This window comes from Hemibagrus wyckioides, linkage group LG27 (assembly GCF_019097595.1).
Source record: "Hemibagrus wyckioides isolate EC202008001 linkage group LG27, SWU_Hwy_1.0, whole genome shotgun sequence".
NCBI lineage: Eukaryota > Metazoa > Chordata > Actinopteri > Siluriformes > Bagridae > Hemibagrus > Hemibagrus wyckioides.
The window spans coordinates 13,114,645-13,223,985 of record NC_080736.1 but is presented as its reverse complement, the minus strand read 5'-3'; the positions used below and the strand labels follow the sequence as shown (position 1 = coordinate 13,223,985).

Here is a 109,341-nt window from a genome sequence, read left to right as displayed (position 1 = left end):
GAATGATCACAAGATAGCAACAAAAACTTTTGAAAAAATATTATTTGGGGGCTAAACTCACCACAGAGCTCCAAATCACAGTAATCTATGGTGATGTTTTCCGCCTTCTTCACGTAGCACCATGGTCCCTCCATATCACCATCCGGGTTCCTGCAGTAGTTTTTCAATAGAATGACCTCTGAATTGAAACCTTTACCCACACTCAAAGCTTTCACTTTGGGAAGGTTCCAGTCCAGGCAGGTGTGGCCACCCAAGGTCACTGACAGTGTTCCAGTGTAGCTCTCCCCAGTGCCCTGTATACAGTTGTCTTGATGGTAGCGATCTTTCACCTCCTTTTCTTGGACTGGGTGGACAGTGGGTGGTAACTTCTCACCTGTGTGGGAAGAAAGTATTGGTGTAGACTGGTTAATAGGCATATTTCTATTTATTGATATTTATTTCTCCAAGTAACTATTTGCACATGTCCACAGTTTAAATCCCTATAAGTTGCAAAAATAAATCAATATGTATTGGTATTAACTGTGGATAGTTACTGCAAACAATTGTGAAGTGATTCAATAGAGTTACACATCTATCAATAGCATATCAAATGAATGATTTGTGGCAAAATGGTGTTTTTAGTATTTTTAAAAGACCACACTATTTGGGCCATTAGGTGAGAATGCATTGTTAGACACCACAAAGAGTTTCTTGCTATGATACTAGTTATTAGTAAGTCCATTTAAATTTCCAAGAGCCTTTCTCTTGGAACTAGGAACTGAGTTGGTCCCAGGTTTAAAGGACCAACAGGACTCCTGAAACTCTATCAACTCAGCTGTACCAGTTACACCAGAGCCCCTTACACAGTGAGTGAAGAGGCTAACATCAAAGTGCATGTCCACTTTTCCCAAATGTAATCAGAGCAAATGACTCAATGCACTCATGTGGGTAATGGTTGTTGTCCGAAGGCAGGTGGGAGTCCTACAGACCAACCAGAAAAAAGTTTCCTGGACTGTGAATGACAAACGTTATGCTTCACACCATGTCACAAATTAACCATATATTCACAACCTGTTTTAAGGGCATTGGTTTTTTGGACATAACCCCTTTTGATTGAGATCTGGCACAGCTTCCAACTTCCACTTCTCCTTTCTCATCATTCCTCTTCTGTGCTTTGTTTCTCTCTCCACCTTTGTCAGCTCTACCTCACTCAAAATTGAATGCCATAAACCATATTTAGATATGTATGCGGTAATCTCCATTGACTAGTTAAGAATGTTTGCGGGTGGTAACCAGAATGGTTTTCATGTGATTTATAAAGTGACAAATGAGGTGCAGGTGTGTGTACAGAAGGGTTTAGAAATATGACAAGTGTGAATGCAATTTCCTGTTGTTTTTTTTTTTTTGTACATACTTTTTCTCTGGAATTCACACAAAGTTTTATAAATGATGCCCCTGGTAGTTTGTTAATCCAGGATGATTTAAGGTCCATACCACATTTTGCTACTGCACATTTCTCTGTCCTGACAGTGGGGTCACTGGTGAAGCACCATGGTCCACTGTCTCTCTTATCTGGATTCCTGCAGAAATTCTCTGGCAGGTTCAGCACTGTTGTATTGAACTCGCTGGAAACAAATGCAGTTAGTGGAACAAATATCCAAAAAGAGAGTTTGAAAAACAATATGACGGAGTAATGCTTAAAACATGGCTGCGGATATGGAGTGTCAAATCTCTGTGTAACATAGCTAACTCAATTAAGCAAAAATAAAAATGACATAACATTTTCTATACATAATAATACATTATAACTAAAGCCTAGAGAACCCATACATACGTGATTCTGTGAGGGAAGTTGCTTTTCCAGTACTGGCATGGCTTTCCTGAGACAGTGATATTGACATTACCTCTGTAGTGTTCCCCAGTATTAATGTAGCAGCGACCTGTCAGGCACATACAAGGTTTAGACAGAAAGCACTGCTCTACTACCAGTGAGGTCTACACTGACCTAGGGATCTATCTGCAAATGGGTTTATTACAATTTATAATTGAATTTTTATTGTCAATACTTCAAGAAATTAACTCTTACCCTTCTGATCTACACAAGTTCGAATTCCTCGGACAGTATCCACATTCCGCTGTACCGTGTTGCCAGAACAAGCTGTGGGACCACAGGAACATACATCAGATTAGTGCACAAAAGATCATGATTCCATCTTAATCAGACAAATAAAACAACAGCATTAAGCTAAAGCTTTCAAAAGATTTTTAGCTGAGTACACCTTCAGCTGACTTCATCCTAAATCCTTTCCATATTCTGTACTCCCTAGAAGTACTGGAAATATCTTATATTGATTAATGCTCTGACAAAATGATTTAACTGAATAAAATACTAACTGTTCTTTGTAAGATAAACCAAACTGATGGTACAAATAGGCAAAAAAATTAAGTCCTAGGATGTGACTTGTCAGTGACAAATTTTATGTGAAAATCATATTAAATCAAGAAATTATTTTACATAATTGTACAAAATTAGTGACTGAAATAACAGACACCGAAAACATTTAGGGATAATATTAAAATGAGATGCTGCCTAGTTCAATCTGAATTCCCCCGGCTTCAGTCAGCTAGCATTATAATTTATACAATAATTCAAAACAAATTAGCGTGGCCAGCGTGGCTAATATGATGATCTAGATAAACTACGATCGAGCTTATCAAAACTGGGACTGATTTAGTAATCACTCAGAAAAACTGCGGGTACAGGTTTGAACTTTGGTCCTGGTTCAATATCACATATTTACACAAAATGTGATTTCTGCTGACTCAGTTTTAGAGAATCTTACCTAAGTACGTGGTCCAAAATGCAGCCTAAAAGATAGAGAAAAGAAATATTTAAACTTATTATAACTCCATTTGTAAGAAACTATAATGATAAAATACTTCTATACGTACAATGAGTAAAGGAGAAATGTATATATGTCAACCCCACTACACTGGTAAAGTGTTGATTTTAGATGAAACAGTTTAGACTCAGTGTTGTTGTCAGAGACGGCAGCTTTGCCTACCGTTTTATCATTGGCCTCAAACACCTCTCGAGCTTCCTCATGGTCACAGATCTCCTCCATACATTCCCTTTCCAGATTCCCTTTCTTTAGCTCCTCAAAAGGTGTGTTTGCTCTCTTTGCACGGATAACCTGAGAAGCCCTCTTCTCTTCGAGAAAAACTGCCAAAAAACCCGACAAACAACAAGTGTTCCTGTAACACTACTCAACAGACATCAACACAATCACTAGAAGTATGTGAACATGTGACATAAATATATATAACAATTGTCTTACCTTCATAGCAGAGTGTAAGCTGGAACACTTGGCTGAATAGAAGTGTAAGAAGCAGAGGTGCTGGTACTGCTCCCATTCTTTACAGTGGCAAAGGCTACAATCCTGAAAAGCCCTGGAACATCACACAGAGCTGGAAGACTGCTAACAAATCCCAGAAATCCTCCTCCTGCTGCTCGAGTTAATATTGAACTACTGGAGTTCAAATAGAACAGAGATTATGTGTACGATAGAAGCAAGGCTAGATCCAGCTCATATCACTCTAAACAGTGATTCAGCCGAGGTGTTCAGTACACTCTTAGTACACTTAGTGAGACTTTAATCATATATCGAGTCAGTTATCATTTTAACAGCACAATGTTGTCATATCACGTAAAAACAGTAGCTATATTTTGGAGCTGAGAAACAACAGACACTGGTGTAGTTTATATTTGAGGTTATATATTATCTGTTAGTTTCTTATTCATCATTAAACTTATATATTAGTTACTTTTGCTATTTCTGTCAGAAATTCATTAAAGCTAATTTGGGTTTTTGGAGCTGGACTTTCATCAAATGTGTGTAAGGGGTCAAGCCACTGAAAAGATCAATTTGAATGAAAAAAAAAATTTTTGCATCTTACATGGTTTTTGAATTGACAAAAGCAGAAAAACTTTTTTGAATGCATCTTCCACTTAAGGCAAAACCAATAGATATATTTAGAAATGCCTTCAGACATGATTTGAAAATGACATCTGTCAGAGTAGATATGTCAAGAAATATTGTGAGGAGTGAGGGATGGCTAGGCCACAGTGGGCAGAACGAGAAGACTGAAAAATTTCCAGGAGATGCAACCTTTATATAAAGTCACAACTAAATAAATAAATTTTTCACTTTCTTCCATCCTTTAGGCTCAGTATATAATTCCTAAACGTGTGTGAAGTTTGACAATCAGTGATCTAAATCTGTGACCCAGGAGACAGCCGTGGACAGAGCCACTTTTACACCATCACAGATCTGCCATTACATCTGTCAGCTTGTGACAACAAGGAATTAGTGTCTATAATGAACTCAGAAACTACATTGACCTAATAGCTTCTCGTGCCCTTTTAGGGATAAAATAGGGATGAAATAGTTTAATAATTTAATTTAATATTTTTTTCTCCTTTCTCTTCTTTTGTAAAGCTGCTTTGAGACAATGTCCACTGTAAAAGGTGCTGTACAAATAAATTGAATTGAATTAAATGAAAGAAATTACCCAGAAATAAAGTATCAGTAGATTTAGTTCTTGATATTGGGATTTAGTTCTTAATACTGAATAAATCTGTTGCACTTGCCATTTTTTTTTATTTAGAGATCATTTATTTAATAAATTGACCTTCACAATCTGTACAATACACAATCTGTGATAAATTCTACTAAATCTGAAAAAAAAAAAAAATTGGTAATAGTTGAAACACTAATAAACAAGTCATTTTTCAGAAGAGATTTGTTTAGTCCACAGTGCTCAGATCTGGCACAAACAGTGATGACACAAGGTTCAGTGTACAGATGAGTCAATATTTACTAATGTCTTTGACTGCTTTTAGAATAACCTTCTAATGAAGTGTGGCAAGTCACTGAGCAGCGAGAAAAAACAGCATATTCGATATATTCAGTCATCAATAGCCATCTCTATTTCAATGGTCTCTGCCACCGAGTTTAGTTCATCATGACCTTGTATTACAACTACATTACTGTTCTCGACCTGCTCTTCCACAATATATTTAGTGTTCTCATCCTGGTTCTCTACTGGTATACACTTAGCATTAGCATCCTGCTGATGTAAAACAATACACTCAGCAGAAGTGTCCTGTGCTTGAACCAGAAAGCACTTAGTACTGTCAGAGGACACAACAATCTCTATAACGTCCTGACTGAGTTCCATTTGTTCCAAACCTCCTTCGGTTTCTGTAACAGAGTGAGGTGTCATCCCGGGATGCTGCAGGTTGTGAACAAAAAACAAAGCTTGGTCCTTTTTCTGCTGCCCTCCATCACCCTCCCATTGCTCCCTCTCTTTATGGCTTGATCTTCTAGGACGCCCTTTAGTTGGCGCCGTGTGTCCGGCTTTTGTCCGACCTGCTTGTGTTCTCAGGTGGCGCTGTAGACTTTGCATCAACGTGTATCTGCTTCCACATACCTCACACTTGTATGGCTTTTCTTCCATGTGTGACTTCATGTGCCTGCGAAGCTTGGTTGCCAGGGTATACCCTTTCCCACAATCCTGGCACTTATAGGGTCTGTCATCTGCATGCAAACGCTCATGAGCCCGCAGTGTTTGTGGGTCCCGCAGTGCCTTGCCACACACAGGGCAGAGGTATGCTTCACCTGTGTGGCAAATCAGATGCCGCTTTAGCTCAGGTGCGTGTGAGAAATGGAGCTCACAGTGTGGGCACCCATAGGGTTTTTCGCCTGTGTGGAGGCGCAGGTGCCCTTGCAGGTTGTAACGCTGGCGGAAACGTTTGGCACAGTGCGGGCATGCATACGGCCGCTCACCCGTGTGTAAACGCATGTGGGCCCTAAGAGAGTTCTGGTTGGCCAGTTCTTTGCTGCACTCTGGGCATGTGATCCTGGGGACCTTTTTGTCCTCATGGACAACTTTGTGGGCATGTAGAGAAGGTCGACGTGCAAAACTTTTGCCACACACATCACACACAAACGGTTTCTCACCTGTGTGTAGCACTTGGTGCTCCTTGAGGTCACGTTTCAGACCATAGCTCTTGTCACAGTGCTGGCACTTGTAAGGTCGCTGTCCTCCGTGTGCCAGTAAGTGGGCATGATAACTCTCCTTGGATCTGTAGCGCTTTCCACACTCTGTACAGGCATATGGCTTCAACTCAGAGTGTGTGGTCTTGTGCTTCTTTAAGTGGCAAAGCTGGAAGAAACTTTTTCCACACTCATCACACTTGTATTTGCGCTCTCGTGGATTCTCAATGTCTTCAGAACCTTCCACTCCTCTTTGCACATTCCCAGAACCTTCCTTGGGCTTATCATTTGTGTTAGCATTCTCCGTGTGGACTGAGATCTCTTGGATTTCTTGTCCATTTTCAGGTGTAGTCTGTTTGGTCTTAGAGTTTTTGGTAACATGTGTCGCAATCTCTCTTTTTTGCCTTTGTGATTGCTTGGTTAAATGCCTGCTTAGTGAATGTACTATGTGAGGTTTCTTTGCCAGGCGACAGCTTGCTCTCACTGCCATTTGAAGCTGCTCAGGTGGTTTTGCTAGCTCCAGTGCTGCGTCTCCAGCAATATTCCCCAATGTCTCAGTACCACATGTATCCATCACTTCTTTTTCATATCTGTCTTTGCATTCCAGTACATTCCTATCTGCATTGCATCCCTTCAGTTTTGCTGTAAGACATACAAATGCCATAGGTTAAAAGTAAACTGGTAAATCAAACACAAATCAGCCAAACACATGCTCAAACATAACATTAAAACTGCTCAAAACTGGAGAGAATAACACTGAATAACTTGGTATTGTGGTATCTGTCATGGAGTGGGATATATTAAGCAGCAAGTGAACAGTCTGTTCTCAAAGTTAATGTGTTGGAAGCAGGAAAAAATGGGTTAAGTGTAAAGATGTCGGTGACTATGACAAAGACCATGACAATTGTCTGGATCAATTGTCTCCAAAACAGCAGGTCTTTATGGGGTGTTCCTGGTATGCAGTGATTAGTACCTACCTAAAGTGGTCCAAGGAAGAACAACTGGTAAAGTGCAACAGGGTCATGTGGAGTGAAGGCTAACCTGTATGGTCTGACCGCACCGAGTAGCTACTGTAGCACAAACTACTGAAAAGGCTAATGCTGACTATGAAAGAAAGGTATTAGAACACAGAATGCATTGCAGCTTGCTGGGTATGGGTCAGAGTGCCCATGCTGATGCCTGTCCACCAACAAAATCACTTACAATGGACATAATCATCAGAACTAAACCATAGAGCAATGGAAGAAGGTCGCCTGGTCAGAGGAATCACTTTCACATTTTCTTTTACATAATGTGGATGGCCAGGTGCTTGTGCATCAACTTCCTGGTGAAGAGATGGCACCAGGATGCATTATGTGAAGAAGGCAAGTTTGCAGAGGCAGTGTGATGCTCTGGGTAATGTTCTGCTGGGAAAGCTTGGGTCCTGACATTCATGTAGATGTTACTTTGACACGTACCACCTACCTAAACGTTGATGCAGACCCATTTATGGTAATAGTATTCCCTAATGGCAGTGTCCTCTTTCAGTAGGATAATGCTCTTTGCCACACTGCAAACACTGTTCAGGAATGGTCTGAGGAAGGTGCTGACTTGGCCTGACTTGCTGACTTGACTCCCAAAATCGCAATCCGATCGAGCATCTGAGGGATGTGCTGGACAAACAAGACCAAACCATGAAGGCTCCACCTCACAGCTTACAAGACTTAAAGGATCTACTGCTAGCATCTTTGTGCCAGATAACAAAGAACACCTTCAGAGGTCTTGTGGAGTCCATGCCTCGAAGAGTCAGAGCTGTTTTGGTGTCACAAGGGAGACGAACATCATACTGCAGGTGGTTTTAATGTTATGGTTGATCAGTGTGTGTTTGTGTGCTATAATGTGCTCCTTTTCTTTATATATTTATAACGTTATAAAGCTGAGAACAGAGGCAGTAGTTACATTCCATATCAACTCACACCCTTCTGGTTATTTATTTTAATTACATTTTTACTCAAACATATTAATATAACTTTTAGATGAAAGAGCACATATCTACATACCTTCCCCCTCAGAGCCCTGTGTTATAGAAGCAGGCTTTAGTGACTCGTTCTCTCTTGCCCTCTGTGGTGCTTTCTGATTGCAGAGTTCTCCGGTTATCTTCACTACATTATTCTTCACAGGTTCATTCAGAATTTTCACAACTTCTGGCCAGACCAGGAGCTCTGTTCCCTGACTGATGTCCTTACAGGTCTTGAAACACAGTCTTCCATCCACCTCGTGTACGATGACATTCTTCTGATCTTCACTTGGAGCGCTACAAGCAAACCTGGACATGCCAAGAATTATTATGAGACACCGGTTAAAAAAATGACCAAACCGAAACATAGTCTTTATCATGTCTGTGTTTATTATTACATGTAATTTACTGCATGTCATCAATCACTGCATAAGACATATACAACATAGTTAATTCATTTGCTTTGTATATATGTGGGCTATATATAGTTGTAACCCAAATATTGATGTCGTACCTCATCCAGTATGTTCTGTCTGAAATTTGTCCCTTAGCTCCTTCTAGGCATCGGCTCACTTCAGCTGTCTAAAACAAGAGAAACCAATTTAAGTTTGATTTTCTGATTCCTATAAAGTTTCAAGGCATTACAACTAGAAGACAGAAAATCATACATCTTCTTTTACTGGCACTTTTTCTTGATCTTGCAGCCCCAGAAGTGTTCCAGTCTGTAAAGCCCATCCAACACACCACAACCCCATCTGTCCATCTTTAGCTAGAGAGGGCCCTAAAGTCAGTCCACGGGGTATTAACTTCAGCACACTATGAACAGATTCATTTACACACTCCAGCAGGCCCTCATTCTGAGCAGATGCAGCCACTAAAGGAAGAAGAATATAACATGAATATACTGTTTATAAGAGATACATTAGACACAGAGATACATCAGAAATTATAGCTCAAGAATTCGACCAGTTTCTCTACATGTTTTCTGCATGGGTTTCTTTAAGTTCCTTATCTGTGTTCCATAACTGTGTTCTCCTTTTTATCCATGTCCTCTGAAAGTCTTCAGATCTACAGTGACCCTGACCAGGATAAAGCGGTTACTGTAGAAGAATTACGATGAATGAATGAATGAATGAATGAATGATAGAAGAGTTTGTCCATTTGGGCTGAAAACCACTGCACCTTCAAACGTATGACAAAAAGCCAGGAAGATTACTTTAAACTGCACAGAAGCAAAAAAACAAAAAACAAAAACATAAATCCTATTAAGACCAAACCATTTTGTTATAACCATTATGCCTTAAGAGCCTAGATTTTAAAGTAACCTGTGTTAAACTGGTGCATGTACAAAGACATGAAATGGTTAATGGTCCCTAATGTTAAATGGTCCTTTGTAGTCAATGTGGCATAAATATATATTATAGAAATTAGCCGAATGATTATATTAATATTTTAGGTGTGATTAAGAGGTGTTTTAATGTTGGTTAAACTATAATGAAAATATTCCTGCATAAAAACTATAACTATGCCAAGATTCTAATGGAGATGGTGGTGGTGGTGGTGGGGGGGTGTTGATAGATAGATAGAGGGAGAGAGAGAGAGAGAGAGAAATAGAGAGAGAGAGGATAGATAGATAGATAGATAGATAGATAGAGAGAGAGAGAGAGAGAGAGAGAGAGAGAGAGAGAGAGAGGGAACAGAGAGAGAGAGAGAGAGAGAGAGAGAGAGAGAGAGAGAGAGAACAGACAGAGAGAGAGAGAGAACAGAGAGAGAGAGAGAGAGAGAGAGAGAGAGAGGATAGAGAAGAGAGAGAGGGAGAGAGGGGGGAGAGAGAGAGAACAGAGGGGGGAGAGAGAGAGAGAGAGAGAGAGAGAGAGAGAGAACAGAGAGAGAGAGAGAGAGAGAGAATAGAGAGAACAGAGAGAGGGAGAGAGAGAGGATAGAGAGAACAGAGAGAGAGAGAGAGAGAGAGAGAGAGAGAGGAGAGAGAAATAGAGAGATAGAGAGAGAGAGAACAGAGAGAGAGAGAGGAGAGAGAGAGAGGATAGAGAACAGACAGAGAGAGAGAGAGAACAGAGAGAGAGAGAGAGAGAGAGAGAGAGAGAGGATAGAGAAGAGAGAGAGAGAGAGGTGGAGAGAGAGAGAACAGAGGGGTGGAGAGAGAGAGAGAACAGAGAGAGAGAGGATAGAGAGAACAGAGAGAGAGAGAGAGAGAACAGAGAGAGAGAGAGGGAGAGAGAGAGAGAACAGAGAGAGAGAGAGAGAGAGAGAGAGAGAGAGAGAGAGAAGCGCGCATGCGCACATAATTCTCCAGCAGGTACATTTCATCTGACTGCCAAGAGATGAATAATACACTGTTGTTTTATTGTGATAATTTAACCAGTTAATAATATCGTATAGTATTATACTAGTATACCACAACACTGTATTAATATTATCTGTTTCAAACTGAATTAAAAACAAATGAACAGAATAGCTATAGAGTTAGCTACATTAAATCGTTTAAATATTATAAATATCTGGATAGTGATGCATTGCAGCAGTTAAACTAATATATATTTTTGCGTTTTATTCAATTTGTTAGAAAGGGAATGCCGGTTAATGTTTGCAGGGTTTTATTTCACTAGCCTGCGGCGTGCTAGCGAACAACTCCGATTACTCTGAATATTTTATCCTATTTAAGTTAAAGTGACATTAGTTAAAGAGATTCAGCCTGAGATCAGTTTCCACTGACTGGGGATCGGGCTCCTTTTCGCGTTGGACACTCGAGGGTTTTCCTTTCGGCCGGTGAAACTCCGAGAATTTCATAGAGCTCCAACCAAAAAAAAAACAGACACACACATCCACAACCCGGAAGTCAGCTGCGTCTTTTGTTTGGTGTTACAGTATAACTCGTCCCCCTTAAACACATTCACCGCTTACGTTCACTAAATGGTGGAGACAAAGCAGAAGTACAATATCACTCACATGCTTTATTACTAACTGGCTTTTAGAAAGGAAAAAAATCCTTCTCCTGTTATTATAATATTTCACTTTATTAACAGTTGCATACATTTTACTCTGCTTACATAGGCCCACTGTTCAAGTCCCTGTGCAGTCTTTTACCACAGAAATGATAAGGCACATTTATTTCAATTCAATTCTACTTGTTTTTATTGCGCTTTTTACAATGGACATTTGTCTCAAAAATCTATATAAAGTTTAAATTAAAGTCACTATTTTATCCCTAATCAGCAAGCCTGTGGTGACGGTGGCAAAGGAAAACTCCCTGAGATGATATGAGGAAGAAAGCTTGAGAGGAAACAGGTTCAGAAGGAAACCTCATCCTCATTTGGGAGACACTGGACAGTGGATAATGTAAATGTAACTAAATAATGCCCTTTCTACAACAACAACCAAGGGCCTATGAGAAACTAATAGGTCAGCGTAGTTTCTGAGTTCATTATAGACATTAATTCCTTGCTGTCAGAAGCTAACAGATGTAACGGCAGATCTGTGACGGTGTAATAGTGGCTCTGTCCACTGCTGTCTTCTGGGTCACAGGCTGTCCACATAGATCCATCCACAGCATCAGTGAGCACCACCAAGTGACGAGACTCTGACCAGGGGTAGAGGCAGTGGTCATACTGGAAACTCAGAACACATTCATCTACATCAGATATTTATCTGCAGTTATAAAAATCACCACCGTATGTTCAATCAGGACTTCAGCTGGACTGGTTCAGGTTCACAGATCAGTTTTTTTATTCAGATATTAAATTAGGATTTATTACAGACAAACAGGACTTCTGTTCTTTCTAAAGTGACAACAGTACCATTCAGTGTTATTAGTGTTAATAGTTGTGTTATTAGTGTTTAGATATGTAATATAGTGAACTATAAATGAAACACATTTGACTTTTTGATCACATGTATCACAGCAACAGTCTTGACTGAAGGAAGACATTTAATTAAATCCTTATTATTTGCATTATTATATTATGCTTCCATCTACACTACAGGGTAGGACAATAAAACTAAAATGTAGACCACAATAATTTATTAAAACAGTGTAGAACCTCCTTTTGCAGGCAATACTGCATCAATTCATCTTGGGAAGTCCTGCACAGTGGCTAGAGGGACTTTGGGCCATTCCTCTTGCAGAAGAGTGGAACAAAACAATTTGTCCTCTTTTAAGCTCTATTATGTCCCCTATTACATTGTGCTTTTGCTCAATTCAACCATCACACTCTGCTCTTACTTGTAATGGGAAATCAGTACTATCAGGCCACACATATTTAGATGTGAAACCTCCAACACTATATTGATGGGTGTTCAGTTTTGTTTTCCAACACCTGTACATTAAATTGTAGTCCTGGAGCCCAGCTTAGCATGACTTTCGGGTAAACCTAAGGTGGGGGAGTTCTGCCCCAGTTTAACTTCTAATTCTACTTTAAGACAACTGTATTGATTGAAGATTTATGATGCTTGCTACAAACTATCCTGAGTCTTAACCCTAGCTGACACTAGAGGACAATATCTGGCTTTTTGCTGACTTCTACATGACATTTCAAGCTCCAGTTAGTCCCGAACGCAGCAGCTAGAGTTCTAACTAGAACCAGAAGATATGAACACATCACTCCTGCATTGACTCTCAGTCAAATTTCACATTTGATTATAAAATACTATTACTGACCTATATGGATGGTCTCACACCAAAGTACCTGAGTGAACTTTTTTTATGATCTGCCATGCCTACTCTGATCAAAAGGTGCTGGCTATTTGTTAGTACTTCAAGCAGGGGACAGAGCTTTTTCTTACAAAGATCCACATTTATGGGACAGTCTTCCAATTAGTGTTTAGGATTCAGACACAGTCTCAATGTTTAAGTCCTGGCTGAAGACACATTTGTTTAGTCAAGATTTCAATGTATACTTTCTCTTCGGTAAAGGAGCAGATCTGGAAGGTTCATGGGCATAGAGTGTTTGGTGTACTGGGATGTTTGGATGCTGTCGCCTTACCACCCTCGCAAGTCGCTCAGGTTTGCTGACAGTGAAGTGACTGGACGTTTTATGTCCCGGGAAGCCTTCATGTTTGTGTCACCTTCTGGCTTTAACTTATGTTGTCATAGCTGTTCTTGCCGGAGGCCCTGTCTGCACTTTGCACATAATGTACATTGTCTTCAAACATCACATGATTACAGTCATACCTAATATTCTCTCTGTGGGTTGTGTAAGTGTGTTGTGTCACACAGTGCAGGAATTTAAAGTGTCATAGAAAATTCTGATGCCACAGAAGCTCTCAGAGTCTCAGGGTTGGAAATAAACAAAGCCAAGTTGGTCCATGGAGCACCTCCTTAAATCAGCAAGACAGTTATCTTTTCTTTGCAAAAACATCCACTACCTTACAACTGCCCACATTACTCTTGAGTTGTTATTTAAAAAACTTGATTACATACCCTTCCTAGTCAGTCTTGACCTATTTACATGAATACCTGTAGAGTAACTGGAACATATGCATTGGTTATTTTTAATTATTATTATTAACATACACCTTTTGTTTTCTAAAATATTTTATAAATGTATGCCATACATTTTTCCAAACTTGGGTGATTTAATGAAATTAGGGGGACCAGGTACAGCATTACGATAGTTAAGAGTGTGTTTTTTTCTTTTTCTTTTAAGAAGCAAAAGAGAACAGACTGTTTCCAAATGAGATTGGAACATCTGTGTATTAGGCAGATAGCAGTGAGAGACTTGGTAGATGGCTTTACATGGGCAATTCTTGTGCTTTTCAGTGAGTCGGATCATTTTGCACAGTTTACCAATAAGAGCCGACTCCAAACTGGGTCTTAATGGTCCTTTCTTTCTAAACTGGACAAAGTCTTACAGTGTTTGCTAAGTAAGAAAAATAATTACATTGAATTGTGTTTCATTAAATCTGTTTAAATGATTTTAGAATCAGCATGGCACTACGAATGTCTGTTAACAAATATAGTAAGCATTCCTGCATTAATGCTATTACATCTGCTGTATCTGGGCTTCATTTCCACTTATCCTGATATGTGATCGTCTCTCCTATTACATTGCAGAGGACCCTCCCTGTCAGGTTGCCTCACACCCAGAGGAGAACCAACCACACGTCTTACCTTTCATGCTAACAAACAGCTCAGATGTTGAAAAGAGGTTTTCCATGGAAGCATTTTGATTAAATTACAGCAAGCAAACAGTGTTCTCTCAACAGTCACCAAGGATTCAGCAACTCAGTCTTATTACAGCCTTAAAATTACTATTTTTAAATGAATTTCCTCCATGTTGCCAGATCATGTCTTTTCTGACTGTTTTAGAAGAAAGAGTCTGAAATAAATAGTGTCCTTGCTTTAGATTTTGATTTATTACTTTGGCCATAACAGTGCAGCGGGGAAACATTTATACAGTTGATTGAACCTAACTGCCTTTTATGATTGAAAATATATAATAATATTTATTAATAATATCTAGTAAACCCCCTAGACTTGGCCTTTTGACATTTTTTCATTGAGACTTAATTTTATTATTATTATTATTTTTATTATTATTATTATTATTATTTATTATTCTATTATTTTACATTTATTATTTTTTTATTATTGTTTGGTTCCTTCCTGAGCATTATGTTATTACATTGTTATTTCTTTTAATATTCATGTATGAGATTAAAACACAAGATTTTATAAGCAAAACATTCCTCATAAACATAGCCAGATTTGAGCAGATGTATATTATGCAGTTCCCTATGGCCTGATAGATACAAGCACTTGATTACAATGATATTATAATATTTATTTTTATTATTATTATTATTATTATTATTATTAATAATAATAATACTACTACTACTACTAATAATAATAATAATAATAATGCTCAGAAATATTTAGCTACTATGTTATTGGTTCAGTTTGCAGAGTCAGATGTGTAAATGGTGCTATCTAGACTTTTGTTACTGTGCAAAAGAAAAATCCACATAATTACTGACATATTAATACAGAAGACATGATGTGAAGAAATGTGTATAGTCTTCTCTGTTTTATGGTGTTATCTGACAATGTAATCCAGCCCCATCTATGAATACAGATTATTACTGTGGTTCTTAATTAAACAGATTTCCCATGTAATGTGACCCCCAGCTATATCAGACGGTGGCAAGAGCTTCTGGGATTGTCTTAACACTGATAAATGTCTCAACACTGACCACACAAGACGTGAGTTGACTCAAATCATGGGTGTCAAATTGGACCAAAATGTTCAGCATCCAAAGTAGCTGCAACTAAATGATCCACCAGCAGGTGAGGCCAGATGCTAAGAATTGTTTCTTTTCAATTCCTTTTTTTTGTGTGAGACTGCTGGATTCTCTCCTTCTCTGCCTTCCTAATAATTAGTTTTGAGCATGAGCTGTGAAGTCCTGCATGGCACATCTGTCCAGGAACAATTAGTTGTGGTTTTACCGTCCATAATTTCCACCAGGATATTACGGAAACCCCCTCCCCCTACCCCCCTCACTCCCCCTTTTACAGCATTTATGTCTGGAACATTTTGTTCCTACATATAAGCACAAACACTATGTGCAAAATATTTTACAAATACGATGAAATTATAGTTTCACTGGCTCCTTATTACAAATAAACACTTGCAGCAGTAGTAAATGTGAATACTGTTACAATATAAAAGTATTACATTACCTGCTGCTGTATATAAAGACAGCGTGTTAGATGCTAGATCAATACTTGAAAATGTAAAAAAAATAAAGTATGACATACATATATTTTAAAAGAATCAAATCTTTTCATTTCTATTATGAATTAACAAAAGTGGGTGAACATTTTATGTTTAGCATCATCGAGTAGGCTTTTTAAAATATGGAAAAGAAGTTAGAGTTGATTGACACTAAATTTGTTCTCCTTTACAAACCAAGGAAATTGTGCCTCTTAGAGGACAATATGTGAAGAGAGGATGTTGCTCCACTGCACATGAACACAATGTACCAAAGACTGAGGGACATAATATACAACTCATGCAATATACAATATACAAATACAACATGATTTTTCATAAAAAAAAAGGTATTAATCAATACATTAAATTCTATATGGAAAATAACATGTAGAGGTATACTCAAAATTGCTCATTTAGAAACACACACACACACACTGTGTACAGCATTACTAATTAAGCCTTTAAAAATATTTATTATTTAATTATTGTTAAGTTATTAGAACTACTGTATATAGATATGGATTGTGCAAATAGGGACTACAGTCTCACATCACTATCACTATCATAGACATCATCATTTGTTATGAATCTATGAATCTATCTTTGAACATCATTACATATTGTTTTGGGATAAGATGCACACCTACCCCCGCAGAATGTCCTCACAATGACACAATTACTTGTGATTTTCCACACTGTGGGGACATTTGGCTGTTGCAGAAAGAGCAAATAGGACACACACACACACACACTCCCCTCCATTAGAAGAGAGCTGGAGAACAAAGACCTTCTATTTATTGCTGCCTATTTCTGAAGATCCGAGAGAAAATTGACACTGTTTAGACCATTTGGTTTGATAGAAATTGGCCAGGAAATTGGTCGTGTTCATTTTTGGTTTCACGAGGCTGTTTTCATTTGTTGAGCTGCATGTTTGTAAGGCAGTCCACAAAGGTGTAAGCTTTTCACTTCATGTAATTCGTGCCGTAATATTTAATGAGGTGAAAATATCTTAAACCCAAGTAATGCATTTGAGATTTCTAGATTTACATGTAAATTAAACTCATGGTAATTATATGTATATGTAACCATAGGCACTTCATGACTGGAGAGGGGGACAGTAGCAGGGGAAGTATGGGAACTGGGAGTTTGGGTTTGTTCAACTAAAAACATGGAAATAAATGTCAGAAAGACACCAAGTCAAAAAGGTTGTAAATGCTCAACTAGACAGTGTATGCCCCACCTGTTTGAGAGGTAAATGCTGCATAAAGCCAAAAAAACAGTATATAGCTAATTATTTTGTTGTGGCACAGTTTGTAATTTGTAGCATAGGTTTTGTGTGCAATGATAATGTTAAGTGCAATGTTTTTCCTTGCCACTGTTGCCTCTGGCTTGCTCATTAGGGATGAAAATGAATTGGATTTTAAACGTTTTCATTTCATTTTTATTCCATTGTTAAAAGTGCTATACAAATTCGATTGAATTGGACTGAATGAAAGGTGTACAGATTGTCATGTACCAGGAGATATGATTCTGTGGATGTTCATAATACATTGAGACATATGAGACACATGCAACAAAAATCAGGAAAAACAAAAAACAGTCAGTGGTATACTGTAGTGTCATAAATGTGTGCAGGTTTAAATGCTTGTATGGATTGTCCACACTAAAAAATATATGTGTAAACTGTTCATAAATTGTGTCCTTATTGATGAATCGGATGCTTTGTGGGAAGGAGCTGTGTTTTCTTTCATAGTGTAATATTGTTTACCAGACTGCAGCAAGAAGAACCTACTGTGGTATGGATGACTGGAGCATTAATAATCAATTAATTTGCTTCAAAGCAAGCGGTGTCAAGTCATATGAAAAGGTCTGGCCTGTGTATGAGGTGAAAAGTGACAGATAATCTTATATTGTACTAGAGGAAAAACTATGTCACATGGTCACAATGTGATTTGTAGCAAGCTTTTAGTATTTGTGCACACAGGCATGACATGCCCATGGTTGAATCAAAGTAAGGTTATATCAAAAAAAAGGAATCTTGATTTTATGACCATGATAAAATCTTGGTTAATCTTCCTGTTTTAGATCCAGTTGCTGCTTGTTGCAACATTCAAATTCTTATTTAACAAATGCATAACTAACATGTCTCATAAAATTTGTGATATATCATGCCTGGCTGTGGTGAGTGACTCAGCTTCTAATCATTAATGCTTTATTCATACAGAATAGAGGAAAGAAGACTCACGTCAAACAGCATCACACTTTTTAGCCTGTGTTACAAAATGACTTTCTCAGGTCCATCAGAAAGGTGTTTGAGGATGGGTAGGATGTCGTTTTTAAGGTATCTGTAATAAAATATATGCATGCGTAAAAGGAGTTTTCTCCGTTCAACTTGAATATACTCCAGAAGGCAAAGAATATAGCAAATACAATACAGAAAGGAAGGCTTTTTCATCCTTCCTTCTTTACATAATGTCATGCACTGCAGTTATTTTTCTTTCATTTTCCTTGTTTCTCTTGGTTCTAGCAAATATAAACATTTCATTTTTACAGATTTCTTTACTGTACCATTTGTTTCATGGAAAAATAATTATTAAAGGAGAAGTTCACTTCCAGAACAAAAATCTACAAATAATTTCCTCACCCCCTTTTCATCCAAGATGTTCATATGTCTTTCTTTCTTCAGTCGTAAAAAAATTATGTTTTTTTGAGGAAAATATTTTTCTCTATATAGTGGACTTCAATGGTGCCCACAAGTTTGAACTTCCAAAATACAGTTTAAATGCAGCTTTAAAGAGCTCTAAACGATCCCAGCCCAGGAAGAAGGGTCAAACCATCGGTCATTTTCTTAGAAAAATAAAAATTTTTATACTTTTTAAACCACAAAAGCTCATCTAGCACTAGCTCTGGGATGTGTCATCTAGCACTAGCTCCGTGACGCTACGTACTACGTAATCACGTCGGAAGGTCACGTGTGACGTAAGCGGAACTACAGACCCAGTGTTTACCAGTGTGGAGAAGGAGGACCGCTCCGAAGTTGTTGTGTGTGGAATGACACAAAGTTATAAGTCTTTGTGTCAGTTTTTTGTTTAAAATGGTCCTTTCGTGTGTGTACCCTGGATGTGGAAATCATTTTAAACCTAAAAGATACCTAAAATAACGTGACTGCTCAAAAATTTCCTTTCAAAAATCCTGAGCGATTGAAGCTGTGGTTGCTCGCTCTGCACCAGGATACCAACACACAGTACATTCTCATTGTACCTTTTTGTTAGTAAGTTTGGTGGAGGGGGGATTATGGTGTGGGGTTGTTTTTCAGGAGCTGGGCTTGGCCCCTTAGTTCCAGTGAAAGGAACTCTGAATGCTTCAGCATACCAAGACATTTTGGACAATTCCATACTGTCAGCTGTATTATAAGAACGTGGAAGTGTTTGGGAACGACAGCAACTCAGCCACGAAGTGGTAGGCCACGTAAAAAGACGGAGCGGGGTCAGCGGATGCTGAGGCGCATAGTGCGAAGAGGTCGCCAACTTTCTGCAGAGTCAATCACTACAGACCTCCAAACTTCATGTGGCCTTCAGATTAGCTCAAGAACAGTGTGCAGAGAGCTTCATGGAATGGGTTTCTGGGTTTGGCGGTTGCCAGGAGAACGGTACTTGTCTGACTGCATTGTGCCAAGTGTAAAGTTTGGTGGAGGGGGGATTATGGTGTGGGGTTGTTTTTCAGGAGCTGGGCTTGGCCCCTTAGTTCCAGTGAAAGGAACTCTGAATGCTTCAGCATACCAAGACATTTTGGACAATTCCATGCTCCCAACTTTGTGGGAACAGTTTGGAGCTGGCCCCTTCCTCTTCCAACATGACTGTGCACCAGTGCACAAAGCAAGGTCCATAAAGACATGGATGACAGAGTCTGGTGTGGAGGAACTTGACTGGCCTGCACAGAGTCCTGACCTCAACCCGATAGAACACCTTTGGGATGAATTAGAGCGGAGACTGAGAGCCAGGCCTTCTCGTCCAACATCAGTGTGTGACCTCACAAATGCGCTTCTGGAAGAATGGTCAAAAATTCCCATAAACACACTCCTAAACCTTGTGGACAGCCTTCCCAGAAGAGTTGAAGCTGTTATAGCTGCAAAGGGTGGACTGACGTCATATTGAACCCTATGGATTAGGAATGGGATGTCACTTAAGTTCATATGCGAGTCAAGGCAGGTGAGCGAATACTTTTGGCAATATAGTGTATATACAGGTAATTTCAGGTAACACTGCAGTGACTTCATCAAGCTGTATGTTTGAGATTCTCAGCCTCACTAATAATAATCTGCATATAATTATGCAGAAACCCATACAGACATGTGGAGCCATGTGAAAGTCCACACAGACAGTAACCCAAGCTTTACAAGCTTTACAGACATTACTGCTCACTGTGTTGTAATTGACTATGAGTGTAATTTCTTTACTTACTTATGCATATAAGGAGTAAAAAGGCCAAAACATATACTGCATGAACACAGACAACACTGGATGGTGTTGTCATAACAGTATGTTTTGTACCCATTGCATCAATACTAACCATATGAGAGCATCTTAGCAAAAAAGGAAATTACTTAATTATCCATCTCAAGAATTGTCCATCTCTTGGGCTTAAATCACTAATATAATATAATATGCCTTTTTGTATATAAGGCGCTGAGTTTGTGCTTTGCTTCAATAACTCAGACATTAATGTTGTCTTCTTTGGTGTTTATGTAACAGTAAGTCACAAAGGTTGATTTTTCCCTCTTTGGTTTCCGTTCATGTTTATCTGAAGAGCTGTCTCTGTTCTTTCGTATCTATCCGCTAAATATGTATCAATTTATTTTGTGAATGCATTTAACAGACTAGTTTTTAACCATGAAATGAAACACACAAGTAAGCATCAGACATTCACAAGGATGCTTTTTACAGCACTGTGTTATAGTTCAGTGAGCTTGTATTTTCGTCTTCATCCTGACTATGAAAGGACAAACACACACACACACACACACATTTATATGATCTCTGTTTTAGTATGTATGGCTTGCTCCCTTGTGTAGACAAGCTGAATTTAGACAGCATCCGATAAGCTCCATCACCGTGGCAACCTAGAGACCAGTCTGACCCAGCTGCAACTGAGAGGTGACCCTCATTACAGCACACACAATAAATAGCCATCAAAGCACACACTCAATGCTATTAATACAATCCAAGACACAAAGTCATCCATCAAACAAACACAATAATGTGGGCGGCTAACAGGAATAACACAACTGAGTCAGATTGCATCTTCTTTCATCTGGTTACCTATGACTTTGTATGAATGTGTGTGCTTGTCTGTTTTTTTATGTGTTAGGTCTGCATGTCTATAACGTGTGTGCCATAAAATGTGTCAATGAATATCTCAAACACTGATCCAGTTCTTCAGGCAAATATCGGTCCAATTTAGTGTTAGATCTGTATTTCACGGTATATTTATTTGTACACTGTCTAATAACAGCAGCGCAAGTAAGTCAGTAAAATACTGGCTAACCATGGCTGGATTTCTGAACCAACTGAGAAAGTGTGACTAATGGGAGACAAACATTATTAGAAAAACACCAGGAAGCACAACATTCTGTTCTGTTTTTTGCAGACTCTTGCTGCGCTCATCTAAATATCTGAATCAGTGGCTCTACTTGAATGCTAGTCAGAGACTCTGGATTTCTGCATAAATAAATTAAAAGCCATTAAATACTGCAACCTATGTCTTCATTTGTTGTAACAAAAGTAGGGATATACATTCAGACATATATCTCAGATAAGTAATATATTTCTGTTATTTAAGTGTGTGTCTGTGTTTTGTGTGTGTGTCTGTGTTTTGTGTGTGTGTGTGTGTGTGTGGAGAGAACATATTGTCCTGCACATTTCTTTGCTTCACCACTGTTTCTGTGTCTTTTTTCCCGGTGTCATAATAGAAATGAAATCTCTGCAGTTCTGCTACAACTTAAGGCAGTTATGTAGTATATGCAAGCAAAACAGTAAAAAAAATGCACACAAAGAGACGTGATCTATTTTCTAATCCATTTGTACAGAGAGAAAAGGATTACCATGAATGAGAAGAGTGAAACAGTGGCTTTGTGTTGTGCTAATGTGTCATCAGAATTAAAAACAGTACAGAGATTTGCATGTGCATTGTGGTAAGATGCAATTTGGTGTATTAATGTTGTTCTAATTTACATGGGCATAGAGCGTCACTGTTTCTTTTTACATTGGTAATGAAGGCAATATCTAATTTGAACCAAACAGTAAAGAGTAAAGGTGCGTAAATAAAAACTCAAATCAGGGGCAGATTTTACCTTGGGAATAGATACATGCTGTATGTAGTATAGTTTATCGTTCTGCTTCCTGAAAATGTCATCAAGACCTTAAAACTTTGTTAGGGAGATTCATCAGTTTCAAACTGGAGGATATTTGTTGTTATGCATTTACTCATGTCTCTAGGAATTTAAGATAACACTCAAGCAACACCTGGATACATTCATATGCATCTATTAGACATGGTGATGAAATCTACCAGCTTGTGCACCAGCCTCTATTTAGGTAAGGAAGCCTCTTGCATTGTTTCTATGTGACAGATGGTCTGTTTATCAGAGGAACAAATAGCCATGGTCCAGTCAAAAAAAAAGTAATAGGAATGCTCTGCATGCTTGCCTTCTTGGAACACTGCAAGGACAAGCTATTGATTCACAAAATCAATATTACCTTAGACACAAGACTCCAGAGTCATCTAGCTCCCAGAGATTGCAGGGTGAGTATAATTCCAGAGTATTTAGTTTACGAGAGAACTAAACTAATTTTAGGGGAGATTTCCAACTTGGTTAAAAACAAGGGAAAATCTTTATTCAAACAACATGAGTAATGGCGATGTCAGGAACTGGTTCCAGAGGCAGATAAAAGGGCAGAGGTCTATTTTGTGCAACACAAAAAAAATTATATTATACATGAAACAAAAACAAGTACTAGTTACACAAGGCAAGGACCTTAACACAATGTGTGTTAATTGACATTTAACCATAGCTACAAATGACAAAAAGCTAGACAGTGAAAGACACAGTATCCAGAACTTAAATAATGACAATAATAGACAGGAGACTGGTGCAAGTGATCAGTGAAGCATGTGACTTGGTCATGTGATGTGCAAGGGGTAATGGATAGGGAGTTTTGCACCACATTACCATGAACGAACCTTTACTTAATGCACGGTTCTTGAAGTGTGAAATGAAGTTCAGAGTGGCTCCTGGACAAGAAAGCAAAATGTCCCCTTGCTGTTGGCTGCCCTTAGATAGACAACGTCCAAAGGAATTATACTTTGAGCATATGGAGTCACCTACATACTGTAGAGTCACCATTATACTTTGTGAGGTTTTCCATTTCCTGTGTGCACCTTGGAGTGTTGTTTTCTTTGTTTGGCTCCTGTACTGGTCACATAATCATTCTCTAGTTAGTGTAGCCTGTGGGTAATTTTTTAAGCATATGTCCAGTCTTATATCAAGTATAAATGATTGCACATATGCTTTAAGAGTGCATAATGGTGTACAGGAGTATCTGGAAATGTGACTTTACAGGAACTAGTGATGTGTCTCCAGAAGCCAAGGAGTCCATGTTTGATCTTGATGCTGATTTTTCCCTCAGCCATCTTTTATGCAGGCATGAGATAGTTGGCCTGATACATAACATCACAAAGCTTGTTACACAACCTCAGGCTATGGTGATCATTAATTTAGAACCGAATCAGTCCTGCATGCCTACTAAAAGATGATAAGATGATGTGCACAGATCAGATACATTGGATGTGTTCCTATTAAAGTGGATAGTGGGTACAGTATATAATATGTATGTAAAGTAGAAGTGATACTGCATTTAATGCTGTATTCTTTTGTCAGCAAATTCTAAATCTCAGGCTAGCATGCATTTATAACAAAACCATTACAGAAATCCAGCATCTTAGAGTCCACTTTTATTTCTGCACATCTGCTGTATCATTCATTTATCCTGAATAAATATTTCCATTCATCTATAGCAAAATATTCCAACATAAATGTTTTAATTAGAACCTGTTAACATTTTTCAAAATAATTTATTTTGGAGCTACTGTACTGTAAAACTAGGGTCTACTAAATCTTTATTGCACATTTAAGCATATTAGTGTATACAGTATATTATCATAATAATTACTGTTATCATGGGAGTAACTTGATCAGTTTATGAAATATGTGGACACTGTACCAAGACATAAATTCATCACAGTATATCGTCATGTTTATATACAAGACAGAGGAGTTCTACTCTCATACATCATTATACTCAACATATCAGTATATCCAAAAATGTGGAAAGCGAATACTGTGTATCATAAATGCAACGAGCTGCTTTTACATTTATTATTACATATACAATGTGTGATGGTGATCATGATTATTATTATGCAATTTAATTAACAACAACAGCAACAGCAAATAATAATAATAATAATAATAATTTTAGTAAACCTTTTGAGTGCAGAGGAAAACTGTCTATGTGGTTCTTTACTTAGGACAAAATCCTTTCAGTTGGTTGGTTTGGTTGACTAACCAAATCACAGCACTCCAGATCTAAATGAAGTCTAATCAAATCAAATTCAGGCCTAGCCTTAAATAATGCCCAAATGATTTCATTTGGTTGTGGATGGAGGATGTGATGCAATCACGAAGGCTAAATATGCTACTTTGGATATATATGGTAGAATATTCATCACAATGTAATCATCTATAAATTCACCTGTATATCATTGTCCCTGTAGAATCAGTAACATTAACAGTGTACCCTGTGGTTCAGCTGAGCAGTGGATATTAACAGTTTAGACATTAAAATTACATATTATTGCACAGGAATAAAGCAATACTAATAAATATGAACAAACAACATTTAACTATGCATTGTATACACTAGATTTTTAGCATTTTATTTTAAGCATGCAGAGGATGCCACATGGCGATCTGTTTGCGTGGGTTATCCAGCATCTGTTGCCAGTGTTGGAGGCCAGTGCCTGAGAACTGGAGCCCGAGCTGACAGCGCCCAAGTGGGAGCAGTGTGCCAGGGCTCGCCTGGTTCAGCACCTCCAGGTCTAAGCTGGACTTGGTCAGTAGCTCTCTGGGGAGCTCTAGCATCATCATCTCATTCCACACCGGGTTGATTTTGTGCTTGACGCGCCGCGTCTGCTTCTTCTTTAGCTTGGTGCTCTGATGCTTCAGAGTCAGCTTCACTGACAGGTCTGAGAAACAAAAAGTTCTGTTTTGTAGATTACAAAAAAAATATAAAATAGCTTCTTGTGAAAAGAACATTTTTGTTCTTTAGCTGTATGAACAATCAAACAAATTTCTGGAATAACTTGTTTAATTTTATTGATCGATTTTTAAACATTTCTACTGAATAGATTAGATAAGGAAATTCCTACCTTGGAAAAAAAATAAATAATTAAAAAAATAAAAAATAATTTTACCATAAAATGACGTGTGGTGTTGGGCCACCAGAGTAACTTTAATGTGCCCTGGCATAAATTCTACAAATCTCTGGAACTGTACTGAAGAGATTCTTTCAGAAGATATTCAGTCAGTTGGTGTTTTCAAACTAGTAGTGCAGAATGCTGTTTCCCATAGGAAACATTTCATGCTCAAATCATGCTCATGCTTCATGCTCAAATCATTTCATGAGCTCTCATGGCCTATGACTAGGAGTGGGATCACCCTAGAAGATACCACTCATCATAGGATATCATCTGTAAAAGCCCAGAGTCTTTGGCTAAGCCATCTTGTGACCACCAGATGGACCCACCTGTCCTCTCTGAAAAGATTTGATGAAGATGAGAATGATGTTAGGGTTTCTTGCTGCAGTGCCCTCTTGCTTTTGAACAGCAACTGTCCCAGTTCTAAGGCGACCTATTTAATTTCCTTGCTCTCAGGACCTTCCCTTGCTTGGGTCTGGGAGAGTCAGGCTTACATATACATCCCTGAGACCTGGTTCATGGTGCCTCTGCATGGTACCATTTCCAACCCATTCTGTAGAGGGGAAAACGCTGCATCTTACACATACAGCAGATGAAAGACAGGTTGTTGACTATGGCATTAAGTTTCGAATTCTGCTTGAGTACAGAACTCAAGGAATTGCACCCTCACAGACCCCTCTTCAAGGGCCTAATCAAGCTGTCCCTTTAGCTGTATAACAGATTGTGTGAGTGCTGCTGAAGCCAGAACATTAAGTGTCACCAGTGGCCTTGGGCCTGTCTCCTGTACCCTGATACCTCTCCTCCATCTCATCCAGATCCAACAGGTGCAGGTGTTCTACCTTAGTGCCTATCTTGCCAAAGTGGGAGATCCACTTGCAAGAAGCCTGGTATTTGTGCTATGTTGTGCTATGCTATGTTGCACCCAAACTCTGTTGAGCTTCTAAGCAAAAAATAAAAATAAAAACAAAATCTACCCTCACCTTTTCAAGCTACTGGAGTGTTCCTCAGTGTCACAATTTCTTGGGTTTGACAGCAGCAGGATTGTCTGAGAGGATTCACAGATTCAGGAGCCACAGTGATTTTTTTTTATGCTGCCCTGGCCAAAAGTTTAAACTATCCTTTGTTCTCCTGAAGCATCCCCACAGCAGTAATCAGTTTTTGACAGGTGGTATCTTGAGTTTGGGCTGATCTTCAAACAGACTCCATCTCTCAAATGCTCCACACTGGGCAGCATTTTCAGCAGATCACTCTGTTCCTTAGTAGCACCCATAATCCACAGATGGTTCTGGCTTTCACCTATTACCGCAGTGCCACCCCCATGTGGATGTGTTGACATGATTAGTAGCAGTCATGGGGACCACAGTGTAGGATACTAGTCTGAAGGCTCAAAACCTCTGGGTCAACCACCCCCCACCCCCCTTGTTCTGGCATGTTCTGGGACCTCCAAGATGTCTCTAGTAAACAAAAAGCCTAGCTTCAGCTGGTCCATCAGCATTATAATTGTGTCATTGACCATCTCCCTGGCAGTAGTTCTCCGCAGGACAGACTGTTCTCCTTATTGTGCACTGAGTGGAATGTCATGAAGGACTACATAAAAGAGGCATTGGCCTTCAGTTTCATTCAGCCTTCAAACTCTTTTTTATGGAGAAAAAAAGGCTGTTGTCCATGCAGTGATTATTGGGGCCTAAACAAGATCATAGTCATGAACCATTACCCCCTTACCCATTGTAATGTAGTCTGCCTACATGCCATTGTAGGTGTAGGGGCAATTCTTTCCCAACAGACCAGAAGCTGCACCAGTGATATGAAAAAAATATAAGACTTTCCAATCCATTTGTTTAAGTGTCCTAAAATTTTATGAACACTTAGAAACCTTCAGGTACTTAGTGAGTGAATGACTCTGAATGAATCTACAGTGACTAGTATTACCTATAGTGTCTTTAAGTTTATCAGACTGCAGTCCTCGTGCCTTCATCACCACCACTCCCAGCCTGTTTGCTGCCGGCAGGTAGCTTAGTGACAGCAAAAGCTCCCCTGTTGAATGCACTTCCATCTGGGAGATTAAACACAGAAAATGAAAAAATAAATACCCATGCAATTTCTCAGGATGTTTAATTTAAAACAAATGGACAAATGATACAGAATTATCATATGTTCATATGTCTAGGATGAACAGGTAAAACAAAATAAAATTACATGTATTTATGTATCCTATGTATTTAGGATTCATGCTGGAAGTAACATGCCTAGACACTTTACCAATGATGTAACTACACTGAAAACTGTTTTAATTATAACTCATGTCCCAATGCAGTAGCAGACACTAAACTTTGCAAGGACTTAGCAATTTTGGATTCAGTCCATGATGAATAACCCCATGCAGGGTAGCATGCGGTTACTCTGACTCATCCAAGAGAAAATAGATTATGCATTTCAGTTCAAAAATCTGGCATCTGGTAGTGGATGGAAAAGGTGAGTAATAGGTACAATGCAGCACAGTGTAGCTTAAATAACAATGCATGTTTTTGTCTTAGATTAGCATTTCTCTGAACATTGTGCAGTTGCTATAGATTTCTGAATTTACTCTTCTTTGACCATCATTTCAATTCAATTTTTAATTCACTTTATTTGTATTGCATTTTTGACAATAAGCATTGTCTCAAAGCAGTAAATAATGTAAATGTAAAAAATTTCCTTTCTGCAAACAGAAACCAAGAGCTCTTGAGGAACTAGTAGATCAGCGTAGTTTCCCGAGTTCATTATTGACTTAGCACTAATTCCTTCCTGTCACAAGCTGAAAGATGCACTCATGAGTTCCATCATTTGTTCTAGAAGCAGCCATGCATGCCCAAACCATGACACTACCTACACCCTGACTGATTGCCGAGCTAGTATGTTTTGAGACAAGAGAAGCGGATATAGTGTATTAAAAGTGACAAACATAAAGCCCAAAGCCCATGAAATAAAACAAGGATAGTGATAGGATTGTCCTGCCCTGTGTTTGGTGCAACCACGACAGAACCCTCCCTATAATATACGGCCCACAAGGTGTACTATGTCCTCAAGGCGGGGTTTTGGGCAACCACCTGAATTCTCTCTATTTCTGGAGGCCAGTGGGTCTGTGAGGTGCAGTAACTTTATTGTAGAACATCGGAGAGGTGACATCCTCTACTGAGCACTGAGGCAGACTAGCTAAGGGGTAGAACGACATCCAGCATGAGAACATGAAGCAGAGGGACATCCAATGCAAAGCCAGTAGTTCAAAGACCAAGGCTGAGCCATCCTCTGTGAATCCATGTCTTTCATGATTCAAGAAGGGGGAAGCAATGTCCTCTGTGGAGCAACCGAGAGGAAAGAGCAATGTCCTCAGCAGAGAAGAGTAGCTGAGTGACATCCTCAGTGGGGCCAGGAGATGGAGTGACTTCCAAAATGAGACAGGACGCATGGAGACATCTAAGATGAACAGGGAGACAGAGTGATACCCATGAGCCATAATGGCATCCAATGCAGGGCAGGTCCTTAGTGGGCTGGAAAGGGTGGGAAATGGTTCCAACCTGGTTAAGTGGCCCCTTCTCTAAAAACTTCATAAGGCAGGACATGGTTTTGAACCACTCTAGCATGATGCTGGCCCAATCTTCCTTGCCCTGTTGGTTCTACATCAGGTGATTCCTCTCCAGAAATTGCAGCGGCTGGTGGGATTCACAGTCTTGCACTGTGTTCAGTGTAACCATGACATTCTTTCTCCACACTTTGGCCTTTCCATCGCTTTGGTATTGATTAATCTTTGTTTCAGAGCTTTTGTGGCCCATCTCAGTATTTCTTTGAGTCCAATGATGATTGAGTCCAATGATGTCCAATCTGGCCTTCTGAATCTTACTGCTGATGAGTGGTTTGCATCTTGCATATGGACCTCTATATTTTTGCTCTCAAACTCTTCTTCAAAAACTGGTTGCAATACCTTCACTTCTGCCCTTTTGAGGGTGTTTGTGATGGTTGTTTTGGGGGTTTTCCTCACAGTTCTCATAATGTTTCTGTCATAAGGAAGCATGACAGACTGGTTTGGAAACAGCACCAAGCAGGACAGGCAAGCTCTGATTCTTCTCTGGAGGGTGGTGCGATCAGCTGAGCGTACCATCCGCACTGAGCTTCCTAACCTGGAGACTATATACAGCAAGCGGTGCTGGACCAAGGCCAGGAAGATAATGAAGGACCTCAGCCATCCCAACAATGGACTCTTCTCTCTGTTGCAATCAGGGAAATGTTTCTGCTCCTTGAAGGCAAACACAGAGAGAATGATGAGGAGCTTCTTCCCTCAGGCCATTCAGGCCCTCAACCAGAATACCTAGACCTGGACTTTCTGGACTTTTTCTCTGGACTTCCTCACACGTCATTCTACCTCAGCCGATTGTTGCACACACATAACTGCACTACTCTGCACAGGTCACACTTTGTTTTTGCACCATCACAGCCTGGGCATTCTAGCTGAGATACTCTAGATAGTCAAGATAATCTGATGAGATGTCACCCCATGCTTCCTGGAGCATCTCCCACAAGATGGATTTTCTGATGGAGTCTTCCTCCGTAGCTGAAATCAAGCTGAAATATGCAAGTATATATATATATATATATATATATATATATATATATATATATATATATATATATATATATATATATATATATATTTATAAATTTGAATTTGAATTGAATTTGAATTGAATTTGAACAGGAAACTGTTTTTGTTTACCTAGGCCAACCTGTTTGATATCTGGTTGTTAGTACACCAGTGGTTTCTGTCTTTTACAGGACATTCTACATTGTTGTATTGGCTATGATCAATAGCTATGATTGATTTCCCCTCTTTTCACGATCTAACAGGGCAACAAGAAGCACCTGTAATTCACACATGCCAATATTTTTCAGCTATATTTAGATGCAAATATTAGGAAATAAAAGTTAAATGTTGATCTACACTTTCATAGGAATCTTTTGATATCAATCCAAATGTCTTCAGTGTATAGCCAAAACAAATGAACTGGTCTTGCTGTTCCAATACTTATCATTATTTACTAAATATTACATTTATATATGAATTTAAAGCACTGACATTTTCCTTTTCATTTTATCTCACCCAAGGTAATAAGGATTGGCTCCGGATTCAAGATCACTGCCATGATAAAATCTGACTCAGTTCAACTGGTTATTGAAGATGAATGAATGAATACATTTTTGTTTAAAAGCCAATATTCTAATATAATATAATATAATATAATATAATATAATATAATATAATATAATATAATATAATATAATATAATATAATATAATATAATATAATATAATAGCTGTGACAACACAATTTGAAATTGATTCAGTAAAATTGAGCAAATCTTACTCATAGCAGAGGGATTACATTAGCATAATAATGTCAGCACAATAATAACACTTCTGTAATAAGCCTGCTTTATAGCAGATACAGAGGCAAGTGGTTACATTCATGAAAATAGGCATGACTCAAACCAGCACCCAAATTTATAAAATGCAACCTACGTATCTCTCTGTCTCTCTCTATCTATTCCTCTGTATGCCTTTGATTTTGCCTCTTAAGGACTGTCTCTATACATTCAAAAACAACCTGATGATATTGTTGTCACTAAGGAAAAATGAATCATCTCACACCATGGGTTGAAAAAGGGCCAGCTCAGTATTACTGTGTGTATGCGTGCCTCTGAGTATTACTGTGTAGACAAGAACTGATATTTTGCCTCCACTTTCCCATCTGTTCAAGTGTCTGTAAGTGTGTGTGTGCAACATCTTAGTGTATTAACAAATAAATTATTTAGAGTGCTGCTCTTTGAGCCAAGCGGAAACTGCGTCATGTGTAGCGTCACGCTCACAGACACATACTATCTTCACCTTCAATAGCCCTTGAACAACTGCCCAATCCCTCTCTCTCATTCTAATGCGACGTACATCGTCTCAGTGGTACTGCACGATAGAACACTAAATTCAATGAAACTTTACTTGAATGAGAATTGTGTTTGTGGTACTATTAATATGCCTGGAAACAAATTCTTTTACATAGTATATAAAACCAAATGTATGTATATTTTACATCATAGAAAATAAGTATTGTTTAAATAATAATGTGATTTAGTTGAAAAACATTTTTCTTTCAGTATTTACGCTGTCTGTGTGTGTGCATATGAGTGTGTGTGTCTACGCGTGTACACGCTGGAACAGAATCTCCTTTGGGATGTATGATGACGCAGATAGAGGTCTTATGCCCCGCCCATCACCAGCCTTCCAGACAGCAATGTGAGTGCATGCATGTGTGTGCGTGTGTGTATTAGAGAACTCATATACAGAAACATATTCTAAAGGATATCTTAGGCTATATAGATAACAGGAAAGTGTCACCATGTTATTATACTGCATTATACAGATGCATTATACTCCAAATCCTCTTTTCTTCCAATCTTCTGACATTTGTTATTGCCTATGATGTATCAGAGTTACATATATTCATACATATGTGTTACATATATTCAACATTAAGTGATTTGCACTGACATGGTAGTGACGTTCATGCAAACCCATCAAAATGAACTGTGTTGTATGTGTGGTGTCGTGCAATGTTATTGAGATTCAGACCAAGAATTTCAGCATGACACACAAGCTGACATATTCATCCCTCAGAGACTCATGCTCTTTTGCGAAATTCTCTAAAGGTCACACACACACACACACAGTACCCCTGAGACATAACTCATCCATTTTGAACCTGCAGCCACCCTTCTGTTCCATTCACTTTATTCTTATTATTGGCTTTGAAACAAATCTTAAGTTTCAGTATTATGAAATATGTCTTACCTGAGTATTATAGATTAATATCTGGCAGTATTGTTCACCAGTGTAAAATATGTCATCCATCTATACTTGTATAAGATGTTTTAAATAATATCGTTCATCCGTAATCACTGGTAAGATGCTATTAGAGTAATATCTGTCATCATAGAGTACCAGTTTAAGGTTGTTAGAATTGCCATTAATGATCACTATTAAGATGCTTTTAGAGCGATTAGCTGTCATTTGTGTTCAACAACTGTGTTCACCATTTGTGTTTTTAGAGTAAAATCTATCCCCAATGATCACCACTGGAAGGTTTTTTTTAAGTAAGATGTTATAACGTCACCAGTATACTTTTTTAGACTAAAAGCTGTAAGGTGTCTTAACTAATATTTGTCATTTGGTGATAACATATATGAGACTTAAGCTACAACAGTAGAAGACCACATAAGGTTCTAGTTCTGACAGCCGTTTGTGATAGCCGAGGTGATCATGGGAACAGGCTCACCGAAACTGGAGTGTTGAAGATAAGAAAAAAAAATCACTTCGTTTTTTTTTCCAATCTTCAGCTGTCCAGTCTCTCAGTCTGTGCTCATGATTGCCTCAGATTGTCTGACAGGAGTGGAACCTGAAGTGGTCCTGAACTGTCACCATAAGGGTCAATGTTTTTACAATTCATCACAGTTTTAAAGCATTTGCAACTTATTTGAGTTCCTATAGACTTCCTGTCAGCTCAAAACGATCTGGTCAGTCTCCTCTGATCTCTCTGACCTGTGTAAACTCTTCCATCAGGTCTTCAGACTCCTCAATATGGATATGTCCGCCATGCAGGACTCCATAAAGACACCAACAACCATGCCACAGGCCACAGAAGTCACATATTTTCCCCATTCTGATATTTGATTTAAATATGAACCGAAGCTCGTGACGTGTATCTGCATGGTTTTATACTGTGTGTTGCTGGCACATGATTGGCTCATTGGTTAACTGTATAAATAAGCATGTGAATAGGTGTTAATAAAGATAAATGGTTTTTTTTATCATGATATGTGTTATAGAAATGACAACATAGCTAATTTGAGCTTTACATTTATATATTGTTTCACTCTTAGTAAATGGGTCATTTCAATTCAAACACATGTTCAGTTTAAAGTAATATATCTCACCTGTTTGGGTGGCTGCAGGTTGACCCAACAGTCGGCATCTGACATCATGCCCACATCTGCCAGTTTGAACCTCACAGTGCCCAGAGTGGTGTTCCGAGAGAACCGGTCGCAGATGTGTAAGGTCAGTGCCACCTCTCCCTCCATGCTCTCTGTGCTTTCTGTGCTACAGCTACTGGGAAGGGAGAACACCATAGCCTCACCCCACTGCACTCTTGACGCTAGCTTGCGTACTGCTGTCTGGGCAAGCCTCTGTTCTCCAAACACACTCACACAACCAGACACATAGCCCTCACTGCCACTCTCCATGCTTACTTGCTCAGCTGCAGAGAAGACAAACAAAGAAGGAGAAGAAGAAGAAGAAGAAGAAGAAGAAGAAGAAGATGATGATGATTATGATGATAAAGAAGAACAGAAGACAGAAGAAGGACACAAAAAATTAATATTGTTGGTCTGTGGCTGTGTATCATATCAGTGTTAAAGAGCAAATTTACATCTTAATTTTTTTCCCACAGCATGGATGAATCATTCATTAATCAATCCCCTGACCCTTATATGACCCTATACATCTGCCCATGCGTCGATTTTAATACAGTTCTAGTTGAACTAGCAATAGATATTCATTCTTAATGTTCTCTAAGATGATGTAACGAGCATGCTCCAGTCATTTCATGATTACGTCTTAACCTTTAGTCTGGTGATGATTTAAGTATGTGTGTGTATCTCTCTGACCTTTTCAACAGTGTCTGCATAGAAAAAAACATATTCCATTCATCACTACTCAACAGTGTGAACAGGTTTATGTAGAAATACAATATGGGGGGGGGGCAGGTTTTTACAAGTGTGTAGTTCAGCAACATGATATGCTGCATAGTGATGCAAATCAAATACACATAAAGACACTGTGATGCTTTGGTCCGATGAGCAAATAAGGGAGAGAACCTTCATTACTGTTACTGATTTTTACTATAGGGCTTTATTGTTGCCTAGACCAGTTACTAATTTATACACTAGAGGACCTTTCCAAACATTGTTCCTGTTTCATATATTTTCCTGAGCAATAAACCACAATCTCATATGTGTGATTTGCTCCACAGAAGTGGTGGTGCCCAAGGAATTTAACATTCACAGGCACTATGAAACCAATGATAGTAAAAAAAAAAGACTGTGGGCAGCTATGGACAGACAATATAAACACCTAACTGAATCTCTCAAAATGTCACGACAAGAACAATGCTGCTATGAAGGCTAGTAAATGTCAACATAAATTATAGCAATTTATTTGTCTGGTGTTTATTGTTTAAAGACACAACACTACAGAGTGATAACCTGCATTTTCTGTTAAAATAAAATAAAATAAAATAAAACACATTATTAACGACAATAGATGGATTATTGGTGTGGCTGCTTTATTGTGAGATGTTACTCAATGTTTTAATGAAGAGCTCAGCAATGATTGATGCTTTTTCTCACCTTGCATTCTCAAATATTAAATCTCAATATTCAATTATAAATGACCAGCACCTTAGACAAATATCCGGCATGTTCTATTCCTGAACTTCTACCCACAGAAATCAAACCAATTACACTGGATTACACATTAGATTAAAAATTCTTTTCATATTAACAACACATTTCCGAGTGGTGCCTGTGTTCAATATTAAATGTATTTGTTATTGAGTTGAATTGTTTGCTCAGTAGGGGCTTATCTGTCCCCTTTCCTACTGTCCTGCTCACTGCAGCTAAACACATGAAAGTCTCAATACTCTATACACAGAAACCCAACAGTGTCATGAGTAATTTTATAACATACTTACAACAATAAAATAAGTCATTGGTTTATACTTAATGAAAATGTCCAGTAAGGTTTGCCATGCAGTGTAATGTGTTCTTAATGCATATACTGTACAAATGTGTGTGTGTTTGTTACCCTCTATGATGGTGATGTGCAGCTCTTTGCTCTCTGTGTGCAGGCGAAGAGAGAAATGCAGTTTAGGGTGCAGTAAAGAGCTGCTTGGAATTGCATTGGATTGTTCGACAGCACAAGGTGTCTCATCTGTGGAATCTGGGAGAAAACCAAATACAGCATTTATGAACTGTTTCACAAAATTAGGATTATTGGTAGATTATTGGTCAGGTCTGTTGGTCAAGTGATTGGTTAATAATGAGTTGTTTCATCCTGGAAGTGCAAGCCCAGGAATACATATTGACATTATAGGATTATTCCAACTTATTCAGAAGGATCACTGTGGACAAAGTTAAAGTGAAATAATGTGTAGTGTATCACTGATTGCTTTATCCATAATGGGGATAAAATCCCTATAAAGGCAGTTTTTGTGTCTGCCATACATTGATGGAATTACCCTTATACTTCTATTTTTAATGTGTTTTAAGTAATAAGGTTATTCATTCAGTACTGGAAAAATTCTTGCCTGTGGAAATTGTCCAGATATGGCAAATACAATAAATAGAGATAAGAAAAATTAATCATCTCACACCATGGGATAAAAAAATATATACTGTTTCTTTAATGTCAATAATTAGCTAAATGTTATCATTAAATAACATAGTGCCGGATAAAGGACATTTTCTTCCACCATCATTTGAAACAGTTTTATTGTTAATGCTATAGTATATAATGATGCCCCAAAAAAAGATGATATTCACATATATTTAGAGAAGGCTTTACCTTGCCGTGTGAGAGCAGTGACCTCTTTATCTTCGTCCACTCCGTGATCACAGCTGTCAGGCTTAGCAAGAACTTTCTCAGAGGTCACAGCATTTTCACTGTAGTTCATTACCTCAGGAGATGTGACAGATGGCTTAGGTTTGTAGATCTTGGGGAACTTTAGCAGCGTCTGTGGCTGAATTGGCTCTGTAGATTTCTGCACACTGAACTGAATTATAACCAAATGAAAAGAAAAGCAAGCAAAGACAAAAAAAGATATTTTATGTAGGCATTTTAGGTTAAACTGAACAGAGAACATAGTGTATAGTGAGATCTTTGTGATTTATCCAGGATTAAGATTTTTCAGAGATCTTCATTATTCCAGCACTTCAAAACAAAGCATTTAGATTTATTCCAACATGAAACTCTTTGTTACCTGAAAGCCCACTATTACACTTTACCAACACCTCTTTAATAATTTCAGGACTATCCATTTTATTTTCTTAATTTGCCTCAAAATGTAATAAAAAATGTAATCTCATTTACCAGAACATTTTCAGATATTAGACAATTGAACGTTAATCTTTTTAATTCACTTCATTCTAAAGATGCCAGAAGCTCTTTAGAGTAAATGGCACAAGCTACATTAAATGGTCTGTGATTGACTATTTTTTATTTCTCTCACAATAAATTGAATAAACATTTTCCAAATAATAAACATCTATATTTTATCTCTAGTTGGCACAAAGAAATGATTAAAGATTCGTTCATGATTTTTTTTTCAACAGTGGGTTGTTTGGATGCTTAATAGTTTTGGATTTCCTACAGTTTTTTATTTATTTTTTTAAACGAAGAATCTGTTCTGAATGGAAAGCCATCTGTCATAAAACACTGACAAACCAAAGAGCTGTTTATTGTGCTAGATAGAACCATACTAAGAATGTGAATAATGTTCAGTCCTTGTTCCTGATTCTATGAGATCTCTTCATTTGAAATAGAGAGAGGCCAGTGAATTATTTACACCCTACTTATAAATTCTCTGTTCCTCCTCTCTCTTCATCTCCCTGTGAATACATATTCATATTCAACATCCGTCCCGAAGACCATTTGTGACTGTTGGATGGAAATGAATATTCATGACTACACACCATTATGTCCACTTTACAAAGGGAGTGAAATCCTTAAGTGTGTATGTGAATGTGCATGACCGGAAGCATGCACACACTGGCCTTGTCTGTGCATATGTGGGGAGTCGTGACTATACATTGACAGTGTCAACACTAATACAGACTCAGAAATAGCACCTAGATCAAATTAGTGATGCGTGTGTGAGTGTAGGTGGCAAGGTGTGTGATGATTGCATATGAACGCAGCTTTATTAAGGTATGAGTAAGTACTGAGCAAGAATGTATGTGTGGAGGAGGATTAGGGATGATTTCTTGCAGCAGTGGTGTGGTGTGAGGTAGGGGATGTAACACAAATTGACTAATTGTTGTTGCACCAGTTGACTAATTCAAGGTAAAATCAGGCCAGGTGGTTTAATTACACTCACACACACACACACACACATGCACAGAGCCGGGGTGAAGTGGCTTGCCAATGGTTATAATCTCAAACAGCGAATAATCTTCTGAAAGGCCATTAACTAATAATTGGAAAAAATATGCAATATTTATTCACGAAGCAGCTCCACAGATGCATTAGGGTTTGTGGGTTTAACAAAGTTGATTGAATCATCACAATTGGCCAGGCTTTGTAAATTGTGATATAAAAAGAATACTGTTAACTCCATATCTATTGGAATCTTTATAGAAAATAAGTTACAAAGATTTTTAGAAACTAAATACACAATGATTGAAATATTACACGCAAAAATTTGATGAATGCTTGTTGATTGTCAAAAAAATATTATTTTCATACCATCAGTCATGAAAGTATTTTTCAACTGCTTTTAGTATCCAAGTCTCCAGAAATTGCTTGCGTTTGACCAAATATGAGATTACACACCAAAGACCAAAGAGCCTTCAACGTGAACAAGCTGTTTGACAGTGTTCCAAGAAAAAGCCTGTCCTGAGAGAAAGATATAAAATGCAGCACCTGAAATTTTCCATGGACTTTCCAATGATTTTCCAGGTAAAAAATAACATCAAACACAAAATCAACACAAAAATGGTTGCTGTTACAAATTCTATGCATAAAGTAATGGTGAAGGATCTTTTTACATGTACCTCAACCTTACTAGCCAATAGAGGTATCGTGTTAATGAATGGTTTGGTATTGGGATCATATTTAATATGGATGAATGATAACGTTTTATGTTTACTGACAACACATAAATTAACATGATGATCTTAGCACACCTATAATCAAATATTTAAAGGTTCTATGTAGGACCCCTGAACAAACTGTTCCCCATTTAGGAAATTTTCGAGGTAGAACCCTTTGCAAAAACCTTAAAACAGTTAAGAGCTCTAGTCTTTATTCTTGAAGATATACCATAATTTTGTGTCAACAAACCACTGTGTACACCAGTGAATCCTACAACAGGGTGTTTCCCTATTAAAGTTGTATTCCTTAACTAACCTAAAAAACACAGACATTCAGCAAGAGTGTCTCATTTGTGCACGAACACTAAGAGCCACTTCATGTTGAACAGAGAGAAACCTCTCCACAGCTGCAAACAGAGGGAAATCACTAGAAAAGACAGACAGAAACCAGTATATGCCTCAAGGTAAAGGCAAAGCATCTCCTGTGTTCCTTGGATTTTTTTTTTCAGCACTGTCTGAAACCCTTACAGCTTCCTCTATTTTCAGCCTCCATTACAGCAAACAGCCAACGCTGTCTGAGAAGCCCAACAGTCAGAAATCTATAAATAGCAAGCAGCACACTGTAATAAAGCCGATGCATGCTTTTAATAGATCTAATTACTATTGAGTCACTGGCAATTCAACACTGCAAACATTTCATTAAGAATCAATTAGCTGGTCTGAAAATAATCCTGTCTCAGTGATGTCCTCTTCCAACTATTTGGAGTGTAAGTGATACCTAGATCAGAGCCATCAAGGGTTATTAGAAGTGCAATTGATCGAAAGACACTTTCTCGGACACTTTCTCCGAAAGCATTGATTAGTCTGAGCATCTCTATGAGCATGAGTTAAAAGAAGTTTTGAAACTGACTGATTTGCCTCATAAATGGATTCAGCTCAGTCTGTCCTGCTGCCTCTGGTCAGCTTATCTAGCCAAAAAACCTAATTCTGCATTCAAACATTCATGTGTTGAGAGAATGTTTCAATACCTGTGTTTGTATAAGCATGTACTTATGTACTGTATGTATTTATACTCCTTACCTGTGTGAGTGTGTGTAAGATGCTGGCTTTTGCTCTCTCTGAGTCTGAGCTGTCATCTTTGTCAAATTTGTTCTTCTTGCAGTTCTTGCAGAGCAGTGACAGGCCGCAGAGTGTGAGCGCTCCAGACACAGTTCCCAGGGTCGCTCCAAGAACTGCTGCCACTGAAACGAACATCCTTCAGTCCTGATCTACCAAAAATGAGCCAAAAAATAAAGACAGATGAATGGAGGATGTCTTCTTTTTAATCCTGTGCTTTCATAATGAGAGTAGCAAGAAGAGATGATTAATGTTAGAGGAGAGAAGAGAGACGCAAGGACAGAGGGGACGATGGAGCACCACGTGTGCCTGTATGTGTGTGCAATGCACCGTCTGCTGTATGATGTGAGCTCAGCCAAGCAGATGGTAGCAGAGAGCGAGAACAGAGAGAGAGAACGAGAGAAATGGGGGAGGTGGGAAAGAGGGAGGGCTTTGAGAACTGACGAGCCATACTTAATAAAGATGAGTCTGTCACTGACACTCCCACGCCCTCAAGATATGACTATGCGTGTGTGTGTGTGTATGTGTGTGTGTGTGTGTGCGTAATTGCGCATCCATGTGTGCCTGACAATTGACGTCATAGCTCTGTGAAATCACCTTCACGGAGTCCCATCTCTTCAGATCCTTTTCACTGCAGGGAAACCTTGAAAATATTTCTGTTCAATGACAAATTCATTCATATAAACTATGCAATATTAAACTGATCATTTATAAAATATGTTGTTTTTATAAAATGCAATAATGTACTATTGATCATGTATGGCCATAATTTTTAGTTTTTTAGCTTTCCTTGTCAGATCTATAAAATAATGATAATAAAAAAAACCTCATTACTAAATGCTATTTTTGGTTCTCTCGACCAAAGAATCTAGAGACACACCATGTTGCCTTGGAAACAACCCTTTGCCCCACTCCCTTGAGCTCATATTTACATACATATTTACAGCATTTGGCAGGCGCCCTTATCCAGATCGACATGCAAAAGTCTCTATCAATGAATACATCAATACTGGTTCACTAGGTCACAGACTAAGGATACCAGAGTCCAAAACTATGTTGGGTGGAAATATAGCAAAATTTATTTTACATTATAAACAATCAGTTAAAAAATAAGTGCTAGTTTAAGTATTTCAGGAAGAGGTAGGTCTTTACCCATCATTTGAAGATACTCAGTGACTTAGCTGCTTGGACATCTAGGGAAGGAAGTTCATTCCAGCACCTGCCACATGCCCGAACAGAGAAGGGTCTTGATGTATACCTACCTTGTACCTTGAGAGATGGTGGGACCAGTCAAGCAGTGCTAAAAGATCTGAGGGAGCGTGGTCTAGCGTGAGGTGTGATAAGAGCTTGATACACCATTACTGTTTTATATCTGATGAGTGCAGCAATGGGGTGTTGTGGGAGAACTTAGTAAGGTACAAAACAAGTCACACAGCTGCATTTTAGATCATTTGCAAAGGTCAGATTGCGTTTAGAGGTAGACCTGCCATCAGTGAATTGCAGTAGTCCAGTCTTGAAATGGCTTGGGAGACTGAACAAGCAACTAAGACAGCTGTGTTGGAAAAAATAGCCAAGTCCTTTTGATGCAAAGAAACCAGCATGAACATGTCCAATTAGTAATGTACAAAGAAAAGGACAGTTAATTATCCACAGTTACCCCAAGATGGCAAGCAGTGAATGAAGGAGAGATCAATGAGTTGTACAAGGAGATTCTGAACTCAGGAAGAATCATCTGGGATGAACAGCAGTTTAGTTTGCATGGGATTGAGTTGCAACTGATGAGCTGTCATCCATGCTGATATGACAGCCAAAGGCTGAGAGGCTATGGTATCTGAGGGAATGAAGGAGAAGATACGTTGATTATCATTGGAATAGCAGTGGTAAGAAAACCCATGTGAGGATATAACTTCAACAAGAGAGTGAGTATAGAGAGAGAAAAGAAGAGAACCAAGTACTGAGCCATGTGGGACCCCACTGGAGAGTCTACATGGAGTAGATTTCGATATGAGCAACTTATATGAACTTCAGATCTCAGCTCAGATGGCAGCACTGAATATATCTTGTCAAAATAAGATCAGACAGATGCAATATATAAATATCACACCCAAAAAAGGCAATAATGCATAAAGAGAAGCTTAATGCTTTAATAGAGCTTAAAGCAAAAGAACAGAATATGTCATTCAGATCAGAAAGTAACACTATATATGACACATGTCTGAATTCCTCAGTGGTAATTGTTGACCTGCTTATGTTGCACAGGTTTGATTATTTTCATTCAGTCACTTTGTAATGCAAAATATATACACAAGAACACATTATGAAACACAGGCCAGTTGTGATGTGCACACATAAGGTAGGAATCCTAGAACCAAAATAGCATAATTTCTATCTTTTCTTTGAGTACCCTATCTGACACAGTGCAAACATTAATAGAATAGACTAGACTTCATTTGCTTTATGGCTGGCTGGATTAACTAAATACACTTCCAGCTACAAACATTCAGCTACAGAAGCTTTGTATGAGCCAGTGACGAAAACAGGTACAGCAACATGCCACAAAACTCAGTGACCACAGTGCAAACTCTGTTCTCTGCTGCCCCCCTGAGGACAGAAAACATAGGACAAGCAAAGGTCTCTCTGCACATTTGAATCAAAAGTTGATATTAAGAAAAGAAAACTTTAAAATCTCTATAAACAGGCTAATGCCTGGTAAAATGCCTGGTAAAATGTTATTGATATTATATTGTGAGGTGAGTGTTTACATTAAACACCAGAGTTAAAAATATAATCTCAGTGACTTTGACAGTCGCATGATAAGTGATGCAAGGTGGCCTGTCTTTTTTTTTTCAGAAACTGCTGACCAGGCATGTTCACGCACAATTGTCTATAGAGTTTACACAAAATGGTAAAAGTATAAAGTTCAAAACATCCAGTGAGCAGCAGTTCTATGGGCAGAAATGCCCTGTTTATGAGAAAGTAATAAAAACAGATTTTAGCTGATAGGTAGACTAGAAAAAAATCAAATAACTACTCTTTACCTCTGTGATAAGCAGAAAAGCACCTCAGAATTCACAACACATCAAACAAAATGGATGGGCTATGACATCTGAAAACGACACCACACTATTTCATGGGTTGATGCTATAGGAACAACCCTTATGGAGCCAGGGTCCAAAGCCCCTGTGAACAAATACCAATATTATTGGCTGAATATACATACAGTCTGCTGGTTAAAGGAACTGATCAAGGTAGTCATACATGCTGTATTCAAGCTCAGCTTGGCCTAATGAGCAGGACAGTGTTGTTTGTTCAAAGCTTGGTGACTGCTACCTGACTTTGGGCCATGTGCTACCACCACGCCGCAATCTAACATTTTTCCTGGGCCTTTACACTAAGGTGTCTAGGTCCTAGAGAAATCCATACTCGGCTTGCCCTTTCACCACTGCCTACACCAACTAATCAGCGACAGTGGGGCTTCAGGAGCATGGGTATGGGGTTCTGCACAGGGTGGAAGTGCTTGCGAGCTATCTCTCCCACTTTAGCAGCATTGTAGAGAAAACCCTGATTACCCTTAAGGCAAAGCCTACATGGTGGCAAGCCAGGTTGGAGTGCCCCTGCAGACCATGGAGGTTTTGCAGGCTTACCATGCCAACCTGCTGAGAGAGCTGGATAGAAGTCAGAGCTCTGCCGGGCAACAGACTTGTCATGGAGGCACCTGTGTCTTAAAGCAGCAGGGATCAAGGCCAAAGATAAAGATGATGCAGTCAATTCTGTCATCGACAAGTACCAGAAGGTTAAACAGCAGTCTTGGGCATTCAGATCGCTAATCCCTTGCTGCATCCATGAATCTGGGCCATTCACTAGTCACTCCCAGCCTCATTTAGGGGCAGTTTCATCTGGGGACAGAGAACTTAAGATCAGCCATCTCCACCAGGCAAGCCAAAAAGGAGGAGTGAACCATCAGGTGTCAGGCGTCTGAGAGCAGCTTCCCTGCGAGGTGGGCCCAAGCATGTTTAGCTAACACCTTGCCGACCTTCCCTGATGCTCTCAAGGGCCACCCTTGCCAACTCTGTCATCTCTGATGTTTTGGGGTCAGATGCACCCAATGGCTTTGGGCCTTTAGATCCCTTCCTCTCAGAACCTTTGGATATCCCCTGCCACCAGACAGCAGATTGCAGAGAAACTGGACGATTTCTACCAAATGTATCTCAATGGGTTCTAGACACCATAGTACTCTGTAGAGGATACACAGCCTCCTGCCCCCTTGTTTCAAAGGTGTACTACCCACCATGATGCACACAAAATGAGTTTTGTTCCTTCTGCCTGAACTTCTCTCCCTCCTGGGCAAAGGGGCCAGAAATCATGTTCCTTTCCCTGAGAGCTTACCAATACCCATTTCTTCCTTTCGGTCTAGCTCTGTAGCCATGGACCTGCATGAAATGCATGTATCCTGTTCTGGCTCCTTTCCATCTATCTACTGAAATATAGCAATGCTTATCTTATTTTACCTCAGTTGAGCGAGCTTGCAGCAAGGCATTAAGATATCTTACTTGCCCATATCAGGTGGCTGGGGCTCAGGCTGAATCTCAGAAAGATTGTGCTTTCTCCCTCTCAAAAAAAACCCCACTTTTATAGGGCAATGCATGCACGTTTGTCACCTGCTCATATGGATTCAATGCTTGCCACTACAAGCTACATCAGGCCAATACCCGTATATCTTTCCTTCAGACTTAGAGGTTATTAGGTATCCTGGCAGTAGCAGCCAACATTATCCCTTGTGGTCTCCTGTCCAGGCGACAATCCCAGCTCTGACTCAAGAGCAGGGGATTTCTACCTGCAATCACTCATCTAGGGTTATAAGGGTTATGCACTGCAGGCTTCATACCTTTCATATGTGGAAAAGACCCTGGACTTCGATGGGTACATTTCACATGGGCTGGGGTGTGTTTCTTGGTGTACGCCCCGCTCATGCCATGTGAAGGGGTCCTCATCTCTCATAAACTGCCTGGAAATGAGGGTTGTGTTTCTAGCTTTGAAACACCTTCTACTGCCTCTGAAGGGCAACCATGTATTGTCCATGGATAATACTACACTCAAGTGCAGAGGTTTTCATTGTCTGAATCACCCAGGTGTAGGTTTGCGTGCTGCGGGCCTCATACCCTTCATTTTTGGAAGACCCCAGTTCCAAACTTAAGTCCTATTCTTGGGGCTCGCTGCCATCGCAGAAAATTTACAGGCATCTCTTTCGTGGCCTGGGGTGTGACTCTCCTTGGCTGCTCAGCCCATGGCTTTAGGAAGTCCCTCAACTTTGATGGCACATAAGCTGTTTGGAAGTGAGGGCTTTTTTTCTAGCATAGAAACACTCCCTCCCCCAAACTTTGGGGATATGCAAATCTGGCAGCAGACTTCCTGTCAATGCAGGGGCTGAGGCCTGGGAGATAAATAAATAATATATTAATATATCACCACCCTGCAGCAGATAGATAGGCATTTACACCACATGCTGCATCCGCAAAGCATCACCCTTTTACCATCTGGGAAAATACACAGAAGCATTCGGGTCCTCACAACAACAACAGTCTCTTCACTCAAGCCATCAGACTCCTCAACACTCAGGGACTTGACTAACACACACACACACACACATGCACACAGCCATACTCAACTATACATCTTTGTACTCAGTCTGCAGTTTTGTAACTGTACATTTTGTACATGCTGCAACAAACAAACAAAAAAATTTTTTGGCACATTAAATTTCTACTTTTTCTGCTATAGCCGTTTTGCACCCCAACTGTTTTTTTTGTCTTGCACTGTTTGCACAATGTTGCACTGACTGACAATATGTCAGTTGGTTAATAAGTTTTCTTTATTAGTTTAGTTAATTTTTTGTTGTTTTATGTAACTCTGTATTTTATGTAGCACCAGGATCCTGGAGAAGCATTTCATTTCACTGTGCACTGCATCAGCTATATATGGTCGAAATGACAGTAAAAATTCTCTTGACTCAACTTGACTTGAGATGGCAGAACCATTTGCAGGTGTTAGAGGCCAAATAGCAGAGATACGGCTGAGTGGATTGAAAGTGGATTTGTTTGCTTCTGAGGAGTCAACCCACTGCCCCCTCTAGTTTGCCCTTGAAAACTGCATGCCCTGAAATAGAAGTGAATTGGAGGACCTCCTATCAACTCCTAACAGTGCCCCTGGCCCCATTTCATTGCCCAGTTCCTTCAGAAACACCTCTCAGAGAGGCTAGCCCCTGCTACCTTTTAAGTGTATATTTTGCCTTTTTCTGCTGGCCATGCACCCTTTGTTCTCTCATTTTCTATGCAATGCTGGATGGCTGAGGCCTTTTGAAGTCCCCTACTGTGCTCTCTCTGGTGGTCCTAGAGGGAATAAAGTCCTTGGAGTCAGCCTCAGAGAAATTTCTAACCCGAGAAGCAGCTCTTCTGTTAGCCTTAACCTCCCTCAAGAGAGTAGGAGATTTGCTGGCTATATCAGTAGCCTTCTCCTGCCTGGAGATAGTTAAAGCAATTCTGCACCCATTGCCTGCCCTCCACCTCATCAGTCTTCGGAGCAGGAAAGGCTACACCTACTGTGCCTGGTAAGAGGCCCTTAAGGCTTGTGACCACCACTCTGGCCAGTGGTGTAAGTCTTATCACTTCTTGTCTACTTTGGTGGCCACAGTTGCGGTCGGTTGGTCACCAAGCAGTGCCACTTTTCACCGCATAATAGAAGCTATTACTTATAATTATTGCATTACTTGCCAGATGTCACGCATGCCCAGCATCTTCCTTTAGTCAATTAGAATCTGACGTTATATGATGTAGATGCCCTTTTATGTACTGAAAAAAAAGTTTTTCCAATCTTCAACTGTTCACTTTTGGTGATCCTGTTAACTGAAGCACTTCACTTTTATCTGAATTGTTTTATTATGCATTACAGAGCTTATTGGGTGATAACTGCATGAATGCAAAATTTCTTGTTGCATGAGCTAGTAAATATATCTTTTTCAAAAAAGACATTTTTAAAATGTAGTATTTTATATCTATATATATATTGTTTGTTTTGCCAGTATAATAATAATTCTTCTTCTTTCAGCTTTTCCCTTCAGTGCTCGCCACAGCGAATCATCTCTCTCCACCTATCCCTATCTTCTGCATCCTCAACACTTGCACCCACTAGCTTCATATCCTCATTTATTACATTTATTACATATTACATTTGCCTCCTGCCTGGCAGCTCCATGTCCAACATTCTCCTACCAATATACTCACTCTCCCTCTTCTGAACATGTCCAAACCATCTTAATCTGGTCTTCCTAACTCTGTCCCCCAAACATCCAACATGAGCTGTCCCTCTGATGTATTCGTTCCTAATCCTGTCCAACCGTGTCACTCACAAAGAGAACCTCAACATCTTCAGCTCTGACTCCTACCTCTTCCTCAGTGACACAGACTGTGCTGGACACAGACACACACACACAACTGAGAACTGCTCTCAACAGAGAACTATAATGTCCTGTTTGCACGCATATGTCACTTTACATTACACTTTAAACTTTACATTGATCCTGTTTACATGTTTAACTTTAATATTTGCACTCACTGTCAACACTATTCTTTTGCACAGAGTCAGTCTATATGTTGTTTGTCTGCACTGTCTTGTCTTGCCATCCTGTGCACTTCTGTTGTATGTCTAGATTTTACTAAAGATTGCACCTTAAGTATAGTTTAGTTTTTATCTCTATGTTTAGCTCTATGTTTGTCTGCGTCACTGTACTTTGTCTTTGTTGTGTGTAGCACCTTTGGTCTAGGAGGAACGTTGTTTCACTCCACTGTGTACTGCATCAGCTATATATGGTTGAAGTGACAATAAAGCTTCTTTCACTTTGACTTTGATGGTTGTCTTTAAACCATACAGCATGGCCAGTCTCACCACTGTTTTATATGCTACTGTATAGTATAATAATAATGAATATAACTATTATATTGGTGTTAGACTATGGTGACGTCACATATGTTTACAAACACGAACGGAGGGCAGGTGTAGAGAAAGGCACGCCCACTCGTGTGTCAAACGTGATGGGGGCGGGGCTTCATCATCACGCACCAAGATGGCGGCAGCCACTGTTCTCAGTTTGGACAGTTTACCGTCCGATCCTTTGCTTTTGATTCTGTCATTTCTTGACTTCAGAGATTTGGTCAGGTGAGCAGTTATCGCCTTTCCGAATTTGTGCAATTAGTCATGGTTAAATACCAAGTTTCTCAAAAGTATTTGGAAAGTTTTCGGCCAGCTGTCTTCCTTGCTGCAGAAGTAGCAGGCTAGCTTATTATGATACTCAGTGCAATAAAATAGTGAGGTTATGGTAAGACTCTGTGTAATTTATGTGTTTCGATGCTTATGCATAGATCTGTTAAAGTCAACAGTACATCTGTGTATGAAGCAACATGTTTAGCTAACGCACAGAAGCAAATAGCTAGCTAGCTTGTTAGCTTCTTACAGTTGGTCTCTTTAACCAGCCAACCACCGTACAGATGTAAACAAGCTGACTCGGGGAATGAGGAACTGAAAGTACTTAACGGAATAGTTCATGTTAAGTGTCCGAAAGCGTGTTAATTTAATTTATTCTCTCAATAGCAACACTTTTTCCTGATATGGTCTCTGCATTGTGCCCCACACTTATGAACGTTGTTAGCTAGTTAGCCATTAAAACATTTGCGCTGCATCTATAACACACACTAGCGCACTGACCAGTATGTGGACTATATTTAACCACACTACATAGTACGGTAGTATGCTGGGTATGAGCTGTAAATCTTAAAAAAAGAAAAAAAAAGATCACAAAAAATGTCAGTAATTGTGTCATTTTTTGTCTATCGTAATTTAACACTTAATGATATGATTGGTATTATTTACAATTTTTTTAGTTTTCAAAAACAGTTTGATATCTGTGTTAATTCTTTAGTTTTCGTAATAGATTTAACAATGATTATGAAAAATGGAAAGTTAGTAAAAGATAAAGTTTTTGGCTGCCTATTATTATTTTATCATCACTATAATAATAATAATAATAATAATAATAATAATAATAATTATTATTATTATTATTATTAGTAGTAGTAGTAGTAGTAGTAGTATATATATTAATGCAGAACAAGAGTTATTGTGGTTTGTTTTAGTATATTGTAAGGCATTGCACACTAATGTAAGCCCTTATTTTTCTAAGTAAAGCTGTACCATTGATTTTAATGAAACTGTTGCACCACATTAAGCAGCTGTTGTGAACACAATCTGCCACAAAACACACCCCAGTTGTATCTCCCCAAAGTTTATACAGGCCATAAGGGTGATCTAATACATAGAAAGCTTTAATAGGCTCCAACCATCCAATGCCAAAGAACTTTGTTTGTGGCCAAAGTTCATTATCTAAAATGGTACAAAAGTTACATCAACAAATAAAGCAACAGGATCTGTCTCAGTCAGTCAGATTTAACAGAAGTCAGATTTGATTAAAGGTTGATTTCTAGACCAGTTCCTATCCTTCATCTCCAATAGGTCCAGTATACAGCAGTGCTGGAGGGAATGTGATGAAAGGATATTACAAAACTCAAACAGATCACTAAAAGAAATAGCAGGCTACTAAAATAAATAAAATCAAGTCTGGTATGTTTTAGTTTAACAGTTGGAGTTAAAACCTCCAAAGAAAATACACTTATATTGCCAAAAGTTTTGGGACACCCCTCCAAATTGAATTCAGGTGTTGTTTTTCAGGGGTTGGGCTTGGCCCCTTAGTTCCAGTGAAAGGAACTCTTAATGTTTCAGCATACCAAGACATTTTGGACAGTTTCACGCTCCCAACTTTGTGAGCCAGACTTTCTCGGCCAACATCAGTGCCTGACCTCACAAATGCGCTTTTAGAGGAATGGTCAAAAATTCCCATAAACACACTCCTAAACCTTGTGAAATGCCTTCCCAGAACAGTTGAAGCTGTTATAGCTGCAAAGCGTGGGCCAACTCCTTATTACAGTCATGTGCATGTAAAGACAGATGTCCCAGTTTTGGAATGGCTCAGAGTCTCCGCTCTAATTCATCCCAAAGGTGTTCTATTAGGTTGAGGTCAGGACTCTGTCCAGGACAGTCAAGTTCCTCCACATCACACTCGCTCATTCATGTCTTTATGGACCTTGCTTTGTGCACTGGTGTGCAGTCATGTTGGAACAGGAAGGAGTCATCCCCAAACTTTTCCCACAAGTTAAAGCAAGTTAAACATGAGACCTGGTTTGTTTGTTTTTTCTGCTTTCAGTTGCAGTCTTGTAAGTCGGCGTCTGAATGAACTGACAGGTCACAACCCTTTATGGAAGAGGCTTTGCCTGAAGCACTGGCTTCTCACAGAGTAAGTTCAACAAGCAGCTATACAACAAGTAGCTTCACTCACTCTGTCAAATTCTATTTTATTCTCTCGTTCAGTGTGTATTTTAGCCCATTATGATTTATGATGTCTAAGATACTAGTTTTTCTTTTTTTTTAGAGCCGATAAGGGACAGAGAGGGCAGAGCTGGCGGGAATTGTTCCAAGACTTTTATGCTGACCTTGGTCGCTATATAGATTACTACAGCACACTAAAAAAAGCTTGGGATGACCTGAAGTCCTACCTGGGCCAAAAATGTCCACGAATGATTGCCTCTCTTAAAGGTGCTTCCTGCAACCTCTCATTGTTTTTCTTTACTGTCTATAATCTTATAATAATAATAATAATAATAATAATAATAATAACAATAATAATAACAGTTAATAATTCTTCTTATTATAATAATATAATAACTTCTTACATCAAATATCAGCAAATTCTAGGAAATGATTGCTGCTATGATGAAATTGTACGCCATAAATGATCTCAGTTTAATATAAATAAGCAGGATGAAAAACACGCAAACACAATAAAATTAAATGTGTGTGTCTTATTCTCTGTCAATAGAGGGCGCAAAAGAGGAAGAGCTGGATGCTATTGAAGCCCAAATAGGCTGCAAGCTCCCCAATGACTACCGCTGTTCCTACAGGATACATAATGGACAAAAGTTGGTGGTGCCTGGGTGAGACATGCCTTATACTGAGAAATACAAAAATATGAATTAATGCTTTGCCATTGAAAGCATTTACACAATGTTTATAATAATTTCAAATATACAGTGGTAGAAATTCATCTCTATATGAAGTCATTACTAACACTTAAATGTGCTCAAGCAAGTGTTTATTTAATCAAAGTACTTATTCATGAACCCAGGCAGCCACTCGTGCTTTATCCAAGTTTATCTTGGAGTGCTACAGAGTGTTATAAAGGGTTCTGAAGTTTTGCATGAATATATATAGAAGAATACAGTACATGAATTATTCATCATCAGAGAACAAAAAAAGAATGCACGATTAGTTACCAACAAGCTTGGTTAACATAGATCCTCCTACTTATCATATGAAGTGGTTTATTCTTCATAGTCTTTCTTCCACATCACGTAATAGTTATTTTTCTCTCTTAGTTATCCGTCAAGAAAAGGGAGTTCGAAAACTAAGATTCTATTGCTCGTATCTACGTTATAAGAATATGAAGCAAGTCTCTTGTCAAACTAGCATACACACATCAGTGGAAGTTGGCACTTGTTCTCCTGTGAGACTTAAACAACATTTGAATGATATAGTTCACAACACATCATTTAAGAGATACATAAGTTTATAATAGCCACACTAATTCCTCCTTTTGAACATAGATGTTCAGATTCAACACAGCAAGTATAAATGTTAGTAGAAGATAATAACGCAATATAAACCTGAAAGTACAGTGAGGGAACTGTGTACACCTGCTCCTTTTGGGTGTCAACAAGGAACTTATATTTCCCAGGATAGTGAAAAAGATCAGGGTAGTCCACATAATTATAAGGATCTGGGTGAACATGGGTAAGCTGCAGGTGTTTTTCTTCTGCTCTAACCCTAATTATAAGCCTTTTTATTGGTGTGGGAAGAGTCTCTTTTACCTGTGAATGCACACACTCAACAGTTTTGCAAGCTTGGGTATATGTTATTCCAAGTCACCGCAGCATCGAAATCATCTCTTTTGGATTTATAATTCCTGCAGCCCCAGTAGTACTGGGTTTACCTACAGTGTCTCTTTTTATTCCCTCACTAATGCTGAATTTTAAAATATATTAACTGACAGACATTAAATATGTGTCACAGTTATTCCTGTCAAGAAGAATGATATTTTTGCTACAAAGCAAGGAGTAAAAACGTTTATTCAGCACATAAAAAATGTCTCTGTAGTGTAAGTCTGATAATGCTGTGCTCTCCCCCACCCCAGGTTGATGGGCAGTATGGCCTTGTCCAATCACTATCGCTCAGAGGACCTGTTGGACATTGAGACAGCAGCGGGGGGATTTCAGCAGAGGAAGGGCATGAGGCAGTGCCTCCCTCTCACCTTCTGCTTTCACACTGGACTGAGCCAGTACATGGCCTTAGAAAGCACAGAGGGACGCACACGCAGCGAGATCTTCTACCATTGTCCGGTTAGAATGCTCACGCTTTCTTTAGTAGTTCCCTATAATGTAAGAATAGCATGCTGTATGACCATAGCTTTCTTTCTTTCTTTATAAATTATCTTAGCAAGTTAAACAAAACACATTCAGCATTGCCTGATTGTCTGAGTAACAGATAATAAACCCATAATGATTTCTAGCACCTTTCAGATGATTAGTATGTGATGATTAAAGTGCACTTGGCCTGTTTATTTTTAATTATTGGAACATATGTGCACAGCAGCTGAAACATCATCTCCACTGTTTACCCAGTGAGCTCCTACTTCACCACAATAGACTGGTGCAATGACTATAACACCGCTGACCTGGTTCAATGGTTGATCTCCTGCTCTAATTTTCCATCAGTTGTGAATAAGATCCAGTGGTATTTAGACTCGTACATTAGAGACAAGCAAAACTGTCCAAGGAAACATTAGTTGCAAATAACAGGTGCATCTTTCCCAACTTGGCATTGTCTTGATATTTTGTAAGTGAATGTAGTTATATACACATGCTGCTTAACCACACTGTCTACATCTATGAAGGCTTCTTGATAATATTCATAATAATATTACATAATTAGTAATAAGAGAACCTCAGGTTTGTTCATGTTGTTAACACCACTAAATGTTTTGTGCATGCGACCAATGAAAGACATCTCTCTTTTTTTTTTTTTTTCAGGATCAACTAGCACAAGATCCATCTGCTATTGATATGTTCATCACAGGTAGGCCACTGGCATTGGGTGTGTACAGTAAAATGTTGTATTTTGGTTCCCTTCACATGTCTTTTAAGCCAGAACTGTGTTAGAACATGATGTGTTTGCCAGATTATATTATCCAAGTTAACTGATCATGTGTTGCTTTCTCATGTTCACTATCTTCCAGGGTCCAGCTTTACTGAATGGTTTACCTCATATGTTCAAAACGTAGTGACTGGAGAATACCCCATCATCCGGGACCAAATATTCAGGTCTGTGTGTGTGCATTTGTATGTGTACATTTGTGCATGCGTGTATGTGTGTGCATTTATTAAGAGTAATCATGTTCACAATAATATGTTTACAGCATTAATGGTACAGACGCAATAAAGCACAAACACGCTATGTTTCATAGTTGCAGTTTGATAAATTTACTGCTGCTCTTCATGAACATGAACAAAAATCAGTGTTTGAAGAGAGCTTAAATATTCAGGGACATTGCACAGATTTGTTTAAACATAATTTTAACTAGTGCAATAACTTTTTTAAATACAAAAAACTGGGTTAGAATTATAAACACAGTGTTTTGTGATGGAGACAATAACAGCAGTAAGTGCCTTGTAATGTTTTGAGAACAGTCTTGGTTCCCTTATCTAAGCAGATCATTGTAAGCTCCTTTATGTACTCACATTTTTAAAGCAGATATCAAAATAAGAGAAAGATTCATCAACAGTTGATTTTTTAGGAATATTGTTAATCGTCATTGTTTAAAATTTGAAGGAATGTTAGAAGGTATACCACTCTTCTACTAACAGGTTTTACAAAATAACTAAACAAAAAACCTTTAAAAACAGGAAAACACAGTGATCAGAAGTAGAGAACAGTAAATATTATGATATAATACAAATGAAGATAACAAAAAAGCAAGATTATGAGCGTTATAGCTGTTAAAAATTAGTAAGAGGCCCTTGCATTGAATGACTTCAGCACATCTGCAGCTGTAGGACATCACTAGTTTCTCCCACTGCTCTGGTGAGATCATGGTCCACTCTTCTTCCAGGTTCTTTCACAGTTTGGTCACTGTAGTGGAGTTTCTTTCCTTGTTGCCAAGGATTTTCCAGAGGTTTTTAATAAGGTTTAGATCAGGACTCTGGGCTGGTCATTTCATTATTTCAATGTTCTTAGCTTCTAGGAACTGCTTTACCTGTTTTGTAGTGTGCCTAATGGGCAGTGTTTTGCATGAAAATTACAGGCTAATTGGGAGATGCTAACAAGGAATGGAAAACATCCATGACCATGACACTCCTCCACCTTTCACTGACCTCTTTACACACTTTGGGTTCAGTCTTTCCCCAGTTTGATGCCAAACATAATGTTTTCCATCTGACTGAAATCAATTAGACTTGATTACATAACTAAAGTGAAGGGATTTTTTCTGCCGCTGTTGGACCTCTTATACAGCTATATGAATGCAAATGTTCTTCAGAACCTCCTTCGGCAACAAGTGATACCTTCTTGGGATTATCTTTCAATAAGCCCACAATTTTCATACACACTGCAGAACCGGTATTTTGTAAAACATGCTTTTAGAACAGCGGTACAGTGATAACCACAGCTAATATTCCTTCACATTCTGAGCTATGAAGACTAACAATATTTCAGAAAAAAATCAAGTATATTTAAATTTTTCTCATATTTTGATCTCTACTGTATATGTCTACCAATTCTGTCTTGAACTGGAAGTATGTTTGGCTCATCACCATTTTTGAAAGCATTATCAGTACCACCTGATGGAAGCAATCGACTTTTGGGCTGAAAAATCCTAATCCTGATGAGATGCTTTTCCTGTTCCAAACATCCTGATGTTAGCAATGACATCAAAAAAAAAGGTTTGCTGTTGGTCATGTTAGATTTGGACAGTCTGATTAAACAGCTGTGAAATTTGTTCATTGTTTCTGACGTAAACAAACTCCAGCACTAATGTATACTTAAATAAAAACAAGTTTTTTATTTGTTGGATGTTTCTATAGGTATGTCCATGATAAGAAGTGTGTGGCCACCACTGATAACATAACCGTCTCAGTCTCCACCTCTTTCCTACCTGAGCTCAGCTCTGTCCATCCACCACACTTCTTCTTCACATACAGAATCAGGTAAAAACAACCAAACAGTTCTCAATTTCTGATCACATTTCTGAATATTCTTTTTGTTAGGCTCAAAAATATTGTTTGAATCTGTCTTTTACAGTTTGTACCTGTTGAAGCTGTAACAGGGTTTCAGAGTTTGTGAAGCAGTGAAATTCAATAAATAATAGAATGATAAAAACGAAGTACTGCAAGCCATATATAGTTACACAAAATGCTGCCTATTCAGGACAGGGGCCCTGAGTTAATTAATGAAGCTTCCAGCTGGTGTAAGCATTTATTTAAATCTGTTGAATGCAAATTATTTTAAATAATAATTTGTGAGATTTGACATCACCATGTGACCGCTCTCTCAGTATAACTAAAACACACCTTTGCATGTGAAACCCATAACCGCAGAAATGGATAAATTTGTAATTCTCAAATCTAGAAATGCTGAGGAAATTATGGATTATCTGCCTGAGTCGTCTAAACCATGTGTTTCTACTAAACATAAGAGCAAGACCCCATCTGCTCAAAGTAGGAAAAGTCGGAAATACACTATATTGCCAAAAGTATTCGCTCACCTGCCTTGACTAGCATATGAACTTAAGTGACATCCCATTCCTAATCCATAGGGTTCAATATGACGTCGGTCCACCCTTTGCAGCTATAACAGCTTCAACTCTTCTGGGAAGGCTGTCCACAAGGTTTAGGAGTGTGTTTATGGGAATTTTTGACCATTCTTCCAGAAGCGCATTTGTGAGGTCACACACTGATGTTGGACGAGAAGGCCTGGCTCTCAGTCTCCGCTCTAATTCATCCCAAAGGTGTTCTATCGGGTTGAGGTCAGGACTCTGTGCAGGCCAGTCAAGTTCATCCACCACATCATCTGTCATCCATGTCTTTATGGACCTTGCTTTGTGCACTGGTGCACAGTCATGTTGGAAGAGGAAGGGACCAGCTCCAAACTGTTCCCACAAGGTTGGGAGCATGGAATTGTCCAAAATGTCTTGGTATGCTGAAGCATTCAGAGTTCCTTTCACTGGAACTAAGGGGCCAAGCCCAGCTCCTGAAAAACAACCCCACACCATAATCCCTCCTCCACCAAACTTTACACTTGGCACAATGCAGTCAGACAAATACCGTTCTCCTGGCAACCGCCAAACCCAGACTCGTCCATCAGATTGCCAGATGGAGAAGCGCGATTCGTCACTCCAGAGAACGCGTCTCCACTGCTCTAGAGTCCAGTGGCGGCGTGCTTTACACCACTGCATCCGATGCTTTGCATTGCACTTGGAGATGTATGGCTTGGATGCAGCTGCTCGGCCATGGAAACCCATTCCATGAAGCTCTCTGCACACTGTTCTTGAGCTAATCTGAAGGCCACATGAAGTTTGGAGGTCTGTAGCGATTGACTTTGCAGAAAGTTGGCAACCTCTTCGCACTATGCGCCTCAGCATCCGCTGACCCCGCTCCGTCAGTTTACGTGGCCTACCACTTCGTGGCTGAGTTGCTGTCGTTCCCAAACACTTCCACGTTCTTATAATACAGCTGACAGTTGACTGTGGAATATTTAGGAGCGAGGAAATTTCACGACTGGATTTGTTGCACAGGTGGCATCTTATCACAGTTCCACGCTGGAATTCACTGAGCTCCTGAGAGCGACCCATTCTTTCATAAATGTTTGTAAAAACAGTCTGCATGCCTAGGTGCTTGATTTTATACACCTGTGGCCATGGAAGTGATTGGAACACCTGATTCTGATTATTTGGATGGGTGAGCGAATACTTTTGGCAATATAGTGTATCAAGAAAAATTCATAAAATATGGATTCACATGCTCTGTTGTCGACACTGTACATCATTCTCAATGTGTAATCTGTTCAGACGTGCTTGCCCATGAAAGTGTGAAGCCTGCAAAAATTCAAAGACATCTGGATACAAAGCATCCCACTTGCATTGAAAAACCTATAGGCAGGCATCTTATGAGGTGGCATACTTGATAGCAGGCATAAGTGGGGAAACTTTGATAAAGCCCACTGCTGTCATGGGCCATGCATAGTGAGAAAATAGCAAGTGAGCTTTAGACGGTCCTTTTGTCGAATGGCACAGTAACACGCTGAGTACATGATATGATATGATATGATATGATATGATATGATATGATATGATATGATATGATATGATATGATATGATATGATATGATATTAAGATTATGGGACATTAAGATAGACAGCTGATTGACAGCTCCTAAAAACAGGTACATTCATCCTATTGAAATGTAAGCCTAAATTAATGTGATAGAATATAGTAATTCTAGTTAAAAATGCATTGTAGATGTAAATTATAAATGTATTGTTAAAATGTTGTGAATAGTTTAAAACATTTTTCTTTAATGTTTGTGTAAACTGTGGTTGTTGGGGTTTGTGAGTTCTTGTTGATCTTAATCTAGGGGCCATTGGTTTGAAAACCACTGGAATAGATAACTGCACAAATGAACAGGTGTACAGATGTTCCTATTAAATTAGATGGTGATTGTGTTTTATCTGCTGCTTTATTTGTTATAAACCCAGGACACCATTGCTGAATCTTCTGTCACTGAGGATTTTCTTTTTTGTTAATACTTCCTAGTCTTGAAGCAGTTCACAAAATCACAAACGATGAAAAATTTTGAACCCTGTATTGCATCACATACCTTATAAGTATTCAGATTCTGCTGGAATGGCAGCATTGTGGAAAGATTAATTTGCACAAATGCCTTGTGATTCCTTTGCATCTTTTGCGTGTTCTTAATAAATTATGGGTAATTATCAGTTTAGTTGAGCCATAAACGTAATGGCCAGTATTCAGACTTGAGCTCACGATGAGCATTTAATAAACCAAAATGTTGGGTCCAATATTAAAATACATCAATTAGTTAAGTCAGCCCTTTATGGTCACCTAAAAGGTTGGAAGAGGAAATAGAGTCTTAATCTGAGACTACTTTTTTTGAATTTTATGGATAATAATTTACATTTTTGATTGAGTTGTAACCATGGTAAATGAATACTTGTCTATTTCTTATCCACCAGAGCATGAGCACATCATCTTTCAACAAAAATATTATTTATACTTAATACGTAAAATATGCATTGTACCTTGCTTTCCTGTAGAAAAGCAGTTAGATTGGAACACACAGGATGTCAACTGCAGGCTATATACCCTGTGCAGTCTTAAATATAGCTTCCAGTCAAGGTTCTGGCCTTGCCTCAAGACTCTGAATCAATTTCACTTAACCCTTAATTAAATTAGTGTGTCTTTGTTATAATATAAATTAAGTATTCAGATTTAAGTTTTCAGATCATTTACAGAGCCCTTAATTCTTTTCTTCATGTTTACATTTGTTCGTGAGGATTGAGATGGCGAAGTCAGCACTGCCAGAGAGCGCATGCCAGTTGGATAGCCGCTACTGGAAAATCACCAATGCAAATGGGAATGTGGAGGAGGTCCGAGGTCCTGGTGTCGTGGGTGAGTGAATAGATGTGCAGTATGCAAATATAATGCATATTTATATGTATACGCAAGACACCTGCAACAAACTTTAAAACCCGTTCAGCTCAAATGTGTGTGTCTGTGCATATGTATAGGGGAGTTCCCAGTGATGACCCCTGGTAAAGTGCATGAGTATGCCAGCTGCACAACATTCTCCACAACCTCTGAGTACATGGAAGGCCACTACACCTTTCATAGGCTCAAAAACAAAGCGGAGGTCTTTGATGTCTCCATACCAAGATTCCACATGGTGTGCCCACCCTTCCGTGAGTCCATGGTGCGCTCGGTACGTCTGTTCCAGTTTCTACTACCAATTTTATCTCATCCTAATGATAAGAGTTGTAATTATATCTCATCAAAAATATAAACCTCCCATCAGGCTTTTTAGTTATCTTAATGTTTAATGCAAATCTCTTGCATGTAATTCATTCTAGAAATAAAAATGCCAGCTAAGAGTTTTAGAGATTTAGAGATTCTTTATCACTTTCTCTCTCTCTCTCTCTCTCTCTCTCTCTCTCTATCTATCTCATTACAGAGCTCTGTGAGAGATGCACCCATTGCTGTCTTCAACAATGATAATGACTCAGACACAGATAACTATGAGGAGGGAGATCTGCATGGTATGAACATGGCTGATCCTGGAGGGCGCTGTCCTCGTCACATCTGACATATATATTCTCTCTCTCTGTCTATCACTCACTCATTCACACACACACAGACACACACACACACACACAAACGCACACACAGCAGTCCAGAGGCAAAAGAGAGCAATGCTTAGACCATTGTTTACTATACAAAGGCTTTCTGTCTGTCCTCCCATGAACAGTACTCCCCTCTTGTCACACACACACACACACACAGTAAGTTTGTGTTTTTATTTGCCTTCAGTATTAGTATCATCCAAGATAGTTACACTGAGCCAAAAATGACCTTGATCAGATCAAAATTGTAAAATTACATTGGATGTCTAATAGGATGTTTAATATGTTAACACTCAGTGAATCATGTGATACTAAGGAACAGACACAATCGGTGAGAGAGAATATCTACAAAAAGCACATTGGTCAAAAGTACCTGACAGTCTAACCAGGCACATCTCCCCACCACCACCACTAAAATTTCTGTATTTGCTTTTCCTTGATTAGTTCAGTTATCATGTTAATTCAAGTACATGTAAATGTGTGTGTAAAATCTATTTAATTTATCATTTCCTTTTGAAGGACATCATAGATTATCAAGTGAAATCATTGCTGAATTAGAGAAAGGAGGGAACATGTACACTTGCGCACACACACACTCACACACACAAGTGTTTGAACTGGACAAGACTTTTTGTATATAGAACTTTTCTGTATTTGCATTTAGCCTTGAGAATTTATGCATTGGAACAGAGACTTGTATTTTTCTTTTCCTTTTGTTTTACACCATTGGTGAGCCATCTCTAAAGGAAGACAGCATTAGTCACTAATTCACCTTAATGATTATAAGATTCTGATTATTGCTAGCATTATAATTACAATTTATTCTGCTTTTTTGTTGTAAAATTATGGAGTGCAATAGGGTTTTCAAGTTAAGTACATTATTATTTGTAAATGTGTGTTTTTTATGTTTGGGTAAATAAACAGAAAACTATGAACATTATTTTTTGTCAATGTTGATTTAGAGGTAGCAGACACTGAAGATTCAAAGCTTGTTTGTTCTCAAAACAGATCCAGGGTTCAGAAATTCTGCCCATTTTTTCTGTCTGTTGGTGCCAGTGTGTGTGCTGTAATGATGGCAAGATGAAAAGTGCTTTGTTTACTGGTTGTCTGATATTGCTTTGTGTTGTTGCTGTTTTTCAGCCTCAGTCTCCTCCCACTGACTCTTTTTCGTAAGACTTGTACCAGCCAATCATCTCTCTGACTGCAGTGAAATAGACCATATAGCTGCCTAGTTCTTACACTCAAACCCAATGTATTTATTTACAGATGCATTTATACCAAATTCTGTCTTGATGTTGCACAGGTACTATTTCCTACAGTAGTGGAGAAGGAGCAATATAGCATATAATGAATAGGCTAGATAAGAAAAATGTAAAAAATAGTCCATTATGTTTTGAATATGCTTATTACATGTTGGACATTGTGGACGTTTGTGTTCATGATTTAAGAGTGCCTTCAAACTGTCATAGATTTACTAACCATTTTATAGGAACACCTATAAACTTGGTCATTCAAACCAAACTTGGTGTATAAAATCATGCACTCATATCATAATACATGTCAAGAGCTTCCATCAATGTTCACGTCAAACATCACAATGGAGAATGTGATGTCAGTAAATTCAAAGGTGATCCAAGTGAATTTATTTGTGACATGGCATGCTTATGGCACACTGGCTGGTTTGTGTGAATAACATTTACATTTAGATTTATGGTGTTTGGCAGATGCCCTTATCCAGAGAGATGTAATTAAAAAAAGTGCTTTAAAGTCTCTGTCAGTAAATACATCAACAATGGGTCACTAGGTCATAGAGTAAGAATACCATCAGCCTAAAATCTGTTGGGGAAAAAATAATAGCCTGATTAAAAATAAATAAATAAATAAATACATAAAACAAAAAGGAAAAAATAAGTGCTAGATTAAGTTTTTTAAGGAAGAGGTAAGTCTTCACCTGTCGTTTGAAGCTATTCAGACATCTAAGGGAAGTTCATTCCAGCGCCTTGGTGCCAGAACAGAAAGTACCCTGAGAAATGTTGGGACTAGTCAAGCAGTGCTAGTAGATCTGAGGGAGCGGGTCTCTAGATTAGAGTCTCTAGAGTATGTCTCTAGTGTAAGTCTCTATGGTTCCCTCATTACATTGCCAAAAAAGAAAATACGTAAAGTGAGTGTCAGTTACAGTACATTGGCAGAAATGAGAAAGGTGAGAAGAGGATACTAGTGAGCAGAATTTCTGAGGGATGGAAACTGACCTGTATCTGCATGATCTGCCACATAATTAGCTGATTGGATTGAATCAGCATATATACAGTGTACACTGTGTTCAGTAACTATATGTGTGATTTATCACTAGGTAGCGAGTAAAACTACTCACATGTTTTGCAGTGACTGTAAGACTGGTCACTTGCTGACACAAAAGGGTTTATCTAGCTGTTGCTATCAGCAATAAATATGTGACATGGGCTTTTTTCTACTTGCTGAAGGTATCTTCCTGGAGAGATATACATTTATTTCCCCAGTGCTGTTCTACAAACCTGTTCCTGGAGTCCCTGTCCTGCATGTTCCTCACACACTGCCAACTCATCCAATTGTTTAGAATATTCCACAGGGACTGTGTAAGTTTGTTGAGTGAATATACATTTCTTCATAACCTATAATGGGTGGACAGAAAAAGATTGTTTTATGGGTCCCAACTGTAAATGTGGTCTTCAATATGGCAGGAAAAATGCTTTAAATTGATACTGATATGAAAGACTGGTAAAATATATATTTAACTACAGCATATTCTGAAAAGTACTTGGTACAAGCTCACAAGCCTTCCATATATTCAGGCATCAGTTGTGTATTGGGCAAAATCTAAATATAATTAAGGCCATGGTGGAAGAATTATTTTTGGGTCAATTCTATAAGACCTTAAGGCTGTACCATAACAGCTGAATTGCATTCAGCCGCTATTCAGGGTCAGATGGTGTGTAGCATCCTGAAGATCTCCAGGACATTACACACCATCTGACTAGTAAGTCATAAGTCAAATCATAATTATTATAGCTACTGTTCAGGTCATCAGATTGATACAAGTACACACATAGGTCATCCTATAGAAAATGGTATCTATTCCCTGAATAGTGAGATTGAACAATAAGTTCACTAAAAGTTCTCTAGATCCCTTGTACCCAAAGCACTTATTATAAATTAAATGATCTTGGATAATAACCCCGATGCACTCTGCCTTACCAAAACCTGGCCTAAACCAAATGACTACATTGGTCTGAATGAGTCTACCCTGTCAGGATATTTCGATAAGCATGAGCCCTGTCAGACTGGTTGTGGAGGTGGTGTTCCAAATATCTATAGGAATTTTCTTAGTCTCAGAGAACAGGATCCAGGTTTAACTCATTTGAAGTGCTTGAACCCAATGTTGAACTCTCAGAAAAGAATCCCTGTTATCTATTGCTCCAGCCACCATGTATAGACCCTAGGGCCCTATGTTGATTTTCTTAAAGAGTTTGCACATTTATGGACTCAACTCCTTTGGGGTCAAACGATACATAACTAGACCAACTCATCGTTTTAATCACATGCTAGATTTAATTATATCACATGGAGCAGATGTCACTGATATAGATATTCTACCTCAAAGCGATGATATCACAGACCATTAGCTCATACTGTACACACAGAACAGATTAGCTGTATCTCACTACATTATCGACTTGGTAGAACTATTATTCCGACCACTAAAAACAGATTCACAAGTAATCTGCCTGATCTGTTTCAACTTCTCACTATACCCCTAAACCAAAATGACTTTGGATACTGTTGCCCCCATCCGATTAAATAAGGTTAGAGATAAAACACCTGCAACATGGTACAATAGTCATACTCATGCCCTCAAAAGACCATCCCTTAACTTTGAGAGAAAGTGAGAGAAAAACTAAATTAGAAGTTTTTAGAACATCATGTTTGTAAGATCCAATTCCAACTAAATTACTGAAAGAAGTGCTACATACCGCTGGAGAGTCTGTTCTCTATATTATTAACTTCCCGTTATCTTTAGGTCATGTCCCTAAACCGCTCAAGCTGGTGGTTATTAAGCCCCTTATTAAGAAACCTAAACTATCAACTCCCAACGAATTATCAAATTACAGACCCATTTCAAACCCTCCATTTATGCCTAAAATATCAGAAAAGGTAGTGTCTGCTTAATTATGCTCCTTCTTATAGAAAAACAATATCTTTGAAGAATTTCAGTCAGATTTCATGCCCCATCATAGTACAGAAACTGTGCTAGTTAAAAATTACAAATGACTTGTGTTTAGCTTCGGAGCAAGGCTGCATCTCAATATTACTTGATACTTGTTACTTGATGTTAGTGCTGCATTCGACACTATAGATCATGACATTCTCCTAGCTCGCTTACAAAATTACACAGGTATTCAGGGACAGAAATGATACCATTTCGTAAACTTAAATGGACAACTATTCAGTTTAATGTCAGTGAATTATGGGGTCCTACAAGGGTCAGTTTTAGGACCTCTGCTTTTCTCACTATACATGCTTCCCTAGGTTAACATCATTAGAAGGAATGGGATTAGTTTGCATTGTTATGCTGATGATACCCAGTTATATATCTCAGCAAAACCAGATGACATATCTAAATTGTCTAGATTATTTGAGTGTGTTAAAGATATAAAAGATTAAATGACCTATAATTTTCTATTATTAAATCCAGATAAGAGAGAAATATTACTTATAAGTTCAAACACCAGTACACGAAAGCTCTCACAATTCAACTGCATTTAAAAGGATGTACTTTTACTACTACCTCGACAGTGAACGACCTGGGTATAATTTTAGACAGCAACTTTGAAAATCATGTCTCCAATATTACAAAAACAGCCTTCTTCAGAGACTAGATTACTGTAATGCATTACTAGGTGGTTGTCCTGCATCTTTAATAAACAAGCTACAATTAGTCCACAGTGCAGCTGCCAGAGTCCTTACCAGGTCAAGAAAATATGATCACATAACCCCAATTTTATTATCCCTGCATGGGCTACCTGTTAAGTTTAGAATTACAAACTATTGCTACTTACTTACAAGGCTTTAAATGGTTTAGCTCCAACTAATCTAACCAGTCTTCTAATGCACTACAATCCATCACACTCTTTGAGATCACAAAACTTTGCATTTCTAGTAGTTCCCAGAATATCAAAGTCCACTAAAGGGGGTAGAGTGTTTTCGTATGTAGCTCCTAAACTTTGGAATAGCCTTCCTGACAGTGTTCGGGGCTCAGGCACACTCCCAGTTTAAATGTAGATTAAAGACTAACTCTTTAGCCAGGCATACACATTATACATCCTATAACCTTGTGCTCCAGTACATCTGATCTAATGCACATTATCATCCAGTGTTTGCTAATATTATGAACAGCAGCTACGCTAATTCCTCTCCACTTGCTTCTCTTTTTCTACGCATCCCGAGGCATCTAGGGATTGTGCCAGCTCCAGGTGTGCTCCGCTTCATAAAGATCTCGGACCTTCAGTGAGAAGAGCCCAACCCTGCAAGGATCCCAAGGCATCCAGAGATGCACCATCTCCGGTTGGACTCTCAACTCTCAACATTTTGGACACTCAAAGAGAAGAAGAGAGGACTTTTAGGACAACAACATCCTAATTAATACACAAAATAACACTACATATGCTGTATCTCTATCATTAAGCATATGAAGGCTCCGACATGGAGGAGTTGGTGTTGAATCTATAATGAACTCAGATGTTAAGCTAATTTATGAGCTGCTCAGGAGCTCCTGGTTACAGGAACTCCAACTGACTGTATATGAATGTAGAAAGAACATTATTCATAATCACACTCTCCAGTGTTTATGATAATTCACACTCCCCATGTCACCCAAATGAGGATGGATTCCCTTTTGAGTCTGGTTCCTCTCAAGGATTCTTCCTCTTACCATCTAAGGGAGTTTTTCCTTGCCACATTTGCCCTAGGCTTGTTCATTAGGGATTATGGGTAAAAACAAATTATTTTATTATTAATTAATAAGTCTAATATTAATTCTTGAGCTTTTGTACTATATTTCTTATAAAGCTGCTTTGGGACAATGTCCAATGTTAAAAGCGCTATTCAAATAAAATGTAATTGAATTTAACATACTTCAACTGTTAAATGCATTGCATAACGTCAAAAGGAATAACTCAGACACTGATAGAACAGCGTTGTACGATGAATAGAACCTAGGATGGCTTTGACAATGTCTGGCAACCCTGACTGTGAGGCGTGGCTAGCTGGCAGTAATTGGCAGATCTGGTGATGACAAACACTAAACTTTCAGACAGGCGAGAAACCGGCGAATAAATTGGGTCTGTTCAAGAGCGGCTCCCCAACGGTGTAAGTAAATGCTTTCGAATTGAGTTCAGAGTTCAAATGATGTCTGTTTATTTTTTGTCGTCCCTATTTCAATTAGTGGTTTGCTAATTGAATTGGGAAATTGGGATGAGTGCTATGTTGATTTTCGGCATTAACTTATTTCTCTCTAATTATAATAAACATAATACAGCAATTCCAGTAGACAGAAACACCACAAATAGAATTACAATTAAAAGATGATTAAATCAAATCTTGATCTCTGTGGAGTTTGGGACTAGTGAACGATCATTTTTACAGTTTTTAAATTCTTATTATAGACATATACGCACACATATACGATTATTAGATAGATAGATAGATAGATAGATAGATAGATAGATAGCAGTACACACAGTATTAGGAGCCCACTAATGTGTAGTGCATTGTTTTCCAGAGCTTCAGTGTTTTGTTTGTTAGTGGTGATGGCAGTGTGGTGAGAGAAAAAACGCATATAGTGCGTGACAGGATAAGATAGATAGATAGATAGATAGATAGATAGATAGATAGATGGTGATGGCAGAGTGGTGAGAAAACAAAATCCATATAGTGCGTGACAGGATAATGTATATAGATAGATAGATAGATAGATAGATAGATAGATAGATAGATAGAAATTGTTCGATATAGAGATATAGAGACTGATTGATAAGGCAGAATGTGCACTCCATCTTTTCTGAGATTTTACATTTAATGTAACATTATATTTATTTTTCTTTTGCTTCACTGGAACATGATCCATGTTCGTCTTCTATCTCTGATCCCTGTCCAATTTCTTTTTTCAACATGTTTTTGGACTCTATATCAGGTGCTACATTTCTGAAATAAACTTTTAACATTAACTGAAAACCCTTGATCTGCATGACTTTATGCATTGTGCTGCTGCCATGTGATTGGCTGTTGAAATAAATGCAGGCATGAGTTGTTCCAAATAAAGTGAAGAAAAGAGAAGTGCACTTCTGATTCAACTGATCAATTACTATACATATTTAGGACTGATACCAATATACAATAAAATAAAACAGTATTTATTTAAATAATTGACCCATTCATGCTAATTTATTTGCTGATTTTTAAATTAAGATTCTTCCTCATGCTTCTCTTAATTACTGCAAGAGGGTGATCCGTACCGGAGAATTTGATGATGTGGAAGAAGTTGAGATTGCTGTGGAGCTTAAAACTTAAGGAACAGTAAAAAAGAGAAGGCAAAAATATTAAAACCGGCATGTACATTATTACCTTTGATAAACCTCACCCACCATAAAGAATCATTATTGGCTATATAAGTGTTCCTGTGGGTGATTTATTCTTAACCCTTTGGTATGCTTTAACTGTCAAAAGTAAGAATAAGGGAATGTGACCAGGGTCATGAAAATAATCCTGATGCAGAGTAAAGAGAGTGAGATCCAGAAAATGTGATTTTTACGAACAATTAAACTTACTGAAGCACAAACAGATTTTCGTGATCCCCTCCTTTTCTACAAATAAAACATTTAAGTGGAAAAAACACTTTCTGTAAAGTCATTTTCCAGACAGATTCGACCTGGAGGCAAATTGGAAAAACCACAGATTGTCAATAATGGTAAAGGTGCGGCACATCTAAGGGCAAAATGTGCCAGCACTCTTTATGTAGCTATGGACTATACTATCATCCAATGGAGCATCCAAGGCTGATTTCAGAGCCTATATTTTGCTGTATTGCAGCCACTTTTCATCCTCTTGCCTTATGTCTGCAAGAGTCACGGTTATCAGTATATAATACTTTGTCTAAATTTTACATCTTAAATTCTTTGGTTGCAAACAACAGATGCACTTCTGGTGGCACAGTTATTTTAATATGGAAGTGTGTTATACATAATTGGACCAATTTGGATAGTAATTTATAAGCCACAGCAGTGTGTATAAAGAGCACAATGTGCTCAATATACATTCCACCAGATAATACCAATATCAAGACTTGCATAGCCGCTCCCCCACCCTTCATCCTTATGGAGGATTTTAATAGCCTAATATACTTTCTCTAAAGAGGTCTTATTGATGCATGTACTAGAAATTGATGGAATAATAGTAATTCTCATTATCATCTTCCATAACAAATGATTCTCTTTAGAAAACATCACACAAAACAAATCGATCATAGATAATAAATAGATCGTAGATAATAAATAACATCAATGTCAGTTTTTAAAGAATTTACCTCATACTACTTGTGCTACTCATATGTGCTTGCTTTAAACAATTTTGAACTCCACTTGGATATCAGGGCATATTCCATCTTCTTGGAAATAAGCAGAAATCATTCCCATTACAAAAGCAGGGTAAAGATTACTAAGGATTTACAAGAAAGTAACAGGCAGTTGCATTTTTCTTTTGCAATTTAGGAAATACAGTATTTTAAAGTATTTGCATCAACTTTGGTTTAGAGGATGGTTGCCCACTTTTATCTTTAGTTTTTAAGTCAGGGTACAATAAGTAAAGTCTAGTCTGACTTACACAGACAGAGGTAGAGTAGTGCCTTAGAGTGGTATTTCATAAGTTACTCTTTTTAAAGTATAAAAGTAAATAATATTTCACAACAAATTGGGCCAGTGATCCACTGCAGCCCTTACTTAGATGGCCTCTGTATTTGTTATAGAGCTGCAATATAAAACAAGATATTAACCAACAAAATTAACCCAGCTTATTCAGTACTTTCACCTCAGTCTATTGTTGTATGAGGAAAAGCCAAGGCATATTTGTCCATTTGGACTATGGATTAAGTCCCATCTAGACAATTGATCTAAATGTACTAGGTCAGTTCAATCTGTACTAGTTCAGTGTTTATTGCAGTAGCCATTGCTGTTATTTTGACACTGCATCATAATAAAACTTCTCAGAACAGAGCAGAATTTCCTAATAATAAGTATTTCTGTTTACTGGGACTATATCATCTATACCTGTTGCTGAATAGTCCACTCCAGACCCGCAAGTGTTTGTTAATTTACGTCCCATATCCCACTGTCCAGTATCTTTGAGGCATATTTTTGATCATTTACCAACATTTACCAGATTCAACAGATTTTATTTTGCTAATTGTAGCTTGGGTGTTATAAATAAATCCATGATTTTCAGCAGTTTGAGGTTAAAAGTGTTTTTAATTTTTGGTGATGATGAGCTCTGTTTTGGTCAGTGACCCAACAACGGCTGTGGACCATAGATTTTGATCAAGCAGTACAACATTAATAATGTAGCCCCTACGAAATATTTAGAGTAACCCTGGCGTAGGCAATTGAGAGTTCACAGCATACAGTATCCAGTATAAAAAGTAATTAAAAAAAACAGGGTTGAGATGGTTCAGCAAAATTTCTAGCCCGCCTACAACTCAACAACAGTGTGAAAGTCCTGGAACTAGCCCAGAACATTTGGAAATTCTTTTTGTTGTTCTTTGTTTCGGAAACAAACAGGGTATGGTCACTTTCCACTCCATAAACCCCCTCTTTCTCACCCAATCTTTTGCAAAATAGTTAACAGTAGAAGTGGTTCTGTACATCAGAGACATACTAAATACAATTACAATTGTCATTGTTTGTGGAAATTTATTCAGTTTAGCTTATTTGGTATGAAACAAACAAGATCTTTGCCACTGTAGGCCAAAATTAATCGAATTTGGTGTAGAAAAAAAATAAATTGAAGATATAATAATGTATTAGTGTAAATGCATAAAACAAACCCAACCCCTGCGTATGATCACATATGCTCTCCGCACTCAGGCCTCCCTCCATGAGGTCACAATATTAGAAGTGAAACACATACACTTCCTCTTCCCGTATGTGTTTTGATTATTGCTTGTTAAATAATTTGTTTATAATCCATAACCTCACAAGTGCTGACTGCTGTAATATCTCCGGAGTGCTTCACACTGAATTGATCTGATTTATTTTATGTGGTGGTTTTTCAGTGAATTAACTGCTCAGCAGCATATAAGCAGAGACAGCTTTTATTAACAATATACTCATGGGTTCTGCGAAAATAAGTTGTGAATTTTTCTCTCTAAATTTCAGAAGACCCAAGGCTCCAGAATGAAAGTCTCTGTGCAAGTGAGCCTGGTATTTTTTCTGGCCCTTATTGGCCTAGGTAAGTACAGTATTAAACATGACTGATTAATAAAATCATGTGAGGATTTTTTTAAATCAAACTCTTTTCTCCAGGTAAACTCCAGGTATTTGGAATCCTATACTATCCTGCTTATACTTTACATTGGGTTAACAACTGATCCTGTGGATTGATACTCAGACGTTTCACACTGTACATTCCTAAACCCTAGGTTAATGTTCAACAACCAAAATTGGATCAATTTAGCGTGCGACTAGTTTCGGTAACAGCTTGTCTCATGTTTTCATGTCAGTGAGGAAAAAGCAGAGCTTTGCACCCAGGCAGGTGCTGAAATCTTTACAGCTTTGTGATCTTTTTTGGACTTGATTTTAAGTTTGTCGTGATCAGACTTTCGCTAAAATCCAACTTCAACTAATTTTTCAGCCATGTAATTGTGCCTCACAGAGTGCACTTCCGTAATGTTCAGTGTTTGGCCACCTGCTACATCCTTGTTTTCATGTGATTCTAACACCACATCATTTCATACTCTACATGTTTGGCATCACAATGTGGAGTTAACACAGCAAATCCTCCTTTAGAGCAGGCTTGCATAACCCCAGGCAAATAGCCATGCTAACCTTGCTTCTAAATTGGCAGTCTGAAACGTTCCTCTACCTAGGTTTAAACATGGGCATTAGAACAACTATAACCAGGGGATATGCGCAGTGTGAAAGCCCTATTGTCTCCTACATAAATATGAATAAAAAAATTGAAAGGATTTATGTGTATTGTAATTTACTATATAGTCTGTGTCAAAGGCCAAATATTGGTCTATTATTGGAGAGTACACACTCAATAGAGCTAAACTAATATGAATAATCTTTTTTTTCCCTTCTGCTTGTCTCAGGCTCTGCTATTAAGTGTTACAGCTGCATCGATTACACTGGCAGCTGCAGTCAAACCGCTCACTGCGCTGCCCAAGAGGATGGCTGCCTGACGTTGCAAGAGAAAAGTGTGTGACTGATACTTGCTCGCACACACACACACACACAGACACAGACACTTTAGTTACTAGTATTATACTAGTACTGTATTAGTCATAGCTGTTATTGAATGGTATACTTCAATATAAGTGACGTCTCCACATATCGCCGCTTTGAATACATGACAGTTCATTAGTGAGGCTAGAAATGACTGTACATGGTACACCATGGGATAAGAAATGCTGTTTTATTCATGTACAATAGTATTATTTGTAGTAGCTTTCCTGTGTTTTTGCTTGAGCAGCATTGAACATGTAATTTCTAAAACATGTATTGCTTTACTCACCATTTACTTAAGCCTGTCCTCTGATTTTCTTTCTTTCACACTCTCTATTTCAGATGGGAAGTTATACCGGCAGTGTATCCGGTATTCGGACTGTAGAACCAGCATTCTTGGTAGCATGTTTCCCAAGGTGGGCAAGTTTGAACACAAATGCTGCCACCATGACTTGTGTAATGGTGCTTCTGTGAGCGCAGCCAGGACATCAGTGATTGCCTTGGTTCTTTCTCTGGCTCTGTTCTGGTGGTGCATCATTTAATTGAAAGCATTCAGATACTGCCTGTTGATGCTGTGGATAACAATACTAGTCCTGAGTGTTATACTTTTAAGGGACATAAAAACTGAGATTAAAAGAAATAAACAGACAAATGACAGATGCATCTGCATCTGTGTGATCGCATGTCAGAATATTATGTCATTAGATTAATATCTATATAGATTAATAATTAAATTATGGCTTCATATTAATGGCATTTTAAAAGTAAGGTTTTTATTACCAAGTGATATATTTTCTCTGAGGAAGTGAAACTGTATAGGTTGCATGATTGTTTATGTTGTTGAAGATGGGCAGATCCACATTTTTTTCAGTTACGATAAACAACTGCTATACCAATACAGATTCTGTTACAAGAGCTCCTTTTACTTTAATATTATCATTGATATTGTTGGTATTGTGTTTAAGGTATGTCATGAAAATAAACCAAAGATAAAAATAAAGATACTTCTGATTAGAAGAGCAAAAATATACAAAAATACATCAAATTTAAATGCATTCCAAAGGAATTTATTTATAGCGTTGGTACTCTTTCACTTGTGCTTGATTACATTGGTTGTATTGTGCAGTGCAACCATCCTTCCACCCCTCTATACACTGGCTTTACACACATTACAAGTAGCAGTCTTATTTTTTTTTTGCGTTTCCAGATTAAAATATCTCCAAACAAACAACATTTGCTCAAATGTTATTTGCTTACTCAGTTACAGACTGAAGTTGCCGTGGGTTTATAAAATGTGGGATGGAAGATAGATCGGTGACGTGTCTAATTTTATGTTATTTTAGGTTACAGTGGGTTCATGGTACAGAGAAGGCTGCGGATTAGAATATGGATCAGTTCTGTCCGTCCGATAACCGATAAGAGAATGATGCCAATATCGGACACGGTAGAGATATAGGATCTGATCGGGCCCATCTCTAATTTTTTCATTCTCACATTCTCAAATAAAAGTAGGATGAACAAACCAATTTTTTACTTTATCATTATTGTCAATACAGGATTTTCATCCTTCATATTGCTCGATCCTTTTAATGGATCTGCAAGGAGTGATTTGTATATGATAGAAAATGTGAATAAATCTGAAATAAAGTAATGATAATTTAGTTTAGCCCATTAATCCTCAAGAATCTGTTCAGAAACCACTGAAGCACTTACAGACCATTGCCTTTAGAAATGCTTTCCTTAAAAAAAAAAAAAAGTTTATACAGGGAACCTGGTTGGAAATATGCAATAACTGCTATATAAAACATACATTTCTTTTTAGATTAATTGCTTTTTACAGTGTTCATTACTAATGGTATTATAGGCAGTATTGTGTTAGGGTAGTGAAACTTCAGCTCTCCTTAACTATGGGCTTTAGAGGTTCAAGTAGAAGTTGAGTCTAAAAAAAACCCTGTAATGCAGGAGAGAAGTTTTGTTTTTTGTCACGTCCAGTATTCTAGTACTAATAAGTGTACATTTAATAAAAAAAAAAACATCTTTAAATTCACACTGTTGTTTCTGTTGTACTTCTGTATTTTTTTTTATATGTAAATGTTTATTTACAATATGGTGAAAAATTTTCCCTATACTTTTCTTTTCCTCAATCTTTATCCCCTTTTTGTCTTATTTGTCAGACTTGTTTTTTTTTCTTTCTATATTGACTGATACAAGCTTTACAATTATGTTTTGCCACTGAACATCTTTTCTTGAATCCATAGTCATGTACACTATATTGCCAAAAGTTTTGGGACACCCCTCCAAATCATTGAATTCAGGTGTTCCAATCACTTCCATGGCCACAGTTGTCTAAAATCAAGCAGCTAGGCATGCAGACTGCTTCTACAAACATTTGTGAAAGAATGGGTCGCTCTCAGGAGCTCAGTGAATTCAAGTGTTGTACCGTGATTGGTTGCCACCTGGGCAATCAGTCGATTTGTGAAATTTCCTCACTACTAATTATTCCACAATCAACTATTAGTGGTATTATAACAGAGTGGGAGCAGTTGAAAACAACAACAACTCATCCACAAAGTGGTAGTCCACATAAAATCACAGAGCTGGGTCAGCGCATGCTGAGTGTGCAGAAGTCACCAATTTTCTGTCAATAGCTACAGATATCCAAACTTTGTATGGCCTTCAGATTAGCTCAAGAACAGTGCATAGAGAACTTCATGGAAAACCTTTGGGATGAATTAGAGTGAAGACTGCGAGCCAGACCTTCTTGTCCAACATCAGTGCCTGACCTCACAAATGTGTTTCTAGAGGAATGGTCAAAAATTCCCATAAACCTTGTGGAAAGCCTACCCAGAAGAGTTGAAGCTGGTGTAGCTACAAAGGGCAGACCAACTCCATATTAAACCCTACTGATTAAGAATAGGATGTCATCAAAATTCATGTGCATGTAGACAGCAGATATCTCAAAACGTTTGGTGATATAGTGTATAAAGAAAATCTAATACTACTGGGACTAGTATCTAATGGTACAGCACGTTACTTCCTCAATTTTTATACATGATAAAATCCTAGGGACAGTAAACACTCAATAGTGCTGAACTAATATGAGTAATCTTCCTCTCTTTTTCCCAGGCTCTGCTATTACGTGTTACTACACTAGATTACACTGTAGATGTAGATTACACTAGCAGCTGCAGTCAGTCCACTAGCTGCAATGGCCAAGAGGAATAATAAATAATAACAGATTGATAAACGTCAACTTTGAATAATGGAAATTCATTAAAGAGGCTGAAACCAACTAAAAGTATAATGGCCTGGACAAAGAACTGTGTCATGCAGGTGCTTATTTTGTACACCAGTGCTACTATCTGATACTATGATACTATCTGATGGGGCATTTCAATCATGTGCACACACACTGTTAGCTTACTTGAGATCTCTTTCTGACTTGAGCGTAATTTGCTGGTTAACATCTGTGTTTTTCTTAATCACTACTTTTATGAGCCAAATATCTGAAAATGTTTCTTCACATATCAGAGGAAAGACTCATTTCCCAAACCTCTAATAACAAAACTGGTGTTTTGACACATGCCTCAGATATGTCGAACCTGTTGAACCTAAAACTCTAAACACAAAATTACAAAATACTCAATGTTTGGAGGACTTCAAAACCTCCAAACCTGACCTCAATTAACACATAATGAGATCCTCAGGTTAAGTGTGCATTTGCAATGTTTGTCATAACAGATCCCAATAATAAAAGAGCTGGCAGAGCTCAGAGAGGTGCAATGCAAAGGAGAAGAGGAAGAGGAAAGGAAGGTGACCAGTATCTAATAAAAAAATCATTGCAGGGCACAATCACATACTCACACGCCACCAACAATTTAGAGATACCATTCAGCAAACAATCCGTGTCTTTGGATTGGGGGAGTAACTGCAGTACCTGGATTACCTCAGAATCGTGGGGAATACTGTACATGCGAACTCCACATACAGAGGAAGAGGATATTATGTCTGATCAGCATGTGTACAGTATATTTTCACCAATCAGCCATTACATTAAAACCACTGGCAGGTGTATACAATTACAATAATTATCTTGTTACAATAGCACCTTACAAATGGTGGAATATATTATTGTTTATACTATTATAACAGTGAGCTCTTGAATTTCATGCATTGGAAGCATGAAAACAGGATTTGAGCAAATGTGACCAAATTGTGATGGCTAGATGGTCAGAGCATCTACAAAACCACAGGCCTTGTTGGGTGATCCCGGTATGCAGTGATAATAGCTACCAAAAGTCCAAGTAAGAAAATTCGCTAAACTGGCAACAGGATCATGGGGGTCCAAGACTCACTGATGCAGGTGTGGAGCATAGGCTAGTCCGTCTGGTCTGATCCCACAGAAGAGCAGAAGAGGGCATGCTGACTGAGGCAGTGTTCTGTTGGAAAACATTGAGTCATGGAATTCATGTAGATGTTACATTGACAAATATGACCTATTTAAACATTGTTGGAAGGATTGTTACGAAGTTCACCCTTTCAGGGTAACAGTATTCCCTAATGGTATTGTCCTCAGCAGGATGGTGCTCCCTCACACTGTAAACATTGTTCAGGAATGGTTTGAGGAACATGACAAGGAGTTCAAAGTGTTGACTGGCTTGAAAATCTCAGAATCTCAGTCCAATCAAAAGGACTTGCCTAATATTATGTAGGCTCATTTTGTTTGCTTAAAAAATGTGGCAAAGGTGACAAGTGTGGAAGTGTCAAGCTTTGCAACCCTTCATGAAAGATGAACAATTCTCTAACATTAACAATGTAGAACCAGTATGGCTAAACATATTTTGAGTTGGAAAGTAATGGTCAAAACAATTTCACTGAAATCTTTTATTTCAATGATGAAGCCTTGTCTTCAGAGAATACATCTTTGGAGGCACTTTGCCACTGCCTACCACCAGTAGAATATTTTGGAAAAGTTAACTCAGGTAACTCAGATTAATTGCACAGATTAGGCCAAGTAGCAAAGCAGCAACCTGCCAATGCCGTCAGCACCTCTATATCTTCCAACACTATCCCAGACACTAAAGGATCATCCATGAGCCACCTTTCATGATAATTCTCAGTGTGCTGCTCCAGGTCATCTAGGTCTACATAAGTATCCTCAAAGTAAAGTTAATGTGTATTTACTTGCAAAATAATTTTTGGAAATGTTTATAGCTGGAAAAACACAAAATGACAGAATGTTTTGAAGTAAAACAACACATGCCTTTATATTTAATAAAAAAAATCTGTTACAGTCTATTATTTCATTCCTATCTAAATAGGTGAAATTGATTGATTACCATTCTTAGGTTGATTATTTAGGTTTGGAGCTCAATTTTCAGCAGTTACAGCATTGGCTGTACACGAAAAAGTCATCTGAGGTTGATATGGCATTGGAGCTAGATAAGACAATATAGATAAGAGCTAAAAAGGCAACTGTTGCTAAATTTATAATCACTGGCTCTACTTGATAATGTCTTTATCTTTAAGTTTACATGTTGCAAAAGAAAGAACTTTTTTGTAAAGTTCCATTCTACCTGAAATGTCTCTCTAACTACTGACTCCAAATTCACACAGGTATCTGGAATACCAGAGGGCAGGTGAAATATATAAACAGAGTGTTCATCAGTAATCACCCCTAATAGTGATGGTTCACACACGTCCTGTTGGAAAAAGACAATTAGTTAAATATAGAATCAATTAAAGGGATAGTTCACTGAAAAATGAACGCTGTCATTGTTTACCAATGACAAGCCATGTCAAGATAACCAAGGTGTTGTACTGGTGAAACTATCAGTTGCACAATTTGTTTAAGGCCATTTTCTTCAAGGTTAGACTTAAACCACGCAGGTTCATCAATTAGAATTGTTGAGAACTATGAGAACTGGAAGCTGAGCAGGGCCCAGTTTTCATGGGTATTTCATTCAAAACTTTTGTGATTTAAAAAAAGAAGAAGAAATGACTTTGGACAGTTGGTTTTGTCTGTCCAAGTACTTATTTTTGATGAAAACATCTAAGCATAAAGCCAGTTCTACATGAACGATTCCTGCAAAAACTTTGTGCAGGAGACGTGCAGATGCATTGTCTTTTGACACCAAATGAATTGATAATGCTGATTCATTATGAAGAGAGTGTTACTTGTTTGCCTTCTCTGAAATGCCTCCATTCAGCTGAAAATATGAACTCTGGCCATGGCATAACGGATATAGTACAGAAAGGTTTTCAGCAAACCCACCAAACAACACACATCACTGTACTTCTGGCATTTTCACCGAGACTAGTAATGAAAATTCCTTCTCTCTCCAATACTCCAAGATCTTTCAAAAAGGGTTCTAGTGCAATTGAATCTTCTGCTTTGCACAGCACTGCCAAATAACAACTCAGAACAGAATAGTGACGGTATATTTCCCAGAACCCAATAAACTCTTTTGAAATGTTCTAAGTGTATTGCAAATCTGAAAGTCATCAATATATAAAATAAGGAAAAACTTGAATTTACCTTCAGATGTAAAAGGGCTTTGGTGAAAATATAGCCCATCATAAAAATGAGATCTGAAAGCTTTCATGTGTCTTTTGAAAAATATTCGTATTTGTGTCATTCATTAATTAAGACAACACCTTGTGAATAATTGAATATTGCCTCAGAGGTAATACTGAAAACATATCAATAATACTCAACAGGTTCCACAATGTTTTTTTTTCTGTTTGTTTGTTTGTTTGTTCCTCTTTTTTCATTCTTACACAATTTTTCTTTGCATTTTTAAATGCTACAGCTGACCCTTCTGTCTTTCACCAACTGGTCACTGCCCTTGCCTGATACAAGAAATAGACATTGCAACTTCATTAGCACAAATCTTTTTTTTTTTTTCAGAAGAATCTGACAAAGGTTCACTTTCTGCACTCAGTGCTAAACTGTATTCATTTTTTCACTTTCTTCTTCATGAGTTATGCTGCTGAAATGGCTACAGTCAGAGTCTAAACCTCTATGCACCACTACTGGTTTAAAATCAGTGACAGAATGAGGGATATGCTTTCTGCTTTTGTAAGCAACAAATATGCCATAAACATTTGTCTTGAAGTCACACCGAATCTGTTTTTTTTTTTGTCTTTAAGTGTAGGAGAACCAAATATCTGCCAATTTCCATATTGTTTAGGGGATGGGGACCAAGAATGGGAAGTGAAGTGAATTTTATGAAAAGCTCACAAGACATACATGAATACAGGTCAAATTTAACTTAAAATGTTACATGTTATATGGTATTAAAGGTTACTGTACATATTACATTTCAATCTAAATGTATTGAATCTAATTAAATATAAATGTTAAATGTAAAAATGGTTGGTTTGTGTGCACTGTGAATACCTAGATCCTGGATAAAGAGCATCTCTTATAAATGTAAAAGTAAATATTAAATAAAGATGTTATTTTGTAACATTTCCTTTATTTTTTTTTTTTTACATTTCCACTAAATATTTACACATTTTCTGGAAAGAACATTTCTTGTTGTTCTTCTCAATGTTCTAAACCAGCTACAAAGTGTGTGTGTGTGTGTGTGTATGTGTGTGTCTTGGCTGAAGTCTGCTTCTTTAAACATTTGTAATGCATCACAATGAAACCTTGTAAACAACTCCCCTGTTTACTCCTTTTCACAATAAAAGTTTGGAGACAAAAAGATTTCTTTTACCATGTTAGCCCCTCTCTAGGAACACACACATGCACACACACAGATTCATCTACACTTCTTTTGTTTTAGAAATCTATGAATCAGAACAGTGTGTTTAACCCCAGCCAGACCACAGAAGTGGCATTTCCCACTTGAATACTGTCTGGAATTTAGTGGTTAAATAGCAGTATATGGCAAAAGGGGGAAACATTTAGGTTCAGAAAGATATTGTATGTCAGGAAAAAAAATCTTAAATAATTTAAATAAATAAACATAATGCTTAATGTTGCTAGCTTAAAACTCTAATAATCATGAGTAACTATTATTTTATTATTTTATTCGTTCATCTTCAGTAAACAGTTTATCCTGAGCAGGGTCACAGTAGGTGTTGAGACTTTCCTGATAATAACTGGCACAAGAAATTTCATCGCAGGCCACCAAATCCACAAATTTTCACTCACTCATTTGGACCTCGGGGAATTCATAGCCACATTACATAGCCTCTCCTCCTACTTGCATGTTTTTGGTAGGAGGAGGAAACCAGAAAACCCAGAGAAAATCCATGTGAACATGGAGAGAACACACCCCCATAAAAACAGTAACCAAAGCATGGAATCAAACCCAGGACTCCTTTTTATACTGTATAATATAATATTTTGTCCAGGTCATTTTACTTGAGAGCTACACGATAAAAAAAAAACATTTTTTTGAGAGAACAGCTAACAAACCAGAGGTATTAGTATTTACTCTTTTAACTAAAAGTCAAATAAAACTACCACTGGAGGTTTTGTGCTGCCCTGTGACACAACTTGAGCTGAAAAGATGAGCAGCTTTTGAAAATGATGTTGGCCGACTTCCTGTGTTTCTGAGAAACCCAGGAGAGCTGGCAAAAAAAAGGGAACAAATTATTGCAAACTGAATTTCACTATCATGTACAATACACTCATAATGAACATTGGTTCAAAACATTTCATTCTGTTTGACCTTACACTCGGATAGCTGTAGTAACTGCAGCTGTGTTATTGCTGTGATTTATATTCCCACTATCCGGTGTCACACAGAAGAGGACGGGATGCCTTTTGAGTCTTCTCAAGTTTTCTTGGTTTCTTCCTCATGCTGTTTTTCTTCAAACTGTCACCTCATTTGGGATCTGAATCAACATCCAGATTTCTGTAAAATCTGCTCTGTGACTATGTATATTGTTATAAATTGCTATACAAATAAAATAGTGTACATAATGCATATTTAATACAATAGTTTTTACCTATTTTATTTTTTTTTATTTTATAATAGTCAACTTAAATTGTTGATTTTTTACAATTCACTACCAAAACATGTAACAAAGTAAGAAACTCTGCATTCCTCAACAGTCATGTATATGCGTTTTGATACAGAATGACTATAGTGGTGTGTTTGCTGGCTGTTATGTTACTTGACTGCAGTGATTGTGTGACTGTTTGTTTATGGCAGTGTTAAAGGCTTTGTTATGTGTGCACACACATTCCCTTTTACTGCAGAGGTGTACAAAGCAGTGCCAGTGGCACTTTGCTCAGTTTACTTACCTTGTAAACACTTGCCTTCTATTTGAGGATCTCACCAGCTCACTGTAGGGGTGGTCCAGCAGCAAAGAAATAAAGGTGGGGTTAGAGAGGGAGACTCAACTCTTAAGGAGAAACAGGAGTAGTACACTTTGTGATCTAGTGGAGGTAAGAGGAAGATGAAGATAACTTGAGTTTTGGCTCAAGAAGAGACAAACATCTCAACATACAGACCTCCAGCTTGTCATCTGAGAAAGAGAGAAAGCAAGAAAGAAAGAGAGAGAGAAAACAGGTAGGAATGACTGAAGATCACGTCATTTATGTCTACTGTAGCATTTATAAAATACAAACGTTTTGCATTCTTATTGTAATGTTAACACATAATTTCCTGAAATTCACCTTAGTTGAAATAGAATTGTCCTTAAATAGTTTTAATTAAAAATTAAATACGTCATACCTGTGTAGTTTGTGCATTTATTGTTTTAACATTTGACATATTTCTGTCGTTTGCTTAAAGTGTAGTAAATATTTGATATTTTTTAAAAGGCAAATTGTATTTTATTTTATCTTCTGCGTCTAGATATTTTAAACAGTCAACAATTTCACACCTGTTCTCCATCTCTTTCAACAGGAAACTCAGCTTCTTGGAAAATACACCAGATGAGATAAGTGTTGTCATTATTTTGGCATTAAAAGTCAGAAGAGAGAGAATCAGACCTAAATATCCACTTTAGTGCATACAGAAAAGAAGAACTGGATTTCACAAGGCAAAAAACCTAGAAAGTCCTGTCTAAATCCTCTCTCTATGTCGGAGTCGGATTGGCCTCTTGCTTCTCCCACTCCACTTCCCCAGTGTGACTACGGAGAATGGAGGGCCACACGAGTGCTGATTCCAGTGATTTACCTCTTAACCTTCATCGTTGGTACATTTGGAAATGCCTTTGTGCTCTGTACATACTTGAACTGCCGTGGAAAAAGGCTATGGAGGATTAGGAGCCAAAACAAACGTGAACCTTCCTATAGACCTTCCTCTTCTTCACGTTCCGTAACAGAGTCACTGATTGTCAGTTTGGCCTTGGCTGACCTTGCTTTTGTCATTACTCTCCCTTTGTGGGCAGTATACACAGCCCTGGACTATCACTGGCCATTTGGCAGCTTCCTTTGTCGAGTGAGCAGCTACCTGGTGGCACTGAACATGTATGCCAGTGTGTTCTCTCTGGCTGGACTCAGCGTTGAGCGCTATTGTGTGATCAAACGGCGTAGCCCCAGCAAGAACATAACACCAGTAAGAGCCTGGTACATCGTAGGGTGTGTATGGATGACTGCCAGCATCCTTGCACTTCCTGCTCTTCTTCTACGAACTGTCAGAGAGGTGGAGGGACATTCTGATTGGCTGGATGATGGTGAACATAATAATAGTGGTCCACAGTGCTTGTGTGACATGGACTATTCTATTTTGGTCTCACTAGACCTTGATCCAGCAACACGAGAACAGGCGGAAGTGATGTGGTCAGCACTGCTAGGTTTGAAGTCTACTGTCCTGGGTTTCCTGCTTCCACTTATTGTGCTGCTTCTTTGCTACTGTTCCCTGGCACATTTCTTGTCCCGCCATTTTCGTCTTTCACCTCAACCTGATCGGCAGCGCCAGCGCAAGCTTCTGCGCATCGTTATTGCCCTCGTGCTGGCTTTTTTCCTCTGTTGGCTGCCCTTTCATGCTAATAAGACCCTGTCAGATTTAGTTGAACTTGATATTTTGCCCTATTCCTGCAGCTTTGACCGCTGGCTGGTTGCTGTCCACCCTTATGCAATCTGCCTAGCATACATGAACAGTTGCCTGAACCCACTGCTCTATGCCTGCTGTGACCCAGCCTTCCGGCGACGATGCAAATGCGCAGTCAAGCTTGTTTGGAGAAGACGTGAGGGAGAAAGGGATGAAGCAGAAGACAGAGAAACAGGAACAAGGGTTGAGTTGGAAGAGGATAAAATAGTGAGAGAAATAGGACACCGATCCAAAACAGGAACAGAATACTGCAACATTTAGCAGTTAATATTAATTTGAATATGAAATATTTTTTATATGAATTACTGTATGAGATGTAGATTGTTTGTCTATGTGTGTTAACTGCTACTGAAAGCATATGGTGATAACTGTGAAACTGAAATGAACACGTTTTCCCCATGAGAGGGTGCTAAGAATTCCTCTATAATCTCTCACAAACTGAACTGTAGAAGAGAAACATTGACCACGACAGCTTTAAAGCATTATTTCAATGTACTATGTGAAAATAAAAAAGTACATTCTTTCTGACACTTTGTAATTAAGTCTTGTGAATATGAACTGTTCCAGTAGGACAAAGAGTTAACCACTTAGTTACCCACTGAATTGGGATATTGTACTTACAAAGAATTTCCTACCAATGTACTGATTATAGATTATAAACATTACTGATAGCCAGAAATTTATTCCTGGGTGTTAACATGTAAGAGTGTATAACATGTCTCTGACAAACAAGATGGAAACAAGATGGTAAGACAATTCTTAGACATTTGTCCTTCACTCAGTTTGGATTAATAATCTTATTAGTTCATCTGTTGGTTACAAGGATCAGTCCAAATAAATCCTACAAGCATTCAAACACTCATTGAGATAGAGAATCTTGGACAGATGCATGGACAACTCAGAAACTCCCTTAGAAACAGAGGCATAAAAACAGACCCTAATGAGCAAAATCAGCCAGAGCATGCTGAGCACTCAAGCACGCTTTCTTCACTGTAGGAATGGAAGTTTCCAGATGTGCAGAGTCTGGTTCTACACAACACTTTCCATTAAAACTATGTTTAATCTTGATTTCATCAGACCATAGAATCTCATGGCCTTCCAATCTTTACTGAGAAGAATCCACTAACCTCACTGCTGCAACAGCTTTTATTACCCTTTCCCACATAAAAATGCTTTGATACAAACCTGTATCAGACAACCTTATCCAGAGCAACTTACATTTTTTTCCTAATTTTTTTTTTTACAACTGAGGGTTAAGGGTCTTTCTCAAGGGCCCAGCAGTGGCAGAATGGTGGACCTGGGATTCAAACTTACAACCTTCTGAATAGAAGTCCAACACACTTTAACCAATAAACTAATTCTTGGATGTCCAAGGACAAAAACTTGAACCCAGTGAATAAATACCTTAGACATATATGTTTTTAAATCATAAGTGTCTGCAAATTGATAAAGAAAATAATTACATCATTAATGTAATGCTGAAATGTACCAAAATAAGAATTTTTAAGGACACTGTATACTACAGATGATGGTTAGAACACCACATTTACACAAAATAAATCAAAGTACATTAAATGAAAAAGGTTTATTTTTTTTAAGTGTATATTGACAAATAGAACAGTAGACTGAAAAAATGCTCCATACAGAGGTTGTAATAGTCAGATGAGTTCAAGATGAACCGAGCTGATCAGTTTCCATTTTATTTCACATTGCTAAATCCATGCTTTACCTCGCAACTCAACTGCCTTGGACACTCACACACAATCTCGCACATACTTTCACACACAGTCAGTTCCCAGGATTAAGCATAGTACTGCAGGTTGGCCTTTTTCTTGGCTTGCACCTCCAGAATACCTTCCATGTAGTCTTCATGGTTCAGCTCGGTGGCCCCACGGCGCAAAGCGATCATACCCTACAAACACAGTACAGACACTTTTAAAAGGGTGTTACCACAAAACATTAAACAGAGAAAATGTCATTATCTCACACAAGAGATAATGACTCAAGAGGGATGACTTTTTTTTTTTAACTAGCTGGGAATCCAATTAAGGGATATGGGGAATAACTTACGCAGGATTACATTACAGGGCTGAATCATATAGACATATTTTCTAGTAGACAGCACAAAGCTAATATTCATTAAATTAGTCTTACACAGATTATGAGGTGTAATATACTAAGGTGATAGCCCTTCAACCCCTGCCACCATCACTCCAACTAAACCAAACCCTTTACTCTTTGGTCTTATAGAGATTAATTTGCCAATTATTACCAAGTGATGAGGCCATTAATGGACATTATTGGGAAAAATAAAAATAAAACAGTACTTACTGCCTCCACACAGACAGCTTTACACTGAGCACCATTAAAGTCATCAGTGCAGCGAGCCAACTCCTCATAGTTCACATCAGCACTAAACAGAGAGAGCATGAGAAAAGGCAGAAAAAGTAAATAATGAGAGATCTCTGAGGAGGATAACAATTCACTGTGTGAGAAAGAACCATTATAAAGCAATAAGAAAAGGGTTCATTAGATTGTTTAAAGGCATGAAAAATTTAAAACTGTTATGCAGAAATCTGCTTCATATATATTAAGAGATTTATGACAATAAAAACCCTCAAATTTATGTTCAAGAAACAATTTTTTTATTCATATTCACACATTATATATGGCATGACGTATTTTTGTCAACTGAAAAACATGGTCTTGGAAATAGAGGAAGCATGTACCTGACGTTCATCTTGCGTGAGTGGATCTGCATTATACGAGCACGAGCCTCTTCATTAGGCATGGGGAACTCAATCTTACGGTCAAGCCGGCCTGAGCGCAGCAGCGCAGGGTCCAGAATGTCCACTCTGTTAGTAGCAGCAATAACCTGCAAAAACGAATGCATCACAATTTAATTTTTTATCTAGAATAGTGTATGATGTCAGTTTTAGAAGAAGAACTGAGGGCAAGAAGCCTTAATTATGGCCCCACATACATTACAGCACAGTGGAATTCTTTACTTCACTGCTGAGGAAGTTGGGGTCAGAACACAGGGACAGCACCCCTGTAGCAGGGAGGCCTTGCTCAATTGTTAAACAGTGGAGCTTGGTGGTGCTGGGACTTGAACCCCAATCCTCAGGTCAACGACCCAGATCCTTAACCACTAGAACCACCACTATCCCCACTGCTTCTTTAAGAGTAATTTGTGCTTAAAGAAGCCTAGATAAAAATGCCAGTAATGTTTAAATAAAACTTGGTAGTATAAAACCTTTATAGTATACAAGTGTTTTTCAAGTATAATTTTAATAGCCCTTTAAACTTTAAATTCTGTAGTGTACTGGTAGATGCATAAAGATCAAGGCAACTATATTAACATGCACTTTTCTCTTTCCTGTCTCTTGGTGATAAACAATAGCAAAGAGGTCTACAAGAAGTGAACGTCCTTTAAAACAAACCCACATTCATCTTTAATTTTTTCAAGTGTGGTTTTGTACCTTGACTTGCATGTTAGGCTGGAAGCCATCAAGTTGGTTTAAGAGCTCCAGCATGGTCCTCTGCACCTCTCTGTCTCCAGCTTTCTCACTGTCAAAACGCTTGGTTCCGATGGCGTCCAGCTCATCGATGAAGATGATTGAAGGGGCTTTTTCTTTAGCTAGAGCAAATGCATCACGTACCAGCTTTGCACCATCACCTATAAACATCTGCACCAGCTGGGGACCTGCTAGCTTCAGGAATGTTGCCTACATCAAGTCAGGAAGAAAAAGGTAAAGAGGTCACAATGAGGTAATTGTTTTATTGTCAAGTGAGCTTGCATTTAACTATGCATGTGCGTAATACCCCATGACTGCTAACAACAGATTGCATGTTGAATACACACATCACTATGTGAAGATATATGGAAACGAATAGCTTAATTCCTGATATTTTGGAGATCTAAACAAAAAATTTCACTATGTCAGACTGCTGCCCCTTTCAGTACTACACCATAACGCAGTTTTGGTCAGGAAAATAAACTTAGGCTGTAATCAACAATTAATGTAAATGACTGAATTATTTATCTTAGATTAGTTACTTTGGTTTGTGCAGCACAAGCCCTGGCCAGAAGGGTTTTGCCAGTTCCAGGTGGTCCATACATCAGAACACCTTTTGGTGGCTGGATACCCAAATTCTCAAACTTTTCCTTATGGTTCATGGGTAAGACGATTGCTTCCACCAACTGAAAAGGAACACACACAGAGGACATTAAAGTCAAAGATTAGATCTCAGTGACAAAAACAAAGATATAAAAGTAACTAGCACGTACTAGCACATGTATAACACCAGCTTTGGTCTGAATGTACATGTACACGTGTGGAATTTAGTTGCATGTGTTTGTGAGTATTATGCTTGAGTTGTGTGGTCTGGCTCTGGTCATGTGTTTTGTATGCAGGGACTTTACTGTTAGTTATAGTGAAGTGGTTCCCTGGTGTATATATGTATGTATATGTACAAATACTGTAAAATTAGGTAGTTTTATTTTTTTTGACTGAGGCAGAGTGTTTCAGTACCTCTTGGATCTGCTTGTCCAGGCCTCCAATATCACTGTACTGCTCAGTGGGCCTCTCATCCACCTCCATGGCCTTCACTCTAGAGTCGTACTCCGTGGGCAGAGTCTCCAGAATCAGATACGAGTCCTTATTAACACCCTGCACACACAAACAGATTTGTCTATAGGGGAAACAAAATCTCCACTTCCTCTTAAAATGTCATTGTCCTATAACAACACTGCATTGTGAAATGAGCTAATGAAAATGTTTACACACCACAAGATCTCCAGGTTTCAGTTTCTCAGCATCAACCAATCCAATTACGGGCAGGAAATACGTCTGCAGAAGTTACGGGTTACAAACAAATGTTATTTCACATCCAAAGAGTAAAAAAAGAAACATTCACAGTGCTATTCTGGAAAATGAAAATCACCTTAAAAACAAAAAAACTAAATAAAATATGTGGGACCCACCTGTCTTGTGGATGTTTTGATAACTGCACACTTCCCCTTTCTTTGTGAGTCCAAATCAATGTTGGCACCATCCTCCTCCTGATCATTGGGGTCCACATCCAGTAGCTGTAAATGACACAGACATCAGGCTGAAACATACCAATGGACCAGACCACAAAACCAGCCACTGTTTCTAATAATGTACTGCTGCATATTTAACACTGGGTTGCAGTAAAACTCAATTAATGCTCATGTAAATATCTACAAAAATATGTACCTGCATGGCCCTAGTGCATAGCTGTTAATCACAAAACTGTCAGACTAATTAAGAGAGTGGAAAACAGCACATTTGTTCTAAATTTTTTGCACTAACTGATTAAATGTGATTTTTTTTTACTTTCTTTGATAGAATGAACACATGCTAACAAAAATGTTCAAGACTAACTGCATATCAAGCACTAACCAACCATTCAACCAACCAATCACCAAAATAAATAAATAAATAAGGGGATTTAATCTTTTAAAGATACTTTCTTCAAAGAATTACAAAGATTACAGAGTGAAAAGGTGAAGTACAGGTACAGGAGTTTAAGTACTTGGGGTCAACAGTCCAGACTAATGGAGTGTGTGGGGAAAAGGTAAAGAAGCGAGTACAGGCAGGTTGGATGGGTGGAGAAAGGTGTCGGGAGTTCTGCGTGATAGAAAATATCGGTGAGAATCAAGGGGAAGGTGTATAAGACAGTGGTGAGACAGGCCATGCTGTATGGTTTAGAGACACTGTCACTGAGGAAGAGGAAGAGACAGGAGTCAGAGCTGGAGGTAGCAGAGCTGAAGATGTTGAGGTTCTCTTTGGGAGTGACAGGGTTGGACAGGATTAGGAACGAGTACATCAGAGGGACAGCTCATGTTGGACGTTTGGGGGACAAAGTTAGGGAGGACAGATTAAGATGGTCTGGACATGTTCAGAGGAGGGAGAGTGAGTATATTGGTAGGAGAATGTTGGACATGGAGCTGCCAGGCAGGAGGCAAAGAGGAAGGCCAAAGAGGAGGTATATGGATGTAATATATGAGGATATCAAGCTAGTGGATGCAAGTGTTGAGGATGGAGAAGATAGGGATAGGTGGAGAGAGATGATTCACTGTGGCGACCCCCGAAAGGGATAAAAGACGAAAAAAGACGACGACTTTCTTCAAAAAATTGATAATATATTTTGCTCTCAGTTTCCACTAGAATCTCCTGCATTTTTACACTAGGTTAATACGCGATAACATCCCTAACATAGAACAACTTTACTTACCTCTATGACATTAGAGACAAGATACGGCAGAGTTTTATTCACTTTAATCTTCTCTGTGTTTTCTTTGATTTTGTCTTTCATGGCTTGGAGCTCATGAGTGACTCGCAGCACCTCACTCTTCATGATCTGTAATCAACACAGCGTGCAAGTTAAAGTCAGTCAGCAAGGTGTGAATTTATTTGACCAGAAAAGTCAAAAATCACAACTCATTCCTGTGATCAACATTAAAACTGCATACTTTTATTTCACTGTCCAGCAGTCTGGTTCGCTGAACTATTTCCTCAGTAGACATCTTAAGGACCTCCTCACCGATCCCATCCTGTGAAATGCAAAACTGCTATGAACTTTCAGAATAACAGCAAAAAATTGTATAATCACACACCAAACCTTGGTTTATAATCGGCAAGTTTTCAGCTATATAATTCAAAGGTACTGGATCTGGTCTTTAAAGGATATGTGATGATTTATAACCAGCTTCTGCAGAAAAACTTCAACAGTGTGTTTAACTCCAACAACAACGTAATTCCCAAATATTTTGGCTAACACATGACTACTTCAGTGGTAGGTAGCTAGCTAGCTTGCTAACAAAAAGTGCTAACTAGCTATTATTATGCTAGCCACCATAAAGCCGGCTCAACAAGCAGTCGCCTGTAAATATTATTGTTTATCAATAAATGTTTATCCAATATGAAACCAAACCATATATTTGTAACTTAGAATTTGGGGAGAAGTAAAAGTTAGTGCTCCAAACGTGCTAAACAATGAACCGACGGTGGAAATTCACTGTGTCATGCTACAGCACTTGAAATAGCGGCACGCAGGAGCAATTAGCCAGCCATCTTTACACTGGTTCATCGCGAATAACCATCAGGAAACACATGCCCACATTTTACACATATGTTTTAATAATGCCAGCTGTAATACAACGAGGGCGAGAACATACGAGATTAAAAAAAAAAAATAAAACAAACCTCCACTTCATCCCAAACTGATCTGTCATTCAGAGACGCCATCTTGCTTGACTTTTCTTCGCTGCTAATTTCTGTATGTCATCAAACACGGCCGAGCAGCGCTGCCGCCCTCTGTCGGCTTTGTGGACTAATTACAAGGCAAAAATACCCAGTGACCTGAGTATTTTGGCTTGTCAGGTACACTGTAGATAAATTTAAAGCTTCTTAGCTCTTTCATCACTATTTGCATAACTAAAGTATTTTCTTTTCTTTGTCACAAGACTACTTAAGGGAGCATGGTGAATGGTTTGGAAAAGAGCTCATGCATCTTCACGAACCACTTCACCTCAGTTAGGATTATGGTGTATTTGGTGCCTATACTGGAAACACTGGGTACAGGGTGGAAACACACCTGGACATGGATAATGTCAAAATATCAAGAGACTGTAACCCAGAGCTAAAGATTGATCTTTTGGCTCTGGAGGTCTAAGGTGGCAGAGCATCATCATGCACCACCTGAAGTGTCCTAAACTGACATGATGAATTTATACAGTGGGTATTTGTAGAGCTTTAATAACTCAAATAAAACAAAATGCAAATAATTTGTAAACAAATTGTGTTAATGCTTTGGCTAAATAACATTAAGAAATCAGTATTTGGTGGAATAACCCCGATTTTCATGCGTTTTGGCTCCATGCTCTCCATCAGTCTTTCACATTGCTGTTGGGTAACTTCATACCACTCTTTTTGCAAAAATGGTTTGTGACCATCCATCTTCCAGAGGTTTTCAATAGGGTTCAAATCTGGAGATTAGGGGAGATAGAAGGTGGTCAAGGAGGCATAGACAGAAACATATGTTTCTAATTGTTACCTCCTGGTAAGACAGTTGACAATAATGGTAATGAAGGGTGTCAGGTACACATTGCCAGCTTAATCCATGGGTCTTTTTTTTGGTCTAATTGACTGTGGGAATTCCACAACTCTGCGTTCAATGATCTGGCCTATTTGGTGAGATGGTTAACCACTGAGGCCTTATTGCTCACCCACTGATGGATCTCAAACCCACCTGAGGCAAAAGGGATCTTAAGCTCTCGATCAGCTCATGGGCCTTAACTAAAGATGCAGTGCCCCATAGATAGTTGTCAACATAAAAGCAGCATTCAGTTCACAGTTGCATCCTATCAGTCTGCTGGCATTGGGTGAAAACATGCCAGACCTAGAGAGGGGTGGAATATTTCTCCCTGTGCATTTGAGAGGAGATCATTGCACACTGGTAATGGGTCAGTCAGAGAGCAGAAAGACTACCTCCCAACCACAGTCTTCCTATTCAACACAGGGAATTCAGAATCATCACATGGCCATCTGGTACTCTCCATAGTTTTGCCCAAATCAGACTCGGCGAGGGGACCTGGCCACTCCAGTGCAAGTGCATTGACACTCAACAGTGCATTGTTACCTGCCAGGTATAAGAATAGTGGATCGCTCAATGTGAAGAGACAATAGCCTGTCTAAATGTCTGGCACACCAGGATAACTACTTGAGAGTGCAGCTATACCCCTCACTGCCAATTTATATAGGCCATATTGTTTATTCTGACCTGATTCTGAGAAAATGCACAAAATGTCTTAGAGCTATCATTTAATGGCTCCAGAAAATATGTTTTTATCCTAGTGTGTTTCGAACTACTCTCTTTGATCTGCTCTTGAACACTGCAGTACAGCCTGTGATAGATACCGGACAGCTCTTTGTTTGGATTATGTTGGCAGTCATCAACCTGTCTTACAGCCTGGCAGACCTAACACCATTGGTGCTTCCATTACATGCCTCCATGTTGTCATGTGTTTTTGTTTTTGAGTACATGATTACATTCTGGAATCCACATAACATTTTATAAATGAGGCTCTTGATCATAGATGCTGGGATAGATGGTTGGGACACTAAATCTTTTGCAAATCTTCCAATTGCCATCTTTATGTCTAGTTTTAGTCAACTCGGTAAAAACCTGTGGTCTTGGATATCTATGTTAATGAAGAGAGCTTAGACAATGAGTCAAAAACTCATTCATACAAAAAGTCAAAAAGTGTCCAAATATATTCCAATTCACACTAGAAATACATATATATATTTTTAACATTTTAAGCAGAATATATTTTACAGCAATTACACTTCTTGTTGTCCTTTGGCTGCTCCCCATTCGGGGTCACCAGAGCGGATCATCTGGTCCCCATATATTTAATTCGGCACTGGATTTTACGCCGGATGCCGCTTCTGACACAACCCTCCTAATTTTATCTGGGCATGGGACCAGCACGGAGTTAACCCCTCAATGGCTGGGATTTTACTAATGTAATTTATTTTTCTATTTTATTTTTAATTGATCATAACAGTAATTTTAAAATGTTTTCAGAAATGTTCAAAATGATTCCAGTACATAAATATGCTGACACACAGCAACGTTTCCCCAAACATAGTGATTTTATTCTGGCAAACTCCAAAAATTAACTTCCATGTGTTATTGACATCCATTTACATGTCTATTTAGTGTGCTAATGAGTAGTTCCTTCATCATATCACATTTTCTCTATACCCAGAGACTTTATGTTGATTTACACAGAACAACCTGCTTATATACGTAGCAGTTCCTTGCAACACCAGAATAACCTTCGCAATATGGGGAATTAGCCCACACAAGACCACAAACAGAATGTCACAGCTCAAATCTTTTATTATTAATTTAACTTTTCTGTTGTCACTTCCATAAAACTTCCTCTAACAGCCCTGAAAGTTTAACAGTAGTACACTCTTATTTTGACTTTTTGAGCTGGGTTGCCCAGTGAGGCACAATCAACATTTTAGCCCCACCCACTCAGCCAAAAAAAAAAATCAACCTGTATGGTTAATAATGATTACACAGCAAATTGGGCCAAAATCCTCTTTCTTCCATTATAGACCCTCCAAAAAACATTTTTTTCAGATATTGTAAATTTCAATTTAATACAAGAAACTAATGGTTAAAATATAGACGAACTGAGAGCCAATAATCAAGTTCTGTGTTTTGCAGATAAAAATAGGTTTAAGATTAAAAAGATCATTGCATGTTATGCATTTTATATTGCTCAAGGGTGCCACCAAATCTAGAGATTATGGAAGTAATAATATTAGCGCTGAAAAAGTAATGTATGCATTTTGTATAATAATGGAAACATTTTTAAAATAAAATCTCGCACTTTGGCCCAGTTACTTTTATGATCCTTCACAAAAATCATACAATTTTGACAGTACTTTTGTTAGTTTTCAGATGGTACAACCTACATATGCATGTATACACACAATCGACCATATCCTCTAGGTGAAAGAAAAACAAAACAAAACACCCAAGCAACCCAATAAAAGGCATACTTGGATTTATTGGGATCAGTCAGAATAGTAATACAAATATACAGCCCAAATGTCAACATGTGTTGGTGAACATGGGAAAGAGAGAAAGAAATTGATCACATATCTCCCTCTCTCATAGCATGACTCATAAAAGTGGGCTGTATGCACTCTAGTGCCGCAGCTGGAAATGCTCGCTCTCCATAGAGCAAACCTGGTCACGTTTTAGGAACCAGGCGAATCTGAACACTACAGGCTGTGTGGGGACACTTACAAGCATGTGCACATACATACACACATGCAGCACACAGAATCATGAGCTACATTTAACACAACTGCTACATGTACAGCTTCAGCATCAGAAGAACTTCTTTAGTCAATGCAGATAAGTGCTGGAAGGCAAGGACATTCCTATGAGACCCAATTAAGCAACTGGCCCAATTAGAACTGCTTGGTTTCCTTTTTTGGTGGGAGGGATGAGAGACAACATGATTTATATTAATTTAAATATTACACAATTTCCTACGTGCGTGTGACATTAAACCTCTAGTAAAAGAGGTATTTCTGATACAAGGATTAAAATAACATTTCTAAATCAAAGCAACTTTTGGTGGAATTAATGAAAAAAAAGACTGATTATCCCAAAGAAAACAATCAAACAAAAAAAAACAAACAAAAAAAAAACACCAAATCATCATAGGTGCATACAAAAGATTTAAAGTTTCCCCACCCGATCCATCTCATATATTTAGATTATGCTGTTGGCATGTCCTATTCAGAAAAATCGCTTCTGGTCAATGGCGTACATCTTCCCCACTGGCACCTTCCTGAAGAATAAACTGTTGCCTCTGCTCATATTACCCTAAGAGAGAAAAAAAGAAAAAAAAAAAAGAATGCTTAAACATTTCTATAATTTTTATTGTATAGTACAAATGGGTTTTAAACACTGCTTATTATTCAGTTAGAAATAAAAATGGCTCTTAGCATATTCTGCCCATTACATTTAATGCTGTTACATTCAGCTGCTGTCAAATATCTATACATCTTTACAATAAAGCATCCTGTATACTGGTCAGCGCCATTTTGTTTTATGTATCTGTCCTGCTGCATATTGTATAGTCTGTCTCTTGTCCTGCATTGTTTGCATAAGATTGCACACGTACTTTATATGAATAGGTTCATTTATTTATTAGCTTTATTTCGGTGTTGTCTTATGTAGCTCTGTGTCTTCATATAGCACCAGCGTCAGGGAGGAACTCTGATTCATATCACTATGTACTGCATCAGCTATACATGATCGAAACGACAATAAAAGCTTCTTGACTTGACTACCTACAGAGCAATCCATTTAAAATCAAAATCACAAAACCAAGAAACATAAATCCACTGAAATAGCCCATCTTCAATTTTCTCCATGCTTTCGATCATTCAGGTCAGAAAGACTCCTAGGGAGGTCATACATTTTAATAATGTCTAATAACTAAAGTGGCAAACCGGCATCCTCTGCACAAGGTAAACTTATTTGGGTTGTTTACTGACCTCTCGGCTCAGGTGTCTCCAGCAGCCAAGCCAGGTTTTATAGGTTTCCGCGTAAGGGGGTAAACCACCAGCCAACCTAGAAAACGTACACAGAAAACATGGATAAAGAAAACCCTAGCAGCTAGCTTTACAAAAGCAGAGGTCCACCAAAGCATTAAAGAGCTATTACTAGTGAATTTAATGATGACTATTGCAAAACGTATATAAACTTTATTTAAAAGTTAATTTAAAAATTGTTCTATTACAAGCTTAGCTCTTTAACACTGGGAGTAGACATCACGCGGTATTGAGGACACAGACTTATTTCATTCCCATACTGCTGAAACACATCAAACCCAACCCACATCTTCCCCCTCAGTTTCCTGTTTCCTCCTTTCACAAATTACTTGTCTGAGTTGGAAACTGTGGAGCATGTACATCCACCCACTTGTCACTTTTAGTCAACATGTAGATATTTACAATTAGGAAATTTACAGTTAGGAAAGTAGAAGAGTTTACAGTACAAGTCTAAGTATGTACTGCAGTTATAATGTACAGCATTTAATAAGAAAATGTGCGTGCAAATGTTTCTCATGTCTACAACAGACAAGTCATATCTTATTCCTCTCTGGTGTGTTTTACATGTTCTTCCCATGTTTGTGTGGGTTTACCTCCAGATTTGTCCTTTATATTTTTCAGTGATAACGTATATTTAACGTTAACCATGTAAAAATGTGTAGTTCCTATAGAATTCATATGAAAAGTGCTGATGTGTTTGTGGTTTCTGAACTTAAGACATTTTTTGTTTCTCTTCAGTTTTACTTTAATAATTAGCTTGGCGAATTTCTTGAACATGGCACATAGAACTAGAACAAAATATGCTTCACAAATAAACCCAATGAAAGCTCACTGAAAGTAGCATCCTTTTTAGCTTTAACAGAGCCATTATAGAGGTGGTTATATTGCTTCAGTGAGCTTTAAATTCAGCAAATACAGCATGCATATCTTTATAATGCACCATACACAAAGTAAAAGTGAAACAAACAAAAAAAAGACATGACGCACACTATGCAGAACAGCCAAGGACTTTCCACCATTTTGCAAATGGGCCACTGTGATCAACAAGGGACTGTTTCCTTCCTCAAACACATCTATATAACCTTTATCAGAAAAAAATAACATGGAGTTGTCCGTATTTTGCCTAGTGATTATGTCAAGGTGTGTAGCAGCAGGTGACCCAGATAGCTGGAGATGCTCTTTAAAAAGTAAGTATGTGCACTGATTCATCGCAAGCATTAGAGACTAAATTATGGGGGGAAATGCCTAGACCAATTAACATTTAACAACAACAACCAAAAAAAGTCTTTTAGGATTTTAAACTTTCAGAGGAACAACTCCAAGCACAACTAACCTGCCCCAAAATGCAAAGACATGTCAATAAGCTTTAAAAATAGAAATCACAAGGCAATCACTTACCCACAGTTATTGATCGTCATCAGGTTGGAGACCAACACAAAAGGGTATGTCAGCATACTGGCAAGAAACTAAATGTGACAGAACAAAGTAGAAACAGATATTAGTTTGGCCATTATAGAATACTAATGGTTGTTACTCCAAATCCCAGTAATGTCACTCACCCCAGTGGCAGCCTGAGAGCAGTTCTTCATTTCACTCGTATGACTCATCTACAACAAACGTACCACTTTGTTAAAAAACAACAAACACATCAGATTATAAAGTCTTTTAACTACTTATTGTTGATTTTCAGAATGTCCGAGATTGCCGAACTGTTATCATTAAACGTACTTTCAGGCTATTATTTCCATCCATTCGTACTTACTGAGTCATCTATTGCATACGAGTTGATAAAGTGAGCAAGCATGTTGCAGATCCACAGAGAGAAGATATCGCCAAGAAGACGTGGGATGAGGCCACTAAGAAATGGACAGACAGACACACAAAACACTCAGACGCATTAATGCATGAAGTGAAGGAGGATGCATGCTCAAAACACTGTTTCAATTTCAGGATTCAAATTGAATCTTAGTACATACGCAAAAAACCCAAGGATTCCTTCTTCTCTGTAGATAGTGATAATGGAATCAAAGACACCACTGAAAAGAGTGACAGAACATCACTGTTAGCAAAATGAACACACTGTATGGAAGGATAAGGAGGAGTGTGGATTCCCAGACTGACCTATACTTGGTTTCTCTTCCAATAAATTGGACCATGCATCTAAGGGTTATCACTGTAATGAAGAATAATTAAAACGTTCAAGCAAATATTTGAGAAATTGGACATTTTTAAATCAAACAAATATAGAAAAGCAATACCATGGAATGGATGTGTGACAATTGTGGCACAGGAGCGTGCTATCATCTCCTTTGTTGTCTGTTGGAAAAAACCCCCAAAACATTTTCTTTTTCAAAAGAGCTAATCTGTCAGCAAAATCGGTACCATAATACTGTGTTTAAAAATAGATGAGGCTTTAGGGCAATCAGTTTGACAGAGCATGTGTGTCTCACTGGAATTTACTTACTGTACCAGCAACGCTTGTGCAGGTGAAAGGAACACTTTATAGACCCACCTCATTGACTACATGCTGCAAAGATCCCTCCTCTGTTTTCTGGCCACTGTTCATGACCTCAAAACAGACCAATATGTTTTACCAACAGAAATCAATTTTCAGCATTTAATTATAACAACCGCAATGATAATTACATACACAGACGTGACTAAATATTTATACATAAACATACACACAAGCACAGTGTGGATGGTCCCCTTACCTCCAATTTGTTCTCCTGGCATTTCTAAAGAGTATTAAAAAAAATTGAGTTATTAATAAGCCATATATAAATAACCACTTCAGCTGTCACATGCATGCTGGTTCTGAACCAAGCTTAGGCCAGGTGAAAGCTCCACAGAGCAGATTCCCATACAGGGATATACGAATTTACATTGCAAACGCTAAATTAATTAGGCTTTAATAATTATAATAACCACAAAATAAGACTTTTACGGTCATTTTCATTTACTATACTAACATTGCTAAGTAAATTTCCTCATCTGCCTTTCCTTTGAAACAGGGCTATTTGTCTGGATGTATATTGATCCAAGCTGAGAAGCTTGTGATTGACAATTTTAGATAGTTGACGTGATGACACATGATGCTGTTGACGGTGTCCTGTATGGTACAGCAGCATTTGTTATTATTCATTTCTACATTAAAGACTGTAAATTACTGAAAGGATCCCAGCATTGCAAAGCAACTGCCACTGAACCCTTTCGTGAGGTCCCTTAACCTTTAATAGTGAACATCAACTGGTTTTGGAGATAAAAACATCAAAACAAGGCTGCTTTCATCTATTAGTTCATTTGCCCAGTCTAAATAATAGAAACATTGATAGTGTTGGTTCATGTGAGTTGTACTTCTACAGCATAGAACTGAAACATAAAACCCTGGAAATGTACTTCTCAACCATCATGGGTCAGAAATCATTCATAGCCTAAAACATACTGTACAAGTTTGGGTCCTTTTATCCAATCAGATTGATTACGGTCTCAGACCAGTTGTTATGATCCAAACCCTTATACAAGTGTGTGGAGAAATCACAAAGGCTAAACTAAAATGGACTAAATAATGCAGATGTGACATCAATTTTTACATAAATAATTAATAAACAAATATTATTAATAATTATGATGAAAATCTGGATGTCCAACGCCATAGCAAATACAATGTGGCAGAAAAAAGAAGGCAAGATTTTAATATGTAGTCATTTTTTCAAAAAAGTAAGCAAACATTCAGAAACCAGGTAGGGAAAATAAATACACCCTTTCTATTTATGTGATAATTAAGATAGCAATCAGCAGTGTAGAAGAGGATGTACTTTCTTTTTCCTAATGATTGTATGTGCTTTATATCAATTAGACAAACAGTTTGAAGCTCTACTCTTTTAATGTTCTCTAAATCATACCATATACCATGTGTCATCGGATTTTCAGGCCAAAGTCATATACAATTTGTTTATTTCCATGCTTGACTCACCAGCATAACAGAAGAGAATGTGTATTATAATCATGTCCTCAAAGACTGGAAACAGCAGTCTTACCTGCAGCACTTTACTGTGGACAATGGTGCCGATGGTCCCTGCACACAGTCTGGGGGTAAGACCTTTAAACAGGCCTGCCTTCCCATCGATCTTTATTATGTGTTTGGCTGTTAAAGAAATAAAATTTAGTTTATGAAAGACTAATCATTCTTAACACAAACCATCATTAAATTCTGCTGTATTTAATCACATTTTGAAAGCACTAGCCAGACCCAGAAACTCAAAGCTCTGATCAAACACTTCAAAAAATCTTTCAGTGTATTATCACCATCACTGAAACTGTGCAAATCAGACACAAATAAGTTGTAGCCACACAAACACACACACACACACACACATTCCTCGCATAGTCTTCAGTTTAGTTTGGACCACCCTATTACCACACTCTGAAGAAACTCTTGAAGCTTTTGTCTGACTGGTTTTTCACGAACATCTTATTCAGAAGTCACATGTTAAACATTTTAATACCTATATACACACACACATTTGGAACAAACCCATCATCAGCAGTAAGAACCATAAGTGTGAAGAAGGAATGACCAGCTCATAATCCAAAACATACAAGCATGGCAGAGGTGGTGTCATGGCTTGTTTTTGGCTCTCAGATATTATTAATGATGTAACTCATAACTGTAGCAGAAGAGTGAATTCAGAACTTTACAGAAACATTCTGCAAACCAATTAACAGATAAATCCATCCACACAAATTGTGAAGGTTTTAGACTGGCCAAGTGAATCACCAGATCTTAACCCAACTGAGCAACATTTCATCTCCTGAAAAGAAGACTGAAGGAAGAAACCCCCCCTAAACAAACAACTGAAAGAAGCTGTGCTACAAGCCTAAAAAAAGCATAACAAAAGAAGAACGCAACAGTCAGAGGGTCACTGATTTCTAACACTTTGACAGCCTTGGTGGGTAATGTTCTTGATACAAATATCAGGAAATGAATGCTGAAATTGTGATGCATTACCTCCAACTCATCTTTGGATTTCAAAGAAATATGTGAAAATAACACACCACTGCTCATTTGCCTGTTGTACACACTCCTTATCATGATGTCCTTATCATTTGCTCTGCAGTAAACAGCTCCTTATAATCCTGAGTCATGTTTTTGTAAGCGTGTTTGTGAGAAGTGGCAAATGCACAAATAAAACAAATGGCTACAAGTCACAAAAGAGGTGTGTGTGAGAGTGTGTTTGGGAAACGTGTCCTCTTTCACTGAAGAAGTCAGTTTCAAGCAATGCTATATACTTAAATAAATTATTTTAGCCTATTACATCAGTCAAATTAAGGCATATGAATGAGGTCACAATGAATGAGTGTGAATGAATATGAGAACATGAATATTTTGCAAATTAGTGCAATTACAAAGCTTTCTTCAATAAAGTAATATTGCTCGCTCAGCTCAAAAGTTCCATGTGTTAATAAGTTTTAACTCATTATATGGAATTAAATTTCATTGATCCTACCATAAGCAAAGAGTCCAGGAAGCTGATACACCTGTCTGCCAAACAAGTTCCTGCCAAGAGTTGGTGGAAGAGGTTCATGTCCCACCTGAAATTAAGGTTAAAAAAAGAAAAAAAGAGTCATAATCATATGGATGATTAAATTTACTACCCAAGCTAATGTTTGAGATTTTATTTTATAGTTAGTATGCAATATATTTGTGTTTTAGGCAGATATCAACAATCAGTGGCCAGCTTTTGCATCAGACAGCATTCTCAATTTGTCACCAATTATTATTATTATTATTATTATTATTATTATTATGTATCAGCAGTTTTTTGGCAGCATTAACATGTTCCTAATAAAACGGACTATGCATTTATTGTTCAATTCAGATCTGTTTTATTCCAAGTACCTTCAGATAAATTTCTTCCTTCGTGTAACACCTTTTATAAACTAAACGATCAATGACAATTTATTAAAAATGCCAGTTAGCTTGTCTCATCATCTAGCAACATGAAATACTATCAATATATTAGTCTGAAAAGAGAAGACTAGACTGCACTGATAGTCTTCAAAAGGAGTTAAACCTTAGTATATAATTGGTACAATCCTTTTAAAAATAACTCCAATAACCTTCATCTACTCTGCAACAAAGGACATAGTTCCTCTAAACAGCTAGATAACTCGCCATTACTAGCTGGCCTCTGATTGAGCCTCATCCAGTTTTCTGTTTGACTGACCACTGAAGACACTTGACCGGTGGGTTCATAACCTGATGATAAGGAGGTTAAACAATATAAACACCAAATCGCTTCTTACTGATTGTACACTGGACCTTACGGAGTCTACAGGCCGGCGTTATTTAGTACCTTTATTAGTACTACACGTATAAAAAGAGCAGGAAACCTTCTTGAATGTAACCTATGTTAGTAGAAGCTAACCGTGCTATTGCTAAATGACAGCAGCATCGTCTGAAGGACAACACAACCATTTCCGATGCTTCATGAAATATTTTAGCACATTAAAATACAATAGTCTGCATGCTCTCGGGTAAATTTTACACGACATTCTACTCGGCAAAGCTAGCTAACCTTTACTAAATAGCAAGCTAGCTAGTTATCCGGCAGCGTCGCGTATTGGTAGGGAAACATGCAGACAGGTGCCATCGTTTACATGTATAACTCTCACAGATGTGACACAAGCGCTTACCTGTACTAAAACCTTAATGTACATAAGAGGGTGGGAAAGGACAGTCAGCCCGGACCCTAATAGTACTTGGCCACATGTTTCCGCCATTATTACGTCCCCCTCCTTAACAGGAACGGAATTTTGGTAATGCACTGGGGCTCGTCACGTGATAACGGTTGCACGCAAACCTAGTCATGTGATTAAAGTTAACCGGGAACTAAATTAAGGGTAACCTAGTTGCGTTAACGTGGGCGCCATCTTGCCGGGGACACAATTCATATTTCATCCACCTAACTTCAGTTTAGATAGCAGGCTCCTAATACACCTCATCGAGTAACCCCTCTTCTGCAGTGTTTTCCCCTGCTTCCACCAGACCTCATTTATCTAATCAGCTAAATAAACATCTAAACAGACTTTCCTGAATTGAAGTGGGTCTGTTAGAGCAGGGAAATAACTAAAGTGTGCAGGACTGGGGTGTGTTTTTATTTATCCAAAGTGATAGAACAGTATAGTAATGGTCACAATACATTATTGTCAAGATACTTTGAAAAACACTCCTAGAAACAGCAAAAAAAAAAAAAAAATCAAGTCAAGAAGCCTTTATTGTCATTTCGACCATAAATAGCTGACGCAGTACACAGTGAAATTAAACAATGTAATAATAATAATAGTAATAATAATTATAATAATAATAATGTTTTATTATGTACTATAATGAGTTCAGAAATTACACTCTTGCTCATACTTGGTTGCTCAAAGGCTCCATTTTACCCAAGTGCACTTGGCTATATATAGTTATTGAAAAGACATCATTTACATTATCACACTCTCCTGTGTCACCCAAATAAGGATGGGCTCCATTTTGAGTCTGGTTCCTATCACATTTTCCTCCTCATTTTGTCTCAGGGAGTTTTTCCTCACCACTGTTGCCTCTGGCTTGTTCATTATGGATAAACTGTAAAACTTTGTCATTTTTATTCTGAACTTGTAGATTCTTGTAAAGCTGCTTTGTGACAATGTTCATTGTTAAAAGTATTATACGAATGGAATTAACTTGAATTAAATTGATTTATAGGCTAGAATTTCCTCACATGCCCCCCAACAAACCAACACACTAAAACAGGTAAAACTGGAATGCACTTAGAGTAAGGACTCTGATCTTGGGATTGTTTTGTTTCCATTTCAAAGAAGCCTTTGTGCACTCTGTTTGTTATGGAAGTATAATAGTGCCAAAATTCCTGAAAGCAAAATAGCATATTGAATCACATGAACTGAATAAAAACTTGTCACAAAAAAGAAGTTTGAATTTTTCTGCTTTGAAATTTGATCTGAATGAAAAAAAATCCTTACAGCATTTACAAAAAATACAATCATTATTTTTCAACCTCACAAATTCAAGTTGAAAAAGTTCAAGTATTAAAATTCAAGTTGAAAAAAATCAGGTATTAATATTCAGGTCGACAAAATTCGAGCCTTCAAATTCAGGTCGAAAAATTCAGGTCTTAACATCCGGGCTATTACATGAAGAGCAATGGATTGCCGATGTCTCGGGCCTGTGTCGCAGTGCACTTTAAAGTGTACATCCTGCTCCCTGTACAGTTCACTTGGAGCGGAATCACTTTGCCTCACAACCTCACAACTGTGTAACAGTTTCTTTCCTCAAGCCATAAGGCTCCTCAACATCCAGAACTAAAACTCTCTCTCTCTCTCTCTCTCTCTCTCTCTCTCTCTCTCACACACACACACACACACACACACACACACACACAAACCCACACATTGTCTATGTAGAACCAGGGTCCTGGAGAAATGTACTGTGTCAGCTATATGTGGTTGAAATGACAATAAAGCTTCTTGAAAGCTGTGAAGCGTTTAGACATGTCTTCACAAAAAGGTTGTAGATGTAAATGGGAGAAATAAACTTACAGTTTAGACTGCATTCTGTAGAGATTTTATTATATATGCTGTATATTGTATATCAACGAGTCTTGAATCCTGGCCAGGAATCCAGTTTGCAGACCCTTTCTTGGTGAATGCTGTTGTAAGGCAATTGGCCAGTAGAGGGCGCGTCTCAAACACGTTTTAATGGCTGAGTCTTCAAGTCAATCCAAGAAGCTTTTATTGTCATTTAAACCATATATAGCTGACGCAGTACACAGTGAAATACAACAACGTTTCTCCAGTACCCTGGTGCTACATGAAACAACACAGAGCTAAGGACTGAAAAGTAAGTTGTCCTAGCCACATAAAGTGCATAGTGTGCAACTTAGAGCAACCAGTGTGCAGTCTGTAATTGATCATTGTGCAAACAAACAGAACAGGGTTCTTGTAAACATACAGTAGCAGTAGAAATTGTGTTGGCAGAAATTAAATAGAGATGTGCAAAAACAGCATTAAATTGAGTGTGCAAACCAGCATATAATATACTATATATATATATATATATATATATATATATATATATATATATGTATACTATATTGCCAAAAGTATTCGCTCACCCATCCAAATAATCAGAATCAGGTGTTCCAATCACTTCCATGGCCACAGGTGTATAAAATCAAGCACCTAGGCATGCAGACTGTTTTTACAAACATTTGTGAAAGAATGGGTCGCTCTCAGGAGCTCAGTGAATTCCAGCGTGGAACTGTGATAGGATGCCACCTGTGCAACAAATCCAGTCGTGAAATTTCCTTGCTCCTAAATATTCCACAGTCAACTGTCAGCTGTATTATAAGAACGTGGAAGTGTTTGGGAACGACAGCAACTCAGCCACGAAGTGGTAGGCCACGTAAACTGACGGAGCGGGGTCAGCGGATGCTGAGGCGCATAGTGCGAAGAGGTCGCCAACTTTCTGCAGAGTCAATCGCTACAGACCTCCAAACTTCATGTGGCCTTCAGATTAGCTCAAGAACAGTGTGCAGAGAGCTTCATGGAATGGGTTTCTGGGTTTGGCGGGTGCCAGGAGAACGGTACTTGTCTGACTGCATTGTGCCAAGTGTAAAGTTTGGTGGGGGGGGGGATTATGGTGTGGGGTTGTTTTTCAGGAGCTGGGCTTGGCCCCTTAGTTCCAAAGGAACTCTGAATGCTTCAGCATACCAAGACATTTTGGACAATTCCATGCTCCCAACTTTGTGGGAACAGTTTGGAGCTGGCCCCTTCCTCTTCCAACATGACTGTGCACCAGTGCACAAAGCAAGGTCCATAAAGACATGGATGACAGAGTCTGGTGTGGATGAACTTGACTGGCCTGCACCTCAACCTGACCTCAACCTGATAGAACACCTTTGGGATGAATTAGAGCGGAGACTGAGAGCCAGGCCTTCTCGTCCAACATCAGTGTGTGACCTCACAAATGCGCTTCTGGAAGAATGGTCAAAAATTCCCATAAACACACTCCTAAACCTTGTGGACAGCCTTCCCAGAAGAGTTGAAGCTGTTATAGCTGCAAAGGGTGGACCGACGTCATATTGAACCCTATGGATTAGGAATGGGATGTCACTTAAGTTCATATGCAAGTCAAGGCAGGTGAGCGAATACTTTTGGCAATATAGTGTATATATATAGTATACTGTATCTTCTGTACATTATAGAGTCTACACATATATTTATTTATATTGTTTTATTTTTCACATATACTATACATATACTATATTGTACTATATATGTGTATATATATATATATTTTTGTGTTTGCTTTTATACTTTTATATTTTTACACTTTTATATCTGTTACACATTTTCTTTTACACATTTTTCTGTTACACATTTTCTTTCTTACTCTTTCCTCTTTCATGTAAGACAGTCGTAAAAAACATTTCACTACATGTCGTACTGTGTATGATTTCGTATGTGACAAATAAAATTGGATTAAATGTATATTGAATATGAGTGTATATGTGATGTCTTGATATGTGATATCTGATGTTCATGATATAAGGAAGAGAGACGCAGTCATCTTCTTGGCTGTCTTCACTATTCGCTGTAGGATCTTGCGATCAGAAATGAAGCAATTCCCAAAGCAGGCAGTGATGCAGCTGCTCAGGATGCTCTTGATGGTCCCTCTGTAAAATGTGATCAGGCTGGGGGAAGGGAGATGGGCTTAGCCTTTGCACAAAGCTCTAGAACAGAGTTTCTCAACTCCAGTGCTGTACATGAAAGTCTGCAGAGAAGTAAAACCACCATGAAACATGAGGGCCATTACTTGGAAGCAAAAGTTAACACATAACTACACCATCTTTCACAGTGTCACAACAAAACCAGTGTGTAACCTCTGTGACACTTTAGTATAGTTCCACATTTGTCAGCATATACTGTAAATACTGTAATAATGGCAATGAAATAAAATCTGCTGACACGAGTAGTCTATATGAAAACTAGAGTCACAGTTCCAGCATGGTGGTTCTAGGGGCTTGTGACAAGGACTATGAACTATAACAGACAATGGTGCATGTGGACACTTTTCTGGAAGGTGAGCTAAACACCTTTTATGCTTGCTTTAAAGCTGCAGCTAACTGCGCTATTGGCGTAAGCAGTGCTAAAAGTGCTATAAGCATGCAGAGTGTTGGAGTGGAAAACGCACTGATCTCTGCTGGAGCATGACGTGTTGAATTCAGGAGAGTGAATACCAGAAAGACAGCAGGACTACATGGCATCCCTGGTTGGTTCCTGAGACCCTGCACTAAGCAGCTAGCTCTATTGTTTACCGAGATATTCAAGTTCTCCCTAGAACAGTTTTCAGTCCCCTCATGCTTTAAATAGTCCATCATAGTTTCTTTCCCCAAGAAACCTCAGCCTGCCTGTATCCCTGCCCTCCACATTTATGATGTGCACACCTCCATTACAAAGCCTTTAGCTACCTGCACAGCAGAAAGGGGAATTATGTTAAAATGCTGTTTGTAGATTATTGTTCAGCATTCAACACCATAATTCCCTCCATACTCGCCTCTAGTTGGAGATCCTGTCACTGATCTTCCTGACGAACATACTACAATCAGTATTGTACAGGTGGGCAAATATATTTCTTTTTTCATTTTTACTTTACACTTGTGTTCTGAGCCCCGTGCTGTACTCACTGTACACATATGACTGCATGTCCTCTTCCAACACCAGCCCACTGGAGAGAGTGGACAGTTTCCGGTATCTAGGTGTCCACATCACGCAGTACCTCATCATGCTCCTTTCACATCAACACCATGGTGCAGAAGGCCCGGCAGCATCTCTACCATCTCTGACTTAAAGGACTTTAAACTGCCCTCTCAGGTGCTAAGAACTTTCTACACTTGCACTATTAAGAGCATCATGACAGGAAGCATCACAGCATCACATTTAGGAACAGTACCAGACAGGACAGACAAGCTCTCCAGAGGGTGGTGCAAACAGCTTCTTCCCGCAGGTCATTCGGGCCCTCAACTAGGACAGCACCTAGAGTCTGGACCTTTTCTGAACTTTCTCTGCAATTTGCCATCATACCCACTACCTCAGCTGCACTTCACACACAATTTGCTCTACATGCACATTTTTACACTTTACCAGTATATATAACATTCTGTGTTCTAATTCATACACATCACTTTACCAAATTCAGATCCAGTCACTGTATTCAGTTACTACCTACAGTATTTTTGATATATTTGTTTTTCTATTACAATTTTTGAACCATATTTTCCCTATATGTTCTGTTTTTACTTTGTGTTTTGTTTTTATTCTTTTACCTTATTTTTATTCTTTTTTATCTTAGTGTTAATTGGCTATTTTATAGCAAGGGCAGTAAAAAGCCCTTGCATTTCAAAAAATATTGTACTGTGTATGACTGTGTATGTGACATTTAAATTTGAGTTTTTGATAGCATTCTAAACTAATTGATTTTTAGGAAAATAACTTTTTGGGACTGGTAAATCTGCATTGTCAAATGAGTGTGTTTTGGCACACAGTCACTGCCAATTTAATCATATTCTTGCCTACTATTGTTCATGTCGGTGGTGTAAAAGTTTAAAGAGTTTTAATTTGTGAGTGCATAATTCATTTCATAACAGAACCTTCAGGATGAGGTGTTTAGGCATACCAATCCCAGATACAGTAGAATGATAGACCTAACCAAAGCCCAGAGTTCAGAAATAAATAAATGTTCTGCACCTCAAACTAAGCATAGAAGTCGTTCAGTGCATCTGGAAGGGAGGTATCACTGTCACAGGCAGGTGAAGAATTCCTGTAGTTGGCAATCACCTGGATGCCTTGGTGCACCAGGTGCTTGCCACATGCACCTGGTGCTGCCACTGTCACAGAAGTGGATTCTCTGGGCGTGTGTGAGTGCTTTGCCTCTCTGATGGTTTGAGACAGTTTGGGCCTTGCTGTTTTTAAGGCCGTCTTGTCACCTGCTCTAAAAGCGGAGTCTTTAGACTTCAGCAGCGCATACACCTTTGCAGTAATCCATGGCTTCTGGTTGTACTTTCCGATGTAGCTGGTCACTGAGGCCGTGTACTCCTGCAAGTTGATGGAATCTCCATTGGTTGCAGCCTCCCTGAACTTTTTTCCAATCAGTGCAGAGAGAGAGCAGAGGTGGCTCCTGTTTCACCTGTTTCAGAACTGGTTTAGAGCGTTTGATGAGCATCTGTACGCTGGAATTAAAACACTTGCAACTGACTGCCTTGTTCATCTTGTTTAAAAGCAAAATATTTTGTATCCAAAAGTTAATTTAGTGGCTTCACTCACTAGCTTTTCCCTGCATACATCAGGATTTTAGGCATTAACACAATTTGTGCTTTAGAATCAGTATTTTGTGTAGCAGTTACCATAATTTTATTGTATTAATTTTTGTTTTTTTCATCGTGTTGAAGTTTTCATGGGCCTTTTTTTAAGAGTTTGCAGCACCATTAAAAGATTTTGTTGAATTTTAATTTCATGAGTTGGACACTAAATGAAACACCTGGTTTTACAGCACAATAATTTGATGGTATAGGGCCTCCTTTTGCAGCCATAAGCTAGCATCAATTCATCTTAGGAATGATAGAATGCACAGTGGCCAGGTGGGATTTTGAGCCATTTCTCTTGCAGAAAAGTTACCAGGTCACTATGTCATGCTGGTGGAGGAAACCGTTTCCTCAACAGTCGAGAGTTGCTCCTGTTGGGAGCAGTTGAACTGTTGGTTCGGTCACACCAGCATGTCCTCTTTTGTACTCTAAAATGTCTCTTATTATGTTGTGTGGATTGGAATGTTTTATGTACAGCTGCACTTATGCTCTAATTCAACTTTCACACTCTGGTCTTATGGAATGTGAATTCAGTAAAGATTGGCCACCAGGCCACACATACTGTATATAGGCATAAAACCTCCAACACCATACTGGCTGGTTATGTATAACAACTGTACATAAGAGTAATAATTTTGGTTATTCCCAACCTCTCTGCCATTTTAATAAATGCACTTAATGGTGCGTGTGTGTGTTTTATTTTAGTTTGTGATGTTTGTTGTAAATGTTTGCCTTGGTCAGAATTCACTTACTTAGTATCAAATTTCCTTAAAAGGCATTAGCTCTAGAGCAGAGTTTCTCAACTCCAGTGCCAAACATGAAAGTCTGCAGAGAAGTAAAAACATGCAGGCCACCACTCTGAAGCAAAAGTTAACACATAACTACACCATCTTTCACAGTGTCACCACGAAAACCAGTGTAACCTCTGTGATACTTTGGTATGTTTCCACATTTCTCAGAATATACTGTGAATACTGTAATAACGGCAATGAAATAAAATGATTAATATATGTTGCTGACATGGGTAGTCTATAAGCTCTCTGCTATGTCACATTCATCCTGTTTCCCTGTCTTGTCAATGGATTTTAAAGACACCAAGAAATAGACACTGAGATCCCGCTCCGCTGCCTGCAATGCGGGGCTTGCCACTGGGAATATGGATAAATACAAAAGATGAATAAAGCTGCTTTGAGACAATGCTCACTATTAAAAGTGTTAAACAAATAAAATTGAATTGAATAGTTTGTGATTTGCAACACAGGTAATGAATTGCCTTCTGTTTAATTATTTATTTTATAGGTGACACTACAAACATGTTACATTGAGACATTTGCAAGTGGCACCAGGGAGCTTACCATCTACCATCAACAGATTTTCCTGATTGTTTCTTCATTGCACCTGCATGTAGCTCATGATTATTAATATGCAATTATTCATGTGCTCTGGAGCCATATTTGCACTTTCCACGTTATGCCATTTTATATTATTGATACAGTACACTGTCAGGACATGCAGGAACATAGGGAATTGAAATTTAAAGCATTTAACATGTTATGAATTGAATACTTTATCAGTGTTTTCTCAACTCTTACATGGCAGAAGTGCTGAATTCATGAGATAAAATAGAACATACAAATTAAATAAATTAAAAATGTAATAAATACCAAAACCATGAAAATGCCCAGAAATAGGGTACAGCGATGCCATATGTACAAGAAGGGATGTAGGCATGAGAAAACAAAAACACAATGATGATAAAACAAGCAAACAAACAAACAGAGCTAATTGCCTAGATATAGTGATCCAAATCCAACAGAGTGCTTTAGGACCAGAAGGGTCTTTATATCCCTTGTGGATGGTGTGGTTGTAAAAATGCCTAAACTAGGACTGTGTTTAATTGCATATGTTAAAAAAAAAAAGGACAAATCATGTCAGATCTTTTCCAACTTTCAATGTTTAATCACAATGTGAAAATAGAAAACAGAGCAATTTTATGGGACATGTTGGATAAGGCAGAGAAAATTCTTTAAACTGGTTATTTACATTATTATTTAATCATTTAGCACCATGGCTCCACGTTCTCTGTGCACAGTTGATTTCTGCAATTTCTATGGGCAGTTGCCAAAGGTTTGATTTTTAGTTCACTTAGTTAGTTAGTCTTAAACATAAATAAAATACTTCTACAAGTATTT

The 109,341-nt window shown here is 38.3% G+C and overlaps 8 protein-coding genes across 8 annotated transcripts in view; 3 read left to right on the top strand and 5 right to left on the bottom strand.

Annotated features, from left to right (window-relative positions):
* The window catches only part of f2 (coagulation factor II (thrombin)), a 5,845-nt gene extending 2,339 nt beyond the window's left edge, over nt 1–3,506 (bottom strand). Inside the window, exons 1-7 of the mRNA XM_058381298.1 lie at nt 3,318–3,506; nt 3,045–3,202; nt 2,823–2,847; nt 2,066–2,137; nt 1,814–1,919; nt 1,474–1,604; nt 62–373 (exon numbers count right to left, since the gene is read on the bottom strand). Coding sequence (XP_058237281.1) covers nt 62–373; nt 1,474–1,604; nt 1,814–1,919; nt 2,066–2,137; nt 2,823–2,847; nt 3,045–3,202; nt 3,318–3,393 — 880 coding nt within the window. The 5' untranslated portion in view covers nt 3,394–3,506. The remainder of the gene's footprint in view (nt 1–61; nt 374–1,473; nt 1,605–1,813; nt 1,920–2,065; nt 2,138–2,822; nt 2,848–3,044; nt 3,203–3,317) is intronic.
* Nucleotides 3,507–4,650: 1,144 nt separating this feature from the next.
* Nucleotides 4,651–10,898, bottom strand: znf408 (zinc finger protein 408). Its single transcript, XM_058381412.1, has 5 exons — nt 10,769–10,898; nt 8,703–8,908; nt 8,549–8,616; nt 8,078–8,343; nt 4,651–6,680 (listed from the first exon to the last, which is right to left on the bottom strand). Coding segments are annotated over exons 1-5 (2,274 nt in total). The 5' UTR covers nt 10,770–10,898; the 3' UTR covers nt 4,651–4,947.
* A 12,862-nt stretch (nt 10,899–23,760) lies between these two features.
* syt13 (synaptotagmin XIII) lies at nt 23,761–39,749 on the bottom strand. Its single transcript, XM_058381437.1, has 6 exons — nt 39,329–39,749; nt 36,003–36,210; nt 35,244–35,378; nt 33,317–33,636; nt 27,231–27,354; nt 23,761–25,070 (listed from the first exon to the last, which is right to left on the bottom strand). Exons 1-6 carry the CDS (start codon nt 39,500–39,502, stop codon nt 24,766–24,768), a joined length of 1,266 nt encoding a protein of 421 aa, XP_058237420.1. The 5' UTR covers nt 39,503–39,749; the 3' UTR covers nt 23,761–24,765.
* Nucleotides 39,750–47,446: 7,697 nt separating this feature from the next.
* fbxo3 (F-box protein 3) lies at nt 47,447–59,928 on the top strand. The gene is made up of 11 exons (XM_058382261.1): nt 47,447–47,572; nt 49,671–49,760; nt 49,896–50,059; nt 50,343–50,457; nt 51,714–51,918; nt 52,609–52,654; nt 52,815–52,899; nt 54,658–54,780; nt 58,145–58,260; nt 58,380–58,570; nt 58,820–59,928. Exons 1-11 carry the CDS (start codon nt 47,481–47,483, stop codon nt 58,949–58,951), a joined length of 1,359 nt encoding a protein of 452 aa, XP_058238244.1. The 5' UTR covers nt 47,447–47,480; the 3' UTR covers nt 58,952–59,928.
* Nucleotides 59,929–65,308: 5,380 nt separating this feature from the next.
* Nucleotides 65,309–72,563, top strand: LOC131347303 (CD59 molecule (CD59 blood group)). Its single transcript, XM_058381259.1, has 4 exons — nt 65,309–65,390; nt 69,446–69,518; nt 70,384–70,488; nt 70,859–72,563. The coding sequence occupies exons 2-4, from the start codon at nt 69,464–69,466 to the stop codon at nt 71,056–71,058; spliced, it is 360 nt and encodes a 119-aa protein (XP_058237242.1). The 5' UTR covers nt 65,309–65,390; nt 69,446–69,463; the 3' UTR covers nt 71,059–72,563.
* A 7,356-nt stretch (nt 72,564–79,919) lies between these two features.
* On the top strand, nt 79,920–81,999 carry aplnr2 (apelin receptor 2). Its single transcript, XM_058381258.1, has 2 exons — nt 79,920–80,049; nt 80,389–81,999. The coding sequence occupies exon 2, from the start codon at nt 80,563–80,565 to the stop codon at nt 81,796–81,798; it is 1,236 nt and encodes a 411-aa protein (XP_058237241.1). The 5' UTR covers nt 79,920–80,049; nt 80,389–80,562; the 3' UTR covers nt 81,799–81,999.
* A 1,104-nt stretch (nt 82,000–83,103) lies between these two features.
* psmc3 (proteasome 26S subunit, ATPase 3) lies at nt 83,104–88,880 on the bottom strand. The gene is made up of 11 exons (XM_058381891.1): nt 88,773–88,880; nt 88,040–88,120; nt 87,802–87,927; nt 86,525–86,629; nt 86,328–86,390; nt 86,073–86,210; nt 85,598–85,741; nt 85,020–85,265; nt 84,267–84,412; nt 83,869–83,950; nt 83,104–83,449 (listed from the first exon to the last, which is right to left on the bottom strand). Exons 1-11 carry the CDS (start codon nt 88,812–88,814, stop codon nt 83,339–83,341), a joined length of 1,284 nt encoding a protein of 427 aa, XP_058237874.1. The 5' UTR covers nt 88,815–88,880; the 3' UTR covers nt 83,104–83,338.
* A 2,573-nt stretch (nt 88,881–91,453) lies between these two features.
* mtch2 (mitochondrial carrier homolog 2) lies at nt 91,454–100,580 on the bottom strand. The gene is made up of 13 exons (XM_058381892.1): nt 100,422–100,580; nt 99,233–99,317; nt 97,763–97,869; nt 96,437–96,460; nt 96,235–96,291; nt 95,981–96,038; nt 95,844–95,895; nt 95,699–95,758; nt 95,485–95,578; nt 95,282–95,329; nt 95,121–95,188; nt 93,666–93,741; nt 91,454–92,988 (listed from the first exon to the last, which is right to left on the bottom strand). The coding sequence occupies exons 1-13, from the start codon at nt 100,506–100,508 to the stop codon at nt 92,902–92,904; spliced, it is 903 nt and encodes a 300-aa protein (XP_058237875.1). The 5' UTR covers nt 100,509–100,580; the 3' UTR covers nt 91,454–92,901.
* Between the last annotated feature and the right edge of the window lie 8,761 nt (nt 100,581–109,341).

Excerpts from the sequence above, each read along its gene's own strand:
- znf408 (XM_058381412.1), bottom strand. Across the intron at positions 8,617-8,702 it reads AAGTGCCAGTAAAAGAAGAT|ACAGCTGAAGTGAGCCGATG; the intron begins GTATGATTTTCT and ends CTCTTGTTTTAG. Across the intron at positions 6,681-8,077 it reads ACAGGGCTCTGAGGGGGAAG|CAAAACTGAAGGGATGCAAT; the intron begins GTATGTAGATAT and ends TATGTCTTACAG.
- syt13 (XM_058381437.1), bottom strand. The coding sequence starts at position 39,502 with ATGTTCGTTTCAGTGGCAGCAGTTCTTGGAGCGACCCTGGGAACTGTG. Across the intron at positions 36,211-39,328 it reads TCTTACACACACTCACACAG|TTCAGTGTGCAGAAATCTAC; the intron begins GTAAGGAGTATA and ends GTTATAATTCAG. Across the intron at positions 27,355-33,316 it reads ACCTGCAGCCACCCAAACAG|ATGGAAGTGCATTCAACAGG; the intron begins GTGAGATATATT and ends TTAATCTCCCAG.
- fbxo3 (XM_058382261.1), top strand. The coding sequence starts at position 47,481 with ATGGCGGCAGCCACTGTTCTCAGTTTGGACAGTTTACCGTCCGATCCT. Across the intron at positions 50,458-51,713 it reads CAAAAGTTGGTGGTGCCTGG|GTTGATGGGCAGTATGGCCT; the intron begins GTGAGACATGCC and ends CCCCCACCCCAG. Across the intron at positions 51,919-52,608 it reads AGATCTTCTACCATTGTCCG|GATCAACTAGCACAAGATCC; the intron begins GTTAGAATGCTC and ends TTTTTTTTTCAG.
- LOC131347303 (XM_058381259.1), top strand. The coding sequence starts at position 69,464 with ATGAAAGTCTCTGTGCAAGTGAGCCTGGTATTTTTTCTGGCCCTTATT. Across the intron at positions 69,519-70,383 it reads TCTGGCCCTTATTGGCCTAG|GCTCTGCTATTAAGTGTTAC; the intron begins GTAAGTACAGTA and ends TGCTTGTCTCAG. Across the intron at positions 70,489-70,858 it reads CCTGACGTTGCAAGAGAAAA|ATGGGAAGTTATACCGGCAG; the intron begins GTGTGTGACTGA and ends TCTCTATTTCAG.
- aplnr2 (XM_058381258.1), top strand. The coding sequence starts at position 80,563 with ATGTCGGAGTCGGATTGGCCTCTTGCTTCTCCCACTCCACTTCCCCAG.
- psmc3 (XM_058381891.1), bottom strand. The coding sequence starts at position 88,814 with ATGGCGTCTCTGAATGACAGATCAGTTTGGGATGAAGTGGAG. Across the intron at positions 86,630-87,801 it reads TTGTCTCTAATGTCATAGAG|CTACTGGATGTGGACCCCAA; the intron begins GTAAGTAAAGTT and ends TGTCATTTACAG. Across the intron at positions 84,413-85,019 it reads AGCCTAACATGCAAGTCAAG|GTTATTGCTGCTACTAACAG; the intron begins GTACAAAACCAC and ends TCGTTTTTGCAG.
- mtch2 (XM_058381892.1), bottom strand. The coding sequence starts at position 100,508 with ATGGCGGAAACATGTGGCCAAGTACTATTAGGGTCCGGGCTGACTGTC. Across the intron at positions 99,318-100,421 it reads ACATTAAGGTTTTAGTACAG|GTGGGACATGAACCTCTTCC; the intron begins GTAAGCGCTTGT and ends CCTTAATTTCAG. Across the intron at positions 93,742-95,120 it reads ATGACGATCAATAACTGTGG|GTTGGCTGGTGGTTTACCCC; the intron begins GTAAGTGATTGC and ends TACGTTTTCTAG.